Source organism: Lissotriton vulgaris, chromosome 8, assembly GCF_964263255.1.
Source record: "Lissotriton vulgaris chromosome 8, aLisVul1.2, whole genome shotgun sequence".
In the NCBI taxonomy this organism is placed as follows: Eukaryota; Metazoa; Chordata; class Amphibia; order Caudata; family Salamandridae; genus Lissotriton; species Lissotriton vulgaris.
The window spans coordinates 926652237-926796415 of NC_141696.1; the positions used below are offsets into that span (position 1 = coordinate 926652237).

At 43.4% G+C, this 144179-nt stretch overlaps 1 protein-coding gene across 1 annotated transcript in view; it reads left to right on the top strand.

Moving 5' to 3' along the window:
• The first annotated feature begins 137449 nt into the window (after window positions 1-137449).
• Window positions 137450-144179, top strand: part of SLITRK6 (SLIT and NTRK like family member 6) — a 7957-nt gene continuing 1227 nt past the window's right edge. Inside the window, exons 1-3 of the mRNA XM_086934809.1 lie at window positions 137450-138157; window positions 141154-141286; window positions 141690-144179. The exon at window positions 141690-144179 is cut by the window's right edge and continues 1227 nt beyond it. Coding sequence (XP_086790935.1) covers window positions 141715-144179 — 2465 coding nt within the window. The 5' untranslated portion in view covers window positions 137450-138157; window positions 141154-141286; window positions 141690-141714. The remainder of the gene's footprint in view (window positions 138158-141153; window positions 141287-141689) is intronic.

The following is a 144179-nucleotide window of genomic DNA, read 5'->3' on the forward strand; positions in this document are numbered from 1 at the left end:
AGTGACGCAGCTCATCCAGGGTAGTAGGGGGTGAGAGAAACTGGGCAAATGAAAATGAAAGGTGGAGAAAGGTAGAGAGGAGTGAGCAGGAGAGAAAGAGGGAGGGTGAATGCACGAGAAAGAGGGCGAGAGAGGAAGGGGAAGAAAGACAGTGTCTGGAAGAACGAAAGTATGAGAGTATGAGAGTTAGAGAGAGAAGAGAGGGCGAGGAAGGGAGAGAGGGCGACAAGAGAGAACTAGAGAAGCAGGGTGCTAGAGAGATCCGAAGATGGAAAGAGAGAGGGACGGGGGAGAAGAGACTGGACTGATGATAGAGATATCGATAAGGAGAGAAAGATGTGTGTGTGTGTGTGTGTGTGAGAGAGAGATGAATTTAATTCTCCTTATTTAATGCAAACCAATATAATTGCATCCTAGACGCTAGCAATTACAGGCCGGAATTTTCTGCAGGAGGCGCATTGAGAGATATGTTAACTGTACTGTTAAGGGCTTATCATTATTTACCCTTTTGGCATTCTGCTAATCTCCGATCTATGCCCTGCTTGACAGTTACTCACTCTCCACGCTATTGAGCCCTTTGTTGTAGGAAAAATGGGCAAATAAAATGCCGCAAAATTGCCGCAAAATTTCCTTATTTGTGCCGCTAAATTTCCATTTTTGTGCCGCTAAATTTGCTAATCCATGCCGCTATATACTGGGGGGTCTTGTAAGGTCATAAGTAGTGCATTGCAGGAGCATAAGTTGTAGTTAGCTCAGCTAACTATAACTGCTGAATGTATCTTCTGTTGTACAAGTGAGATGCCAGTCTAACTATAATGCCCTGGAACCTATGTTTTTTCAGTTAATATATCTATCTATATCTATATCTATATACTTGAGAAGAAGTTCACTCTAGAAGGAAAGACCAGAGGACACAGCGGGGAGTATCAGGGTGACATTTATTGACTATTTGCAGGGCATAATGCATTTCAGCTTGTGTGCCTTCTTTAGATGCCTGTTGCAAAGGGTTTCACTTAGTTCCCCCTTTAATTATTCCACAGCACTCCCATTGGTGGGAGTCTAGCTGGCTCCGCTCTTTATTGTCAACAGCTGCAGTCTTGATGTAAAATACTCCAATTCCCAGCTTGCATCACTCCAGTGAGTATCGGTAGCAGGGCCGTGTCATGCTTTAGTAAGCGGTGATGTGCCCTGTTAAAGGAGGTAAGGGTTTAATGGCAGCTGAGTGAGTCCCAAAATAAAAGTGTTTGTGGCCGCCTTGAGTCCCCAACACCTCAGCCCAAAATCCAGAAACCAAGTAAGGCTGTGATGCGAAGATGCAGTCATCATGTGTCCCTGTGTAGTCACGGATTGCTGATAGCAGCGGCCTCTTTCTGGGCTCCTTTCATGAGGCGGGCCTGCAATTTCCAATACCTTGGATGATTCCGCCACACTGCCGATATTGTCACAGACCACTTGTGAGACGGGTCCACTGGGGTGTTTTATTGATTTAATAAAAATGCAGCAGAATAACCAAACCCACTTGGGGAATATTAGTGCTTTGAATTGCACTACAGGTACCAGCATGCCGATTTGAAAATTCACCTGTAAGTTCGCAGGGAAGCAGCCATTTGGCTTCTGTCTGCACTTCCTCTGTTGAAGAGGCGAGAGATGCTCTGAAACGCATTAGAATTGTGGAGAATGTACATTGGACTGTGTCTGCTGGTTTCCATATATATATGATGCAAATCATCCTCTTGTCTGTGTGATTCTTGTCTCAGGGCGAACTTTTTGTTGATATATATATATATTACGAAGCAAAAAATAAATATGCCGCACTCTTCTTGGGTGGATTTTCAAGCGATTTATTCCAGCTCAGAAAAAACTTCCTTCACCTACGCGTTTCGAACAAAACTGTTCCTGATCACGGTAGTTACAAGTCCGTCTTTAGTTTCTCTTATTTATACCCTGATCTCCACTCAGACAATTAGGAGGCATTGTGGGAGGGGTAGTTTTTCTCGGCTTGGTTAAAGCCGTTATCGGATTCCTACTTCAAACGTGAAGCTAAATTGGATGTTACTACTGGCGATTAATTCTGGAAGCCAGTTGTGATGGCTATGCGGTCTTTGCGGGCTGGGTGCCCCATTCCAGTCTGATAGAACAGGGATATCATATCTCCTGTGATTATACTATTGGTAGCTAAGTGCTGTAGATGAAGCTTTATTATATGGCTTATGCGTTTGTATGGGAACCCGATATTGACATTCATGATACAAAATTTCGGCAGCTCCTGCGACAAGCAATTTCATTCAATTCTAATGTTACACTGACATACAATATTTATACATTTAATCCAAAATGTACTTAGAAGGCCTGCAAATCTACATTGTGTTGGCAAAGAGGATTGTTCTCACATTTTTTGCACTTTTTCCTATGCAATTCATATCCATGGTTCGCTTCCTATGGAATTATCAAGTCAGTTGCCTGTTTCTGAGGCTTTCATTACAAATATAAGTATGCAGTTTTTTAACGAATCTCATTTGCAGAGTGATGGAAAACAGTGACAAAATAATAATAATGGAAACATAGGTAGAAGGCAGGAAATCATCCACAGTTTTTACTCCTGTTGGTGGGCATATAATTGTCTATTTACAAATGTACATACAGTTCCTCTTACCCGTTCAATCCGGTCGGGACCTTGGTCTTAAATCTGATTATGAACCTCAACTCTAGGCATCTTAATTTTTGTAGACGATTTCCTCCCCTCTCATTTTCTGGCACCATCGCAATCCCTGAGTATTTCATATTTTGCCATGTTTTGTTCTTGTGTGTCATCATTTGTTTCGCTATAGCATAGGTTTGATCTTTGTTTTGTATAGCTCTGATGTGTTCTAACATCCGTTTTTTGAGAGCACAAATGGTAGACCCTATGTAGCATTTGCCACAGTCACATTCTAACAAATAAACAACATAGTGTGATTCGCAGGTTATCTTGTGTTTGATTTCAAATGGTTGTCCTTTTGGGTCAAGTAAAGATTTTAAATTTCTCCCAACTGTGCATGCTTTGCATGACATGCATTTGGTAAATCCTTTTAGAAGCGCATCTCCACAAGGGATTGGGTTCAACAGAGCCTTTATTTCGGAAGCAATTATATGGCCGATTTACTTTAAGTCCCTGATCAAGGCCACAGGGCAGCGGCTGAAGCGCGTCATTTGAACCATGTAATTATGAAATAAATCTACATCAATTGGAGTCTGTGCCGTGTGGTTTATCTTCTTCGGTAACACTTGGGAACTTCTGGAAAGTATTACCTACTGGCGGTCGCCAGTAGGTAGTTATAGTTAGGATTATTTTCAATGCAAAATCTCAACATTCTATTGGGAATAACTTTGGCGCCGGTTGAAGAATCTGCCTGAAAATTTCCTCAAATTTGCCTCGCGGCGCTCCGGTCCTTCCCTGAAATTTTGGGGGATATTCGTCAAGCGTGGGCCGAGATAAAAGGGGGGTCCCAAAACGTGTTTTCCCCATGTTAATTTCCATAGGGCGATTGACCTCACTTTTAGCCCGAACGGCGAAATGGATTTCCACCAAACTTGGCAAAATTGTAGGGACTGGTAGCCCGATGTGCCTTTGCTATACCTCAAGATATGTGCTCCAGTGGTTTTTGAGTAATTTAGGTTAAAAAAAATATATATATCTATGGCCGCGCCCCGGTACGCGCACCGGGGAGCGCACCGGGCACGCTACGCGAGTTCGCTCGCGGAAAGCTGATTGGCTCTCGGGTGTCTGTAAACATTTGAAACAGTCCGGAGTGGCCACAATCTTGTGTCTCGGTAAGATCGAGACACAAGAGGTGGCAAACCAAAGGGGGAAATGACCATAAGGGGGCAGAGTAGACCCCCCCTGACCCCCTAGGTTTGATGTGGGGGCTATAAAAGGGCTCCGTGGGAGAAAAAAAAAATCGATTTTCGCGGGGGAGCGCCCGTTAAGCGCACAGGGGAGCAGACCGGGGAGCGTAGCATGGGGAAAACCCAGTTTATTCACTGCGTCACCTCTACGACCCTTTCTTGCGTCAATATGCCCCTTTTGCATACATTACACCTGACGTAGGTATAATGTGGCACAGGGGTTTACAAAGTGACGCATCTACCTAGATGCGTCACTTTGTAAATATAACTCAATAAGGTGCATGTTTTATGCTGCTGATGCGTCACAAAAAGTGGCGTACCGGTGGCGTAAAAGTACAAAGTGACGCAGCTACCTAGATGCGTCACTTTGTAAATATGACTCAATAAGGTGCATTTTTAACAGCACTGGTACGTCACAAAAAGTGACGTACCTGGCGGCGTAAAAGTGACGCATGACCTTATAAATGAGGCCTTCAGTCTTCTACTCATGCGTCATATTAAATATATGACGTATTATGTCGCAAGTACTTACAGATACGTCAGTATTTCAGACGTATCTGTAAGCGCAAAAGTGATGCATTGCTGGAGTGTGTCACAAAAATGATGCAACTCCAGCAATGCATCTTTTCTTACCCTTCCACACCCCTGTTCCTTTTCTACATTTTCTTTTAATATCTACATTCCCCATGTTCACTCTCCTCATCTGTAAGCGCAAAAGTGATGCATTGCTGGAGTGCATTACAAAATGATGCAATTCCAGCAATGCATCCTTTCACATGGGGCCAGGCCCATGTGAAAGGGCCTGCATCAGTCTTAGGCCTGATGTGAAACAGGCGCAAGATTTGGACGCAACAGCGTCATAAAAGTGACGCCGAGATATCTCATAGATTTCACTGCGTCACCTCTACGACCCTTTCTTGCGTCAATACATTCCTTTTGCATACATTACACCTGACGTAGGTATAATGTGGCGCAGGGATTTACAAAGTGACGCATCTACCCAGATGCGTCACTTTGTAAATATGACTCAATAAGGTGCATTTTTAACAGCACTGGTGCATCACAAAAAGTGACGTACCGGTGGCGTAAAAGTGACGCCATGGCCTCATAAATGAGGCCTTCAGTGTTCTACTCATGCGTCATATTAAATATATGACGTATTATGTCGCAAGTACTTACAGATACGTCAGTATTTCAGATGTATCTGTAAGCGCAAAAGTGATGCATTGCTGGAGTGCGTCACAAAAATTATGCAACTCCAGCAATGCATCTTTTCTTACCCTTCCACACCCCTGGTCCTTTTCTACATTTTCTTTGAATATCTACATTCCCCATGTTCACTCTCCTTCTCCTTTCTTTCCTTCCCAACACTCACCTTCTTTCAGTCCCCCTACTTCACTTCCATTCTCCTCTCATACCTTTCTGTTCTTTCTTACTCATTTTCCTTTCCTTTATCAATGCACTCCACTTCACTTTTCATTTTTTTAAGAATATAGCTCTTTGATGAGAATTGGAGGTAGTTCTGAAAATAACTTTTTTTTTCTTCTTTTTTCTTTTTTTAGAACAAAAAGAAAAACAGGGAATGGAAACTGCTCAACAGGAGCAAAAAATAAAATAAAATTGGGGCTGGGAACGGCAGCGATGGTTCTCCAATGATCGAACCATGAGCAGAACACTTTGCTCCCCAAAGCAAAGTAGCTGATCACAGTATCTGCATTTAAGGACGCTTTTGTTAAATGCAGGCTGAATGTTCGGAACCAGCTCTTGTGATCTCCCCCTCACCGATGTTGTTGGTCCTCTGGTTGAAGTAGAGGCCCCATCACTGGGAACCTCTTGTGCCAGAGCCCTGACACTTTCCCGGGCAAAATTCTGGGGGTGCCTCCTTATCACATGGCGAATCATTGTGGAGTTCCCAAAAGAATATTTTCTAGTGGGGTCACCCCGTGACAGGACTGTGTGACAGATCCTGCACTCCACTTTTGGAGCATTTACTTTCTTCAGGTCTTCAGGTATGGAAAAAAACTTCCAGATGAAATGTTCTTTCACCTTCGGCTGAGGAGGCTCTTCATCAAGGAATTCATTGGAGTCATCTTCATTGCTGGATGGTCTGGCAGCCATGATAATCCAAGATATCCAACAAAGAACTGAGAGCAAAAATGCAGGTCTTTCAGTCACAAAAGTGAAAGAAGAAGTGAAGGTAATGGGTGGGGATTTCAATCTTTGTAAAAAAAACTATTAGCAAACAATGAAAAGTGTTATTTTAAGGTCACATGACTTGACGCGCTTACGCTGCGCGCACCGAAGCGCTTCCGGGGGTGCTAAAGAGGCACAAACGTAGGCACTTTCGGGGGCGCATACGCGGCGCAAACGAAGGCGCTTCCGGGGGCGCTTACGAGGCGCACCTAAGTGACGTTTTGATAGTTTTACGGAAATGCAAAATCATTTTCATTTCCTTATTCAAAAACACTGCTTTTATATGTATGGTACTAAATGTCTTGCGTTATTATTTACTTTTCATTCATATTTTTTTCACGAACGCAAGTAGCGCTCTGGGTGCGCTTTCCAGAGAGCTTACTGGTGCGCGCACCCAGAGCGCCCCAGGAAAAAATGATAACAAATAAATAAATATTATTATAAAACATAAAAAATAATAATTAATACTTACACAAAACAGCAAATTTATAAAAAAAATCGTAGGTTAGAAACTCGATATAGAAAGGAATTAGCTTTTAAAAAACCTTTGAAATTCACTGAAAAAACCATAGGTTTCACACCAGTTATAGTTAGGAATTAGCATTTAAAAAACCTATTAAATTCACTGGAAAAACCATAGGTTTCACACCAGTTATAGTTAGCTGGAAATTTTACTGACATAAAACCATTGAAATTCCCACGTTATAGTTAGTTGGACTCACTATAACTTGCGCGCCTGCAATGCACTGCTGATGACGTCACATACTACATCACTCATGACATGGTCAGTGACATCACTCATGACATCACTGATGACACCATCCTTGTGACAGAGTGACAGACCTCCTTTCAGTGTAATGTAACCCTTGAAACACATATTCAAAAATAGAAACTAAAATTTTTTAAAAATTGAGATACCCATACCAGTTTCAACAACCAATTCAGTAATACCACCATCTATATACTCAGCCACTGATTCACCAACAGTTCTATATAGTCACTCATACATATATTCACTCATCATATGTAGTGAAAAACCTATACATCCTGTTACACACCGACAGTCATCCAAAAGTTACTCACACACATAATCACACATGCAAATAAACTATTGATCATCCATTTATTTGCATATACAGCTATACACACACTACCACCTTACTTCTAAGGAAACTTACACATACTTACTCTCTTAAACAATTACTTATAGAAACACATACTTATTTAAACAATAACTCTTTCAATCTCTCACTCTCACATATACTCACTTATATACATCAATACTCACATATACTAGATTAAAACATATGTAGTTACTGATAAAGACACTAGTGAGACATTCATTCACTCACTAACGCACACATATACACACTAAGCCAGTTAACCAATCATTTTTTTTTAAAAAAACATCCATTAAGACACTTATTCAAACATTTATTCTTCCATCGACCTTTACATATACATAAATAAAACATATTTATTTTTCAGAAAGACACACATTCACTGGATGGTGTCATCAGTGATGTCATGAGTGATGTCACTGACCATGTCATGAGTGATGTAATATGTGACGTCATCAGCAGTGCATTGCAGGCGCGCAAGTTATAGTGGGCCCGATTCACAGAATGAACTTACTACTTTTGGCATTCACAGAATGCACTTACTACTTTTGGTATTCACAGAATGAACGTACTCATTTCGGTATTCACAGAAGTTAGGACTACTAACTTTAGGACTCCTAAATGCCTTCTGTGAATACCGAAAGTCTTAAAATTAGGATTTTTCTCAATTTAGTAGTAGTAAAGTTAGGACTACTAACTTTAGGACGCCTAAATGCCTTCAGTGAATACCGAAAGTCTTAAAATTAGAATTTTTTTCAATTTAGTAGTAGTAAAGTTAGGACTACTAACTTTAGGACACCTAAATGCCTTCTGTGAATACCGAAAGTTTTAAAATTAGGATTTTTCTCAATTTAGTAGTAGTAAAGTTAGGACTACTAACTTTAGGACGCCTAAATGCCTTCTGTGAATACCGAAAGTCTTACAATTACGATTTTTCTAAATTTAGTAGTAGTAAAGTTAGGAGTCCTAACTTTACTACTACTAAATTGAGAAAAATCCTAATTTTAAGACTTTCGGTATTCACAGAAGGCACTTAGGAGTCCTAAAGTTAGTAGTCCTAACTTCTGTGAATACCAAAATGAGTAAGTTCATTCTGTGAATACCAAAAGTAGTAAGTGCATTCTGTGAATGCCACAAGTAGTAAGTTCATTCTGTGAATCGGGCCCAGTGAGTCCAGTAACTATAACGTGGGAATTTCAATGGTTTCATGTCAGCAAAATTTCCAGCTAACTATAACTGATGTGAAACCTATGGTTTTTTTCAGTGAATATATATATATATATATATATATATATATATATATATATATATATATATATATATATATATATATATATATATATATATTCACAGAAAAAACCATAGGTTATAGACCATATATAGTTAGGAATTTGCATTTACAAAACCTTGAAAATTCAATGAAAAAACCATTGGTTATAGAACATATATAGTTAGGAATTTGCATTTACAAAACCTTATTTTACTCGCATAAAACCATTGAAATTCCATATATAGTTAGATGCGCTAACTATATATCGCGCACCCGCAATCCACTGCTGATGATGTCACATATTACATCATTCATGACATGGTCAGTGACATCACTGATGACATCACTGATGACAACATCCAGTGACTGTATGTTTCCGTAAAGTTAAAATATGTCTTATATTTTGAAAAATGAGTGGATGTATAAGAGTCTGGATGAAGGATTTAGTAGGTGCATGACTGACTGTATGAGTGAGTGATTAAATGTGTCTCACTAAGTGCATGGGTTAGTGACTGGGTTTTAATTTGTGCATCATTATATCTGTTGTTCTACAAACTGCTGCATGTGTTGATCAGTAGCTATATGAGTAACTGTATGGGTTATTCATTGGTTGTCCAAGTATTTGTATGGGAAACTGAGTGTGTGTGTATGGGTGGCTGGGAGGTGTGTGACTCTATACATAGATGTGTGAGTAGTTGATTCACTATATGTATGGGTCCAAAAGTGCATGTGGAAACAGCTGTATGGGCGGTTGACTGTGCATGAGTGTATTAGTGAGTGAATGGATATCTCAGTGCTACATGTCAAAGTAAGTACATATGTAAAACACAGTACATGTGAGAGTTGACATATATAAATAACTGTACATAAGAGCCAGTGAATGTGTGAGTGGCTGTATGGATCATTGTGAACATGTATCAGGGATTGTATAAGAGAGTAAATATGTGTTATTATATGTTTGAATAAGTAAGGTGTGTATAACTGTATAGTTGAGAACATGGAGGTGTGATTGATTTTTTGCATAACTGACTAGGAGTGTGAGTAACTCCATGGATGAGTGACAGTCTGGGACTGTCTGTTTACACTGATTGTATCTAAGGTTATATTAGAGTCTGAAGAGGTTCATGGTATTATCACATGAATGATATCATCAGTGATATGATCAGTCATGTCAAATGAGATGTTATCAGTGATTTTATCAGTGATGTCATTTGAGATGTCATCAGTGATGTCATTTGAGATGTCATCAGTGATGTCATCAGTGATGTCACTGACCATGTCATGAATGATGTAATATGTGACATCATCAGCAGTGGATTGCGGGTGCGCGATATATAGTTAGCGCATCTAACTATATATGGAATTTCAATGGTTTTATGCGAGTAAAATAAGGTTTTGTAAATGCAAATTCCTAACTATATATGTTCTATAACCAATGGTTTTTTCATTGAATTTTCAAGGTTTTGTAAATGCAAATTCCTAACTATATATGGTCTATAACCTATGGTTTTTTCTGTGAATTTCATTGGTTTTTTAAAAGCTAATATCTATAGCTGTAAAATATATTCTTTATTAAGTGACGTATCACGTAGCCCGTGAGACACCTCATGATGCATCGCATAACCGTGACGTATCGTCTCTGCAGCGCAAACCAAACCCAAAACGTAAGCGCGCCAGAACACGCTTAAAGATATATATATATATTTTTTTAACCTTAATTAGACAAAATCCACACGTGCACATATCACAAACGTTCAAAAAACACAATATGTCGGACTCCCGTTACGCTGCCGGTTAGCTGCCCGGTTAACGTACCAGGAAGCCCCTTTACCGCGAAAAATCTCAATTTTTTTTTTCACCCCCAGGGAACTTTAATAGCCCCCTCATCAATCCTAGGGGTTCAGGAGGGGTCTGCCTTACCCCTTTCATTCATTTGCACCTTTTTTTTTTCCACCTCTTGTCTCTCGATCCCACAGAGAGACAAGATGGCGGCCGCTCCAGACTGTTTACAATGATAACAGCCAATCAGCTTCTCCTCAGACTCCCGTTACACTGCCGGTTAGCTTCCCGGTTAGCTGCCCGGTTAGCTGCCCGGTTCGCGTACCAAGACGCGTCTCTACGGCGAAAAAATCGGATTTTTTTTTTTTTTTTTTTTGGCCCCGCGTGGCTTTATAATATCCCCCTCATCAATCCTAGGGGGTCAGAAGGGGTGTACCTTGCCCTCTTTCCATCATTTCCCCCTTTGTTTTGGCCTCCTCTTGTCTCTCGATCCTACCGAGAGACAAGATGGCGGCCGCTCCGGACTGTTTACAATGTTGACAGCCAATCAGCTACTCCTCAGACTCCCGTTACACTGCCGGTTAGCTTCCCGGTTAGCTGCCCGGTTAGCTGCCCGGTTCGCGTACCAAGACGCGTCTCTACGGCGAAAAAATCGGATTTTTTTTTTTTTTTTTTGGGCCCGGCGTGGCTCTATAATATCCCCCTCATCAATCCTAGGGGGTCAGAAGGGGTCTACCTTGCCCCCTTTCCTTCATTTCCCCCTTTGTTTTGGCCTACTCTTGTCTCTCGATCCTACCGAGAGACAAGATGGTGGCCGCTCCGGACTGTTTAGAATGTTGACAGACACCGGAGAGCCAATCAGCTTCGCTTCGCAAAGTTCCGATACGCGAAAAGTTCGCGAACCGGATCGCTGCCCGGAGCGCTGTTACAGATATATATCTTGATTTAAACGTTAATTTCTCAAAATCCACTGAAGCACATATATTGAGACCTAGCAAAGGCACATCGGGCTAACAGTCCCTACAATTTTGCCAAGTTTCGTGGAAATCCATTCAGCCGTTCGGGCTAAAAGTGAGTCCAACCGCCCTATGGAAATTAACATGGGAAAAAGGTGTTTTGGGACCCCCCTTTTTTCTCGGCCCCCCCTTGACGAACACCCCCCAAATTTTCAGGGGCTGCTCAGAAACAAAATGTGCCATTTTCCTGAAAATTTCAGCCAATTCCGTCCACAAACGCAAAAGTTATTAGACATAGAATTTTCAGAAATCCCATAGGGAAAAAATCCTAACTATATATACCTACTGGCGACCGCCATATATATATATATATATATATATATATACACAGTATATATATATATATATATATATATATATATATATATATATATATATATATATATATATACACAGTATATATATATATACAGTCATGTTGCCTAAGCCTAGGCTTAGGCTACATGACTGTACAACAAACGCTAAGTAGTACTCAAAATGAGAAAAAGAATCAAAGGTAAAAACACAAAAAAATTTAATAAAATGATAGACAAAGTAAAAAATTTATTCACACTATTCACTATCACGTCAAATGCCAATTTGTGATTGTTAAATAATAGGTGCATATCTCAACATGGGTGAGTGAGAAGAGAGGCTGCGATATTCTTGGACGTTTCAGAAAAAGGATATCTCCTCTCTTCTTCATTCCCCTTAGGACACAGACAAACTGCGGGCTTGTGCAATGTTTATATTTGAGTCAGGATGCTGCGATCTCAGGGACTAGCTAATGCATTTATGCATCAAAGTGTACGGATTACCTGATTTCTAATCCAGTGTATATAGTGTATAGTTAGTGTATATATATCAACTATTAATGTATGTATATATATATTTTACACTTTGATTTTTACACTGTGTTGTTGATTATAAATATGCAAAAACAACAAGTGATGGACCGAATGTGGATCAATGTCACACACTCCCCCAGTCAAAAGATCTGGGCCCAAATCCATCGTTTTTTTGCACTCCACACCACCCTGGGTTAGACAATGGCGATATGCAAATCAGCTCTGACCCTGTTGCCCCATGGGAACAGTCCAGTCCGAACTACAAAAGCCATGTCCTTCCCAGAACGGAATCAAGCATCCGAGGACCGGACCGGTTTCGAGGTAACACCTCTCATCAGCCCGGCTAGCTTGACTCCAAGTGGTGTGGAGTGCCTGGGACCCACGTCTGGGCATCCCCAGCGCACTTAGGGCGGCAACTGCAAAAACAACAAGTGATGGACCGAATGTGGATCAATGTCACACACTCCCCCAGTCAAAAGATCTGGGCCCAAATCCATCGTTTTTTTGCACTCCACACCACCCTGGGTTAGACAATGGCGATATGCAAATCAGCTCTGACCCTGTTGCCCCATGGGAACAGTCCAGTCCGAACTACAAAAGCCATGTCCTTCCCAGAACGGAATCAAGCATCCGAGGACCGGACCGGTTTCGAGGTAACACCTCTCATCAGCCCGGCTAGCTTGACTCCAAGTGGTGTGGAGTGCCTGGGACCCACGTCTGGGCATCCCCAGCGCACTTAGGGCGGCAACTGCAAAAACAACAAGTGATGGACCGAATGTGGATCAATGTCACACACTCCCCCAGTCAAAAGATCTGGGCCCAAATCCATCGTTTTTTTGCACTCCACACCACCCTGGGTTAGACAATGGCGATATGCAAATCAGCTCTGACCCTGTTGCCCCATGGGAACAGTCCAGTCCGAACTACAAAAGCCATGTCCTTCCCAGAACGGAATCAAGCATCCGAGGACCGGACCGGTTTCGAGGTAACACCTCTCATCAGCCCGGCTAGCTTGACTCCAAGTGGTGTGGAGTGCATGGGACCCACGTCTGGGCATCCCCAGCGCACTTAGGGCGGCAACTGCAAAAACAACAAGTGATGGACCGAATGTGGATCAATGTCACACACTCCCCCAGTCAAAAGATCTGGGCCCAAATCCATCGTTTTTTTGCACTCCACACCACCCTGGGTTAGACAATGGCGATATGCAAATCAGCTCTGACCCTGTTGCCCCATGGGAACAGTCCAGTCCGAACTACAAAAGCCATGTCCTTCCCAGAACGGAATCAAGCATCCGAGGACCGGACCGGTTTCGAGGTAACACCTCTCATCAGCCCGGCTAGCTTGACTCCAAGTGGTGTGGAGTGCCTGGGACCCACGTCTGGGCATCCCCAGCGCACTTAGGGCGGCAACTGCAAAAACAACAAGTGATGGACCGAATGTGGATCAATGTCACACACTCCCCCAGTCAAAAGATCTGGGCCCAAATCCATCGTTTTTTTGCACTCCACACCACCCTGGGTTAGACAATGGCGATATGCAAATCAGCTCTGACCCTGTTGCCCCATGGGAACAGTCCAGTCCGAACTACAAAAGCCATGTCCTTCCCAGAAAGGAATCAAGCATCCGAGGACCGGACCGGTTTCGAGGTAACACCTCTCATCAGCCCGGCTAGCTTGACTCCAAGTGGTGTGGAGTGCCTGGGACCCACGTCTGGGCATCCCCAGCGCACTTAGGGCGGCAACTGCAAAAACAACAAGTGATGGACCGAATGTGGATCAATGTCACACACTCCCCCAGTCAAAAGATCTGGGCCCAAATCCATCGTTTTTTTGCACTCCACACCACCCTGGGTTAGACAATGGCGATATGCAAATCAGCTCTGACCCTGTTGCCCCATGGGAACAGTCCAGTCCGAACTACAAAAGCCATGTCCTTCCCAGAACGGAATCAAGCATCCGAGGACCGGACCGGTTTCGAGGTAACACCTCTCATCAGCCCGGCTAGCTTGACTCCAAGTGGTGTGGAGTGCCTGGGACCCACGTCTGGGCATCCCCAGCGCACTTAGGGCGGCAACTGCAAAAACAACAAGTGATGGACCGAATGTGGATCAATGTCACACACTCCCCCAGTCAAAAGATCTGGGCCCAAATCCATCGTTTTTTTGCACTCCACACCACCCTGGGTTAGACAATGGCGATATGCAAATCAGCTCTGACCCTGTTGCCCCATGGGAACAGTCCAGTCCGAACTACAAAAGCCATGTCCTTCCCAGAACGGAATCAAGCATCCGAGGACCGGACCGGTTTCGAGGTAACACCTCTCATCAGCCCGGCTAGCTTGACTCCAAGTGGTGTGGAGTGCCTGGGACCCACGTCTGGGCATCCCCAGCGCACTTAGGGCGGCAACTGCAAAAACAACAAGTGATGGACCGAATGTGGATCAATGTCACACACTCCCCCAGTCAAAAGATCTGGGCCCAAATCCATCGTTTTTTTGCACTCCACACCACCCTGGGTTAGACAATGGCGATATGCAAATCAGCTCTGACCCTGTTGCCCCATGGGAACAGTCCAGTCCGAACTACAAAAGCCATGTCCTTCCCAGAACGGAATCAAGCATCCGAGGACCGGACCGGTTTCGAGGTAACACCTCTCATCAGCCCGGCTAGCTTGACTCCAAGTGGTGTAGAGTGCCTGGGACCCACGTCTGGGCATCCCCAGCGCACTTAGGGCGGCAACTGCAAAAACAACAAGTGATGGACCGAATGTGGATCAATGTCACACACTCCCCCAGTCAAAAGATCTGGGCCCAAATCCATCGTTTTTTTGCACTCCACACCACCCTGGGTTAGACAATGGCGATATGCAAATCAGCTCTGACCCTGTTGCCCCATGGGAACAGTCCAGTCCGAACTACAAAAGCCATGTCCTTCCCAGAACGGAATCAAGCATCCGAGGACCGGACCGGTTTCGAGGTAACACCTCTCATCAGCCCGGCTAGCTTGACTCCAAGTGGTGTGGAGTGCCTGGGACCCACGGCTGGGCATCCCCAGCGCACTTAGGGCGGCAACTGCAAAAACAACAAGTGATGGACCGAATGTGGATCAATGTCACACACTCCCCCAGTCAAAAGATCTGGGCCCAAATCCATCGTTTTTTTGCACTCCACACCACCCTGGGTTAGACAATGGCGATATGCAAATCAGCTCTGACCCTGTTGCCCCATGGGAACAGTCCAGTCCGAACTACAAAAGCCATGTCCTTCCCAGAACGGAATCAAGCATCCGAGGACCGGACCGGTTTCGAGGTAACACCTCTCATCAGCCCGGCTAGCTTGACTCCAAGTGGTGTGGAGTGCCTGGGACCCACGTCTGGGCATCCCCAGCGCACTTAGGGCGGCAACTGCAAAAACAACAAGTGATGGACCGACTGTGGATCAATGTCACACACTCCCCCAGTCAAAAGATCTGGGCCCAAATCCATCGTTTTTTTGCACTCCACACCACCCTGGGTTAGACAATGGCGATATGCAAATCAGCTCTGACCCTGTTGCCCCATGGGAACAGTCCAGTCCGAACTACAAAAGCCATGTCCTTCCCAGAACGGAATCAAGCATCCGAGGACCGGACCGGTTTCGAGGTAACACCTCTCATCAGCCCGGCTAGCTTGACTCCAAGTGGTGTGGATTGCCTGGGACCCACGTCTGGGCATCCCCAGCGCACTTAGGGCGGCAACTGCAAAAACAACAAGTGATGGACCGAATGTGGATCAATGTCACACACTCCCCCAGTCAAAAGATCTGGGCCCAAATCCATCGTTTTTTTGCACTCCACACCACCCTGGGTTAGACAATGGCGATATGCAAATCAGCTCTGACCCTGTTGCCCCATGGGAACAGTCCAGTCCGAACTACAAAAGCCATGTCCTTCCCAGAACGGAATCAAGCATCCGAGGACCGGACCGGTTTCGAGGTAACACCTCTCATCAGCCCGGCTAGCTTGACTCCAAGTGGTGTGGAGTGCCTGGGACCCACGTCTGGGCATCCCCAGCGCACTTAGGGCGGCAACTGCAAAAACAACAAGTGATGGACCGAATGTGGATCAATGTCACACACTCCCCCAGTCAAAAGATCTGGGCCCAAATCCATCGTTTTTTTGCACTCCACACCACCCTGGGTTAGACAATGGCGATATGCAAATCAGCTCTGACCCTGTTGCCCCATGGGAACAGTCCAGTCCGAACTACAAAAGCCATGTCCTTCCCAGAACGGAATCAAGCATCCGAGGACCGGACCGGTTTCGAGGTAACACCTCTCATCAGCCCGGCTAGCTTGACTCCAAGTGGTGTGGAGTGCCTGGGACCCACGTCTGGGCATCCCCAGCGCACTTAGGGCGGCAACTGCAAAAACAACAAGTGATGGACCGAATGTGGATCAATGTCACACACTCCCCCAGTCAAAAGATCTGGGCCCAAATCCATCGTTTTTTTGCACTCCACACCACCCTGGGTTAGACAATGGCGATATGCAAATCAGCTCTGACCCTGTTGCCCCATGGGAACAGTCCAGTCCGAACTACAAAAGCCATGTCCTTCCGAGAACGGAATCAAGCATCCGAGGACCGGACCGGTTTCGAGGTAACACCTCTCATCAGCCCGGCTAGCTTGACTCCAAGTGGTGTGGAGTGCCTGGGACCCACGTCTGGGCATCCCCAGCGCACTTAGGGCGGCAACTGCAAAAACAACAAGTGATGGACCGAATGTGGATCAATGTCACACACTCCCCCAGTCAAAAGATCTGGGCCCAAATCCATCGTTTTTTTGCACTCCACACCACCCTGGGTTAGACAATGGCGATATGCAAATCAGCTCTGACCCTGTTGCCCCATGGGAACAGTCCAGTCCGAACTACAAAAGCCATGTCCTTCCCAGAATGGAATCAAGCATCCGAGGACCGGACCGGTTTCGAGGTAACACCTCTCATCAGCCCGGCTAGCTTGACTCCAAGTGGTGTGGAGTGCCTGGGACCCACGTCTGGGCATCCCCAGCGCACTTAGGGCGGCAACTGCAAAAACAACAAGTGATGGACCGAATGTGGATCAATGTCACACACTCCCCCAGTCAAAAGATCTGGGCCCAAATCCATCGTTTTTTTGCACTCCACACCACCCTGGGTTAGACAATGGCGATATGCAAATCAGCTCTGACCCTGTTGCCCCATGGGAACAGTCCAGTCCGAACTACAAAAGCCATGTCCTTCCCAGAACGGAATCAAGCATCCGAGGACCGGACCGGTTTCGAGGTAACACCTCTCATCAGCCCGGCTAGCTTGACTCCAAGTGGTGTGGAGTGCCTGGGACCCACGTCTGGGCATCCCCAGCGCACTTAGGGCGTCAACTGCAAAAACAACAAGTGATGGACCGAATGTGGATCAATGTCACACACTCCCCCAGTCAAAAGATCTGGGCCCAAATCCATCGTTTTTTTGCACTCCACACCACCCTGGGTTAGACAATGGCGATATGCAAATCAGCTCTGACCCTGTTGCCCCATGGGAACAGTCCAGTCCGAACTACAAAAGCCATGTCCTTCCCAGAACGGAATCAAGCATCCGAGGACCGGACCGGTTTCGAGGTAACACCTCTCATCAGCCCGGCTAGCTTGACTCCAAGTGGTGTGGAGTGCCTGGGACCCACGTCTGGGCATCCCCAGCGCACTTAGGGCGGCAACTGCAAAAACAACAAGTGATGGACCGAATGTGGATCAATGTCACACACTCCCCCAGTCAAAAGATCTGGGCCCAAATCCATCGTTTTTTTGCACTCCACACCACCCTGGGTTAGACAATGGCGATATGCAAATCAGCTCTGACCCTGTTGCCCCATGGGAACAGTCCAGTCCGAACTACAAAAGCCATGTCCTTCCCAGAACGGAATCAAGCATCCGAGGACCGGACCGGTTTCGAGGTAACACCTCTCATCAGCCCGGCTAGCTTGACTCCAAGTGGTGTGGAGTGCCTGGGACCCACGTCTCGGCATCCCCAGCGCACTTATTCACACTATTCACTATCACGTCAAATGCCAATTTGTGATTGTTAAATAATAGGTGCATATCTCAACATGGGTGAGTGAGAAGAGAGGCTGCGATATTCTTGGACGTTTCAGAAAAAGGATATCTCCTCTCTTCTTCATTCCCCTTAGGACACAGACAAACTGCGGGCTTGTGCAATGTTTATATTTGAGTCAGGATGCTGCGATCTCAGGGACTAGCTAATGCATTTATGCATCAAAGTGTACGGATTACCTGATTTCTAATCCAGTGTATATAGTGTATAGTTAGTGTATATATATCAACTATTAATGTATGTATATATATATTTTACACTTTGATTTTTACACTGTGTTGTTGATTATAAATATGATTGTTATTTATTGAAACCCCAATTGTTTACATGACACTTTTTGCACTTTTCTGACGTTATACACATTGCCGAGTTTGCACTTTCTCCAAATCTTTTAAGGGATTATCCCGAGATGAGAGACTTTTTATGCATTATGTTGATAGCACTTTGCACTTGCACTTTATTGATATCTTGCACATTGCGAAAATGTCAATTACAAACTACATAATGGGATTATCCCGGAATGTAAGTAGCAGCAAACGCCAAAATGTTGTCTGTGTCTAATATTGAGAGCACCTTACATGTCAGCATATTCCACCAATGGCTTTACAGTTTGAACAGCATTTGCACTTTAAATGTTGCCTCCTCCTTTGCATGCGTCATGTGACCAAGGCCTCTGTGAAGGCCGAAACGTTATGCTGAGGTGTGCCGTTTTCCTTATTGAATAAAAACACTGCTCACCTGCATTTGGGTCTCCTCTCTTCTTCTGCGCCGACGGTATCCAGGACTGGGCTCCAGGCGAGAGAAAGCTGAGATTGTTTCATATATATTTGCTGTGTGCCGCTTTCTCGAAGGTACAATAAAGAAAAGATTGCTCACTGCACCTGAGGTCTCCTTCCTTCTTCCTGCGCAGCGGTCTCCAGCATTTTGAGCTCCGGGCGAGAGGTAGCTGAGGATTGTTTCATATATATATATATATATATATATATATATATATATTCTACTCACAACTTCTTTCACTCCGGGTAAAAGAATGGACGGCACTCAGTGATTCGAATTACACCAATTCATTCGATTTATTTAAATCAAATACAGGACGCGTTTCGGCATAGCGCCTTTGTCTGCTGTTACTCACACAATGTATAATCATGGGGATGGGGGAGGCAGAGTGAGAATCCTTTCAGTCTCCATAGGTAACTTTCATAATCAGAAGGGGGAAAGGATCACTGGTCCTGCTTAAACCTTGGGTTCACAAGTCAAGGACCTGGTATCTCCCAAACATATATGACTCTCATACACGTGTATATTGATAGTGATAGTCTCTCTTTTGCGGTATATACTGTGTCCCCGCTTTTCTACACGTGCGTGCGTAATCATTGAGTCATTTTTTGTCTTGTGCACCCTCCACCAGGAGGTTTGCCTTAAGGTTTAAGGCAGTAGTGATCGTGGAAAGTGGGGGGTAGTGGTGTGATTATTAAAAATCCGGACGGCCAGACAAAAAAACAATTTAATAGGTCTGGGTTCGGACTAAAACTAAAAATTACGGATGCACTTTGCGAATTGGTAAGGGATTCTAGTGCATTATATAGAATATTGTTAAAAAGAGGTCAACATGTTTCAGCCTTTGGTAGTCAACAGATCTATAGGCTTTCGTCAGGACCAATGGGGGTTAGTGAATGGTGGTAAAACTGTGAGAAGAATAAAGGGTTATTGACCTGATTCTTCGTGACTTTAAGGTTTCATTGTACCTGCAAAAATAGAAAACACGCACACAGACAACGACAAACAGGGAGATAGGGTATGGAGAAACACATAATTATGTACAATAGTACCTTAGTTTTTTGTAAGGAACTAGAAAATGGCAATACTTCCCGTCATACTCATTTCGGGCGTCAACTCTTCCATTCTCATGCTTCGGTTCGACTTATACTAAGGTGCCCATAGTTCTGACAATAATACTGTAGTGAGATGCCCATAGTTCTGACAATATCACTGTGCGTGATCTATAGTGGAATATGCTAAACAGTGCGGTCGTTTTGTGTTTTTATCTAGAGGCACTGCAGACATTCCGAATATTCCGAGTGTGTGGTTTTTAGGAATATGAGCATGCTTATAGTGCCAAAGAGGTTTTCCACGAGTCGCTAGTTTAACGTAGCTGCATTCGTGCTCAATACGCTGCGCGCGCTCTTAAAAAAGCGTACCTTGTCTTTTTTTGGAAATTGCTCCCTCGGGGATTTGGGCTGATCGAGAGAGGCCTTACTAAAGAGGTATTAAAAAGGAGGAGTTATCGAGTGCGCTTTTTTACTTACGGTTTTCCGTATGTTGAATGCACCTAGGTTTACCCAATACCTTAGTGCCTTCTTACTCGGTCTTGGCAGCATGTGCTGACTCTGCCTGTCCTCACCCGGAACTACAGCGTGATGCGGTTCCGGGTCGATTTTTACTCCATGGCGGTAGAAATGAAAGAAATACTTCAACATGTAGTGTAGAAGGTTTCTTTTAGATTACACTCACCATTCTATTAGTAATTAAAAAGGGGGAGTGCAAATCGGTATTAGTAAGCAATTCATAAATGACGAAATGGGGTTATTTGTGTATATAAAGAAAACATTGTTATTTTGTTTTCAATTGTCTGATCTAATGAGAGGGGGGCTAGAGTGGGCGCAGAAATTGTTGCGCTTTAGAGAGAATGCAGAGGTTTTATTTTGTGGGTCGTTTTGAACTACAGTGATGGGCTTGGTTTTTGGGATCACTAGTATAGTGCATATTTGGTGATCACTAAAGATGAACAGAGATAATAGGCCGTTGGGGTACCTTATTTAAGGCGGATTGTCTGGAGTTGAAGTCTCAGATCATCTGTTGAGAGATAACCATGAAACAGAGTCGTTCAGGCCTAGGGTATCTGTTTTTAAGCTATGGACCCAACGTTGTTCCTTCTCGAACAGTATGTTTTCCGCGTTTCTGTCGATTGTCTCAAGGCTTTCCAGGATCACCCAATGGAGGTCATTGGCAGTGTGTTGTTTTTCTTTATAGTGTGATGACATCTTTGTTGTACTTTTCTGACAGTTAATATTACTCCTGTTTTCACCGAGTCTTTGTTTCGCTTTTCGGCATGTCATCCCAATATATCTCATATTGCAAGGGCATGTAATCATATACACCACGTGACTAGTATTGCAGTTGGTGTGTTTTTTCAATTTCCATAACAAGTTTGGAAGTAATTGCAATTCTTTTGTTGGTTTTGTGGTGGCACAGACTACGCAGGAACCACAAGGGTAGTGTCCAGTAATTGGAGGATTGTTCCATAAGCCTGGTTGTTGTTTCTTTTTTCTCGGTGGAGGTCTGGTATGGACCAGTAGATCCTTGATATTGGTACTCCTTTTATTCGCAAATCTTGGTTTTGGCCAAGTCAGGGTGTTTGATGTTATAATCTTCCAGCTGCGATTGATTATTTTCTTCACCTGATTTGTTATTGGGCTATAGGTTGTTACACACGTAGTCCTGTCTTCAGTCTGTTTTGGGTGACTTTCGAGGAGGGATTCCCTCGGTTGGTTTCTGGCTCGTTTCGCACAGGAGTTGATTATCCTTTTTGGGTAGTGTCTGGCTGTTAGTTTTTCACAGAGGTCTGTTGCTTGAGCTTTGTAGTCTTTTATGGAGCTGCAATTTCTTCTTAGCCATAAAAACTGGCTGTACGGAAGGTTTTCTCTTAACGGGCGGGGGTGAAAACTATTGAAGGATAGTAGACTGTTTTTTGCAGTGGACTTGAAAAACGTTCTTGTTTGTAAGCTGTTTTCCTTGGCAAAAATGGTGATGTCCAAGAAGTCAAGACTCTGTGCATTGGATGTGAATGTGAACTTAAGGCATTCATCCTGATTGTTCAGCCACCTATGGAAATCTGTTAGTGACGTATGGTCCCCTCTCCAGATTAGGAAAATGTCGTCAATATATCTCTTCCAAAAGAGTATATGACGAAAGAAGGGGTTGTGTGCGTTGTGTACGTAGGTCTGTTCAAAGGTGCTCACGTACAGACCCGCTACGCTAAGCGCAAAGGTGCTGCCCATAGATGTTCCATGTTGCTGGAGGTAGAGGGTGTTTTTGTATTGGAAATTTTTTTCCATAAGGGCCAATCTACAACATTCTAATACAAAATGTCTTGGGGTCCGGTGGGGCTAGTCAATATTGAACAATATGGTTTCGAGAGTCTCTAAAGTTTTCTGTTGTGGAAGGCCTGTGTAGAGACTTTCGACGTCCAATCCTACTAGGAGCATACTGCTCTCCGAGTACTCGAAGTTTTGTAACATATTGATCAAGTCTCGTGTGTCTTTTAGGTAAGTAGGAGTGGTTTGGACCAGTGGCCTCAAGTACTGGTCCGCAAATTGTGATAGTGGCTCTAGAATAGAATTGATCCCCGAGACAATTGGTCTTCCTGGTGGTGGCATCTTGTCTTTGTGCGTCTTGGGCAGAGAATAAAAGTATGGCGTGACTGGTGCTTTTGTTACTAAATAGTCCGCCTCTTTTTTTGATATCCAATTGTTGCATTCTGCTTCTTCAATCATCAGCGATATTGTTCTTTGTAGGCGTGCTGTTGGGTCGGTTGTAATCACTTGGTAGAATTTAGTGTCTGCTAGTAAGTCCATGCATTGTCTATCATATCCTTCTGTTGTAAGTAAGACAATACCTCCGCCTTTGTCCGCAGGCTTTATGACTATGTCATGATTGTCTTTTAATTCTGTCAGAGCAATTTTTTCTGCTTTTGTTAGGTTCTGGAAAGTCCTTTGAGGTTGATGATTCAATTCTTCAACTTCCTTCATAATGGCCTGTTCAAATGTGCTTATTTCAATGGGAATTTGTGAGTTAAGCGGGCAAAAGGTAGATTTTCTTCCTAGAGTCGTATCTCCTTCTTGGGATTGTTGTTCTCCTTTGAAAAAAGCTTTCAGTTTTAGTGTGCGGCAAAAGTTGGCGAGTTCACATTTCGTTTTGAAGATGTCTGTTTTCGGGGTTGGCACATACCCTAATCCTTTGTTCAGGACACTGGTCTGGTTCTCTGTTAGTTCTAATCCTGTTAAGTTGACTATTAGGTTGTCGGACCTTGTCCTGTGTTGGCTTTGGTAACGCTCCTGGTTTGGACCTGTCGTGTTTGGTCGGACCAGGTCACTCCTTTTTGTCTGGACCTTCGATTGTTCTGGCCATTCCCTAAAAAAGGACGGCTCTGTTGATAGTTTTGGGCCCCTTGTGGTGGCATTTGATGATTCATGGGTACTTGGAAATATGGATTTGGCCAACCTTGGAACTGGGGATTGAATGGGTGGAATGGTATTCCTTGCATATTCTCTTGGAAAAAAGGGGGGCGCCAATAGGCAAACCTCCTGGTGGAGGGTGCACAAGACAAAAAATGACTCAATGATTACGCACGCACGTGTAGAAAAGCGGGGACACAGTATATACCGCAAAAGAGAGACTATCACTATCAATATACACGTGAATGAGAGTCATATATGTTTGGGAGATACCAGGTCCTTGACATGTGAACCCAAGGTTTAAGCAGGACCAGTGATCCGTTACTCACACAATGTCAGCTTACATTTTTAAATAAAGTTACTTGTTGACGTCACATCCTCTAGTTAATTGACACAAAGGAGAGACTAATTGTAAGTTTCGCGGTGGCCATCTTGAAGTTACCTAAAACTTCGATTCATTCTGGCCAATTTGGACAAACGAAAAAAATGTTATTAAGCCCTGGATGAGCTTTTTAACCAAACATGATTGTGCTGGTAATACATTAATAAATGTATCCACATTGCTTCATTTCATCAACTGATCAAATTGAATTACATCATCTGATTCATTAACACAAAGGACGGACTGTTTTTAAGTTTCACAGTTGCCATCTTGAAGTTACCTAAAACTTCAATTAGTTCTGGCCATTTTGGACAAACAAAAACGTTTTTTGTTATTATTATCAAGCCCTGGATGGGCTATTTAACCAAACATGATTATGCTAGTGGTCCTTAAATATATGATGAGATTGAATTACACATATCTATCATATTCAGATGTCAACATCTTGCAAGGAAGGCAATATCATATAATTGTCAATCATTATAGGCTATGGGATGAGGTCCACTAAAGAAAGAGATAAAAAACTTAACTGCTAGTCTATTGGCCTAAGTGCACGGCCAACTCCTCCCCAATGTTCAACCCATGTGGACTTTTGGTACGGAGATCTATGATAAATCTCGACTCCATTCTCCTCATTAGTAGCTCCCTGTTTTTTCCCCGGTCTTTCAAGGGGACTTGATCGAAGCAGAAACATTTTAAAAGATTGCGGTCACTGTTGTGCTTTAAAGCAAAGTGTCTCGCAACAGGGTAACTGGGGTCATTGTGTTGGAATGCTCTTGCATGTTCCAGAATTCTTTTCCTTACTGGATGATTTGAACTGCCTACTTAATGTAGTTTGCCGGGGCATTCTAAACAATATACACAGAATGGACTTGTGCATGTAAGAAATGTATTGATTTTTCTTACTCTGCCTGTTTCTGGTATTTCATAAGAGGTTACTTTCGTACTGCTCTTATAGGCTTTGCAGTTATGACAAGGGAAAGCCCTGTAAGGTTCCCTTATCGTGGTGATCTTAGAATGGAGTCAAAATGACTATGTACTATAGTATCTTTTAAAGATCTCTTCCTTCTGTATGTTATTTTAGGGTAGGAAGACAGATCTTTGCAAATTATACCATCTGTTTTCAAAATACTCCAATGTCTGCCCAGGAATTGATGAATCGCTTGTGAATCTCTGGAAAATGTTGTGATAAAGCGTGGAGTTTTGTCCTCATTTTCCCTTTTCCTGATCGAATCTTTCAATAAACTGGATCTCGGGATATGCGAGGCTTTATCATATGCTTTTTGTAGTGTGTCAGCTGAATATCCCCTAGATTTAATCCTTCCTATTGATTCTTGTGAAGCCTTTTCAAAATCCTCATCTAATGTGCAGTTTCTTTTTAAGCGTAACAGCTCCCTGTATGGTATGCTGTTCTTCAGGGGTACTGTATGACAGCTACTCGCTTCTAAGGTTGAATTACCGACAGTGGCCTTCCTGAAAAGGGAGGTACAAATTTGGCCGTCTTTAATGAATACTTTTAGATACAAGAAATCCACCTCCTGATTACTTATCGTGCCACTCAGGTGTAGATTAACAGCATTTTTGTTTAGACATTGGATGTATTTTTCTGCCTCGGTTTTAGAACCTTTCCAAAAGATAAATAGGTCGTCAATATACCGGTACCACCCGATTATTGACGAGACCCATTTCTGGTTGTCATCGGCCCAGGCCACCTGATTCTCCCACCAGCCAACGAACAAGTTTGCGTAGCTGGAGGCGAAGCAGGTGCCCATCGGCGTCCCTCTCCTTTGCCTGTAGTAATGTTTCTGGAACAGAAAGATGTTATTATGTAAACAGAAATGCAAAAATTCAATCAACATGCTGTTATGTTTCATCATTTTCAAAGGGCGAGTTTTGAGTAAGCATGGGCGTAAAATCCGTTCCGCTCGCGGAATTTGCGGATTTTCGGCAAATTCCCAATCCGAGAACTCTTGCGAATGTGCCGAAATTTCGCAAATTTGCACGCAGCTGATTTTTTTGCTTGGTGATACAATATTGCGGCGCTCACTTACCGTCATTCAACGTTTGCAGAGTTGTTTTTTTCCATATTTTGCGTGTGCTGCGCCATTTTGGATCTTGCTGTGGGATCCCGCGGGTGTTTGGCGACCGCAAATACGTCATCGCGGCTTTCCACCATGCACAAAACTCATCGCGAGAGTTCGCAATTGCGATCACGTAGATGCGGCGGGCAGCAACAATCTCGCACTCGCGAAATTGCAAAATTTGCAATTCTGCACAAGAAATCCACCAGCAAGCAGCATAAACCTTTGGAAAATGATGATTTTTATCAGAATAACTCCTCAGGTTGACATTTGCCTGCACTTTATTTTGCAAGGAGTCCATTTTTTGTGGGGGGGGGGAAGGAAGTACCCCACAGTCTCAGAACTCCTGTTCCTGTCCAGCAGGCTTCTCCCAGTGCTTTCTTCATGTGCTGGTCACTTTCATTTGGATCTTGACCTGGAAGGATTACTTTTTGTGGATGCTGCTGGCAATTTGGATTTGAGGCCTTTTTGACTTCCTTTGGATCACTTTTGGATTAGAAATTTCACAAGTATGTTTGTTAAGGGCATTACAGTTGCTGCAACTACAATTTTGGAATTTTCGATTTTTGGGCTGTTGTTGGGGCCTTTTGCCCAGGGGTACTCAGTGGTGCATGGACTGAGTCTTTCTGTGGGGTCTCTTTAATGTAAACATCATGGAGGGCATGGGTGGCATTGGATTGTGGTGATTTTGTGTGTTTTTCGATTTTTGGGCTGTTGTTGGGGCCTTTTTCCCAGGGGTACTCAGTGGTGGATGGACTGAATCTTTCTGTGGGGTCTCTTTAATGTAAACATCATGGAGGGCATGGATGGCATTGGATTGTGATGATTTTTGTGTGTTTTTTGATTTTGGGGCTGTTGTTGGGGCCTTTTGCCCAGGGGTACTCAGTGGTCCATGGGCCTAGTCTTTCTGTGGGGTGTCTCGAATTTGAACATGATTGAGGGCATGGATGACATTGGATTGTGGTGATTTTTGTGTGTGTTTTCGACTTTTTGGGGTGGTGATGGGGCCTGTCCATGTGGGTGGGGGCCATTTTGAGGACTGGTACAGGCAGGGCCTGGCCATGTGGTGGGGGTCTAAGGGCCATTTTGAAGACAGGCAGTGTGCTTTGTTGTGCCGTAGGCCTGCACCCAGTCTGCCATGCTTTCATCCATTATGCCCAGGGGTACTCAGTGGTGCATGGGCCTAGTCTTTCTGTGGGGTATCTTGAATTTGAACATGATTGAGGGCATGGATGGCATTGGATTGTGGTGATTTTTGTGTGTTTTTCGACTTTTTGGGCTGTTGTTGGGGCCTTTTGCCCAGGGGTACTCAGTGGTGCATGGGCCTAGTCTTTCTGTGGGGTGTCTTGAATTTGAACATGATTGAGGGCATGGATGCATTGGATAGTGGTGATTTTGTGTGTTTTTGACTTTTGGGCTGTTGTTGGGGCCTTTTGCCCAGGGGTACTCAGTGGTGCATGGGCCTAGTCTTTCTGTGGGGTGTCTTGAATTTGAACATGATTGAGGGCATTATTGGCATTGAATTGTGGTGATTTTTGTGTGTTTTTCGACTTTTTGGGGTGGTGATGGGACCTGTCCATGTGGGTGGGAGGATTTTGAGGACTGGTACAGGCAGGGCCTGGCCATGTGGTGGGGGTCTAGGGGTCATTTTGAAGCCAGGCAGTGTGCTTTGTTGTGCCATAGGCCTGCACCCAGTCTGCCATGCTTTCATCCATTATGCCCAGGGGTACTCAGTGGTGCATGAGCCTAGTCTTTCTGTGGGGTGTCTTGAATTTGAACATGATTAAGGGCATGGATGCATTGGATAGTGGTGATTTTGTGTGTTTTTGACTTTTGGGCTGTTGTTGGGGCCTTTTTCCCAGGGGTACTCAGTGGTGCATGGGCCTAGTCTTTCTGTGGGGTGTCTTGAATTTGAACATGATTGAGGGCATTATTGGCATTGGATTGTGGTGATTTTTGTGTGTTTTTCGACTTTTTGGGGTGGTGATGGGGCCTGTCCATGTGGGTGGGGGCCAATTTGAGTACTGGTACAGGCAGGGCCTGGCCATGTGGTGGGGGTCTAGGGACCATTTTGAAGCCAGGCAGTGTGCTTTGTTGTGCCATAGGCCTGTACCAAGTCTGCCATGCTTTTATCCATTATGCCCAGGAGTACTCAGTGGTGCATGGGCCTAGGCTTTCTGTGGGGTGTCTTGAATTTGAACATGATTGAGGGCATGGATGACATTGGATTGTGGTGTTTTTTGTGTGTTTTGCAACTTTTTGGGGTAATGATAGGGCCTGTCCATGTGGGTGGGGGCCATTTTGAGGACTGGTACAGGCAGGACCTGGCCATGTGGTGGGGGTCTAGGGGCCATTTTGAAGCCAGGCAGTGTGCTTTGTTGTGCTATAGGCCTGCACCCAGTCTGCCCTGCTTTCATCCATCATGCCCAGGGGTACTCAGTGGTGCATGGGCCTATTCTTTCTGTGGGGTGTCTTGAATTTGAACATGATTGAGGGCATGGATGGCATTGGACTGTGGTGATTTTTCTGTGTTTCTGGATTTTTGGGCTGTTGTTGGGGCCTTTTGCCCAGGGGTACTCAGTGGTACATGAGCCTAGTCTTTCTGTGGGGTGTCTTGAATTTGAACATGATTGAGGGCATGGATGGCATTGGATTGTGGTGATTTGTGCGTGTTTTTCGATTTTTGGGGGTGGTGATGGGACCTGTCCATGTGGGTGGGGGCCATTTTGAGGACTGGTACAGGCAGGGTCTGGTCATGTGGTGGGGGTCTAGGGGCCATTTTGAAGCCAGGCAGTGTGCTTTGTTGTGCCATAGGCCTGCACCCAGTCTGCCATGCTTTCATCCATTATGCCCAGGAGTACTCATTGGTGCATGGTCCTAGTCTTTCTGTGCGGTGTCTTGAATTTGAACATGATTGAGGACATGTATGGCATTGGATTGTGGGGATTTTTGTGTGTTTTTCGACTTTTTGGGGTGGTGATGGGGCCTGTCCATGTAGGTGGGGGCCATTTTGAGGACTGGTACAGGCAGGGCCTGGCCATGTGGTGGGGGTCTAGGGGCCATTTTGAACCCAGGCAGTGTGCTTTGTTGTGCCATAGGCCTTCACCCAGTCTGCCATGCTTTCATCCATTATGCCCAGGGGTACTCAGTGGTGCATGGGCCTATTCTTTCTGTGGGGTGTCTTGAATTTGAACATGATTGAGGGCATGGATGGCATTGGATTGTGGTGATTTTTGTGTGTTTTTCGATGTTTGGGCTGTTGTTGGGGCCTTTTGCCCAGGGGTACTTAGTGGTGCATGGACTGAGTCTTTCTGTGGGGTCTCTGTCTTTCATGTAAACATCATAGAGGGCATGGATGTCATGGGATTGTGCTGATTTTTGTGTGTTTTTTGACTTTTCGGGGTGTGTAACTGGTGTTCCTCTGTCTTCCAATGCTTTTAGGTGCACAAGAGAACCACCAGTGCCAGGAAGAATGCCTGCAGCGGTGTGTGCAGCATAACATCACGCGACGTCACATGTGGCCACAGACAAGACAACTCTGCAACTCGTGCAACTGCGGCCTGCTGTTCTGACATCTGAAGAAGATGGCCCCAAAAAAAGTTCCCGTAGCTCCTCTAGCAAGAAAGTTCCCAGTAAGGAGCAGAAGAAGCAAGTGGCGCCACTTACCAAGGAGACTGGTGTGCCGCCCGCCACATCTTTGGGGATTAAAAAAAAAAGTATGCCTGCAGCAGCAGCAGGATCTGCTGGGGACCAAGCTGGGAGCAGCACCCCTGCTTCATTGGGCTCAGTGCCACCACCACCACGTCAACTTAAGTCCAAGCCCTTTAGTGCTTTAGAGGCAGCCAGTCTAGTTGTTCAATCACCATCGACCAGTGATGTTGGCTCATCGCAAGAAAGTACCAGCATCCTTCAATCAACACAGGTTGTTGTAACTCATCTGACGAGTGTTCAACAACCACAACCGCAACAACAACCACATGTGCAAGTACAAGCCCAAGTACATGTGGAAGGAGAGGCAGCACAAGGAGATGCGCAAGCAGAGGTGCATGGAGCGGCACAAGTGCCCACAATAGTTGTTCCTCCCGAAGTAGGGGCACATCAGGAAATAGACATTCAAGCCGAGGTATCATTTGAGGAAGCCACTCCTCCTGATCATTCATTGTCTTCCAGATCCCTAGCAAGTAAAAGATCAAGGATGGTGTCTACATCTTCTTCTAGCCCCCTTCCTTCTGATGATATGGATCTAAATTAGGAACCACCACAGCCGTCTGAGAGTGAGGCACACCATGATCTGACAAAGGTAGCTAAGCGTAAAAGGATGGTCCCCGAAACTCTCATACTTATGGGGTGTGATGATGACGCTGAACAAGAAGTAGCGTATACTACTCCTGCTGATGAAGACTCTCACGACGACGACGCAGTCATCATAAACGTCACTACAGGCTCAGTGGGCATGCAGAAAACAAAAACTTTTACCCTAGCCCGAAAAGCTGCTGAGCGTGACGTTGTCGACGAGGAGGCAATGGGACCACCACCATTGCAGTTAACTAGTACACCACCACCTACCGCTTCCATATTTTCTTGCCAGAAGGGACCTCCATCCACCTCGACCTCCATTTCCTCAATTAGTGGTGCTGCAAGTGCACAATGTAGTAAAGTTCAGCAACACACATCCTCCACTTCATCTGGCATTAGCAGCATGACCAGTATCACCTCCTCCGACCCCCACAAACATTTGAAGTCCGCAGTTTGGGACTTCTTTAGTGTTTGCACAGCAAGGGAAAACATACCCATTTGTACCATTTGTAAGTCGTGTTAAGCTTGGTACCAACTATGGTACCGGAGGCCAGAGAAGTCATCTTGAGAGACAGCACACTGTCAAATGGCATGCGCACCTAAAGGAGATCAAGGAAGCCCGAATTGCAAGTCATCAAACTTTATCCGTTGATGTTTCATCTGATGATGACGAGGAGGAAGAAGCCTCAAACATTTCACTTACACCCAGTACCCCTGTCAGCAGCACACCCCCTGTGAGTCACACTAAGAATGTGGGAGAGAGTGAGACACCAATGCGAAAAAGTTCATCATCACCGAGCGTAACTGGGTCGAAGAAGTCATCATCATTATCATCCCGTAAAATCATGGTCCAGCCCATCATTAGAAGCATGTTGTTTTCAGATGCGCCATTTGAACGCAACCACCCAACTGCGCGTCTGTATAACACTAAGCTGGCTAAAATGCTAGCGCTGGACCTTCTCCCTTTTTCTTTTGTGGAAGGGGTTGGTTTTCTTGAATTAGTGGCAACGCTCTGCCCTAAATGGAAGGTTCCTAGCCAGTTCTATTTTGCCAGAGTTGCAGTTCCAGCACTACATGAAGATGTGCTGGAGGTGATTGGGGCAGCTTTGCAGAAGAGTGCTGTTCACACTATACATCTGACAACAGACATGTGGACCAGTTGCGCAGCCACTGATTACATGTGCACCACTGCACACTGGATCTCTTTTTCAGGAGTTACAGCAAAGCTAAGGGCAGGTGTTGACCCGGACAACGTTTTTAAAGCTGCTCAGAAACATGCAACACTAGCCATGTTTGGCATGGAGACAAGTCATACAGGAGAAAACATTTTGCAGGAGTTTAACACAAAGGTCTTTCAATGGCTGTCCCCAAGAAAACGCAAGATTGGTTATGTTTCCATGGATAATGGCGCCAATGTAGTTAAGGCCATGGATATTGGTAACTATTTCAGAGTGCCGCGTTTAACGCACTGTATAAACCTGGTTGTTAAAAATTTTTTGAGTGAAGAAAGTCCAGTGTGCGAGTTACTGACCACCTGCTGAAGAATGTGCACACATTACAGCCATTCTTTTAAGGTCCGGAAGCATCTGAGGGGCCTGCTACATCAACATAAACTGCCAGTGAAAGCACTCATCCAGGAGGTGGCAACACGTTGAAACTCAACCTTCTACATGCTTGAGCGTCTGTATGAGCAGTGTGCGGTAGTTGATCAGTATTTCTTTAGACAGGGTACAGCTATGAAGGACCTGAGGATACATGCAGAGCAATGGAAGCTAGTTCAAAGCCTGACAGACATACTTCGTCCTTTTGAGGTCTTCACACGTGCAGTCAGCAGGGAGGACTGTAATTTGGGAAAAGCTATCCCATTGTTGCACATGCTAGAGCACCAACTGAAGGCGGTGTCTTCTATGTTTCAAAAAGATGAAGAAAAGCAAGAAGCTTTTGATTTGGCGGAGAAATTATTAGAGCGCCTACTTTGCGATGAACGTCTTCAAAAGATCCACACAGAACAGCATTACATTTGTGCTACTATTCTGGATCCACGCTACAAAAAGGCACTGGCAGGAAAAGTATTCTTTCCTTTTGGTGATGCAGAAGTTTCAAAGTACAAACGTTGGCTAGCCATGTCAGCCATGAGGTTTGACAGAGAACGGCAGGAAATTGAAGGAAAAGGCAGTACATCAGCATCAGCAGGCCATCCGGAGTCAAATGAATACACTTCTGCACCTGTGGCTGTGGCAGAAGTGAGTGATTTTCCCTCTCAGCCGTTAAAGACACCAGCAACCGGATCATCTGCACCAGACACAACAGTAACATTGTGTGAAGAAGAGGATTGGCTAACTCAGCTTGGGTTTGCTTCTAATAAGGTCCCAGCAAAAAGAAAGCAAAGTGGAGGAACCGTGGAGAACCTTGAGTCGATGGTGCAGGACTATCTGAATGACTCAACAGAGGTCTATGTTCATGATGACCCACTGGCGTATTGGCATGGGAAAAAAGAATTGTGGCCAGAGATCTCCAACCTGGCTATAAATTACTTGTCTTGCCCACTCGCAACCGTGTCTTCTGAACGTGTTTTCAGTGCTGCTGGTGGCATTGTAACTTGCAAAAGGACCCGCCTCTCGCCCAAAAATGTGGGGAGATTAACAATGATCAAGATGAATCAGCACCTCATACCACCAGATTAAAAAATACGAGAATACACGCAGGAAGAAGACTAGGAGGACACCAACTTAGATGAGGGAAGTTCTTCTCTGTTATGTGACCTACTCCCGCCTGAATTCGCAGAGTATGAGGACGAACTCTTCTTCCCTGACACCAAGCCCTGAAAATGAGCCAATGAATAAATAACTTTCTTTTTCGTCCTTATTCACTTTTATTCCTGTGTGTCTGTCTTTCTTTGTTTTGCAAGGTCATTATAAAAAAAAATGTAATCACCCAATCACAAAAACAAGCTCATCAGCAGAACTGTCTTCCCTTATTTGCTTATTCAATCAATCAATCAATCAGGAGTTTGTTAAAGCGCGACTACTCACCCGTAAGGGTCTCAAGGTGCTAGGGGTGGGTGGGGTGGGGGGGTGCAGGTTCCATTCCATTGTGGGGGGGTTGGCGGGTCTTGGGGCATTGCTGGGAAGGCCTAATACCGGATAAAAGTGGTTTGGAGAAAATCCATGAGGAAAATGTTTTTGCCTTTTTGCTCACTATCATGTTTTTGGGGGCCTGTTTGGGGGGCTTCCTGGTGGTTGTGGGTGGGTTTCGGGGCCTTGGAGCAACACTGGGTATAAATACTTTTGATTGCAAGTGGTTTGTAGCAAATCCATGGTGGCAAAGGGGAGTTAGGGCCTAGCTGCAGAGCGCGCTTGTCGTGATTTTGGAAATTTGCCTGAAAATTACTATGTCCCCATTTTTGTAGTTTTGCTTTTTGGCTGTTTGGGGGTCTTCTACTAGTTTTCATCTGGGTTGACGGCTCTGGGGCCATTGCTGGGAAGGATAATACCGGATAAAAGTGGGTTGGAGAAAATCCATGAGGAAAAGGTTTTTGCCTTTTTGCTCACTATCGTGTTTTCAGGGACCTGTTTGGGTGGGTTCCTGGTGTTTGGGGGTGAGTTTTGGGGTCTGGGAGCACTGCTGGCACAGTCTAATGTTGATTGCAATAGTTTTCCAGGACATCCATGGTGGAAAAGTGGAGTTATGACCTAGCTGCACAGTGCGTTTGGACAGAAGGCCGAAAAATATTGTAAGTATGAAATTTTCCATTTTTGCTTTTTGCCTGTTTGGGGGTGTTGTGCTTTTTTGCGGGTAGGTTGGCGGGTCTTGGGGCATTGCTGGGAAGGTCTAATACCGGATAAAAGTGGTTTGGAGTAAATCGGATCAGAAAAAGATTTTGCGCTTTTGATCACTTGCCTGTCTTTGGGTTGCTGTTTGGCGGGCTTTTAGGTTGTTGTGGGTGGGTTTTGGGGTCTGGGAGCACTGCTTGCACAGTCTAATGTTGATTGCATTTGTTTTTCAGGAAATCCATGGTGGAAAAGAGGAGTTAGGGCCTAGCTGCACAGCGCGTTTGGACAGAATTGAAAGAAGGCCGAAAATATTCTAAGTATGAGATTTTCCTTTTTTGCTTTTTGCCTGTATGGGGGTGTTCTGCTTTTTTGTGGGTGGGTTGGCAGGTCTTAGGGCATTGCTGGGAAGGTCTAATACCGGATAAAAGTGATTTGGAGAAAATCCATGCTGAAAAGCGTTTTGGCACATTAACTTAGGGCTCATTAGGGTTAGCACTAGCACCAGGATTGCATGTGTTTCGGGGTGTTCTAGATTTTTGATACTGAGTTCTGTGTTCTTAGAGCACTCGTGGGAATGTGTAATTTTGGTTGCAAGTGATTTGAAGAAAATCCATGGTGGGAATGGGGGGATTTGGCCTAGTTAAAGAAAGTGTTTGCCACTATTCTTAACTTAAGGCTTGTTAGGGTTAGCAGTATTGTATTGCATGTGTTTGGGCAGGGGGCTGTTTGTGGGGGGGGGGTTGCGAGTCTTGGAGCAATGCTGGGTATGGATACTTTTGCTTGCTTGCAAGGGGTCTGAATACAATCCACGGTGGGTAAGGGGGGATTTGGGCCTACTTTACTTTCAAAGTACGTTTTGTCACCATTTTTCTACTAGGCCTTGTTTTTTGAGATCTGATTGGGGGTCTTCTATATTTTTGCAACTGGGTTTAGTAAGAGTCTGGGAGCACTGCTGGGAAGGTCTAATTTTGTTCTAAAACACAGTTTACAGTACACCTAGCTTGAGGGGAAAGATCCGCTAAATTAATTCGCCCATACTTATTTATCCTTCAAAGGGAGACTCAGACAGAGTACGCACTTTCAAAAATATTGTACTGTCTATTAGGAAACTCAAAGTGTGACTTTTTGCACTACACAGCGTACATACCTTACATTTATTTGTCAGTGGTGTTCTAATATCACTTCCTGTTTTTCCATCAATAATTACAGGCCGGGTTTCAGTCTGTGCAATGGGAAAAAAAGGATGAAGTCAGGCTTCACATTAGCAAGCCGCAATTCAGCATCCGCCAGGCAGGCAGTGGACAGGGTGTCTTCTGGTCACCAACATTGATGGACGGAGCATCAGCTGGAATGGAGGAGTCCCGCTAATAAGAGGAATGGTTTGATGCATGCAACTTACCAAATTCAACAGGACAACTACAACAACATACAGATACAGTATCCGTTCTTTTCTAATTGTCTTTTAAGTAATGTTATTGCTGTGAACTTCTATAAGTGTGACTCTGCATTTCTTTGATCTCTGCTTCTAAATTCATCCCTACAGCCATTCTATAGGTTTTACTTGTGCTATTTTCTAAACCTAATTTAATGTAAGAAGTGTTTCTCTGAGTGCAGAGATAGGCAAGTGAAAACGCATAATTATTACTGCAGCCCTGTACTGTCTCATTCTTTCATTCACAGTTGTCGAAATTACTACTTACTTTTCAGTAACCATGCATGCAGTAGTGCATGAACTTCCTTTATGTCACTTGAAAGATTTATGGTTAGCTTTGTACCGCCCATGCTGTGCTTTTTTTTTCTTCTCTCAACAAAACTTTCCCAAAATCCCCCATTCCCATCCATTTTCCAAACCCTAACCCTCTTCCCCCGGGCTGTGTGGTTTTGATTGATGTGTGACTAAATGACAGCAATAATTCCACACACTTGCTGGGGAGGATAAGGTCATAGCAACAGGCTGGTGAAGGAATCCGAGGATATATTCTATTCTTACTGAGCTTGACACTCAGTCACTATTGGCAAATGAAAGCAGATTTTCATGTGCGCCATCAAATTGATTGGTCATCAAGAACATCCTCCTCCTAGACGTGGCAAATTATTACACTGCTGTGTCCTTCGCCTTCGGTACTATTTCTTGTAGTAGTAGCCAATGTCAATGAAATTCAATGCAAGAACTAGTTATACTTTCAATACTTTACCATTTGTTAGGCTACATTGTGGCACTGTTCTAGTGTACTGGCACCAGCTATATTCTCTATCGTACCGTTCTAATGCTACGGTAAGGACAAACAAGGTTTCATTTTCTTTTTTTTCAGATGCTGCAACTGCCACTGTGTAACACCACAAGTACCACCCGCAATGATGACATTTCATCCACCCAGGATTGCCAACCTTAATCGCAATTTCGAGTGCAGCCAGCCCTGTGCCTAGCCCTATTTCCAAACACAAATTACAGGTAAGATAAGTGTTTTGGGAGAGGTAGTATAATGGAGTATTAGGACTCGGAGAGACGGTCCTAGGACTATTGAATTCACTTACTCTGTGAGAGGCACTTAGTTTTGAAAACCTTCTGGGCCATTAGGACTTACACAACTTGAATCAAGATGCCACTTAAGTTTCTGGACTGTTAAACCCCCACCCACCAGCCTCAAAAGCAGTAAAAAACACGTATGCTAAGATAAAGTTTAAAGTATATTTATATATCCCTAACATAACTAATCTCCAGCAAGACCCAACCCAACCCCCCTCACGAACCCCAATGAATGTCCCTGAAAGCGAAGTCCAAAAAAGTAGAAAACCCAACTCCCAATTCCCACCCCCCAGAAGTGTTTAAAAAAGGGGCAAGGGACAGTCTCCTCCTACTTCTGGCTGCTGTTGATTTTTTGGGTCAGGCCGGCATGCTCCTTGCAGAGGGTCTCGAGCAAGGTTTTGGTGTTGAGGAGCTCCTGCTCGAGGTAGGAAACCTTCAGGGAAAGGCGGTGCATCCTTTTTTTTAAACTGCTGTGGGGGGCAGCTGATTTCTTTGCTGCTCGGCGGTGGCGGGTGGCTGCGGTACCCCGGCTCTGTCCCGCTGAAGACCTGCTGCGCTGACTGGCTGACCCAGGGAGCGCGGAGGAGGATGCAGGTGTCGCCGTGGATGTTGTTGATGTACTAGTCTGCGTGTCCTCCTCCTCCTGGGCCACCAGCCGCCGATATTGCGCGTCAGTGGCCTCCAGCCTCCGTTGCCGGGCCCTTTTAGCCAGATCCTTCCGTGTTGGTTTGGAAGGAGCATCTATATGAAGAAAGAAAGACATAGTCTGTAACCAATGCTCTTTAAGATTAACACAAAATGATTCAGCAGAAAGTTGTGTCACAGTAGAATTTAGCAACTTGCAAGCGCAGTACATAACTATTGTGGCCAGTATCTATCTAACCTCCCACTTCTTCATCCTTGCTCTAACATTAGTGGGAGTTATGGGATTCAATTCTACGAGCACTATGGACTCACTCCATTAGAGTCAACTATGACAGTACCCCATTCTTATTATTCTTCTTCTCTCTTGTTTAGCAAAATTGGTACGTTAACTTCTGCAAGCCGTCATAATGCCAGCGCAGTCAACTTGCCCCCTTGAAAAACAGACGCCCGCCATGATGAGTGAGACAGCCTTGCGTTACTGTACCAGTCCAGTACATGCAGGTGGTGATGCTCTTACTTTTCTATTATGGGTGGCACTGAGAATACTCTGTCACAAGGGCTACTGCTTAATTAGTTTAACTTTCTCCCTACAGTGCCAATGAATACTAGAAAAGGAAAATGAAGAAGATAAATAATCTGATTATCTATCACTGCACATGAATGAATGAATGAATGAGGGGAATCTTGTATCGCGCAAACTTAGCCCAGTGGGCGTCAAGGCGCCTAGATTAAATACAGCAACTTAAGACCTTACCTAGTGATAATTAATCATGAGTAGGCCTTCTTAAAGAGAAAAGTTTTTAGGGCTTTCTTAAAAGAGTCAATGGAAGGGAGAGTTTTAATCTCCATGGGGAGGGAGTTCCACAATTGAGGAGCGACGACGGAAAAGGCTCTGGCTCCCCATCTGACAGATTTGATGCGGGGAACAGCTAGTTGGCAGAGTCCCGCAGAGCGTAAGTTTCTTGTGGGGACATAGCGCGAGAGGAGTGAGTATGTATTTGCTTACATATGGGATGACTTTAGGTGCTTTGGTTTTTATTGAGTGAACAGTGATACATCCACACATGAATGACCGAGTTCTACTAAACTTATAAACAGAGGTAGTGAGTGAGTGGCCATTGTAATAGCCGAATATATGCTGTGCTTGCAATACAAACTACTGCTACTATTCATGGTAGTATTCTGACAAAATTACAACTTCTTTTCCTTGCCTTTCCTACACTGGGACGGACGTGCGGATGCGGTGTTACATACTCTTCAAAGTAACACTTAGTTCATCCAGTGACCGTCTACTCTCTCTAGATAAACATATGCTATCTAAGAGTCAGATAGTACCATGATCCAGGCATCCATCCATTCAAACTATATGTCAATCATTCTTCTTCATGTCTCTCATCTGGACAAACCTTACGTTTTCTCACGGGGAGCACACTATACAGTCTGCAATCTCAATGAGTAAGGAATATAAGAGCTTACCACTGCCCGCCACTACCGTGGCAACCCGCAGAGCAGTTTGGTCCGGCACTTGCACCGCCTCCTCCCCATAGCTTTCCTCCTCCACCTCCGCGCTGGGCCCAGCACCAGATGTTTCACCTACAAAGTACATTTAAGAATGTTAGATTTCATAGACATACACCACTCACTAGTATTTTGTCTAGGAATGAAGAAATGTGAATACAGAAACCAATCTAATAATTTGTGACTGTCTACTCTAAAGTAAAAATGTCCCTTTTTCCAGGGAAGGGTGTTGTCTTGCTGCACTTTTTGGCAGAACTGATGAATGCTTGCTTTTTATCACGTACCATTTTTCTCATAACAGACAGAAGCTTCACTTCTAAGAACAAATCATCATCATCACCACTAGGACAGAGGGACCAACGATTCAGCACCAAAAAGAGAAATTAAAGTTCAAACCAGGTGAGGGCTCGGCTCGCCCACAATAAATGTGTGAAATAAATCACTATAAGCACTTTTCCATTTTTAATCAACTGTTTATGTTTTATGACAAGCTTGATTTTAATAAATATTTTTACTTTTAATAAAGCTTTAAAACTTAAATAGATTCTGTGGTTTTTGGTCAAGAGTGAATGAGCAAAAGGTTTTGCAATTTGCAAGCATGAGTCCGTGCCTCTGACACTTCTGGACTCTGACTCCGTACTCTTGTCCTGCGTTGGATAATCATCATTGGAGATCAATCATCGATGAATTCGGGAGCTAAATGACTCTGCCACACTATCTAGTCAGTAAGGAGATTGGGGGTTCTTCAAAGACTGACATCACTGAGGTATGTGGAAAGTCTACCTGCGCCTATTATAATTGATAAACAATGCACTATTTAGTGTCCATAGTTCTGTTTGTGCAGATTTGTCCCTGCAACAGTAGTAGTACGGATTGTCCTCCTATCCAAACCAAAAATAAAGTAGTATCCTATTCTTTCTTGGTGGTCTATCACCTTTTTATTGTTGGTAATTGTCAAAGCATAAACATTTAGAAGACTTGAAAAGACATTATGGACAATCCCAGAGGACTGCACTCAGTACATAGAGAGGGATGTACGATGTTACGACGCATGGTTTTACCACGCATACCTTTACGATGCGTTTTTTACAACGCAAGTCGTTACCACGACTTGCATTGGAGGGGTGCAGACTTAGGAATTCTTTAATTTACTATTCCAACACCAGCCTACATACAGTAGGGAAGGTGTTGGATAGTAAATTAAATTATTCCTTGTCCTGTATCGCCCTCCAGCGCTACAGGACAAGTTGTAAAAGACGCGTTATAAGGGTACTGCGGAGTAAAATCTGCGTCATAAAGGATGTTCCCCATAGAGAGCCATTGCTGATTAGAATGGGAGTTTCGTTTAACACCTTTTGCCAAATGTGCAATCTTAGTTAGCTACACAGACAGACTAATAAGATATAGAAAAAATCAAATGAGGAACGCTAGGAAAAAATAGGTACTCTATGTTACAATTAAAACTTACCGGGTCCAGCAATGGAGCCCTCGCTTGACCGATCCTGGCCTTGTTCAGCAGCAGCAGCTTTCTCCAATGTCCTCTTGTCCCTGGGGGGAGCTGATGTACAACATGAAAGAAAGAAAGACCCGAAAACATGGATGATTGTGGTCAACCAAATCAAACATTACAAAAGAACAATAACAAAATATTTTGGCGAAATAGCAAATAGACAACTATTCCACTGGATATGTTGACCTATCTCATGTGGTCTACTATGATATTAGTATTGCTTGATTTGCGGACCGTCGACTTCGAAAGTTATGTAACTCACTAAACAAACTACTAAAAAGGTTTGCCTAGGTCTGGCAGGCAGCAGTCCGCAGCACGCGAAGTGACAGACAAACTCCATTGTGATTGCAGATCAGCGGCAACACTAAAAAGTTTCCTACTACATCAACCAGTCATTAAAATACTCAAACTATCAATCCACCACCACTATTTCTTCTTATTGCCAGATGTACATAGGAAGGACTGGATTTGAGTATGTAGGGGCAGATTTACAAGCCCCTTGCGGCTCTTTTGCTCCGTTGTTGCGTGACTTTTGTGACGCAGCGGCAGAACAAAAGAGGCACCATGGTGCGGCGTATATTAACAACGTGACGCATATGGGAGATGCATCACGTTGTAAAGACCTGCGCCATCAGGAGGGGTTCCGGCGCAAGGGAGGGCGTTCCTGCGCAGGAACGCATCCGAAAAGTGGCTGAGGGAAATCTACAAGATTTCAATCAGTCACTTTTAGGACAATGATGCGTGACTCAAACCCTGCGCCTGCTTGAAGCAGACGTACGGCTTGACGCAGCATTGGGGAGATAGGGCACCCCAGAGCATTGCTGGAGCTGCGCCATCGTTGCGACGCAACTCCAGCAATGCGTCGCCTTTACGGCACAGATGCATAACGCTTCGGTGACATTTTGGGCCCATGGTGCGCCGCATTATGAAAACGGCGCGCCATGGGTGGTGGTGGCGTGGCGCACAATTACTGGCGCATCCCTGCTACTTTGCAGGGATGCGCCGGTAATTAAAAATCTGACCCTTAGTGTCTAGCATTACGCAGTTCTTTAAACTACACTCATACATAATTTCTCAGCCCAATGAAATGAACACAAAATCGAAAACAAATAAGCATAGTAGCAACGCTACTGAGAAGGAGAGCAGTGCACCTGAAATGCACAGAAGATTTTGAAATATATTTTACCTACAATGTAATCAGCAGCATTATTGCAGGAGAAAACAGAGTAGTGAAGAAATAGCTACTACTACTCACCAAGCCCGGGGATCTCGAGGCCGAGCAGGTCGATCAAGTCGCGTTCCCGGTCCAGGAGATCCATCCAACAGTGGGTGGGCTGGTTGTAGGTGGGCCAGACCCGAGAGTGTTGGTACATGGCCCGGCACACCTTCTCCCACCGCTTCCGGCGCTCCCGGATCCCGTAGCCGCTAGCGATCTTGCCACCTGCCATGATGGTCCTGGGGAGGCGATGCTGGACATGAAAGACTAGTGCGGCCACCTTCTCCGCGCTAAAGATCTCCCGGGCTGTGACTGTCTCCCCCCTCAAATGCCCACACGGGAGCCGGGCACAGGGTGCGGGACCCAACCCCTTCTCAGGCTGCCTCCTGGCTCTCTTTACCATGGTCTGGGCAGAAAGGAAGGTAAATAATAAAGAAGAAATAGAATAGGGAAGAAGAAAAGAAAAGAGTTTAAAAAAGTAGTTTAAAATTAACCAAAAGTAGCAGAATTCACAAAAATATAGAGCTAGAAAAATAGAGGGATAGATAATAAGTAAAATAGATAACCATAGCAATGAATGAAAACATTTTTGGGCCCCGCCCATTCACGACTGCGTGGGTAAGTTCGCGCGAGCTTTTCCTTGCGATTACACATGAACTTGTACTAGCGAGCCGCACACTTTGCGAGATTACACATAGCGCCCTCAAACGGAAATACGTCACGCAAACAAAATGGCCGCGCCCGTGAACGACCGTGAGGGTAATTCCGCGCCGTTGCGCTACAAGCGGCTCGCTAAAATGCCCAAAACCTCGCACGAATTCGCAGCTTCCGAATTCAATCTTGCGCAAATTTGCGCCCCACGAATCCCGCGAAATTGCAGAAAAACGATTTTTGCAAAACTGAAAGCACTCAGCAGGTGCAAAAGTTCAACCTCATCTTTAGTAACCATTCCCTGTAGTGCTTCCTGAGGGCCCCCTCAAGAGTTCAGTTGCTTACTTGCAACTATTCTATGACCCTGCTCTGACCCTCACAGCAGGCTCAGAGAATGGCTACAAGTAGACCACAAAGGTCCTGTGAAAAAAAATTACACTGCAACAGAAAGCAATTACAGATAGGGAAGCAGGTGCCAGACTCAGTGACACATTAATCAACCCCAAATTAATTCATGTCAGTTGAAGCAGGGCAGGTGCCTTTTCCCCCCATAATCTACATGAAGGGGCAGGTTTTGATATTAGCGAAAGTGTTAGGCAATGAGTCAGTCAGTCTGTAGGCGGCAGCTAGCCGTTAGCATCTATGCCATTAATTATTTCCAGAGCAGACAATCGCCATTTTGAAGTCCAAGAAAAGATTCTGAAACCGAGACTCTCTAAGAAAGACTGAAGGAGAAATAGCGCGGAGCGCACAGAAACAGAGAGAGAGAGAGACGGTAGCTAATAGCCAGCAAGGTTCCAGTGACTTGGAGAGAAGCAGAGGAGATTGAGCATAGCGGTGCAGACGTGTACCCGTGACTGCTGAGGTGTGATTCCGAGACGAGCCAAGACACAGAGACGAGAAAGGAACCTAGATGACTGCCGAGCCCCGACTTCACATTAATAAGGTGATCTCTGCCCTTTTCCTTGTTAAGCGCGCATTCTAACCTTTACTTTTCTTTACAGTATATACATTGTGTAGTATTGTGTTTATTTTTGTTGTAATAAAAAAAACACCCCAGTTAATCGACATGTGCCTTGTATTCTTGTTCAATCAGGGTAACCTGGGCTTCTAGTTAGACATTGTTTGCATGAACGGATGCGAATCCCGATCAGGTAAGGAATGACTGAGCAAGTAGGGAGAGAGGGAACATTTGATGTCAGGAGCAGAAGGTACATATTATAATTTGGCCATATCAATTTCTATTATCGTAGTTTCATCCCGAGTAGATAACCAACGACTTCATCCTTAAATGTTCATAGGAAAGTGATCGTACCGTGTGTAAGTGAGAGCACCGGAGGGAGACGGTGTGGAGGCTCACCGGATTGTGAGCCGTGTGTAAGTGAGAGCACCGGAGGGAGACGGTGTGGAGGCTCACCGGATTGTGAGCCGTATGTAAGTGAGAGCACCGGAGGGAGACGGTGTGGAGGCTCGCCGGATTGTGAGCCGTGTGTAAGTGAGAGCACCTAAGATAGAGAGGTGTGTAGATCTGCCAGATTGCAGATCGGATATTAATGAGAGCACTGGGTCTGCAGGCCTATGTGTGTAGGCGCGCCGGATTGTGCGTCGGGTGAGCACTGATGATCAGTGTGTAATGGTACATTATCAGACCTGCCCTAGGGTAGACCAGTCTGGGCCTACGTGGCAGCGAGACCAATAGGTGTGAATAGGATATTGTAGAAAACCAATGCATGTTTATTGCTATTTTTCCCATCCTTAGGTATAAGATGTACATACATATATCCATACCCATTGTAAATATATTCTAAGGAGGGAGGTGAGTACGTTCCGGCTGGGTTAGAGGGGCTCCTCGGAGCTGATTCCATCTGGTCCGAGAATCTGGTCGGTACAACTACCCATTTGTAAATCAATTCATGATACTCGACTATGCTGGTATTATAATCCTCTTTGGTGATTTTAGAGTAGCATTCAGTGTCTTTCAATTGTCGCAATGATTCTGTACAATAGTATTCCCTGGTGTAACGACCGGATTTTCAGACCAGATATCACCAGCTCACCATGACACCACCAATCCAGCCGAAACATAACCATCTCCCTCCCCAGAGCCTACTTACCACAGAACCTAGGTACCTTCCTGGGAATGGGGAATTAGCAATACACAAGTTCATATCATCAAAAACACCACTAAATCTTTAGGATTACTTGGGATACTCACTGATCACTAAGGAATTCCATGTCACATCCTATGATCTCACCTTATAGTTTCACGGCAATCTGGCCCAGACTATGCTACCCTCCTCCTCATAGTGAAGGGGGCAGTTCTGATCATTTACCATTACACACTGACCTCAATCAGTGCTCATGCAAGCCACAATCCGGTGGGTGTAAACATCGTCTCCTCCCGATGCTCTCACTTCCGTCACAATCTGGTGCGGATACACATTGACCACAATCAATGCTCTCACTGATGCCACTCTCTCTAGCGGCAATCTCTCACAAGCCGCAATCCAGCGTGTATACACATTGACCACAATCAATGCTCTCACTAATGCCACTCTCTCTAGCGGCAATCTCTGTCCTATGAATACCTTCAACGCTCTCTCTCTCTGTTGGGAAGTTTCTCTATATGTCTAATATCTACTGAGGGTGTCTCATAAACAATATTATCCCTTATGTGGCGAATAGGAGATCCAATCCTCTCACACAAGAATGGCCAAATGGTAGCATTCAGAGGTTATCTCCTGACCTGATCTACACACAATCTTCCATGCTCAATTATCTGCAGGGAAGGGAATGTCACATCCTTCTCCTGTCAGCATTTGGGTAAAAAGAAGGGTTAGCTCTGTCCTAGAAGATAACAACCAAATGTAATTACTATATGCAAAGTTCATTCCCTGATTTAGGCGCTCCTTGCTCCCTTGATCAGTTACCACTTACCTGGACGGGAAACACATCCGTCCACATAACAACATCTGGCTAGAAGAAAGGTTATGTATCAACAACAAGAGAGAAAGGGTTCAAAGGACACTCCTCTACCCCAGTCTGAATATAACCAACAACAAAGGAGTGACTATAGAAACAAAACAATATACAAGTGCCTAAAGTGGAGTGGAACGTGGAAAAAATAAACAAAAATTTTTTGTATTACCCTCACTCACCCAACTATTGGGTGACATGCTTCATCATTGGGTATTTTTCACCAGGCAGGTAAAAGACATATCTGGTGTGATACAACACCTGCAATTGCAGTGGAGCTGGATATGAATAAAAACAGTGAGAATAGTGATCGTGATAGAATTAAAAAGGTGCGGACAATGATCCAAAGCAAACTTTAATGAAGATCAATGTGAGCGCCTAACTAAAAAGATGAGAAGGACAATATAGACTGTAAATGTGAGTCAGATTATCCTAATCATAAGGTCAAATGGTTGACATGTTTCTGCTCTTGGAGGCCAATTTGGCCGAGCTTTCATCAGGACCAAACAAAATTCAAACACTGGGCGGTGTGTGCACTCTAAGGCGTACCCTAACCTCAGCGTTTCCTCAAGTATTACACAACTCACGGTTCTTAATACCGGTTCACCCTGGGATTTCCAGGTTTTTAGGATGTGAAACCAGTGTCTGTCTCACGTCATGGGCAAAGTGGTGGGGGTTACTTCACATCGGAGGGATTTTCACTCCGATGGCTCCCCGCGTTGTGACCTACAAAGTGCACAACCACCGCCCGAATGTTCATTCATTCATTACTACTGCTCAAATATAGGAATGTTAGTTTGTACCTTGTTTAGCTGCATTGAATCAGCTATACAAGTAGGGAGTTATTGTCATTTAGGCACTGTTTTGTTCGTTGCCATTATTGGTTTTTATACTTTGATGTGATTTAGAATGTAACCTCTGATTAAAATAGTTATATATGTGTTTTGATTAATTACGAATTAACTATGTTTTTCAGATACTATTTGTGGCTCCTGAGGAAGGCGTTTCCCATAACGCCGAAACGCGAGTCGAATAATATTGATTGCCACTGTTATAGAAGCTTTTTATATGTATTTTTTATGTATTGTATGATAACTGTATATCTTGTTTTTTGTATAATTGATTTATACTCATGCTTTTTATTAACTGTTTTTAATATGAACATTTATATACTTATTAAATGAAATATAGTTTTTTATAATTATTTGGTTGTGTTTCCTTTGTGCAATTTCTCCCTCCCACTGTGTTGATATTATGCCAATATTTTGACATTGTTTTCTCTAGCACACAACAGGCTTAACTATAAACATTACCTTTACCCTGCAAGCTTCTCAGTCAGCCGAGGCAGAAAGCAAAATGGAGTCTCTCTGGTTCTGGGCCTTGTAGGCCCGAAAAGGATGAAATAGACACATAGCTCTATCAAAGTACATACACAAACCCTACCAATAGGTAATATAAAGTCAGAACTACAGGATCCACCCTCTACTATAGATCTTCAGGCCTGAAAATGATGAAAGGACATATAATTATGCCAAAGCCAATAGGTAATAGATGGATTAGAGTCAGAAATAAGGGATCTATCATCATATAAAGCGGATATCCTCTAGTTTATGCTTCTAGGTCTGAAAAGAGGCCTGAAAAGGACCAAAACAAGCTAAGAATAGGGATCTAGGATGGTAGCAAGCTAAAGTCACCATCACTCAGAAATAGAACCAAAAACCCAGTCACTACACCTGGTCATCAAAACGATGTTGCCGCCTTTGTCGAACGGTTTACATACAATATTGACATTGGATTTCAATTTGTTAAGGGCTGTTCTTTGAGTTCCATTGTTTGGAGTTCACACTTGAAGATCCTTTCGTTCTTGTTTTCTGTAAGTCAATATTGACTGCTTCTTCAAAGACATCAATTGCATCATGTGGCATAGGAGGGATGAATTTGGACGGAGGTTTAAATTTTGTGACTGCTCTGGTTTGAGATATCCCAAATTGTTCTGCTTTGTCGACAATGTCACTCATTTGCTGTTCAACGTCACTTGTTTGGCTCCCTATAATTTGCAGCAAATCCAAATCAACTAATCCAAGATCGGGAGTTGTATCCGTTTCCCCACTGTCAATATTACCAATCTGAACCTTCTTTAATTTGTGGAATTTCTGTAATTTCAGTTTTCGTGTAAATAGGAACAGGTCTATTCTGGTTTGTGTATATTCAAATTCATTTGTTGGACAAAAAGTCAGTCCTTTCTTCAAAACTTGCTCTTCCATTTTTGAAAGTTTATATGAGGTTAAATTTATAATTGTTAAATCTTCAGTGGCATTCATTTCCTGTTGCCTCTCTTGCTACTGGTTTGAGTGGCCATTCCTCGGTTGCCTGAGGTGGAAGCCCCCTCGTCATGTCTGCCTTGTCTTTGTCTTGCCTCTGGTGGTTTGCCTTTGGTTACTCTCTGTTGCGATTGGCGCATGAGTTGGAACTCCTCGCGAAAATGGTCCTGCGAGGTAACTGCTCCTGCTCCTCGGGTTACCACTCTTTCATCACCTGATTGTTCAGATTCAGTGATATCTGATTCTGATGTCACGGCTTCTGGGATGGTTCTTTTGATTGCCCCACTTCTTAGCGCTTTTCTTGGGGCGTCGAATGTACGCCCAAATGTTAGGGTACGGCCCTGCGCATAATCTTTGGCATCCCTTTGGAACTTGGTCTGTTTCGTTTTCTGATTTTATCCTCATATGCCAACAATCATGTTTTCATTTCATCATGTAAATGATCTCTTTGAGCCACATCAGGGTCATGTGTTATAAGGGCTTCCAAATCATCAATCTGTTTTTGGCACTTCGCTCTGTCGCTCTACGCGAATTTTATTAATATTTTTTTTTAACATCCCACCGGACATTTCCGCCGTGTAACTTGACCATTCATCCAGAAGCTGTCGGTCTAGGTTTTCATAAGCGGGGACCGTGTAAACACGGAGCCCTCAAGGAACACGCTTTACCTCCAAATACTTCTCCAAGGAGGTTGCCTCCCACCACTTGTGGATTTCAGGCTCGTAAAGTCTTTCTAACTGTGGGAATAAGGACTTGAGGGGTCTCTGACTATTACCATTTTTTTTCTTTGCTGCTGTGCCTTGCGTTGTATCAATCTGAAACAATTCATCCGCGGTACCGCGGCGTGCCTGGTCCGAATACATTATATATAAACAACCCCTACTCCACATGGAAGAGAGCACACTCATGAGGAATACTAGGTTCAATGCTTTTTTATTCCATAGGGCCTCCTCCGACCCAGCAAACAAAAGAGACGCATTTCGGCTGACACAGCAGCCTTTCTCAATCTAATCCACACCATTTTGCTTTACAAATATATACACGAGGTCACTATCATAGACATAGAACAAATATGATGTTTTATGTTAGACCTGGCATCATTGACGTGAGTCTCCCTTCCATTTTTGACAGAATGCCTCCTCTGTTTTGATATGTGTTTGCTGGTTATATGCTTTGGGCACTGTGCCACTGCTATTCAGTGCCACAGTGCAAGTGCTCACTATGTTAAATTGATGCACTAATTGGTGATTCCATGGTTGGGTTATTTGAGTTACCTGTCAGCCCCTAGTACAGTGCACCCTGTGTGCCCAGGACTTGTAAATCAAATGTGGCTAGTGAGCTTGCAGCACTGGTTGTGCCACCCACAGAAGCAGCTTGTAAAGTGTGTCTCAGGCCTGCAATTGCAAGGCCTGTTTGCAGTCTACATGTCGACTTGTCAAGTGCACCCACTTGCCAGTCCCTAAACCTTCCCTTTGCTTCATATTAGACACCCCTATGGTAGGCACAAGGGCAGGGTGCATTGTAAGTATAAGGTAGGAAATGCTCTGATGTGTGTAGCATGTTCTAATAGTGAATTACAGCCATTTTCGTTTTTCACTATTGAAGGCTACCTGTTCTCATAGGCTAGAATGGGCAGTTAGATTATTACATTCTTCTAATCCTAACTGACTCAGGGAACATGGTAGAAATTCGAATTTAGTATGCCTGAACTCAGAATAATGAGATACATCTTTTAGTGAAGTTGGTTTTAATATTCTGTGTTTGAAAATATCACTTTTAGAAAGTAGGTATTTTCTTGCCTAACTGTCCAGGCCTGCCTCTGCTAGGTTGTGTATTCCTTGTCTGGGTTTGTGAGTGACAGGGCTGGGGGATTCCAGGAGACAGGTTGGGGCAGCCCAGTGGTGAATAGAGAGATCTGCATCTAGATGGGAGGGAGGAGTTGCACCTGGGACCTGAATAGGGCTGGGCCTTCCCTCTTTAATGCTGGCTCCACCTCCTGTGGTTTGTCTGATGTCTCTGCCCTGCACTGTGAAAGGAGAGAATGAATCCTGTCAACAAAGTGCTCCAGAGCTGTGCCTTCCCTCCCCTGTGCTGGCTGCACCTCCTATGGGGCAGCTGATGTCTCTGCCCTGCACAGAGAAAGGAAGGAGAGAGGCATGTAAACAAAGTGCTCAGGAACTGGTTGGGTACATGGCAGAGGCCTCTCTGCCTTCAGAGAACAAAGGATTTTGGGGTATAAATATTGGGACCCTGATCCCAAGAAATTAGATCACTTCTAGAAACAAGGAACCTTTTGCCAAGGAGAAGAACCAAGGAAGCTGCAGGAGTTTTACTGCCCCTTTGCCAGTATGCTGTTTGCTGGGTTAGCCTGCAGTGGATGCTTCATTGCCAAGGAAAGTAGAAAGAACTTTTTAAGGGCTTTTATCATCTACAGAATATTCTCCAAGGGCTTGAACTTTGCTTGCCTCCTCCTGAAGTCTCAGGGACAAAAGACTTCATCTCTTGCTCCCCCTGTGAATTTCCTTGTTGGGAATTCTTTCTACAGACATTTGCGTGTCGCTGGGAGCTGTAAGCGCGCCGCATTGAGTAGAAGCGTGTCGCTGCCGCAGCTGAAATCGTCGCATCGCCGGAGAAGCGAGCCTTCGCCGCATCTCCCTGGAAACGTGTGTTCATCAAAGCTGCCTGCTGTCGCATCACAGGAGAAGCCTGACACCATTGAGAGAGTCGCCATTGCATCACCGGAGAAGCCTGTCACAAGGCCTGTCGCAGCTCCAAAGAACAGAGTCGTCGCAAGGCTGCCAGGGCGCCCACGCATCATCATCGCAGCGTCATTGCATCATTGCATCAAGGGCGCCATCATCTTGCATCACAACCGGATCATCGTATCAAGGTGCCATCTTGCACACCGAAATGGGCGCGCAGGCCGAGAATCTACACATCACCTACGTACCGATAAGGTTTACGACACATCCCCTACTCTGCACAAGCATTTAGGCAAGATGCATCATTTCCCCCGCATACCGGAACCGATGAATCTCCCCTTTTGCAAGCCCTTATATCACTTTGTGTTACGCATCCAGGTACTTTGTTGAGAACTTTCTTAAGTGAAGTACTGTGGATTTTTGTCATTTGTGGTCTTGTGTTAAGTCTACATAAAGAGTACTTATTTTTATAAAACATGTGTTGTGTCCATCTGTAGTGTTTTCACTGTATTACTGTGTATATTCACAAGTGCTTAACACACTGCCTCTGAGATAAGCCTGTCTGCTTGTGCCAAGCTACCAAGGGGGTGACCATGGGTTATTAAGCAGTGTAATCCCCTTATCCTGACTTAGAAGTAAGGGTCCCTATTTGGACAAAGGTGACTACCATTGCCAACTAGAGACCCCCAGACCTAACATTTTACTTTTTGGTTCCAAATTAAAAAATATACACACTGCAAAAGTACTCAAAAGTACATTTACATGTAATAAATTAGGTATGATTAGTGATCACTGTTATAACAAAATAAAAAATAAAAACGTAAAGTGCAATAACATCAATCCATTGAATGCGTAATGCCTTATCAGACCACTAAACTATACAAACAATATATATAGTTGAAAATTGAACTGAAAATGTATCTCTTTCATTATGATAGGACCTGTTACTATAGTTATAACACAATATGTAAAAGTTTTTGCAAAACCCCTTTAGGTAACACCTTAAAAAATAGAGCATGCTGCATGAACACATAGCATCAGGGAGACAGGATTAAGGTCAACTAATCCCTTAATTGTCACAGAAACAACTAAAAGCTGTGGCCGTAAAAATCACTCGCAGTTGGATCGTGAGGCATGACTGCAAAATGGTGAGATAAATATGAGCATGTAGGCTCTTTTGAAGTTATAGATCAAAACAACATGAGACTAACTGTTGAATGAAAACACATAATGTGTGCTTGATAGCTCAAATGCTGACCCATAAACAACATGTTAAAACAAGAAGGGACTGCTAGTCTCATAATGCCCCATCGTGATCGCAAGCAAAAGTTAAAGAGGCACCAAAAATCCATCAGCATTTGTAGTGTATATAGCATCCAACCTCATAGCCAAAGCTTTGCTTGCAAAGTTATGCGGTCACTCAAGAAAATTCCAAACTCACATTTAAAATGCTTAGTTTATAAAGTTATGCCGGCTCTCAGAAAAGTCAAATGACAAGCGAAAAACCTCTAGTGGATGTCCAGCTTCTCCCTCGACTCCGGACACAAGCTCCAAGTAAGGGATAGAATACAAATTGGACAAACACCAAAATAGTGTAAATGCCAAGTGTTCTCCACTGTAGACGTAGCACACAGTCTATGCAAATTAACACAAATGCAGGGTCGGGGAGATCATTGCGGAAAAATTCAGAAGCCAAACAATCCTCACCATTGGAGCATTATATACTGCCCTGTGGGATGGGGCCCCCACAGCCTAATGAGGCTTGGGTAGGGGTGCTACAGGTCCTAACAAGGCTCTGGAAGGAGGGCAATGCAACCATCCTCCGATTAAAAAAAATATATATATATATACGGCCCTAAGGGATGGGGTCCCCAGGGCCTAATGAAGGATGGGAAGGGGAGCCATGCGGACTCCCTCCCCTGTAAAAGAAAAGTGGCCCTGGCATCTAAATAAACTCCATCCTTGGAGAATGAGGAATGAGGTCCCTAGGGCGTGATGAGACACAGGGAGGAGAGCCCCATAAAGAAAAACAATGGCCTCGGCAAATAGGGTCTCCTGGGCCTCAGGCCAGGCACTGCTGCAACCCCAACTGTGTAAGGCCAAAGGCGATGTGCAAGGTAGAGTATGCTGCCTGTGGGGTGGTTTGTTCAGGGTCTGGCCACGGGCCAGACCCTTCTGCTAACCTCCCACAGTGCATTGCCAAAGGTGGGGCATTGGCTTTACGTATGTTAATTAAATAATACTTTCCATTTAAAAAAAACTAGAAATTCTGTGAAAATAACAAAGGTTTAGGTAACATTATAGTGAGGTGTGACAAAAATTACTATTTTTGTTTTTAAAAAACTTACAAATTGGATGAAAAAAACTAAGATGTCATCAATGATGTCATTTGAGATGTCATGAGTGATGTCATAGAACATGTCATGAGTGATGTAATATGTGAGGCCATCACCAGTGTAAGGTACTGCTAACTATAACCCGTGAATTTCTGTGTTTTGTTTTGTTCAAAATGTTATTACGTTGTCACTGACATATTAACCTAATTATAACGTTACTTTACCATTTGCTTTTTTCGGTGAATATTTGTACATGTATTGTCCCCCATCAACCAGTCAAGCAGAGAATCTGTGATAGTGGTTTTGCTGAAAACAAACAGTGAACCATCAGATGTAAGACCTTATATACCACTATTATTGCTGAATATAGAAAACAAATTAGTGAACATTCTAGTCACCAAAGTATTGAAGGTAGTTGAGCAACTGGTACAACATGATCAAAAGGAGTTTTATTCTAAGGGGAATAACTAAATTAACCTTTTTATTCTTTTCTTTGTTATGGATATTGCTCCCCAAATATTGGGGTTGGCTGTGGTCTGCTGATTCACTGCAGCTCTGTCCTTACCTATTTGTGGAAAATGGAATTTGATAGGAAAATTATCAGATGAATGCTACTGCTTTATACTCAGCCTATCTCTAGCATGAACATATTCAAAATAGTTTTGGAGCAGGGGTAGTGGGCAAGGGTGCCCCCAGTCTCCAATAGTGTTTTCATTAGCTGTGGAACCCTTGGTATGCCCATTGAAAGATGGGCCAAGATTGGTGCATGCAGCTTCCATGTAGGCTTTATATTGTCTCCCTATACTGATACTTTTTTAAGTTAGAAATGCGTTATGAACTAACATATGATAGACAAATTTAGAATATAAAAATTGCAGAGTACTTGATGCACATATTTCAATCAAAATACAACAATATAATGTTCCAGAAAAGTAAGAATATCAAAGTGAAACATTTATATACAAGATCAAATAGGGAAGTATGTATGCAGAACTCTAAACAAACAAAGCCTGACTGGAAAAGCGATATACAATAATGAGCATTTTTGAAAAATTAACAGAACAGGATTCCAACTGTGCGCAAAAAAGAAACCTTATATTATGATGGAGTGCAGTATAATAAAAAGAAAAATAGTAAAAAGTAAAGTTTTCGAAAAAACTTAACTTAAGTAGTAGGAACATTAAAATAATAATGGAGGCTTGACAATATCAGGTACATATTTAAGATAAGAACAAAGTCAAAGGCATTCATTTATTTATTTATTCATTTGCAGGTTTATAACACGCTTGAATCCACTCCTGAAGGAATATCTCTGCGCACCAGGAACACCAGTAGCAAAAGGAGGGAGAGGCCATCATTTCATGCAAGATCAGATTAAGTAATTCAGATCAGGTTAATCATGAAACAGAAAGGTTTTCATTTTTTTTCTAAAGATCAGATGGTCTGGGCACTGCCTCAACAAAAAAGGGAGATTATTCCATTATGCAGGGCCGACCACTGACAGAGCTTTACCACCCTAACTAGCCCTTCTAATCATGGGTACTTCCAGGAATAACTGATTACTGGACCTTAAGGAATGAGTGGGAACATAAGGGACACATTTCTCTGCCAAGTAAGAGGGTACTAGACCATGTAGTCCCTTTTGTACTACACAACAGATCTTGAACTTCACTCTTTGGTGCACAGACAGCCAGTGGGGCTTTCCAAAAGAGGTTTGGAGGAGGATCTAGGTGGAGCATTAACGACCAATCTGGCTACGGTGTTTTGCACGACTTGAAGCCTGTCAAGTACTTCTTCATTGGCTGATGCTAATAATCCGTTACAATAGTCGAGCCGACTAAGCACCAGAGCCTGGACCAAAGTTGTCCTGGTGGAATCCGGAAGTAGTGGGAATACCTTGCGGAGGAGCCCTTTCACATGGAAACAGGAACCTGCTATATTATTTCCATGTTGTTTTAGAGATAGCTCCGGATCTAAGCAAACCCCAATATTATTCACCACTTGCTTTGGTTCAGGAACCGGACCCAAATCTGACGGCCACCAATCTGGAGCCCATAACATTTTAGACTCACCAAAAAGCATGACTTCTGTCTTACTGACATTACACTGAAGAAAGTTTGAAAACATCCATTGGGAGACCGCCTTCATACCTTCGGAGAAAGATTGTTTAACCTCCGAGGTCAGAGATTTAAATGGAAAAAGAAGCTGAGTGTCATCAGCGTTTGACACTGGACTAAAACCGAAGGCTCTCATGATCCTTGCCATGGGGGCCACATATATGTTAAAAAGAGTCGGGCTCAAACATGAGCCCTGTGGTACCCCCTTGGTGATCTTAACCTCTGCTGACCGGAACACCCCCATGTTAACACATTGAGTGCGTTCGGAGAGAAAGCTCTTCAGCCAAGCCAGTGCCATATTCTTCAGCCCAATCTCTGCTAGACGTTCCATCAAGATGTTATGTGATATAGTATCGAAGGCTGCCGATAAATCCAACAGCACCAAGACTACAGAAAAACCCTTGTCCTAGTACATGCGGAGAATGTCTGTTACCGACAGCAAAGGCGATTCTGTACTATATCTTGGCATAAAACCGGACTGAGAATAGTCCAGGCTCACAGATTGCTCCAAGAAGTTCGAAAGGTTTTTATTTACATGTTTCTCAGTGAGTTTCCCCAGAAAGAGAAGCAGGGCGATAGGTCTAAGATTGGACAGATCTGTCCACGAGACTGAGGTATTTTTCCGGATGGGTCTTACCAGAGCCTTTTTCCACTCACGAGGGACAAAGCCCGTTGCAAGCGAGAGGTTGACAAGGTCCTGGATCTCAGGACCGAGCGCCTTGCCTACCACTGGCATGATTCTGGCTGGAATTTGGTCCGACGGACGTCCGCTTTTGATATGAGAGACCAGGCCTTCCACCTCCATTAACGAGATATCAGGAAATTTGGAGAATGAGCTCAAACTTGCTCTTTCCATTACCTGGGGTAGTGCAGTGGATCGACCAATTGATGGATTGGAGGCCATGATTATTCCATAGATCTTATCAATCTTCTCTGTAAAAAAACATGAGATATCGTCGCATAGTTGTTGAGACGATAAGTCCCTACTCACAGGCAGCAGGTTTTAAGAAGGTGTCTAGGATCTGATATAGTACTTTGGGAGAATCGCCTGCAGCTGCAAGTTGTAAGGCGATATGGTTCTTGCGGGCTGCTCTAATAGCTTTATGATAAGAGCTCAATACCATCTGGTAGCAAATTTTATCCGCCTACAGATGTGACGATCTCCAAGCCTTCTCGAGTTTTCTGGCGGCTCGTTTAAGAGCCCGCAAGTCCTCCGAAAACCAAACTTCCTGGTTTTGAGCTGGTTGAGCTTTAAACGATTTGATCGGGGCAATAAGCTCTACAGCTGTATGGATGGCCCGTTCATATTTAAATAAGGCCACCTCAATATTTTCAGAGGGTGAAAATGTTGGTGCCACAAATGTCTCCTTAAATACTTCCTGAAATATTTTGTGCCACTGTCTCCGCTTTACTGGAAGTAACAATGAATGACTAGGAGGTTTACCCCTTCTAGGCTTTGTGAATTCTAGAATAAAATGGTCTGTCCAATTAACCTGTTTCGGTGGATAGCACATAATTGCAGGAGAGTTGGAGAGAACCAGGTCTAAAATATGTCCTGCCCGATGGGTGGGTCAAATATTGCGCTGTTTTAGATCTAATAGTGAGAGGTCAGTCATGAAGGACTGAGCCTCCACGTAATCGTTCAGCTCACTATGAATGTTAAAGTCCCCTGCAGTAAAAAATCTCTGCCCATGTTGATATATGGAGTCAATGCTTCCATCAGAGAGCTCGAAGCTTTTCAACAGGGGCCTGGGGGAAGATACATTAACGCCCCTTTCCAACTATTCGTGGCTGAGGTACCAATCTTGAAAATCATCAATTCTAACTCTGGATTACAACACTGATCTAAAATGAAAATAGCTATACTATTTTTATAAACTATAGCTATACCACCTCCTCCTTTGATAGGCCGATCCAGTCTAACTATTTTATATCCCTTCGGAATCCAGAGAGTGATAACTGGAGCCAAATGAGGTTTGAGCCAAGTCTCAGTAAGAAAGCAGAGATCCGGTTGATGGGTAGAAATAAGGTCCCAGACCTCCGTATAGTGTTTAGGCAGTGATCTGATATTACACAACAGATTTCGCAATCCTGAATTCATGTCTGCGGTAACCCCTACTAGCATTTGTCGCTGGATAGCTACGTTGTGGTAGATGCGGACATGCAGTGGAACAGGCCTGTAAACGGCAGTATCGACATGAGAAAGGCCCATCTGGGGGTGCTCCCTCCTCCCTGACACATCCAGCCAGGGGACCTCCCCTTAGGGCTAGGAGAGCTTGGGAGGAGTAACTCAACCTTACCACTGAGGGAAGATTTCCATTTGGAGAGGTTAGAGCGATGGCCCCTAGCCACGTCCAGACACGGATGAGCGCAGATGAGCTTACCTTCGGCGCACCTTAGGCGCACCGAGGGAGCGCCCGCTGTCTGCTGCGCGGAGGGGTACCCGTATGATTTTATGTGAACGCTGAGCGCGTCATCGGCCTGCAAGGTGGGCGTGTAGTGAGCCGGTCAGCCTCTGAGCGAGTGTGGAGCTCTGCACCTAGTCGGCAGAGCAAGGAATCGTGATCCTTCAGGTAGGCAAGTACAAAATAACACCAAATCACTGAACAATAGTAAAAACTTAACTTAAAATTGCAGCAAACAAGGACCTAACTCCCGGCTTTTCGCCACAGGAGTAACTGAGGCGAAATAGTTATTTTATACTAGTCATATGTATAGCTGGCACATAATTAGTATCCAACCTGTGGTCATGGCAAATCAAATTCCACCATTGAGGTCAGTAATATTGTTAAGGTTGTTCCAAGTTGAAGTAATAACCATCAATGCAACGGTCAAGAGAAAATCCACAAATCTGCCCTTAGTTGAATCAGTAGGCCAGATATGAGAGCAACTATCGAGAAATATATGACAGTGTCAAATGTTACATTCATTTGACATATTTCAGAAACTTTATACCAGACCTGTTTCCAAATTCTAGAAACTTTGGGACAGTAAAATAACATATGCATAAACTCTCCACTATCAGTATTGTATTACCAAAATGTATTATTAGTATAACGTTCATAATTTTTAAAGAACAAGGAGCAAAAAAGAATCTGTTATAAAAGATAAATAATGTTTAGGTAGCAGTAGTGGGAACGGGTTGTGGAGTGTATTTTATGCAATAGTCTATTCCATAAAGAGAAAGAGAATTACCTATTCAAATCTGTCTCCCATAGAATTTCAATTTTAGATTCAGACCTTTCTACATCACATTCACAAAGTTTTTATATAGTAAAGATGCTTTGGTCTCAATACAGAAATCAAAGGGTTGAACAGGATCTAGTAGATTTTATTAGAGAATCTATTGTATTAAGCCTAAGGATTTCTAATAACTGATTATATTTATGTCAGGAGGAATGTTGAAGTTGAAACTCTTCAAATGACATGAAATGATCGTTTAGACAGTAAATGAGAAACACTAGTGATACCTCTTGTCATCCAACTTGACCATTATATTACCTTTGAGTAATTGTGATCTTTGAATTATACTGGAGGGGCAAATAAATAGCAAGTGTTGAGGCGACTGGGTGGAATAGAGGAAATGGTGTGGCACAGTACCAAAGTAGTTTAATATAAGAGAGGAAAGAGATGCAGGTTCATGGGTATTTAGCACATACTCCATAAAGGAAAAAGATGAGATAAGGACAAGTTCAAAAGTGGAAGAAGATGCTAGAGATATTCATATATGTTTAAGAACAAAGGATGTGTGATGACAAGAAAAATTTGGAAAATTGACACACCAGTTGTTTTTAGTTTTTGGGCGTTTAAATAGATAAATTCAAGTGTTTTTTTTTAATTCCACACGAATTTAGACAACATGCTATTAATTGATCAAAGAAAGGTTTAAACTGGAGCATAGATAGATACAAATTGTTAATAAGCAGCATCATTTATTTTATTGCATTTAATCAGTCCCTCTCATTAAGAGCACATTGTATTATTTTTTCGGTCAACTTCATTTTATTGAAATTTTCAGTGCAGTGGATGTCATACAAAAGAATTCTTACATGCCCACTCAGGACGTAACTAGAAGACCCCTCACCCAACCCTTCCCCTGGTAATAGATCATCATGTCCAAAGTTAATTGGGGTAGCAAGTGTCCATGGGTGCTTGACAGGGGTGCCACTGGAACTCCGCACAACCGCTCCTGAATACCTAATAAAAGAAACAACAAGAAATACTCACATGGTATTTTTTTATGATTAGTGACATCTACATTTAACCACCATTTAAGTTGTGATCTCACTTTAATATCAAAAGGTTCCATTACATCATTAGAACCGAATGATTAAACTGAAGCACAATCCTAATGACTTTGAAATAGTACATGAGTTAGTCGCTTCTACTGATACCCCGGGGGTATCAGTAGAAGCGTTCAGTTAACATTATTCTAAGTCCACCGGAGGCATGATAAAACTGATCTAAGTCCCCCAGGGACATGATTAAAAACCACTGTTATCTTTCTGTTTTTTCTATCACAATAAATAATACCTGTATTCAACCACCATTGAATTCAGGATTATTCTATAAGATGAAAAGGACCATTACACTTACAGAACCGAATGTTTAAACAAAAGTACAATCTTAATGACTTTCGAATAGAAATTGAGGTGGTTACTATTGTGAATACCCCAGGGGTACCAGCAAACATCAACCTCTGTTTCAAGATCAGATAATATCAATCTAAGTCCCCCAGGGTATGATAAAACCACTGTAAGTGCCCTGGGGTCATGATTAAAAAAACACTCCAATTTTCCTGCTTTACTGATTGGGAACATCTGGGAAGGAACACTGGTATAAAACCAGGCAGCTTCCCCCACTTGCTCTAAGATGCAGGCTGGAGAGGACGTGTTGCGGAGTGCATATTGAAGGACTAAAGTAAAGGGGAAACTACAGCTGTAGGGTGATTCTCTACACGTTTCCACAATAGGTAGAGTAATTTTGAAACCCCATTCAATTCTTAATCTATTTATGACCCTCCAATCTCCATTTTTGATAGGTTCTCCTCATGAATAAAAGGAATAGTAATACTGTGCCTCTGCCCAGTATTATGAAGACCTTTTAAAACAGAAACCAAGGTTTGATGTAAAAGCATTACAAGGCAGTTTTCTACCAGTTTCAAAAGGGTCACTTATTGGAAATTCTTTACTTCTTCACACTTAATTTTCAAAGCAATGTCTATGTTTACATCTTCCTAGATTCAAACTCCTTATAATTTCAAAATACAGTTAGATATACACAGCATAAGTTGTCCAAAGTACACATAGAGGAGGCTTTGCCCACCCACCCCCCCCCAAAGATCCTAGTATGGAATACATGAGCAAATATTAGATTTGCTAACATGGGCAACCAACTTCCAAATGGTTGAAAATGTTCTAATTTATTGGAGCAAAAATACACTTTCATAGAAATCATTGGGTGCAAGCATTATTAGAAATATGGGACAAGATCAGTACTAGATTCTAATATGTAATACATTGTTCTCCATGTCTTTTTGCGTCCTTCTAGAACTGGACAAAAATCCCAAAAGAAGAAAATCCTTCAAAAATTGGAGGGAAAGTGTTCAAAGTTCCATCTGATGTAATTTAACTTCTTGAAGGGATCCTATAAAACAACCTTTCAGTACAGATGAAAGCCATCAACCCATAGGGCTCAAAGTTGGCTGAAACATGTTGGCCTCGATCTTCCAGAGATAGATGTGAGAGATACCTAATACCGCTATTTTCACATCTCACATTTTTTATTCATACCACTGCTTGTGATCTTCTTAATAAAATGTGTCTTTTCTAAAAGTAGGAAGTATTTTTAATCCTTTTTCTTCACATGGTGGATCTCATATGGTCTGAAATTCTAGAGACAATCCCTTGGGTGGAGGAAAAGACCCAATGTGTTATGAGCCCAAATGTACGCCAATAAAAGCCTAGGTAGTTGCACGACCTTTTACCAACATTTGTCCTACCTTGCTCTACATAACGTCTCTGGCACTTACCATTTACCTAGCTAGGTCCTGAATACATTTTGTGTGGTTTTCTTCTAAAACTAGCCTTATTTATTATACATGAGGATTCTTAGTATCACAGCAGGATTACCATCTTTTGCATAATAACTTTGTTCAAAAGCCTCTGATATCATCATCCTTGGCCGAAATGCCCCAGTACAATGACACGTCTAGGTAGAACCCCTGAGGGTACATTTCAGGTACATAAGTACCACATATTCACTGGGCAAACCAGATGAGAAGCTTCCATGCTGATACGAGACACTGAAGTCCATGTATGCAGACACTCCAGCACGCAGTGGTCTTATATCCCTTGTGGGGTGTCCAACTCAAGACCAAGATGGGGTCCTTAATTTTCTCCTATCAGGTATGGGGTTGGCTCTTTCCTAGGGGGATTCCTGGCTGTACACCTAAGTACATGCTAGGTTCACTTAGATACACTTAGCTAGGGCAAGCATCTTAGGAGCACACATGATTACTGCCATTTATCTACATGCTTGCAAATATTCACTATTTTAGCACCATGGTAGAATGTTACCTTTTATCTACTCTGGTGGTGCTTGTATTCGTATATATATCTGTTTCTGTCTAATGGTAGTTGCAGCACACGTATTTTATACTTGAATGATCCTGGTTCAATAAATACTCATCGAAAACGTCCCCATCATTTATTCTGTGTACCTCTCTGAGACAAAGTGAGCATGAATGACTGAGCCATAAGTACTGTACTGTTTCCATGATCCCTGAGGGATCAGGTTTGTCATGTTCGATAGTTGTCAGAAGCTATATGCTCCTTGGTAAGGTTGCGGGGCTTATAGTGACACTGTGAGCAATCTGGTCTACAGACTAACAAATCTTTTGGAGTTGTCTGGTATCAGTCTGAACACCGAACTTCACTACATGGCGCTGCCAATCTTGGTTTGGTTCCTATTTAATGGTCAAATCTGAGTAGGTCAGTTGGGCTTTTCTCAGAGACCCCTACTCACATTTACCCAGGAAAGCCTGGAGCGGGAAGGGAAAATACACCACAGCTGAGTATGCATATCCTATGTATTGGCTGTAGGTATATTCAAGCATGAAGAATTATTGTTCCACATTGCGCAAACCTTATCTCTTTCCCGTACTAAAAACGTCCTTGAAAAATGTCTCTCCAATATGAAATGCTAATGCAGCAGAGGAAGGTGAGCAGAAAGGTGCTATAAAAATTCAGAAAATTGTAGTAATTTGCTTACTTTAAAATTAGCAGATTTTGGGATCCCATCGTGATTGAGGCACACAAGGCATTCAGAACAGAGGTGTCCCATTCTTGGGTCAAATTCCCACCTGATGCATGTACATATACATTTCTTTTTTTATACTACGGATGAAACACCAGATGAATATTCTCCATACGAGGACATAGAAGTCCCATTAAATTACCAAGAACATATAAATAGGTTTAAAGGTACCCTACCCATACCACAGATAAAGTGAGACTCGGTCCGCTCCACAAAGACGGAGCTACTTGGCTGGTTCTAGCTTCTAACACACCGCAGCCAGAGATTGACACATGGCCAGCAGAGGACTTATGCCCACTTCACAGAGAAATAATAAAACTTTTACAGACATCTTACGCAGTATGTAATGCGGACACTCACACTACAACCTGCAAGGGTCACTCAAGCAGGTCAACTACAAGGGACTACAAATAAAATCACCCCACAAATGTTGAATGTGATTATGGGAAGAATGCCCACTAAACGTGAGCAAATGTCATTCTGGATAGGACAGAAAATAGCACATTGGAGGCAGTGTTTCCACACACAGGCCTGCAAGAAAAACACAGAATACTGACAATTTGCTTGTCAATGGGGATATCTTCCCATATAGAGGATTGTACCACTTGAGGTACAATCTTCTCTGCCATCTATACCAGGACTCATGGTACCTCCTCAATAGCAGTCATACCAGAAATATTAAAACAAGTACAGAATGACTATAGTGCAGAACCTGCCCTGCACTTGGAGATGAAATTGAAAGGCAATTTTGCACAGGTATCCACAATTATGCTAGCCAACATAAAAGGGGAGGCATTGGCTATATGCCAATGCCTGAGGGAATACACTCCTGCACAACAGGAGAGGGAATTACCTAAATTTATCGAAGAGACCTATGCTTCACTGGGTAGAGATTATTTGGGAGCTAGATCTGTGAAACCACAATTAATGGGTAATCCTGAACTGGATAACTCCAAGCAAGCACCCGATTCTTCTAAAAAGAAATGGGATAACAAACAATAAAAACATAAGCAGAATGCATCACAATCACAGGGTGGATTTCTTCAACAGGAGCCCTGTGACAGGAAATTTAACCTTAGAAACAGTGACAATATTTAAAAAACGGACAGATTACAGGATACTTATACACGTTTCTCTCATTCCTTTCAGGGTTCATCAAAAAACTCAGAGAGGGAAGGATGGTCAGAACGTAGATCAGAAGAGCGAGTCAAGCTAAGAGACACACACAATACACTTCAGACTATATTATCAAAAAAGAAGATAAACCCAATAGTAAACTCAATTTGAAAAGAATAAAGTAGCTGGCCTTAAAATAAGAAATGCCCAGGCTACTGAAGACTCAAATACTGAACGGGTAATGGGCTCTGACAATGCTAGACAGCGCAGCTGAAGTAACAATAGCTGGGCAGAACCTGATGGAATTTCTGGTGACAGAAGGTTGAGTTAACATATCACAGTGGAAACATCTGATACAAGGGTAAGTGTCCCACATCAGTTACATGAAATAATACTCCAAATGGAGGGGGACATACCAAGGAAAGAGAAATGTGTCTTTTGGGAGAACCTGACCTTTGGATACAATATCGTTTTGGCTGAAAAAGATTGGTCACTTGAGTTCAATATGGACTGCCCAAAAGGAGTAGCTGTAATATTACCAGCTTTCTCTGACCTTGTTCCAGAATCACTAAGACATTCATTCGCAAGAGTGGGAATTAGCACTACCTCCTGCATTATACCAAAATCATGTAGGGTGGAATGCTGCGTCACCTCACCATGAAACCCCAGTAAAAAATAACTCCAACTTCACAAAGGCAGTACCCAATGAAACATGATGGGAGATCTTAGATCAACTTGTATATCAAGGTATTATTGAGAATTGTACCTCTTCCATGAATAATCCTGTGTTTCCCGTAATGAAACCCGACAATTCATACTGTCTAGTTTTAGACTACAGGCATTTGAGAACATGCAAGAAAACATTTGCAGTACAAAATGCACAGTGTCGCATTAAAAAATAACATTTTGCGGTACAAATATAAAACTTTAGATATCTCAAATGGATTATTCTGCCAACATATAGCACCTGGAAGCAGATATTTGACAGAATTTTTGGCCCTCGTCTCTCACCATCAATTCTGTAGATTGCCTCAATGGTATAAGAATAGCCCCTGGTTGTTCTCAGCAAGATTATCAGAGTTACTTAAAATGTTTGCTGAGAAGGTATTGTCCTATGTGGATTATATTTATCTAACAAATGATGAACTATTGGATCATTTGAACAGGGTAAACAACATAATTCTGGGGTTTTCATATGAGGCCTGCAAATGTAACTTTAAAAACTAAAAAAGTGCCAACCTCAGTGTCTAGTTTTTAGGATATGAGCTCTCAAGTGAAAGGAAAAGCCTAGCAGCTAGTTTTTGGGGAAAATGTGCCAGCCTCCAACGACTCTGAAAAATCTACAGTCCATTTTAGGATTCCTAAATTTTGGCAGAACAAACATTTTGGATTAAGCAGAAAAGTGTAAACATTTCTACATCTTAAGAAGACCTGATTGTTCAGTTCAACATTGGACACAAGTACACACAGACATTCTCCATTCCTTACAAGCTAACATGATAGCTTTCAACACTTACACACACATCACAAAATTGGTGAGCTGTGTAATTGTATGTCAATCTGGACACATGTACCTCATCGTCAATGAAGGCAAAACTTTACCCACTACACAAACGCTGAAATGCATTTTGCATTAACTGAAAACACACTGACAGCAGTACAGACTGCTGTAGTGAGAAAAAAGAGCACTAGCTAAGGGGAAACTAATAATTGTTGTGACTCCGGTACCAACCTTAGAGGCTGTTACAAAAGCGAGCATTCCAAAGGCAAATGCATTGCATCCACGATGGATACAATGGGCGAATTCTCTCACTGCAACAGATTTAGACTACAAGTTTGAGTCTACATTAAAAACACAAGCATTCTTGCAGTATGAACTAGAATATCCTCTCCCAAATGAAAGAATGCCTTTAGATCAGTATAAATACATAATTTATACTAATGGATCTGCCTAGCAAGCTGTAGGTAGTAAACAGCAATAAAGCATTGCATGTGTGATAGTAAAGGGACGTATGCAGAATGGTAAGTTCTGTTCTAGCAACACTCAGACGCAGTATCTGGGAGATAGCGGAGCATAGCTGACAGACCAGAAAGCACTTATACTGGCACACAAAAAATACAGATCGGGAGTTCCCCACACTGATTGTGAGCAATTTATTTTACTGTGTCCAGTCTTACAGAGAATACCTTCACTATTGGGGCTAGAATGGGTATAAAGATGCACAATAAAGCACGAGTTGCTTTGGGAACAAGTGGCATAGCTGAAAAAAAGCTTGCCACAGGCTCATGCAATTCATGCGCTGGGTCATTAGCGTGTTGGCATGCACGTTGAAGGAAATTAATTGGCTGATGAAGCCACCAATGCGACAGTGAGAACTGCTGCCCTTGTTGCATTCACTCATTCTAGCACAAGAAAAGACAGACAGATAATGGTAGCTGTCAATGCTACGCATCATAACAGCTCAGCATTACCAAAAGGATTTCCACTCAATTACTCATACAATTTAGATGCACAAATATAGAGTATGCTCAAATTCCAGGAGTGGGAGATAGAGTGATAGCAAACATGGATCTTCTATTAGGTTTAATACTAGCTGCCCACGAGGGTCTGGGTTCAGCACATGCAAGTATTACTGCAACAGTTTCACTAAATGAAACACCGATATTGGTGGCTAGGTTTCACTAAACAGACTAAAGGCTTTGTCCTTAAGTGCGATATCTGTCAGCAGATGAAGGGTTCCACCATAGCACGTCTACCACAAACACCACTACTGATATCAGACAGACCTCTTGCATGTGTCTATTTGTACCACTGTAGCCTATTGCAATCTGATGGGGATTACAAGTACATCTTGATGGCAGTGGATTGATGAAGATCCACTGCCACCAAGAAGAAGAATGGTGTATTCGTTTTGTTACTCCATCGCACTTCTTCAAGTTTGACGTTATATTGGAGTTTATTGGACTTTTCCTTTCTTGTGTTACCACATTTAAAGGAGGCTGATTGCCTAGTGATTCATGCTATTGTTACTTGCTATGTATTCTAAGTTGGAACTTTGCTTTATGACATATGCGGCTATGCTTGGACTGCATTAAAAGTTGTATGCATAATGTTAGCCTCCGTGTCTTTAATGAAATCCAGATTCTCTGGTCATGTTAATGGGAGAATCGCAATTGATGCTCTAGATTCCTGTGAGTTTGGCTCCAGCGCTCAACTGACGTTCAAACTGTTATAAAGGATGTGCGAGTCTTTATAGGGACATACGCAACTGGCATATTACATTATGACCACGGCCCCGCGTTTAGCTCTCTGACTTACAAAGAAGCCATGGGATTTTCAGGTGTGGTCTTGTGGTACTCCTCTCTGTATCATCCAGAGGGAAACTCAATTGTGGCATGGAAAAACCAGGACTGAGAGCAAACCTTAACAGCAAGGGTATTAGGCTTGGGTGGAAGTTGGGTCAGTCACCTATATGGGTTCCAGAGGGCACTTAATAACATGCAAAGAAGTTCCCTAGAAGGCCGTACTTCAATTGAGGTCCTGTTTGGGACAAAAATGTGGGTGCCCAACCTCGATTGTGGCAGCACAGTGGCAGATGAAAAAGCATTTAAAATCAATGATCGTTTAGCTGTTTTACAGGAACTCAATGAATTCCAGGCATTACAAAGCAACGTCCAAGTAAAACAAACCACCACTGAGAAAATGAAAGCTGTTCCGGCAAGACCTGCCTGGATCCACAGTTTGGGGGTCCTGTCAGTAAAACGATTGTGTGACAAAAATAATTTGGGCCATCTTACAGAGCACCTGTACCTGTCCTGGCTGTCGACGGAACAAGAAAAGTGCTTCTTCTGCCTCTTGCCAGCAAAAAAGAAAAAAAAATTGTCTCCATTAATCTTATCAAACCACAGTATGTGGCCAATACTGAATAGTAGGCCAAGTGGGCTCCTGGGTAGTTGCAGATCTTCTCTCGCTACTTTACAGGAAGTTGAGACAGAAAGACTAATAATGTTTGAAGATTGTACTATACTAAATAATGGAGTTACCAACAATGGAATGGAACTCTTACCTGTTGAAATTGAACAGCAACAACATAAAAAGGAAACACAGACCTCAATTCGACCTAATAAAGACATCTATGTGAATGTGTCTCAAAATGAATAAACAGCCAGTTTTACGCAACCTGCTGAGCTACCAAAAATAGAGCGAACAGTGTCTGGCTACTTCATTGATTTTGATACCTTTTCTCTGGATACGAGTGAACCTGAGTCACTGCCAGCTTCAGTTTCCCACAAAGAAAAACTAAATGATCTCAACCTTTGGCTGAAAAAGACTTACTTTGTTTCTCCCTAGCTACAGCTCTGGATTGCAATTGGTCTACTTTTCCTATTCCTTTGGATAGGTGTAGTGACTGCCTTTTTCATGCTTCTGAATGGACAATATCTCCCAGAATGCTCCGACATACCACACGTGAACTTGGTCCTGAAACCACATACATCATCTCATTGTGAACAAAGTTACCTGTCCTTTGTGAACATTACAGCAGTTCCCGTTCCTGAAAGAATAGTTTGGGATAGGTGATATCATCACCTTCAGTACTTTTTCTTAAGATTGGGACTTTGAAACTGTAAATTCTATGCTGTATGAGTTAGAGCAGTCTGCTACATTCTCTAAGAATGAATTGTATGATGATACATCTGATTTTGACACCATGTATTGTTACTAACACTATGGTCATTATTTCTTGCACAAAGCAAGTATCCCATGTACCGTTTTCACTTACCATCAATGGGTACATTGCCCAATACCCCCGAAAGGTAGTTTACAAATGTTTGCACTGATGTTTGCTTATTTTTCTCGGTTTCAAACTTCAGACCCAACATCTTATTATTATAAAGTTGCACTGACACACGCAAAATAAAATATGCTCACCAACACGAAATAGATACACTCTGCTTCCTTTATTCCCCAGCTGTCTTTACAGGGATTCGACTTTTGGAGGGACCCAATAGACACAAAATCTGTCTGGGGAACTAGAGATTGCCAAGTTCTGAGAACACAGGGGCATATTACCAACAACTAGCGATAATTTTTGTCTCTAACTTGTTTAGAGACAAAAATTATCGCCGCACATCGGCAATTTTTATCGCAGACAAACCTTGCAATTAACAAGGTTTATCGCAAATGCGATAAAAAACGGCCGAAATGCATGAATATCGCTGAAAAGTCAGCGATATTCATGCATTATCGAGCAAATGCGCTTAGCCATGTTATCCACCTCCCATTGGATAACATGGCTAAGAACTGCTCAGGGCCGGTGTTAGCTTTTGGAGATATTCCCGCTTAGCACGAATATCTCCAAAAGTTGGTAATAGGAGATAGCGATGTTAGCGACTGTTTTCAGTCTCTAACATCTTGGCACGCCCACTTTGCATCTCATTAGTGATAAATATCACTGACATGCAAAGTGGGGCCCAAGATGGTCGCTATCTCCTACTAGCTGTCGCTAACTGGTGTTAGCGACAGCTTGGTAATAGGGAGATAATTTTATCTCCGCTTTCTTGGCTTTTAAAGCCAAAAAAGTGGAGATAAACCCCCTTGATAATATGCCCCTGAGTTATTATTTAGAGCATGTCTCATTAGAGCAAATTATCTTCCTGAATGACACTGTGCAACAGACCTCCTGTCTTGGGGTAGTCAAGATTAGGGACTTGAACACACCTCAGATTCTTTCACCTACACTACTGATACACAAAGTACGGCCTGGGAGGCCACTTGGAGCCCTCTTGAGTTTTACATGCAGCCACCTGGTGAAGAGTAGCATGAGCTGCTGACTAGTTGCTGAGCAATAATATTCAGAAACAAATGCTAAATAAAGGGGAAAACATTTATTAACTTGCAAATAAATCCTTATTCAAATATTTAACATTTATTAGACCTCCTTACACAATCCTTGACCTGCCCAGACCCACTACCACCAACATGCTGGCATCAGTGCAGCCCTCGGTCACATAACAGACCGTACCTTTTGGCCCCTGGACAAATGTTTGTGAGTACCCAGGACCTACACACTTTGAAGAATGGCAAAATTGCACACAACATAGTGAATATACCCTAAATGACATTCTACATCATGGTTCACACAATTCACCAGACCCCAATTTGAAAGGATGGTTGGTCTGGCCTTTCGACACACATAGGTGTCAGTCAAGATTCAGAGGTACCACTGAAGGGTTTAGTATCCAAAGGCCTGACCAACATAACATACAATGAGAACACTTCAGGTGGTGACATCTTACAGTGTTGAGAAATTGTGCCTAGAGTGGCTAAAATCCTCAACATTGTCCCACACTTGATCCTACTCTCAGATGACATGGATCTTAGGGATTTTTTGTTAGGTCCCCAGAAACCACGTCATATGGGCTTCTTATATGCTATTTATAATGAAGTATGGAAAATCTCAAAACAGGAGGCTGCTGGGAGATTGCATGAGAATGACAGGGTTAACCTAAAAAAGGCTTTGGCTGTGGCCGACCACAGCATGACCACGCTGACTTCCAGGATGTATTCACTGGGCAACATTGTGTCTTCTGCTATAGATATAATAGAACAGGATTTGTCTATTTTACAGCATGGGCAAGCGCAATTGTGGTCCATTCTGTTTTTAAGCTGGACGCTACACTCATTGCACGCTGTTCATGTGCCCTGGCAATATATCAACAGCATATCTCTGTTTTCTGAATACAATCTAACAGAAAGGCAGACAACAATGGCTGCCTTTCTGTTGTAAAATATACAATGATGCACATTGAAAAATTGGACCAATTACCTTTTACCGTGGCTGAGTCACCCCCCACAGAATGGTTAATTCATGGCCATATTACACTACCAGTCACCAAATTCCAATTTCGATATTGTCTACAGTATCACAAAGTAGGCAGGTATGAAGCATTGAATGAGGAATACATACATGATTCTTGGGAATTAACTTACAGATTTTGATGCAGGAATGGGGACACTAAAGTCTTTCTCAGTGGTTCATACTCTGAGAATTCATCAAATGGGTCTCTAATTTGTCAGGATATTATGCTTCACTGAGTTTATAATGCTTCAGTTGCAAACCTATCATGTCACATGAAAGGATCCCCAGCTGCCGTAATTCATCCAGTTTTCAAACTTCTCTCGAATTGGAGTTATTTGATGTTGAATGATCAAGGCTGTTGTGGGATGCAGTCAGGCATCGCATATCTTCTAACAGTAAGTGCTAGGGTTACTTGTTGTATGCAAGTATTTTTTCACCGATCCACACAGTCAGGGAGGCATCACTGTGGCCTTCGTTAAATGTTGCCTTTATACGGTTTGATTCTCTTAGCAGACTGAAAGCCATGCTTTTACAGAAGGATGTGGCCTTAGCCTCAGTTGGAGAGAATTTTGATCTCCAGGTTACATGGTCTCTGATGCGATACATGCACAGGTCCGAAATAACATCCTGCTCCAATTCGGGGAAATGGCACATCGTATCTTTAACATGTCTCATACAAGTGGGATAGTAAACCTATTTAAGAGCATAGGTTCTGGACTATTAAGCACCTTTCAGATGATCTTCGGCGTTAATCTATCATTTATGCACTGTGGAAAATGAGCCCATAATCCTATCGATGCCCAGGCCGCTGGCGCAAACCGCCTCTTAGTTCCCATGTTGAATAATTACCAAATAAAGAGACGGGCGCTGGAAGCAGGAATCAAGAACAGAGTTTAATTCTCATGAGGAGAGCCAGTCATTTCGGACACGAAACACAGTGTCTTTCGGGAGGTGCTCTAACAAGTGAGCTGAGACTCTTGCTTTTATATCTTACAAAACACTTGATAGTACAATCAGGATAGTATGACGCAAGAGAAAGACATCCCTATAATCCTCGTGGTGATCCTACCCCACATACATTCACAATGGGGACCCTTGACCTGCTGATAAGAGGGGAGGGTAATCACGCAGCTGAGTGTTTCGTAGGATGTGTACGCCTGATCATAGCCCAGGGGGTGGGGTGGCTAAGACCAATAGAGGATCCTTTGAAGAGGAGTGACTTCATACAATAAGGGCAGTAAATGGTATCTCCTGGCTCAGGCGATGGCCTCGGACATGTGTGGTCAGCCGGACTCGGGGGAAGGGGTCATCAAAGGAGTGGTATTCATGCCGCGTGGACAATCGGGCGCGGAGGGAAGGCTTGTCAACAGAGGGGCATTCATGGAAGGGAAGGAGGTGTTGGTCAGGCGCGGCCGTGACTCTCAAGGACAGGGCCTTGCAGAAGAAGAGGGTTTATGACTTGCCCATGTGAGGAGAAGGGAGGGGTAGCCAGGGTGGACACAGGGACAGAGTCACACAGAGAGAGAGAGAGAGAGAGAGAGAGAGAGATCTGATGACCAGTACATGAGAGAGCGGGGGCAGCCAGGTGCAGCTGGGGAGGGCTACGTCAGCCAAGGCGAAGGATGCTTCTTCAAGGGGGAATGGGGGGGGTTTTGTGCGGGTCAAGCAGGAGAGTCGCCTTTCGCAGCGGGGTCGCACAGGGGGAGAGGGTTTCATGGCTTACGCATAAGAGAGGGGGTTTAGGATATGCGCAGGAGGGAAGCCGGGGGTTCCAATGGGTAAATAGGCCATGGTGCCTAGAATGGCTGTACATATGCATAGGGGTATGGGCTCTTACTGGCAGAGTGATATGGTCAATGGTCTACGGTATTCATGGTGCTCACAGAGAGAGAGGAATGGGAGAAGAAGGGGAATGAATGCTGTCTATGTACATTAATTTCTTCAACTTTCACAGTCGCCCCTTTTTACATAACAGCAGTCATTTTTGCAATTGATGGGATTACAGGTAGACAGGCATCGTTGATGGATTAGCATTTTGTCGATACTAACATTTGGTGTTCAATCATAGACAGTCGAGGTGATGGGCAGAGTGCAGCACATAGGAAATTGCATTTTCGTTGTGTTCCTGACAATAAAAAAAAACGCACTACATAGCATAAATCTTTCTAACTAAAAAATGTGACCAATGAACAGTTTTGACCAGGTAGTTGAGAGCGGAATTCAGTTCAATACACAAGATTTCTTCGTCACAGTGTCTTTTTATCATTGAGCCATCACTGGTAGGCTCTAGTCCGTGTACTTTCGTTGGCGCTGTTGAGCACCGGCGGTGGAGCTATAGGTCCAGCTCAGTCCTATCCTTTCGCGTTGCAGGGTGCGGTCAGTCCTCTGCTGTTAGACCACAGTCCTGTTCCCTAAATAATCCGTTTGGCGGCGCCTTATGCTCGGCACCTATATTTCTGTGGCAACACCCTATTCCCATATGAAGGCAGTTCTTCCTTTTGGCAAAAAGTCACGTGGAAAAGAGGGTGAGCATGATTCAAATAGTCGATAGGAGAGAGAGCGGAGTTGGGTCAGAGTTCCTGGGACGCACAAAAGGGACCAAGGGAGCAAAGGATAACAAGCAGGCAGGCCCATCAATCGGGCCCAAAGAAGGGGGACGGAGACTCCAGGCACACGTGGGTTAGCAGACGGAGGGCTTCAAGGCGGCCCGCCATTTTTCATTTTCCACGTTGAAATTGCGGTCTCGTCCCGTATCTTGTTGCTCTGCAGCTCCACCTTTGGTCGAGGTCACACGTGTCCCAAGATCTGCAGTCAGGCCGTATGTCACATCTGACCCATCTCCTTCGGTGATCGTGAATCTTTGAATAGGTACAAGACAAGGTTTTAGAGAAATGACAGAAGAAGATATCTACGCATGTGAATTCCTCCCTCAATTCTACGCATTTGGGAGATACGCTCATTGGTCACAGTCAGAGGTCCTATTACCAAGCAGTGCATGTGTCAGCATTCCTACTGAGTTTATGGCAGGTTTATTCATTGTCCTGTTTATAACTCAAGTGAGGATAAATGAGATTCCCATCAACTGTGCATTACATCATATTCAACATTACGGAGCATTTCCCTTCAGGACTGGCTAACCTTTTCAAACAGGGCGGGGACGCCATCATCGAGAGTCATGCAAAACAGTGTTTTCTCGGGGGTCAACAGCTACTCATGGTCATCATGTTTATATTCGGAACAGCAACTGGGGTCTATCAAAAATGGGGCGGGGATGCTTCGGGCGCTTGCGCTTGGGTGCAAAAGGGGGTGGGGCAATCTGGGCATTGGGGGTCAATCTAGACGTTGGCGTTCGTCTCTGAAGAACAGACATAAGGTGCCATTGACATACAGTTCCCCTATAAATGGCCAGATTTGGGGGACTTTAGTCGTCTTACCTGTCCTTTCCTTCTCAGCCAATTCAAGTTCATTCAGTTTGCAGAAAGGAGAGGCAGTAATATGGCGAGATACAATCATTTTAGTTTCTGTCAATTTTGCTGAACACCTTCGCGTTCAATATGTATCAAATCAGACTGGTACCGGTGGGGTACAGTTTTACCAAAAAGAGGGAGAGAAAATAGGGAGACTCTCATAGAGAGTGAGAGTCGTCCGCAATCTAAACGAGCCATTCGGTACACGTATGACATGTAGAGAGAGAGAGAGAGAGAGAAAAAGAGAGAGAGAGAGAGAGAGAGATAAGGGGGTGGAGAGAGAGAGAGAGAGAGATAGAGACGTGTACGAAAATAGGTCATTTAGTGCGCTCACAACACGGAACAGCAAAGGTCAGGTAACACGCAGATACAGACAGAGGGAAGACATAAATTCGTACATTACACACACACAAACTCAGACAGGGAAGACGGCACATGTATTACACATATACAAGACATTCACGACAAGACAGGAAACAATTGTTAGCCTACAAGATCTGTTTTTATATATATCCTACGTATCTTTACTATCCTATTTATCTACGTGCTTAGCTCTTTCTACCCTTCCCCCCTTTCCCTTCTCGCTTGTCACGCCTGCGAGCGTTCCCAATTACCAATACTCACACCTCGGTTGGTCGATCAGTAATTAACCTGGTCGTGCTAGTTACCCATGGTTGGATCTTAAACCATTTTTCTGTTCCCTCCTTTGGTGGGAAGTTCTCCAGGCTGAGGCAACGGCAAGTATTGATCGGGAGAACAGTCGGACAGCTTGGCTATATCTATAAGAGTGTGAGAAAGGGGGTAGTGCATTTTGAACATCAGCAACATTTCTAACTTCCTAGACGGGTGGTGCCGTGGCAACCCTTACCCGTATAATTTTTCTTTGTCCTTTCCCTACCTAGTCAAACGTCCAGTTACATTATTTAACACGTCATTTCTAGTCAATTTTTCGTCATTCAGTACCTGTCCAGTTTCTATGTCAGTCCATCCTCCAGTCGCTATGTCCTAAGGAGGAACAGTCATGTTAAGCCTACGTCTTTTAAAAACTTATCGTTATAACGACTACACACATATTCCCTCTTTCCCTTTTTCGTCGGTGGTCCGACCGTCGCTCTTCCACACTTCAGCCGACGTTCTGACGTGACCTACAGAAGGGAGGGAAAAGAAGGGGTGGGGGGGGACAGCATTCAAAGTACATCAGCATGTAGTAGTCCAAAAATGTTTTTACCTACCACCTACTCGACCTATCTCCGCGTACTGCATTTCTTTACCATCTCGGCGTTTAAGCCTAGAGGGACCAGTAATGTCAGATAGATGATCATTGACGATCTACATATCTACATGAGTTACTCGGTCGTAACCCTCTCTGTCGGGTGCAAGGGTGACGGCCAGGTGGCATTTCTGTGGTGTCGTTTTAAGGGTGTCTAAAACACTCTTCCTGGCTGCCTGCGATACATAATGTAGCTGCTAAATATCTGATCCCTTTTGATCTACATCCTTCATCATACTTATTCTTCGCTCACAGTAGTAGGGCATCCAAAACTGATTAATGCAACTGCTACAACCATGCTTTCTTTTTCAAAATACTTTTAATAAACGAAATTGGTGGCAGTTCATTGCATAAAGTGCAGCAGAGCAATAAAATCGTATTAAAATTTTCTTACAGAGCAAGCATGATGCATGTCAAGAATTCAGTTTTAATTAATTCATAAATTCATTATCCAATACTCATTCTTTATCTAAATTACACCAATTCATTTTCCAAATCATAATCAGTACCCACCCTAAGTCAGTTCATTATCCAAGCACATACTCAATATCCTTCATATCTACTTTCATTATCCAAAAACTGCATATAGATCTCGGGACAACAAGCTGCGCAATCAGGGTGCAACAAAGTTTATTCAAAACGTCTCATTTTGTGTCGGCGCCATTTTGGGAGGGGTCAGGCGAGTTCCAGCATAGTCAGAATGTCTCTAGTCTCGCATGGTTGGTCCAGAACCTTCCGTTGGCAGTTCAAAAAGTTTTGTGCTATGCGGTTAACAGTCTAACAATATGGACCATGAGTCAAAGAGTGGGAAGGGCGGCAACAATTTTCCTACCGGGTCATCCTGGTGTTCCTCCGGAACTGAACAAGTCTGTGCCGTGGCTGCATTTTAGCCATTTCCAATCCGAGGCTGGTGCCGGCAGGAGTTGCACCGATGTCGTGGTTCCCAGTGAGGGGGCGGGGGCGCCCATGTGGAGGGATCGGGGTGCCCCCCGGCTCTCATAGAATCTTCAAGGTTGAGGAGAGAAGGCATGGGGTGCGTGCCCGTCCTGGGCAGAAGACCGCTTTTTGATGTTGACCCTCTTTAAGTAAGAGCATTGGGGTATCGCTGGAAGCCTCCACCTGGAGGGAGGTGGGGGAGGCTCGTTCGCGTCACCTCCCCCTTCCAGCGACCCCGCGCCGTTCCTCGGCTCCGTCGCTTCGATATTGGCCGTGCTGGCTATTGAAGATGGGGGGGTGGTCGGCGGCTGAGGCAAGACAGCCCCCCCTTTTCTCTTGACATGTGGCGGGACTACCTGGAACTGTCCAGGCGTCGACATGTGGCGGCACTACCTGTAACTATCCAGGAATTTGACATGTGGCGGGACTACTTGCAAGCGCCGCCATTCTCGCTTTTGGCTTCGGCCTTCTTCGTGGGTCAGACCAGGCGAGAGACAGAAGGGGGGGGGGTGGTCGGTGGCTGAGGCAAGACAGCCCCCCCCCCCGTGGCCTGCAGGGCAGCAGAAGAGGAGAGAAGGAGAGGTCTCTGTCATTCTTTGGACCGCCTGCCCAACATCATCTCCTCCTGACCGTGGCCAGGCGAGCCCCTCGTGCCTCGAGGCCTCGCCTTCCGGATGGGCGTAACCGCGAACCTGTTGCACTTCGGGAGCTTCCGGAATGGGGGAAGGTACCTATTGGATTGTTTCTATTTCATGTGACCGTTATTTGGGCGTGGCGGGCAATGAGGCAGGCATGTTGGGAGCAGGAACAGGCAGTGAAGCCTAGCTACCTCGTGGCTATTTTTGCTGCCAAACTTTTCGCCATTTTATATTTCTTATTATGAACTATTTCTAATGTTTCTTATTTTTAGTGAAGTCAAAAGCTCATCAGGGGGTTACTGACTTAGCCTGATTTCCTTTTCTATTTTTCTTTCTCTTCCTTAGCGTGTTTCGAGCTAAAGCTTTCTGTTAGTAGGGAACGGTGATCACTTCATATTTTTTATGTGTCCTTTTCACTAGGGGGTACTTCTGGACGGACCAGACGAGTTCCCTCCAATAAATGGTCCGGGGTGGAACGAGATTATCGATCAAAAGGGGAACATATATTCCTTCATTAGGGTATCATCCTGGACAGACCGAGCGATGTACTTCCATTTACTAGGGTAGCCTCCTGGACGGACCAGATGGTCTACTTCCACTAAATGGCCCATGAGCGGGGAGCATATGTCCTCCATAAGGGTAGTCTCCTGGGCGGACCATGCGAGCTACCCCCCAAATAACCAAACAGTGGGGAGTGGGTAGGACTGACGAATTCACAAAGGGGCATAACCTACCCTTTACTACTTGCAAAGACTAGATAGAATATTTCTATTCCACGTTGTTTGCAGGCAGAAAATACCTCAAACGAAACAATTCCTGGAACAACAATGTCCAGGCAACCAACCAATCAGTGGGGAGAAAAACAGGCATGACGGATTACAACGGGGACAAATGTCTGCATTACCTGCCCTTCGCTATCCAAAAAGGAAGACAGAATATTTCTACTCGTCTCAGTTTGTAGACAGGGAAGATCTCAAAGAACAACAATCGATTATTAATCGAATTCAAACAATCCAGTGGGGAGAAAAGTAGGCATGACGAATTACAACGGGGACAAAAAGTCTGCATTACCTACCCTTCTCTATCTGCAAAGAGGGACGACGTTCCTATTCGCCGCTGTTTGCAAACAGAGAATGTCTCGTTCTCAGAAGAGAACCAATATGTCAAGTAGCCTTCAAAGCTAAATGAACCAATACCAACAATATCAGTATACAAATACCGATTCCAATACAAACAATCAATCAATCAGGTGGATAGAGCCACGCTACCAATCAGGCGTAAAAACACCCTACTTAATCTTACCCGGACCGGACCATACGGATAGTTCTTCGACTCCCTCCTCCAGCGCCCGATCGTTCTCTTACTCCATGTAGCATTCCTATGGGATTCCAGTCAGGACAATAGGTCACTCAAGAGAGGTCAGTTCAGAATTGGTGAAGTTCTGTCGATCGGCAGCCGGGCGAGGGCCCTCTCAAGGCAGGCATACCCCGATCATTTAGATGTTCACTTCTTCGTCTGGATCTCTCTTATCGGACCCTATGTCACTGATGGACCCCGCGTTGGGACGCCAAATGTGGAAAATGAGCCCATAATCCTATCGATGCCCAGGCCGCTGGCGCAAACCGCCTCTTAGTTCCCATGTTGAATAATTACCAAATAAAGAGACGGGCGCTGGAAGCAGGAATCAAGAACAGAGTTTAATTCTCATGAGGAGAGCCAGTCATTTCGGACACGAAACACAGTGTCTTTCGGGAGGTGCTCTAACAAGTGAGCTGAGACTCTTGCTTTTATATCTTACAAAACACTTGATAGTACAATCAGGATAGTATGACGCAAGAGAAAGACATCCCTATAATCCTCGTGGTGATCCTACCCCACATACATACACAATGGGGACCCTTGACCTGCTGATAAGAGGGGAGGGTAATCACGCAGCTGAGTGTTTCGTAGGATGTGTACGCCTGATCATAGCCCAGGGGGTGGGGTGGCTAAGACCAATAGAGGATCCTTTGAAGAGGAGTGACTTCATACAATAAGGGCAGTAAATGGTATCTCCTGGCTCAGGCGATGGCCTCGGACATGTGTGGTCAGCCGGACTCGGGGGAAGGGGTCATCAAAGGAGTGGTATTCATGCCGCGTGGACAATCGGGCGCGGAGGGAAGGCTTGTCAACAGAGGGGCATTCATGGAAGGGAAGGAGGTGTTGGTCAGGCGCGGCCGTGACTCTCAAGGACAGGGCCTTGCAGAAGAAGAGGGTTTATGACTTGCCCATGTGAGGAGAAGGGAGGGGTAGCCAGGGTGGACACAGGGACAGAGTCACACAGAGAGAGAGAGAGAGAGAGAGAGAGAGAGATCTGATGACCAGTACATGAGAGAGCGGGGGCAGCCAGGTGCAGCTGGGGAGGGCTACGTCAGCCAAGGCGAAGGATGCTTCTTCAAGGGGGAATGGGGGGGGTTTTGTGCGGGTCAAGCAGGAGAGTCGCCTTTCGCAGCGGGGTCGCACAGGGGGAGAGGGTTTCATGGCTTACGCATAAGAGAGGGGGTTTAGGATATGCGCAGGAGGGAAGCCGGGGGTTCCAATGGGTAAATAGGCCATGGTGCCTAGAATGGCTGTACATATGCATAGGGGTATGGGCTCTTACTGGCAGAGTGATATGGTCAATGGTCTACAGTATTCATGGTGCTCACAGAGAGAGAGGAATGGGAGAAGAAGGGGAATGAATGCTGTCTATGTACATTAATTTCTTCAACTTTCACAGCACCCCATATTGGGAAGCGTTTTTTAAGGACTTCCGCTGGTTCTACTACTTGTAGAAGGTATCCTGGTTTTAATTTTCCTGCTACGCAATGGACGTCCCAGCCTCCAAAGAGATGGAAAAAGCTCTCCTAGTGCTATGTTGCCGTGAACACATGATACTCCATCTGGGCACATGTCGGCTTTGGAAACTAAGTGAGAATCGGTTCCTATTGTTCAGATCAGTCTGGGTCGACTGCATCTTGCCTGTGCTCTGCTGCCTATTCTGCGGATTCTAATGCGTGTTGGACATCTGTCAAACTCTTCCATCGGTTGCCCCTCCAGATGTGGACATACTGCTGGGCCCACTAAAGGCCCATGTATTGCTGTGTCCTCAGCGCATTCCAATGTTGATGTCGGCATTCTTAGAGCTACCACAGGATGCTTCAGCTCCTGTCTGAATACACACCGGCTCGGCAAACAGGTTCACAGGCATCAAGTGCTTCCTCAGCAGCAGCTGTGGGTATCGGAGAAGATCACCTTTGCTCTATTGACCTGATCAAAGAGGTGTTACAGCGACCGACGTCTGCGAAGGCAAGCAGCAATGATGTTGCATCTCCCAAAGAGAACATATAAACATTTGGCTCTCTGAGTGATGGGAACAATTTGGCCTTTTTTCCAAAACAACCCAAATTGGAATTCAAAAACATAATTTTTGTTTGATTTCCTCCCTCGCTCTCACTGAGCACTATGGCTTTTGGTGTCCTCAGTTGGTCTAACAGTATATTGGCTATTTAGAGGACTTATAGAGCTTTTTTTTTAACTTTTGCATTGTTTTTGACACTTACCATGTTTTTAGATGTTGTATACTCATATTTTAGCAATGTTTTTATGCTTTTTAAACAGGCATATTTTAGCATTTGTTAGTTTTGTCATCCAGTCAGATGAGGAGTGGGTGTTATGAGCTCCCAATGTACCCTAATATAGGCCTAGGTAGTTGTACAACCTTATACCTATGTTTGTCATACCTTGCTCTACATAACTACTCCGGTGCTGACCTTTTACCTAGTTAGGTGCCGAATGGATGTTGTGTGGCTTTCTTCAAAAACTATCCTCATTTATCATTCATGAGGATTCTTAGTATGTCAGCAGGATTACCATCTTCTGCATAATAACTCTGTACAAAAGTCACAGCTATTGTGATCCTTGACCGACATGCCCACAGTCCATGACACATCTAGGTATAACCCCTGAGGGTACCTTTATCAATCAATCAATCAATCAGAGTACTTATAAAGCGTGCTACTTACCCATGAGGGTCTCAAGGCACTGAGGGGGGGGGGGGGGGGGGGGTGCCGCTACTGCTCGAAGAGCCAGGTCTTGAGGAGTCTTCTGAAGGCGAGTAGGTCTTGGGTCTGCCGGAGGTGGGTAGAGAGGGTGTTCCAAATCTTGGCAGCGAGGTAGGAGAAGGATCTACCGCCGGAGGTCGTTCGTTGAATGCGGGGGACAGCGGCGAGGGCGAGGCTGGCGGAGCGGAGCTGACGGGTGGGGGTGTAGAAGCTGAGTCTGCTGTTCAGGTAGGCTGGTCCGGCGTTGTGGAATGCTTTGTGTGCATGGGTGTGAAGCTTGAAGGTGATCCTCTTGTCGACGGGGAGCCAGTGTAGGTCTCTCAGGTGGGGGGTGATGTGGCTGCAACGGGGGACGTTGACGATCAGTCGGGCGGAGGCGTTTTGGATGCGTTGTAGTCGTCGTTGGAGTTTGGCTGGGATTAGTGCATAGAGTGCGTTGCCGTAGTCCAGTCTGCTGCTGATGAGGGCCTGTGTCACCATTCTTCTTGTTTCTTTCGGGATCCACTTGTAGATCTTGCGGAGCATGCAGAGGGTGTTGTAGCAGGAGGAGGAGACGGCGTTGACCTGCTTAGACATGGAGAGGGAAGAGTCGAGGATGAATCCTGGGTTGCGTGCATGGTCGGTGGGTGTCGGTGCTGTTCCCAGTGTGGTCGACCACCAGGAGTCGTCCCAGGCTGAGGGGGTGGGTCCGAGGATGAGCACCTCCGTCTTGTCCGAGTTCAGTTTCAGACGGCTGCTACTCATCCAGTCGGCGACAGCCTTCATTCCCTCACGGAGGTTTGTTTTGGCGGTGTGTGGGTTCTTGGTGAGGGAGAGGATGAGCTGGGTGTCGTGGCTTATGAGATGATGTTAAGGTTGTGATGGCGGACCACTTGTGCGATGGGGGAGATGTAGACGTTGAAGGGTATATCAGTACCACATCTTGACTGAGCAAACCAGAGGAGAAGCTTCCATGCTAACATGAGACGCTGAAGTCCCTGCACACAGACACGACAGCAAATAGGGGTCTGATTTCCCTAACGGAGTGTGCAACTTGAGACCAAGAAGGGGCCCTTCATTCTCTATCATCAGGTAATGGGGTTGGATTTTTCCTAGGGGTAGTCTTATCTTCAAACCTACATACAAGCCAGGTACACCTAGCTAGGGCTAGCATCTTAGGGGCATGCATGGTTAGTGCTATGTATCTATATGCCTGCATATATTCACTGTTTTAGCGCCATGGTGGAATTCTACCTTTTATTTACTCTGTTGGTGCATTCTCTCGTATATATCTGTTTCTGTCTAATGATTGTTGCAGCACACGCATCTTATACATGAAATACTTAGTAAAAACGTTCCCACCACTTATTCTGTATATCTCTCCTGGACAAAGTTAGCATGAGTGACTGAGCGAAAAGTACAGTACTGTTTCCATGATCCCTGAGGGATCAGGGTTGTCATATTCGATAGTTGCCAGAAAGTATTTGTTCCTTGGTAAGGTTGTGGGGCTTATAGTGGCACTGTGTGGTAGCTGATCTACAGACTAACATATCCTTTGAGGGTGTCTGGAATCCGTCTGAACACCAGTCCCTTAGTTTATGTTGTCTAAATGCGCCGATTTTACATAGATTTGTAGGTACTACATGACAAATGATGTAGCAATCAGTTGCTAAGTATGCCAACGGGAGACATGCCTTTGGCAGAACAACACCATTGAGGGGCTCACAGCAATGTTGGTGTTGCCCCCCCCAAAACCATCTCAACACAACTCTTCTACTCCTTTTGATTTTACATCTAATTAGTCCCACCAAGAGAGAAAAAGAGGAGACTACAAATTGGACAAGGAATTAATTTCATTTATCAAATTCTCCAAGTTCTAAAAGATGGTATCTTTCATTGTTGTGGCATACATTATGCCAAGGCTTTTAATAATCAAACACAACAGGTGATGGACCGAATGTGGATCAATGTCACACACTCACCCCAGTCCAAAGATCTGGGCCCAAATCCATCGTTTTTTTGCACTCCACACCACCCTGGGTTAGACAATGGCGATATGCAAATCAGCTCTGACCCTGTGCCCCATGGGAACAGTCCAGTCCGAACTACAAAAGCCATGTCCTTCCCAGAACGGAATCAAGCATCCGAGGACCGGACCGGTTTCGAGGTAAGACTTGTTGTTATTTTGCTGAAACTTTTGTTGGTAAAACTTGTACTTGTGCCGCCTTTAGTACCATGGAGAATGGACTCGACTTGTGACGTTGAATAGGACAAGGCGTTTGTGGCTGGCTTCATTTGAATATTCTGTTCCTGGCGGGCTAATGGGTACTTCAAGTCGCCGTTTTTTAAGATCATTGGATATTTTGACGCAGGTTGGGTCACCAGTTTTATACCCCAGCTTTCCAGTAGGTTTTGGTTTCTTTTCAAGGCCTCAACCGTGGCTAGGCTGGTAAAAGTTAGCTCTGTGGTCTCATTTGTCTTGTTTGGGCCTGGGGTGAGAAAAGAAACCCTCTCAATGTCCGTTATTTTTGTCTTTTCTAGACCGGGGATGTTTGCAAAGAGTTTTAGCAGATTGCTGCGGTTAAGAATGTCCCACTTGCCCTGTGAAACATATTCAGGGTACAGCAGTATTTTCCGGTCGTAGTGGTTTGTAGATGTCAAATTTTGTAAGGTGTTTTTCTCCTGCAGGACCTGGGCCTTTATAGAGTTTGGGATTGCCTGTGCCCAGATGTCCAAACAAGCTTCTACCTGGTTTGATGTAACCACCATCTGCTGCACTGTCGTCTCAGGGAGAAAATTACAAAAAACAATTTGATGGACAGAATGTAGATCAATGTCTTACATTCACCCCAGTACAAGGATCTGGGCCTAAATCCATCGTTTTTTGCACTCCACACCACCCTGGGTCAGATAATGGCTTTATGCAAATCAGCTCTGACCCTGTGCCCCATGGGAACAGTCCAGTCCGAACTACAACAGCCATATCTTTCCCAGACCGGAATCAAGCATCCGAGGACCGGACCGGTTTCGAGGTAACACCTCTCATCAGCCCGGCTAGCTTGACTCCAGTGGTGTGGAGGCTCTGGGACCCACGTCTGAGCTACCCCAGTACACTCAGGGAGAAAATTACAAAAAACAATTGTTTGCAATTACCGCCATAAGTGCGCTGGGGATGCTCAGACGTGGGTCCCAGGCACTCCACACCACTGGAGTCAAGCTAGCCGGGCTGATGAGAGGTGTTACCTCGAAACCGGTCCGGTCCTCGGATGCTTGATTCCGTTCTGGGAAGGACATGGCTTTTGTAGTTCAGACTGGACTGTTCCCATGGGGCACAGGGTCGGAGCTGATTTGCATATCGCCATTGTCTAACCCAGGGTGGTGTGGAGTGCAAAAAAACGATGGATTTGGGCCCAGATCTTTGGACTGGGGTGAATGTGTGACATTGATCCACATTCTGTCCATCACCTGTTTTGTTTGCAAGGCTTTTAATAATGTCAGTGTTCCATAGAAAGATAGATTTTTCGAACATATGTTTGAGGCAAAATGTATATCGAGGTAACCCCTCTAACTCATCAACATTTAATTTGTTTACAAATATTAAAGAGTAGGAGTGAAGAAGATCAAGAAATGCTGGAATAGAGGAGTGGGTGTTGGAAATATAGCAATAAATTGCATCAGCATATGCAGAAAATGTTACTTCTAAATGTTTAGATTCATCACTAGAAATGGCACTAGATCCACAGATTGATTCCCAAAAAGATAGTATAAACAGTAGTGACGATAAGGGGCACCCCTGTCTTTTGCCTCTTTTAAGTGAGATATAATGGGATTGCGAGCTGTTAGTAAAAACTGATGTGGTGGGGGGGCATTCAATATACTAACAAATTTTAGGAATTCAGGACCAAACCCATGCCGTTTTAAAGATCAACACCTAAATTCCAGTTTACTCGATCAAAGGCTTTTTCAGCATCAAAGGAGACCGCGGCAAGTTGGATAATATATCTGAAAGTGACATGTAGGATATTTTTTAAAGTTCTAGAGTTGTCTGAGATGTTAAAGCTCTTAACAAAACATGTTTGTTTGAGCCGACGAGATATGAAATAAAAATCATTGATACATAGGGCTTCAATTTTAGCAAATATCTTGCATTCAGTTTTTTAAGGAAGATTGGTCTGTGATTTTTACATTCAGAGGGACTGTTTTTCTTTTTTGGAATGAGACAGATCATGGCCTATGAAAAAGATTCATTCGAACCATTACTTGGGAGAAAATGCTCAAATAAAGTTAAAAATCTAGAAAGTAAGAAATTAGAGAATTTGGAGTAAAACTCGACTGTGAAGTCATTGGGCTCAGGTGCCTTACCTTTGGTAAGTTTAGAAATTGCATTTAGACTCTCTTCGCTCAATAAGTCCATTTCCAACTGAGAGAAATTCAATGTGGGAACAACAATTTTAGGTATGGAATGAAAAAAAGCATCCAGTGTGGTCTCATTGGAAGAGGATTAATCTGTGTAGAGTTAAGAGTAGAATTCAGTTAAACTGAATAAATTATCACAATCTTTGTATAATGTGCTACCATCATTGTCATGTGACTTTTAAATAGATGGCAAGCAGTTTACCAGCTCTATTAGAACCTCCATACTACTGAGCATTGGTTCGTAATAAAGTACTGCATGCTTGCTTAATGGAGGTTTTGTTGAACAGTAACTTTGCTTTGGTGAGGGGAGACAAGGTATCTGTATGATTAGTTAAGTAATACGTATGTTCTAATATTTTGATTTGATTAAACAAATTTGAGCATTTTTGAGTGCAGCCTTTTTTGTGCAACATAATTTACAATGGACCCCTTAGCAGTAGCTTGCAAAGAATCTAAACAAAAGTGAAGCTGAGAACCTGGAGTGATATTTATGTGAAAAATGTGGATATAATTTTTGGAAGCCCTTGACAGAGTCAAAGTCTTGCAATAAATAATTGTCAAAATACCATTGATTGGTATGAGATTGAACATGAAGAGTATCTAGATCAGCCATGAGTGGGACATGATCAGAAATCAAAATGGCACCTATCTCAGCATTAAGAGGATTCTGTGTTGCATTTTTTTCCAGAAAAATATAATCTGTATGAGATTTTGAGTGGTAAAATGAGGAACAAAAAGAGCATTCTTACAAATCTTGGTTATAATTTTGTCAAGCATTAACCAGGCCAGTGTTAGAGACCATACATTGAAAAGCCTTTCGCATTTTGTTAGGAAAATACTTAAGTGTTCAACTTCTATCAACAATGGGAACTAACAATTGATTACAATCACCTCCTGCAATAATATTAGCAGTAACAAAGACATTAGTCTAGTTGACATAGATTCCCATAATTGGGTGTCCACTTTGTAGGGCAATACATATAATGAAAACCGCACTATCATAGTTTCTCTATACAAGTATTGCCCAACATCCACACAATCCTGTTTAACAACTTTAACTGATAACTTTTTATGAAATAGGTTAATAACCCCATTCTTATTTTGTGAAGCTAAAGAGCAAAAACAGCGTCCACCTAGCCTTCACTCAAGAAGGCAGCCTAATTTATGAAAGGTGAGGTTCCTGTAGGAAAGCAATACGAAATTTATTTTTCAAGAGATGAGTAAGAGCTCTCCGTATTTTGACTGGACCCTTAAGACCTTTGACATTCCATGAAATAATTCTGAGAGTATTCATCTGAAATAAGTAGACTAAGTTATAGAACCATGTCTCTAGATATAAACTAGATCCAACAAAAAAGTGTATCTGAAACATAAGTATATCACAACAGAATGAGCAATGGGCAAATAGTATATACGGGAAACAGTTGGAGAGAGGGGATGAAGACAAAACAATAAACTTCAAACCAGGGTACAAAGAGAACCCTACATGATAAAAGAATAAGAGTGTGGTGAAAAGTCAAAAGCCTGAAGTATAAGTAAAAAACAAATTGGCAGAGAGAATTGAAAATGGGGATCGTAGACATACCATGTTGAGAAACCTCTCCGAAAGAGGAAAGAAAAGGAGAAGAGATTCTAAATCCCTAGAAAAAAGGGGAGAAACAATAAGAAAAAGTTAAAAGACTGGGTATCGATAAAACAAGTAACAGAGGAATAAATGAGTACCATTAAGAGTGGGACTGCAGACAAAATAAAATAAAATGGGGGTTTACTTCAAGAACAAATAACACTGAAGGGGTTCCTTTACAGGGTCATATGAAACTGATGCCCAGACCTACATAGTTTGAGGCACTAAATAAATGAGATCGAATGGCAACTGAGAAAGATAGGCAGAACAATTCAAAGCAGGTGAAGGGATCATTTAAATAATGGGTAGAGAAGAAATGGGATCAACAAGAAAAATGCCGGGAGGAGAATGCCATGGATGGTGTGAGAGTTTATCCTGCTACATTTAAAAACAAATGCATGATGAAAAAGGAGAGAAACTGAATGATGATTCTCATGAGGACGGCAATTTCTTTAATGATTTTTTAAATTGTAGACCTCCTCTGTATACTTCTAGAGCAGCCTGGACAGATGGTTCTGATTCACTTCCGGGTTTGGCATGGGAATCGGCAGAGATTGCACTACTGTTCAAGCTTCTACAGCAGTGGTACTGAGCATATTAACTGATTCAGCAATGACATCAATGCCAAGTATTAGCCGGTATGGATGACCTGTTGTATAGATTCAAGTTGATTCACCTGAACAAATGACAGTAGTTGAAGAGCATTCTAAAGCTAATAATGTTGGCATTTTGAATTTCGAATTGGGTGAAATGTTACAAGGAAATATTGATTTAAAAAGGTTGCTGACATACAGTGCTGATTAAAAGAGATATGTAATTAACACCTTGGCTGCTAGTGATATTTTCCTCCTGTGCTGACTATTATGTTTTCCCATTGTTCATGACGAGCTAAGCTCGTCATGATCACAGCTCAACCGTGCCTCATGACGAGCTGAGCTCGTCATGAGCAGCGAAGGGGTTAAAGAAACAGCCAGATGTTCAAACTCAATACATGATATATTAGAGGAGGTAGCTGATGAACTTGAATGGACATCAACAACATGAAAATGTTAATTGAAATAATATAATGGATATGGCGCATGATAAATTTTGAGAAATGGTCTTGATTACTTTGAGTGCTCACCTTAAAGATTTGATTGAGAAAACCAGGGCCGGGCTGACTCAAGGAAATACAAGGAGAGATGGAAGAGGGGGACAGCGAGTAAAAAGAAGGTAAAGAGAGAGCAGAGGGAAAGTCTGCTGAAGAGGGAACACTACAAGTATTGTTCAATATTCTTTTTCTCACAATTTGGATTAGTTCACAATTTAATCACATATGTTTTCTTCATTTGCCCCACATTAGAGGAGAGAGTCATATGATTTCCAGAACAAATGTCTTTATTAATGTTTCAAAACACAACAACAATGCCCACACCCTCCTTATTAGTTATGACTCTATTATTTCTGTTGGGACCAAACGATACTTCATTACATCTGGTCAGGTACTTTTATTTATACCAATCATTTTCTGTTTTTTAGCAAAAAAAATTCAAATCTTTTTTAGGCAAAAAAGTGATACATATTAACAAACACTTATATCACTTTTTACACATATATATATATACATATTATACAACACAAACAAATACAAAAAATTATATATTCACAGTTCAAAACAATAACATCCAAATAACAATAGACATTTCAATTATCGTTTTCTCTACCAAAGCTCTAATTCAAGATTATGCAAGACTACGTCAAATGACAGGAACATATAGGTGTGTGCCTATTTTCATTGTACACTATGGGCCCGATGTAGGTACCAAATACCGGTCGGAAACGGCCGATTTCGGCCGTTTCCGACCGGTATTTGGCCTACTGAGATGTAGGGGACGTTTTTTTGTCCGATTCGGTATTTTACCGATTTGGTAAAATTACCGAATCGCAAAAATACCGAATCGGTAATTTTACCGATTTTTTTAATTTGGGATGTAGGTGGGACTACTTTCAGTCCCACAGGCCCTTCAGATTCGGTATTTTAACACCCAATCCAATTGGGTGTTAAAATACCGAATCCAGGTGTGCATGCACATGTGTGCATGCACACCTATGCCATGTGACAGACAGACATGCCCTTAGGGCATGTCTGTGTGCCACATGGCTCACATGCCTTTTTTTTGGGTGCTGGAGGGTGTCAAAGTGACACCCCCTGCACCCTTGCACAAATCGGTAATTACCGAATCGGTAATTACCGATTCGGTAATGCCCATTGATTCCTATGGGCTTCAAGGCCCATAGGAAGCAATGGGGGATACCGAATCGGTATTTACAGAATCGGTAAATACTGAATCTTACAGATTCAGTATTTACAGAATCTGAAATACCTACATCTCCCCCCCTCTAATTTACCACTTCATAAATACCGATTCGGTATGATTCGGTATTTATGAAGTGGTAAATGTAGATTTACCTACATCGGGCCCTAAATGTACTAATTTGTTCCTGGTGGTGTGCCGACGCGTTTCAAGTTCGGGGAACAAGTTCCCAAACTCTCATCAGGGCAAGAAAACAATAAAGTTTCATTGAAAACCTGTACGCCTCTTGTCTACCCTTATTCTTGTTTTAATAGATAATAATTGTACCTGTAGTTTGTAAGTCAAGAAGGGAATAGATTTGCATTCCTTTTAAAGAAAAGTACAGCGTTTTTTATTTTTCCATCTGCACCAGGCGGTGTGGGGAGGGCTTGTCAGAAACTGTTGTTTCTATATTGAGAGTGAAACAAACTGTCACTGCCAATTGGGGATATCTTAATGCAATATCGGCACAACATCAATTGCCACATACCTCGTGTTCTTTACCAATGTGTGTAGACGTGACGCTTTCAATGCACGCAATTCTCGTTTATACGTGGACAGACCTGGCCAAGAGACTAGAAACTGTTGTAGTGCCCGTATCTTCGCACCAAATTACATTGTTCAGTTCCCTACATTGACATTCTACGTTTTTTATCATTGGATAGGAGCGGCGTCGTACCTGTTTTTTAAAATTAACTCGGCATGTGTCGTCTATCTTTGTTCGAATGAAGGACTCATTTTCACTTGGACGAGGCGAGCGCTGTGCAAGCCGTTTCTGTAAGAATGTAGCAAATGGAAAGGGGGATTTAGTCTCATTCGTTTGTTGCCGACTCAGATTAGGGATCGGGCAAGTTCTACTGCTTACCTCAAGGCACGGGCTCAATGCTCAGTAACCTTCTTCCACGTAACGCCAGGAGCCGTCTGACTGGCCCGCCTTGTTGTGGCATCCATCTTGTATTGCATTATGGGACCAGACTGTGCACATGAGGATTATGGGAGACGTAGTTTCTTCGTGTTGGTGACTCAATTTTAATGTGTGCATTCATGTTATTAAATTTGTGAGCAATAAGTATATCGATCTAAATCATTTATTTGGCAATGTGATGGCGCCAGTGTTCCAATCATAACAAAGTTGGCAATTCAGGTGAACGGTTGACTCTATGTGAACAACTTATTCATCAGGGAAAGGTTGCCCTCATACTCTAGATAGTTCAGACATACTGTTGAGGCCAGTCAATGTACTATTAAACTTCAGGATGAGGTATGCTTCTTTTCGTAACAACACCTTGTCGACATCAGCGGGGCGCTGTGTGTTACTCATGGTAAACAGCACAGACCATTTGAAATCGTTTTCATTATGGGACTCCTCAATGAAGTGCTCTACCATAGGAGCAGTTAGCACTTTCTTTTTTATACGTGATCTGTGTTGGCGTATACGCAAATTGACTTGTTGGTTGGTCTTGCCAATGTAGATCTTCTGACACGGGCAAATTATTACGTAAATTATATTTCTTGTCCTGCAATTTGAGAAGCTCAAATGTTTCCACTTCACATCCATAGGCTGGAATTCATTGCCCTCGATGGTGTTGGGGCATGCGACATAATTGCCGCACCTATGGTGACCTTCCAATGGTTTCATGTTCCAGAGTGAGAGGAGATCATGTTTTGGTTTTGACTTTGTGATGTCAGCTCTAACAATTTGTTGCCCTAAGCATTGATTCTTTTTATAGGCAAATATCGGGCGGGGAAAAAGACATTCCAAACCCTCTAAAAGGTGCCAATTCTTCAGCACTGCTTGCCTCATCTTGTGAGCGTCTGGACTAAATGTGGTCACACATACTAAGCAATCCAACTCTTACTTCTCTCTAGTTTGTAAAAGAAACTCCCATGGCGTAAAGCGGGCCCTTTTGTACGAATGATGTAGAGGTTTTTTCGGATATGCCCTGTGTTTCATCTCCTCGCAAAAGGTCTGTGCATGGTTGTCATAATCACCTATTTCGGTGCAATTTCTGCGAATCCGTAATAGCTGCCCATAGGGAAAATTTGTTTTGAGATTTCTTGGGTTATGGCTTCTGTGGTGCAGGATGGTGTTTTTATCAGTAGCCTTTTTATAGAGTGAGGCTTTTAAAAAGCCTTCGGCACAGCTCAATTCAACATCCAAAAATGTAATTCAAGTAGTGCTCGCTTCCATTGAAAATGTTATGTCTCTATGTCTTGCATTAATCCAACCGTGGAACGCCAAAAGATCGGTCTGGCTCCCCTGCCACAGGAGCCAGATGTCATCTATATAACGCAACCACTGGACGATGTTGCCAGAATAGGGGTTGTTTCTTTCTACAAATTTTGTTTCATATTGTGCCATGTAGAACACTGCCATCTCTGGGGCTTAAGGACACCCCATCGCAGTGCCCTTTACTTGCATATAAAACTGGTCGTTAAATGAGAAATAGTTCTTCTTTAAGGCTATCTCTGCCAGTCTCAAAATGAATGATGTGGGCACCCTGTGTGGTCTCGGCCTGCTCTCCAGATACCACTTGATCACCTCCAGGGCCTCATCCTGAGGGATCAGTGTGTAGAGGGATGTTACGTCCATAGTGACCATTATTTGTGCTGATGGATTGAACGGTCTGCCCTCTACCTTTGCCAAAAAATTGGTGGTGTCTTTTAAATATGATCTCACATCTTTCAAGAACGGTTTCAAAAAGAAATCGATATATTTTGATATCGGCTCCAAACAAGAATCACAACCCGATACTATGGGTCGACCCGGTGGTTCATCTAGACTTTTATGGATTTTAGGTAGAAAGTATAATACCGGAAATCTGGGGAATTTTTTATTTAAAAAGTCATATTCTTTAATGCCCAGAAAACCTTCATCTTTGCCCAGCTCCAGGACATCAACAATCAATCCTTGAATCTGTTTTGTCGGATCTTCCGGTAAAGTCCAGTACCATGTGTCATTTTCAACTTGTTTTAATCCTTCTGTTACATGTACCCCTTGTCTGCCTGCTTTATAACTAATGAAGAGTCCTCTTTCAGACTCTGTATTGCCTTACATTGTCCCTGGGTCAAGTTCTGAGGCACATATTTCTTAGTTTTTTCCATTTTGTTAATGGACGATAGCAGGACCTGCTCAAATGCTTGTATCTGTTTGGGAATATTTTGATGGGGTACAAATTTGGATTTATTTCTAAGCCCAGTTGTTTCATTGTTAGCAATTGCTGGCTGATTGAAAAAGAATGCCTTCAATATCAATTTCCTACAAAATTCCAAAGTCTCTATCTTCAATTTTGTGAAGTCGGTTTGCCTACATGGCACAAATTTTAAGCCAAGATTTAATACAGACTCTTCATCGTCCGTGAGAACCCGTTGAGACAAATTGACAACTGCAATGGTTTTTTTTATGACTTGTAAAACCGGTTGCGTGTCCTCATTTCTCATGGCACCTTGTACCTGGTTTTTGTTTGTTGGCCCCTTTCTAAAAAAGAGACCTGTTTTCTGGAATAGTTGCCTCTTGTGTCTGAGTCAGACGACTCAGACAATGAGGTCTCTGAGAAGGTTGTGAAACGATTTCTTGACCTACCTTGGTAATTAGACAGTGCCCTGCGTGAGTCTGCCAAGGTGTAGTAATTCTCTTTAAGAACTTGAAACGCGTCGGCACACCACCAGGAACAAATTAGTACATTAAGTGTATAATGAAAATAGGCACACACCTATATGTTCCTGTCATTTGACGTAGTCTTGCATAATCTTGAATTAGAGCTTTGGTAGAGAAAACGATAATTGAAATGTCTATTGTTATTTGGATGTTATTGTTTTGAACGGTGAATATATAATTTTTTTTATTTGTTTGTGTTGTATAATATGTATATATATGTGTAAAAAGTGATTTAAGTGTTTGTAAATATGTATCAATTTCTGCCTAAAAAAGATATGAAATTTTGCTAAAAAACAGAAAATGATTGGTATAAATAAAAGTACCCAACCAGATGCAATGAAGTATCGTTTGGTCCCAACTGAAATAATAGAGTCATAACTAATAAGGAGGGTCAATCAATCAATCAATCAGAAAATTTGTATAGCGCGCTACTCACCCAGTAGGGTCTCAAGGCACTGGGGGGGTTCCGTTACTGCTCGAAAAGCCAGGTCTTGAGTTGTTTCCTGAAGGAGAGGTGGTCCTGGGTCAGCCGTAGGTGGATGGGGAGGGAGTTCCATGTCTTGGCTGCCAGGTAGGAGAAGGATCTTCCTCCAGCGGTGGTTCTGCGGATGCGTGGTACGGCGGCGAGGGCAAGGCTGGCCGATCGTGACTGGCGGGTGGGTGTATAGAAAGTGAGGCGGTTGTTGAGGTACTTCGGACCCATTTCGTGGAGAGCCTTGTGTGCGTGGGTGAGTAGTCTGAACGTGATCCTCTTGTTGACGGGGAGCCAGTGCAGGTCTCTTAGATGGGACGAGATGTGGCTGTGGCGAGGGATGTCCAGGATGAGTCGTGCTGAGGCATTCTGTATGCGCTGGAGTCTTTTCTGTAGTTTGGCGGTGGATCCCGTGTAGAGGGTGTTCCCGTAGTCCAGTCGGCTGGTGACGAGTGCCTGGGTGACTATCTTCCTGGTTTCGGTAGGGATCCATCGGAAGATCTTACGGAGCATGCGCAGGGTGTTGAAGCACGATGATGACACGGTGTTGACTTGTCATCATCTTGGAGGAGTCCAAGATGAAGCCCAGGTTTCATGCCTGGTCCGTTGGTTTGGGGGTGGTGCCCATGGCAGGGGGCCTCCAGGAGTCATCCCAGGCAGAGGGCAATGATCCCAGGATGAGGACTCCCGTCTTGTCTGAGTTCAGTTTCAGGCGGCTGTTCTTCATCCACTCGGCGACGTCTGTCATCCCTTTGTGTAGGCTGGCTCTGGCGGTGGCGGGGTCATTGGTGAGGGAGAGGATCAGCTGGGTGTCGTCGGCATAGGAGATGATGTTGAGGTTGTGCTGGCGTGCGATGGCTGCGAGGGGGCTCATGTAGACGTTGAAGAGGGTTGGGCTGAGCGAGGAGCCTTGTGGAATGCCGCAGATGACTGCCGAAGCTGTTGTGTATGTCGGCGATCTTATGGTGGAAGAAGGTGGCGAGTGAGTCGCAGAGGTCTCGCGAGGGTGTGATGTCGTTGTTTCTGGCATTGGGGTTGGAGAACTCTTTGACGATGCTGAAGAGTTCCTTGCTGTTGCGGGTGTTGATGTCCAGTCGTTCTTTGAATGTTGTCCTTTTGGTGGTGCGGATCAGCTGGAGGCGTTTGCGGGTGGAGTGCTTGAGGGCAGTCATGTTTGCTGTGGTCTGGTCGTGGCACCATGCTTTTTCAAGGGTGCAGCAGTTTTTCTTGGATGTTTTGAGTTCGTCGGTGTACCAGGAGGTATTCTTGCTGCCGGGTCTGTAGGGAGGATTCTTCAGTGGAGCGAGGTCGTCGGCGCAGTTGGTGAGCCACTGTGTGAAGGTGCGGGCTGCTTCGTTGGGCTCCGTTGCGCTTCGGGACGGTTCAGGCTGAGGGAGGTGGTGAGCTGGTCAGTGGTGATTTGCTCCAGCTCCTGCGAGGAACCTGTTGCGGGTAGTGGTGGGTCGTGGTTCTTCTGAAGCTGAAGTGGACGCAGCTGTGATCCATCCAAAGAAGTCCGGTGGAGTGGCTGAAGGAGATGTGCTTGCTGGAGGAGTAGACGGGATGAAGCGTGTGGCCGGCGTAGTGGGTGTGGGTGTTCACCAGTTGCTTGTGTCAGAGGTTGGCGAGGTTGTCCAGCAGGGTGGTGGTGTTGCACTTCTTGGTGTTCTCCAGGTGGAAGTTGAGGTCCCCTAGTAGGATGTAGTCAGTGGAGGGGAGGGTGTGCGGGCTGATGAAGTCTGCAATGTCTTCGCTGAATTGGGTGCGTGGTCCCGGGGGTCTGTAGATGAGGGTGCCTCTGAGGGTGGTCTTGGGGTCAGTGTGTATCTGGAAGTGGAGGTGTTCGGCGGCGGTGAAGGAGTCGTTGGAGTCGGTCATGATGCGGATGGTGTTCCTGTGGACGATGGCGATGCCTCCTCCGGTCTGGTTGACGCGGTCCCTCCGGGTGATCTTGTATCCGTCCGGGATGGCTATGGCGATGTCTGGTGATGTCGTGTCGAGCAGGTTCCAGAGTCCAACGGCGTGTCTGTGGAGGGAGCGGGTGTTGAGCAGGATGCACTTGAGGTGGTTGTTGCTGGTGCCTGGCCTTTTGGGAGCGGTGCAGGTCCGGAGGCAGGTGAAATTGCAGGCTTGGCAGTTGAGGGGTCCGTGGGTCCGTGGGTGCCTCTCGGGGTGGCTCGGTAGCAGGCGGGGTTCAAAAAAACCAGTTCATTTTACTTATTTCATTATTCATATATTTATGCTTGAGTATATGAATAATGAAACAAGTAAAATGAACTGGTTTTTTTGAAAAAAAGAAATTTATGAAGAATAAATAAATACTTTCAAAATCTTATGCAATATTATGTGGAATCCTCTGATACCATAAGAGGAGAAATTGGTGTTCCTACAGGGATGGTCCCAGTGACCCACTGGCATCACGTTTATATTAATGGTCAAAAGAACAAAATGTTGCCTTTATGACCTAGGACATGGGTTCTTCAACAGGGGATTGGTTTATTAAAATTATCTAGCATGATAATTATATATGATGTTTTCTTTATTGGAAAGCCTGATGGGATATTAGACTGACTGAACATCCATGTTAAGGTTGAGGCCTCTTTACGAGCATACTCGGAGATTAGCTCTTCTGAAATTCTGAGTGTTATGAATGAATGTTACATTTGTGCTGTAAGAACCAATGAGATAGGCATGATTGCTTACTGGTGTCATGCCTTAATAACAATGGTAGGTTTGAGATAATTTGTCTGAAAGTAATATAAACAACATAAGGATTGAATGCAAATTTTGGATGAGACTGATTGGAGAATGTGCACATATGCAATGGTAAGTTGTATGTGAAACCATTACTTGGCAACAGCTCAGTCACTTGCTAGACTGCTTTATTCGGCAGGTGAGGCAAGATGCAACTAATTGAGTGAACTATAGTGGAGAGATCATGATTGGAATATTGAAGAACTGACAGTACGAGGGACTAAGGCTTTGATGGTCATGGAGTCCCTCTCTCTTTGGTCCTCTTATTTCCATATCTCACTTGGGGAGAAACCACACATTCAAGTCCACTTTTATACAGGCTAAACAAAGTTCCAGAGAACTCTTTCATGATTACACCAAGTGAGTAGATAAAAATATTATCTACTTTTTATCAACCGTGGGCTATTGTTGAATAGTACAAACTGGGATAGAGATATGAGAGGTCATATGTTTATGAAGCCCCTCTCTTTTTGATCTTTTTCTCTCCAGGTTTTAAGTGGGAAATACTGCCATTTCAATGCCTTTTTCAAACAGATTCTACTTATTTTAGAGAATGTATATATGATTACGCAAAGTGTGTGGCCTTGGACAGTATTTACTTGGGCGTAACATATAAGTAATACATATGGGAAATGTTCATGTTCTGTGTGTTTACTGTTGGAGAATATGGGGAGTCTTAAAGATTTCTGTTTCTATACAGGTCTTGTAAAAATATTTGATGATAAAAGGAACGTGTATGTATATTAGGATGTTTTTACGGAATTTTTGTATAGCTGATTGCATGGTAAAAAGTGTATATGTATTTTTATATTGCAGTCCTGATGAAGTCCCAGATAAGGCCTGATTTTATGCTTTCACTACAAATTTTCCTAAGTTGCAGGAGGAACCTTAAAGATGGTATAAAGAGGTGCATGTGTTGACAAACATTTCACAGGTGCTGTGGGCTGTTTTTAATTCATTATCTGAAATTTGTGTTACTAGTGTGTTCTGGGTATAGTTTAAAGCAGTGGTGCTTGGCCAAATGAACACCACCAATGGTTATTCCTACATATGTTCCTTCTGAGGAAGTAGCCAACAAATACCGACAGGTGATTGACTACCTGAAAAAGAAGGTGCCACTGTAGGATGTCATTTGGGTAACATTTTGAAAACTCTCACAGGATCCAACATAGTCAGTGCGTATCTTTTATGAGACATGTATGCAAATTCTCAAGAAACACAGTGGAGTTTATGATCCAGAGAAAATTGATGTCAGTGGTTACTTGTCTGCTTTCATCATGGGCTTGATACCAGAGCTTAGTAATCATATACAATAGAGTGAACTGAACTAGCAGACAAAGAGTTGTGCTGAGATTTTGAATGTGGCTCCAAGCATAGTGGTGATTACATGATACAAAGCAGAGCATGCATTTGCAATGTAATAGGTCTCGCATTTACGAGACTTTGAGCTACTGGCATTGTAAATGTCAATAGCTTAAATTCTCGCAAGTGCGAGACCTAGTGAGTTGGAATTATTTTTTGTTTCCAAGCTCCCCATGTTGTTTGCATGTGAATAGATGCCCTGCCCCTTTCTTAAGACGATCCATGTCTAAAGAAAGGGGAGCAGCCACCATTAAGGTGAAAGCGCGGTATGGGGTGTAATTATCAAAAAAGCATTTGCTTGAAAAATAAATGCTTTTTTTTAGTATGTTGTGGACATTTAGAAAACACTGGGAGAATACTGGATTTAGAAATGTAGCTGACAACATATGTTCTAAGTACTTGGTGGACCAGAGAAATAATCAAGGGAGAAAGACTCTCACAGTGATTAACATTTGTAAATCAGAGAGCCATTTATGTGACTCAAGGCAGAATTTACAGAGATGCCACAATATAATTGCCAAGCTTTTGTTGAGGGTGTTAATTCCAAGATATGGCCTTCCAACTTCAGTTGAGACAAATGGTGTTACGGAATTACGTTTTTGAAATCATCTGTACATACTTCGGTTTAAGCAGAAATTACATTGTAGTTATGAACCACAATCTAAAGAAGTAGTTGAGATGGCTAATGGTACTCTTAAAAATAAACTGACAAAGGTATGTGCTTCATTTGGTTTAAAATGGCCCGATGCACTTTCTGGAGTCCTGATAAGCATAAGTAGTACACTTGACAAAAATATTTTTATATCACCCCATGAGGTGATCATGGGTAGGGCAATGAGGCTTGCATAAACTCCTTCAGTGACACTAGTGTCAGTAACTGATGACACTGCACTAGATTACTGCAAAGGTCTGGCTGATATGGTGAAATCTGTACCTCACCGGGTAAATGTGGCAACAGAAGAAACAAGAGATATTGCTTGTTACAACCTCAAACCAGAACTGGTTGGAACTGGTGAAGAAAGACATAAAATCATAAAGTTTCAGGTCAATGTAAATTCTTAAGAAAAACCTTAAGAACCTGACAAGCCTAAAGTCCAGTTTCCAAACAGGGATCAGAGTAAAGGGATGTTACAGTGAAAAAGTCAAAGGCATAAGTTGCAGCTAGAAGAAGTAGTCTCTAATTCAAATCATGAGACATTGCAATAGCAGATTCAAGGTATTCGAGCTCCCAGATGAAGAAAGAAGTTTGCAGTAAGTTGATCTAAGTTCAGGTTCAAGTGCAAGCTCAAGCTAAAGTTACAATGAGAGTAAAGAGACCTTAATAAAGACTGTAGGTGGGCAAAATAAAGTTGAAGAAAACATCCCAAGAAAGAGAACTTGTGAGAGAAAGCAATGTGAACCAAAAAAGTTTGAGAGACCTATTGAGTCTGAAACTAGTGGGAGTGAATCATTTTTTTCCAAAAGATCAACAAGAAGAAGAGTCCGGAGTAGAAAAAATGCTTGACCTGAATAGATATATCTAGCTACAGTCTCAGGTGGAGAGGAATATGAAAAAGAGTTGAGAAGTAATGAAGCTGTTAACCCATGTCAGTACAAGTTTGAGAGTGAATATGAGAGTGAAATTGAAACAGAAGAACCATCTTGAATTAGTGAAAGAGACATTTGAGACAGAAAAAGATTTAGAGACAGCTGTTGAACTAGGATAGGGACTGAAACCTAGATTTGAAAATGAACGTTTGTCTGAAATAATCTTTAGGAAAAAAGGGCTTTAAAATATTATTTTGAACTTTTGTTTTTGATTATTGTTTTAAAAAACAAGAAGAAAAGAAGAAATGCATTATTGGTAAATGTAAATTGATATTTGTATAGCGCACTACTCACCCGCAAGGGTCTCAAGGCACTTGTACGAAAACCGCTGTGGAACCCATCCTGGCTTTCCCTGTGAGGCGTCCACTCCTGGGCACCCCTTAAGGTGGAGGCCAGGCATCCTTAGCGTTGTGGGGGCTGTTGGTGGAGATTAAGCAAGCTATTGCCCAGAGTTGCAGAGTGGGACTCCATGATTGGAATAGGCACCGAGGTGAGAATTATCAGGTCCATGGAATTTTTTAGTCCAAGACCCGCCGAGGCAGGGAATTGAACCCTGGTCCCGGGCCAGACCTCTGCATCAGGGTCTGCCGCTCTAACCATTGAGCCACACTTCTCCACTAAAGATTTAAAGAACATTTTTGTTTCTTTCATATTTTTGACATACACGGAGGGAGGCGGACTCTAAATTTACTAATCAAAATCATGTAGGCATTTTGAGTAGTGAAGAGCATAATTTTATTAGAGAATACATGGAGAGTGGAAGAGCAAGCAAAGAAGGAGGAGGAATTTAGGTTGTTAAGTTTGCATCCTAGGTTAAGAATAGAGCGGAAACAAAGGGTTGAGTTGTGTATTGTAATGTGAAAATCATTGAAAGGAAGAAAGCCAGAATTTATAGGAGAAAATGAGAGTGGGAGAACTAGTGAAGTAAGTGGGAACCTTTTTCTGCGTGGGGAGCCAACTCTGAAAAGGATTTATTATGTTTGTGTGAAGACTGCTCATTTTAATTTACCACAGAACTGGGTTGGATCTTGTTATTTAGATTCAATGTTTCCTGCAGTTTATCATGACTGAAATAAATAGTGAAATTAGTATGAAAGTGGTGAAAACAAAATTGGACTACTAGTTTTAGATATATATATTCCACTGTAAAGAGCCTGGGAGGCTAATCCTGGGCAAAGTGGAGGACGGAGCAGACGCTAGCTCTTCTTTCGACCCTGCCATCAAGGCCTACGAACTGTAGAACTAAGCCTTAACCTAACTCTCATCATAGGCAAATATGGCATAGCCAGGAGAAGGGCCATACATATAGCATTTATGGACCTCTCCTGTGCTTTTGACCTTGTAGATATGAGCATATCATTGGACCTGATGGAGCAGGCGGCTATTGATCCCCATTCAGTGGATCTTGTAAAATGCATGCATTGGGACTCAACAATGAAGGTGTGCTTAACATAGAATAATAATATATGTGACTAGAGGGGTGAGTTAGGGTTGCATATTAGCGCCTTTCCTTTTTTTAATTATACATCAATTCCCTAGACACCACTTTAAGGGCTTGCTGTGATGATATTCCTAGAATTGGCATGCAGACTGCCCCTGTGCTGCTCTATGCGGATGACGCAGTTCTTTTAGGTATGACCATAAATGGCCTCCAAAAGCTTCTGAACGAATTTAGTGATTTTATGCTGAGATTAAAATGTAAGGTAAATCAGTGACATCTTTTATCAGGACCTGTGGTCCAAAATACACTCAGTCAGAAACTTTTTCTATTGGGGGACACAAATTGAAAAAGTTCCTTTTTTCAACTACCTTGGTATTTTATTTTGAGGCAAATAGATCATGGAACAACTTAATTATCCAAAGGGCTCAAAAAATGCGTGCAGCTGAAGGTGCAATATTTGGATTTGCATAAAGGTTAGGCCACAAGCCGGTATACTCAACAGTCCAACTTTATAAAAGCAAGTGCCTATCGGTGGGCACATATGGAGCCTTAGTCTGGGGCTGTACTGTCTGCTCAAAACTTCAAGTAGACAAAAAAAATGTTTGTGCAGGCTTCAGGCCATTCCTAAATCCTCCTCAAGACTTATTTCTCATTTGGAATTGGGTATTGGGTTCATGGAGGTTCGGATCTCCATGGCACCCCTTCCATTATTGATAAAGCTATAGAGCTCCCTGAATGCAGACTTCTTGTGGAAGGTTTTACTAGATTGTTTAAAATTAGATAATGTGACTCCTATCCCATGGTTGGCTTATGTGTCAAACACTTTCTATAACCTGGGGTATAGTCATCTCGTTGTGTCACTGCAATGTATAACAACTGATTCTAAAATGGAAGTCAAGGAGGGCTATGAAACATGCAAAGATGGAGTTAGAGTCAAAAAATCCCTTGATATGCCCACAGTTACAAGATATATGCAGACGTCCATGACATCTGATATGGAGCCTTATCTGAACTGGATAGCAAACCTAGGGCACAGATTTTATCTCCCTAGATTTAGAATAAATATAGTTAATTTCCTTGCGACTTTCCCAGAAGTGGGCTCCTGGTTTCTCTCCCTCCCACATTGCCCCTATGACTGTGTTACTGTGTTCAATCAGCTGTCTATTTTATGTTATTTTGTACTTTATATAACTCTCTTAGATTGCACTTTTGATGCCCTCCCCTAATACATAAGTACTTTAATCCTTACAAAGAGGGCTTGATCTATCTTCAAAGCTTAGAATCACGTGATGTTTGCACTGCTGTTCTCAATTATATCACTGCTGCTATCAAATTGAGAAGAATATATGCATTTTAATGATTATTTATTTATTTACTTCAGTTATAAAGCGCACTATCACCTGGCAGGCATCCTGGCACTAGCAAACTCAGAATACAGTTTAAAAAAGTGTGCCCGGGGATTGACAATCCAAGTTAATTAGACCTTGGGGAAACAACCAAGTTTTTATTCTCTTTCTAAAAGGAAAGAGATCGCTGACTTGTCTCAGTTCTTATAGAAGTGCATTCCAAAGTCTGGCAGCTGCAACGCCAAAGGTTCTGCCACCCGATTTTGCTTTCCTAACTCTTGGTATTTTCACCTGTCTCGCCGATGAGGAGCGAAGGCTTCTTACTGGAGAATACCATTCAAATTTCCTCCGCATGGCAGCAGGTCCTGACCCATGCAGAGCTTTTAAAACTAGACAGAGAGACTTAAATTGAATTCTCTGTCTCAGTGGGAGCCAATGCAGTTCCGCTAACGCTGATGACGATGAAGAACCTCTGGGCCATCATAGGGCTAGCTTAGCTGCAATAGACTGAATCCTCTGGAGTCTATCCAGAAGATATTTTGGAGACTCTAACAGTAATGCATTACAGTAGTCTAACCTGCTTAAAATGGTACTTTCAACTATTAACACATGCGCGTGAGGCGGCTGCAGGGGCAACATTTTCCGTAAAGTTCTAATAATGGCAAAACAGCCTCCCACCGTTTTGGTAACCTGAGCCTCCATTGTAAGTTTGTTGTTAAACATCAAGCCCAGGTTACGAACCTTCTCTACCGGCCTCACTGCGGTCGATATATCTGTGGGCCAGAAGCTACCATGCAACACAGAAGGAACCCTACCCACTGAGCAGTACAGTACATCGGTCTTACCCGCATTAAACTGCAAAGAGTTTTCCCTCAACCACTGAGCCGTGGCACGCAGGCAGCCATGAAACACCTTCAAAGATGTTGCCTGATCTCCCTTCAAGGAGAGAATCAGTTGTATGTCATCTGCATAATTTATGATACTGATATTATGCTCTTTTATGACCGCAAACAGGGGTTTCGTGTAAATATTAAATAGAATTGGACTAATGGCCCAGCCCTGTGGCACGCCATGCGTGATGTTGGTAAAGGAAGATTGGTAAGGAGGGAGAGACACTGCTTGCCTCCTATCTGAAAGAAAAGACTAGAACCAGTTCAGAGCACAGCCCGTCACCTCCACCTCCCTCAACCTACCTAACAAGATCTCATGGTTTACCGTGTCGAATGCGGCAGATAGGTCAAGCAGAATAAGAACAGATGCTTGACCCCTGTCTGTCCGCATCCGAAGCGCATCCATCACGGTCACCAGGGCCGTCTCTGTACCATGGGCAGACCGAAAACCAAACTGTACATCCTCTAGAAGTTTATTCTGTTCCAAATAATTAGAAAGAGTACTGCTGACCACTCGTTTGACAATTTTTGCCGCAAAAGGGAAATTACGATTCAGAAAAGGGGGACAGGAACAGACTAATTTGCATGTAGCCAGGTTCTGAGCTGGGATGGTGCAGTGAGCTAAAAAACGGTGATGGATCAAGCCCTGATCTTTGGACTGGGTAAGAGTGGTCTGCTTAATTCAGACACTCTGTTCATCACCACCCCCTTTTCTGAATCATTTTGTCCACCATAAGCGTGGAAGGGTATACCCAGATGTGAGTCCCTTGCTCATTGCACCATCAGGATTCAAGCAAGCCGGGCCGACGACGGCTGAAATGCCAGAAACCGGTCCCCGGTAGCTTGTTTCCTTCCCAGTATAAGAATTGGCTTGGTAGTTTGGTTTGCCCTGTTCCCATCATGCACTGGGACAGGAACAGACTAATTTGCATGTAGCCAGGTTCTGAGCTGGGATGGTGCAGTGAGCTAAAAAACGGTGATGGATCAAGCCCTGATCTTTGGACTGGGTAAGAGTGGTCTGCCTAATTCAGACACTCTGTTCATCACCACCCCCTTTTCTGAATCATTTTGTCCACCATAAGCGTGGAAGGGTATACTCAGATGTGAGTCCCTTGCTCATTGCACCATCAGGATTCAAGCAAGCCGGGCCGACGACGGCTGAAATGCCGGAAACCGGTCCCCGGTAGCTTGTTTCCTTCCCAGTATAAGAATTGGCTTGGTAGTTTGGTTTGCCCTGTTCCCATCATGCACTGGGACAGGAACAGACTAATTTGCATGTAGCCAGGTTCTGAGCTGGGATGGTGCAGTGAGCTAAAAAATGGTGATGGATCAAGCCCTGATCTTTGGACTGGGTAAGAGTGGTCTGCTTAATTCAGACACTCTGTTCATCACCACCCCCTTTTCTGAATCATTTTGTCCACCATAAGCGTGGAAGGGTATACTCAGATGTGAGTCCCTTGCTCATTGCACCATCAGGATTCAAGCAAGCCGGGCCGACGACGGCTGAAATGCCAGAAACCGGTCCCCGGTAGCTTGTTTCCTTCCCAGTATAAGAATTGGCTTGGTAGTTTGGTTTGCCCTGTTCCCATCATGCACTGGGACAGGAACAGACTAATTTGCATGTAGCCAGGTTCTGAGCTGGGATGGTGCAGTGAGCTAAAAAACGGTGATGGATAAAGCCCTGATCTTTGGACTGGGTAAGAGTGGTCTGCTTACTTCAGACACTCTGTTCATCACCACCCCCTTTTCTGAATCATTTTGTCCACCATAAGCGTGGAAGGGTATACTCAGATGTGAGTCCCTTGCTCATTGCACCATCAGGATTCAAGCAAGCCGGGCCGACGACAGCTGAAATGCCAGAAACCGGCCCCCGGTAGCTTGTTTCCTTCCCAGTATAAGAATTGGCTTGGTAGTTTGGTTTGCCCTGTTCCCATCATGCACTGGGACAGGAACAGACTAATTTGCATGTAGCCAGGTTCTGAGCTGGGATGGTGCAGTGAGCTAAAAAACGGGGATGGATCAAGCCCTGATCTTTGGACTGGGTAAGAGTGGTGTGCTTAATTCAGACACTCTGTTCATCACCACCCCCTTTTCTGAATCATTTTGTCCACCATAAGCGTGGAAGGGTATACTCAGATGTGAGTCCCTTGCTCATTGCACCATCAGGATTCAAGCAAGCCGGGCCGACGACGGCTGAAATGCCAGAAACCGGTCCCCGGTAGCTTGTTTCCTTCCCAGTATAAGAATTGGTTTGGTAGTTTGGTTTGCCCTGTTCCCATCAAGCACTGGGACAGGAACAGACTAATTTGCATGTAGCCAGGTTCTGAGCTGGGATGGTGCAGTGAGCTAAAAAACGGTGATGGATCAAGCCCTGATCTTTGGACTGGGTACGAGTGGTCTGCTTAATTCAGACACTCTGTTCATCACCACCCCCTTTTCTGAATCATTTTGTCCACCATAAGCGTGGAAGGGTATACTCAGATGTGAGTCCCTTGCTCATTGCACCATCAGGATTCAAGCAAGCCGGGCCGACGACGGCTGAAATGCCAGAAACCGGTCCCCGGTAGCTTGTTTCCTTCCCAGTATAAGAATTGGCTTGGTAGTTTGGTTTGCCCTGTTCCCATCATGCACTGGGACAGGAACAGACTAATTTGCATGTAGCCAGGTTCTGAGCTGGGATGATGCAGTGAGCTAAAAAACGGTGATGGATCAAGCCCTGATCTTTGGACTGGGTAAGAGTGGTCTGCTTAATTCAGACACTCTGTTCATCACCACCCCCTTTTCTGAATCATGTTGTCCACCATAAGCGTGGAAGGGTATACTCAGATGTGAGTCCCTTGCTCATTGCACCATCAGGATTCAAGCAAGCCGGGCCGACGACGGCTAAAATGCCAGAAACCGGTCCCCGGTAGCTTGTTTCCTTCCCAGTATAAGAATTGGCTTGGTAGTTTGGTTTGCCCTGTTCCCATCATGCACTGGGATATGAACAGACTAATTTGCATGTAGCCAGGTTCTGAGCTGGGATGGTGCAGTGAGCTAAAAAACGGTGATGGATTAAGCCCTGATCTTTGGACTGGGTAAGAGTGGTCTGCTTAATTCAGACACTCTGTTCATCACCACCCCCTTTTCTGAATCAGCAAAAGGGAAATTGGCATATAGTTTTTGGGGTAGTCTGAGTCCAGTGTGTTTTTTTTTTAACAAAGGTGTCACCAATGCCTGTTTCCAGTGAGACAGAACCACTCCATTGAAAAGAGATTGGTTGCAGATTAGCCTAAGTGTAGGAAACAGCTCTGCCTCAAACTCCTTCCAAATTTTTTGTGGCACAGGATCTAAAAGGGATCCAGAAGGGATGAAAATGGCGACCCGACTAAAGTCCTCCACTGACAGTGGCACAAAGTCTGGTAAATTGTTGATGGCCAAGCTCTCTAAACTCTTGATAGAGGCATCGGAACCGCTCTCAGCAGTACCACTAAGACCCATAGTGTCTATAATCACAGACTCAAGTTGCTGATGGTCCCCACCCAGGTCATCAATAATAGTTTGAATTTTATTACTGAAAAACCTAGCCAAACTGTCACAAAAGTCTTGAGAGGGGGGTATCTGATTCTTAGTGCAGTCGGGACTGGTTAGACTATTCAAAATGTTAAAAATAATTCTAGAGCTATTAGAAGCATTAAAGATAGTGTTAGAGAAATATTCTGCTTTAGCCCTATTAATCTCTTTCTTATAACCCACAATCTTGGTTTTCTAGATGTGTTTATCCCTATCCTCATATCCCCTTCTCCACTTTCTTTCCACCTGTTTACAATCAGATATCAGATTTTTTTAGTTTATCATTAAACCAAGGGGCTCATGGTCTACCCTTTCTTCTATGACTTTTTAAAGGAGCCATAGAGTCTAAAATCGCAGTAATCTTAGAGCAGTAGGATATATCGTTCTCCTCCACCTGCTTGCAGTCCTCTAGCTGGACCATAGGGGCTAAGCCCCTTTTGCGCAGGAGAGCCTTCCAGTCTCTACTAACATAGTTACGCGTAGTAAAGGCTACCTGATGATTATGAATAGCGATATCCACATGGAATTTAATCAAAGAGTGGTCGGACCAATCCATAGGCAGAATTTCCACAAAATTAAGGTGTTGAACCCCTGGAAAAATGTCATCAAGTATGTGCCCACCCTTATGAGTAGCCTTGGCCACCCACTGGAAAAGGCCATGGCCTTCACATGATTGGAGGACATTATAATAGCCGGCCAGAGATTGAAATCACCCAAAATCACTAGTCTTCTATGAGTGGCAGCCATATTAGTGAAAATCTCCAGCAATGATTGCTGCTGATACACACCAAAAGGCCCCCCGGGGGTCTATAACAGTTAATCCCATGGTCTTTCTTGATGGCTTAGCCAAGAAGTTCAAAACCTTCAATAGCATCGATATCCATGGCAACCATGTTCCAGGTGTCTTTATAAATCACACCCACCTCACCACCCCTCCCACTCAGTGTAGGTATATGGCAAATGTTATACCCAGGCGGACAAGCCCATCCTGGATCTACCTCACACTCTAAGTGCGTCCAGGTTTCTGTCATAAACAGTACATCCAGTTCCTGGAGTTCCAGCAACAGCTGAACTTCCAAGCTGTGTTTGGGCAAAGATCTTACATTTAACAGGCCACAAGTAGAAATACCATCTTTTTAGAAGGCTGAAGTCGAAAATGCAATCTCTGCAAAAATAACTTCCCCCTGTCTTTGCCAAGCTCACTAATATTGTGTAACTCCGCACTGGTGTAACTAATAGGACAGACTCCATCATATTCCACTTTATCTCCTAAAGAGCAGCATGGCTGGCGCTGAGCCCGTCCTTAGCATGGACGGGCGCAGACGGATTTGCCTTTGGTACGCCTTCGGCACGCCGCCGGCATCCGCTGCGCGTTCGTACCATCGTAGCTTTTTATGCTCCTCTGTCCCCGAGAGCTGAAGCGCTAACTTTCAAAATGGCAGGTAGGCTTGCACGGACGGACACCGCCGATCAGGGGAGAACAGTGTGATCCTAATGGGTAGGTGAAATGATTTTCCATCCCCCTATGAGCAACAGGTAAGTGCAAATTAAAAATTCCCAATTATTAGAAACCAAACACGTAAAAGCAATGTAGGCAGGAGAGCAGAAATCGTTGTAGCAGCTCCCTGACAATCACACATTAAGCAATACCTCTGAAGTGCCTTTCAAACACTACGCGTTCGCACCATCGTCACTTTTTATGCTCCTCTGTCCCCGAGAGCTGAAGCGCTAACTTTCAAAATGGCGGGTCCGCTCGCACGGACGGACACCACCGATCAGGGAGAACACTGTGATCCTAATGGGTAGATTAAATGATTTTCCACCCCCTATGAGCAACAGGTAAGTGCAAATTAAAAATTCCCAATTATTGGAAAACAAACCCCCGTAAAAGCAATGTAGGCAGGAGAGCAGAAATTGTTGCTCCCTGACAGTCACACATAAAACAATACCTCTGAAGTGCCTATCTGTTTTATGCTGCTTTTAGAGTGTTATTTATATTTTATGAAGAGGTAAATATTTTATCCTGTGCTTTTATAGTACTACAGTGACCGAACAAAGATGATTTTGATTTGATCTGATATATATCAGGTGCTATAATTCCTTCTGTAGTTGTAACAATGAATGATGTGACAAGCAGAAGTCTCTCTATGCTTGAAGATAAGCTTGCAGCAGATACAGCAGGATCATTGAAGTAAATAAATGTAGAAATTATGGCTGTTAGAGTCGTGGTAATGCAGAATCGCTTAGCATTCACTATCATCCTGGCACAAGAAGGTAGAGTTTGTAAGGTTTAAAGTCTAAAAGGTGTTACACATTCATACCTGATAAGAGTAGGTGTATTGATTATTTTATTACTAGTATAACTAATCTTTCACGTGAAATTCAATCTTTTGAAGAGCATGACTTATGGGAAAATGTAGGTTACTGTTTTAGTGGAATAGCTAAGAGTTGAAGTAAGTTGGTAAATGGATAGATAGCTTTGCAGGAAGTAGTTTATGTTTAATCTTAACACCTATAATAATAACAATTATTAGTGCAATTGTCTTGTTTCTTTTCTTAAAATATTTTAAATGCTTGTTTAGAAAGTGAAAAGTGAAAGAGAATAGGCTGAAAAGGAAGAAACCAAAGGAGCACAAGATGGAAGACTTTAAGGATTATATCTACAACTAGCCAAAAATGTCAGCAGAGAGATCCAGAAGGGAGGCAAGATGGCGGCCGTGGTGCGGGCTGTGTGAGCAGCTCGGTCCCTCGCTCCGGGCTTCGGAAAGGGAATTGGTATCAGCAGTTGCTTCAAGCAGGTCAGAGAGGATGCGCGTTGGTGAAAAGGCGTAATTTTTCTATGCTAGCAAACGTGGAGGCACCTAGTATCTTCAATAAAACAAAACAAGCTTAACGAGGCTACCCCGAGTGTTTCCCGGTGTTTGGGGAGGAGCCTCTTGTTTTCAGTGGACATCAGCGTACTGACCTGTGGAGGCTCCGGGTACAGCGTCCGGATGGTTTTAGGATTAGTGCTTTTCTGCCTGATTAGAGCCCCAGCTTGGCAGCTCCCTGCTTTCCTCTTTGGAGTATACCGAGGAGTGGTTCGCAGGCGTGGAGGAGCTCAGGCAGCTGCTCATTGAAGAATGCCGCCGAAAGTGACTACCTGCAGCGGAAAAACGAAAGAGCAGCTAACCACAGTGGACGACATCAAAAATGCCGCAGGAGAGACGGGTGAGAGAGGGGAAAGTGGTAATTCCGCTGCTATCGCTCAAAAAGCTCCTAGTTTAAGCCAAAGAAAGGGGGGCGAACGATCGGAAAATATAAGTACGGCTGCACGTATGGCAAAACAAGGGGTACTGACTCTTCCAGCGTTGTTCGAAAGACAAATGTCCAAGAATGCTCTGCTACAGCCCGTAGGCGGTGAGGAGATAGCTCTGGATAAAGCTAAAACCGGCGACAAAGAAAATGGCAGTATTTCCCCCTCTCGAGATATAGTATCATTGAATGCGACAACTAAGTTACCAACTATCAATTCAGAACAAATGAAAGAGCAGGGAAAAGAAGCTCTGAATTACATAAATGTAGAGAGGAGAATTCTGGGAGATGGAGTTCCTGAGAGCTCCCTCATGGAAGGAATGACCGGCAGTTTGGACAATCTGGTATCAGAGATAGACTCATTGGTGTAAACTGAGGGTGCCTCCACACAAGATCTGACAGGATCTCAAGAAATAGTCGATCATTTTTACTCTATGTCAGATCCTTCATCAGATGAAAGCACTAATTTAAGCAAAGACTGGATTGATTACCATGAAGAGCGTAGCAGTACGAAAGATGAATTAAGACTAAATGCGGTTTCACCAGACACAGTCGTAACTACTATTAAAAAAGGTGAGAAATAGAGGGTCCCGCCACGCAAAATTCAAGAATGAGCTCTCCGGAGGTGCGATTCTAGAGAACATGATGGGGGGATTAGAACCAGAGCCAGAATCGCTCGAAACTCCAAGGATCGATGTAGGAGGGAGACTGGTCGACAGAGCCTGGTTCTAGAGATAACCTTGTCTACAATTTACAATACCATGATGGAGCATAGAGCCGAAATTAAGGCAGAGAATACGCGCACACAGGCAACATGTAGCAAGGTGAAGAATGCTGTTAGGCGCGTGATTAAAATTTGTTCTGATACAGCTCTTAGAGTCACGGAAGCAGAGTCCAGAATCTCTACATCAGAGAATGGTCTTTCTGCCCAGAAACTGGAAATAGACTCTATTAAAGCTCATTGCGATGATCTCAGCTTTAAACTTTCCGAATTGGAGAACCAAGCACGTAGAAATAACTTGCGTATCTTAGGTATCCCTGAGAAAAAGGAAGAATTAGATGTCCGGAAATTAATCTGCGAACTTTTTGTTGAGGCCTTTCCAGAATTGACTCTTTGGGATTGGACAATGGAAATACAAAGAGCCCACAGGTTTCTATTTACGGTTAGGAAACCTAGGCTAAGAGAAGAAGATCGCCCAAGAGCTATTCTAGTGCGCTTTAATAACTTTCTCGCAAGAGAAGCAGTCTTTGCATTAGCTGGGCCTGACAAAAAGAGATTGGCCAAAGATTGTAATTTTTTCGTTGGACCATAATTTTGTCAGGCAACAGTAACTAAACGCTGGCATCCTAGTCAGCTCATACCGGGTTTATAAGAAAAAGGAGCAACAGTATATCTTCAGAATCCATCAAAGCTCAAGGTTATAGTAAAGGGACAGACTACGTTTTTCTACTCTGAGATTGAGGCTAAAGAATTTCTGTTGTCCTTATAGGTAGATGATTTAAGTATTAGTATCAGTGATTAGTTTGCTTTTTCTGCTGGAGCAACTGTCTAGGGGAATTTGTTATACTTATGACTTAAAAAGGAAAATATTATCTTTCCTACCGGGGGGGGGGAGCAGCACTCCATAATTTCAGGGACTGACAGTCCTTGGGCCTCATATGGTGGGTTGGGAGGGGAGGTAGGGGAGGGAGGGAAGGGTGGTGGACAAGGGGTATGGGGGAGGTGTGAAGGTGGTGGGGTGTGGGTGTGGGTGGAGGGGGGTGAAAAGTCAACAGCAGCCAAGATGTCTATGAAGGTGGTTCTTTTTTTTCAGAAGGTAATAAAAAGAGACTGGTCACACAAAAACGTTATGCGATTATGTTATTTATCCTGTACTTATCTTTCGGATATGTCTTTTATTTTCGGAAATGGATAGGAAACTAAAGATCTGTACGCTCAATATATGTGGGCTCAATGACTCTAAGAAAAGGGAGGAATTAGCCAGAATTGTTCAGCTATCAAGTATTGACGTATTATGTTTGCAAGAAACTCATATTTCATGGGCTAAGAGGAGGTGTCTGAAAAATTTAGGGTTAGAACTGGTTGCTTGCTCTAAACAAACAGGGGTCACGAGAGGGGTAGCTATTCTTATGAAACGGGCCTTGGTTTATGTACAAAACTCGCAGAAGACAAATGGTGCTGTTGGGCAATTAGTGAATTCAAGATTGGCCAATATAGATTCATGCTGTGTACTGTATCTGGTCCGAATCTGGATGATGCTGAGCTTATGAATTATTTAAATATAGAATTAGCCCAATGGTCGCAACCAGTAGTGATGTGCGGTGATTTTAATATTCATCTGGAGGCTAATCTGGATTTGAGAAAGAACATGTTATACACAGGTAGAAAGAAGTAGGTATTTGCAGCGTTACGGGAGCTGATTTTAGACCATGGACTCCATGATGCCTGGAACTTAATACATGCAGATGAGCCAGGCTACACTTTCTTTTCGGCACCGCATAGTAAATTTGTTTGTTTAGATTATTTTTTTGTTTTGTCGCAACTTATAGGAATGCTTAATGTAGAGATTTTGCCTAAACTCATATCTGATCACAACCCCTTAATACTTAATCTTATGTTGGGCCCCCAGCTAGGAGAGGGAAACCGGGCATGGTCATTTGAAAGGAATTTATTATTGGATGAAGAGTACTATCAATTTATGATTAAGGTAATACAGGAGTTTTTTAAATTCAATAAAGGAACCGCCCCGAATAAAATTATCTGGAATACCTTCAAATCTATAGTTAGGGGAGAAACTCTTAGCTTTTCTAATGCAAGACGTCAAAAATATGGGCCAAACACAGAAAAGACTTTGAAACGGTCATATTAGCAGAGCGAAATTTAGCTGAGACGATTAGACTCGGTCAAGATCCAGCTGAGGCTCAAAGAGACCTCACTATTAAAAGGGCTGCGGCCTATTCTAATATTGCTGATCAAATAGTGTTAAAATACTTACTACATAAGGAAGAATCATATGAATTCAGTGAAAAAACTGGTAGAATTCTGGCCAAAAGATTATGGCATAAAGCAGTCTTTAATGATATTTCTAAGATTACTGATTTAAATGGGGTGCAGCAAGAAACCAAAGAGGGCGTTCTAGAAGCCTTTTCCAAAGGATCTATCAATCTTTATATAGTTCACCTGCAGAGGAGACATCAGGTCAGGGAGAAGGAAAATACGCGAAAGATTTAAACACCATGGAGCTCTCGGATGTACAAAAAACACTACTGTCCGCACCCATAGTCTGGTAAGAAGTAGAGGCTGCTTTATTAGACTTGGCTCTCGGTAAAGCTACGGGGCCCAATAGTATTCCACTTGAATTCTATCGTACTTTTAGGAAAATACTCAAAAAGGAGGTAACAGAAGTATGTCAACAATCCTTTTTGGGGAGTCCTCCAGATTCATGGTCAGAAGCAATTATTGTAATTTTTAAGAAAAAAGGGAAAAAGGATATTGAAATGGGGTCTTATAGACCGATTTCTCTGCTTAATGCAGACAGCAAGATTTACTAAAAAATAATTGCTAATAGAATAAATGATCCTATGCCGAGTCTAGTTTTTAAAAGAAAACATGGGTTCATTAAGAACAGAGACACAACAGATCATGTTAAAAGAATTATTTCCATGTTGGACTGGTCACAGGCCACTAATTCTCCTGTTGCGGTAGCCCTGTTAGATGCAGAAAAAGCATTTGACAGGGTTTCTTGGAGGTTCTTATGGTCATTCCTAACATGGAAGGGATCCCCCCTGGAACTCATTAAGGCTATACAGGCACTATATATTCAGCCAAGAGCCTCTATACGTATTTTGGGTAGACTCTCAAGAAATATAGCAATAACAAGGGGGACGAGACAAGGTTGTCCTTGTTCCCCCTTGCTAATTTTCCCTCTATATTGAGCCCTTCTCAAACACTCTAGAAAATAATGCCGAAATTAAACCAGTTTTGATACACAATAGAGCGTACAAGGTATTTGCATACACAGGCGACATTGCAATCGCAACGTCTGACATTAGTATTGCCGTACCTAAGATTGTAGAAGCAGCCGATAAATTTGGGAGGCACTCGGGCGATAAACTAAATGTTTCTAAGACACAATTACTCCATTCACAAGCAGGATGCCCAAATTATATCAATTTTGAATCAGATGCCATATATTTGGGTATCAAAATTTCAGCAGTAGTAGAGGATATTTTTCGGCTAAATATCGAGCCAATTATAGTCTCAGCAAATAAGACGTTAGAAATGCTGAACAATCTTCACTTATCTCTGTATGGACGTAGTAATGTTTTAAAAATTCTTATTTTTCCTAAATTCTTAAACTTATTTTGGACGATCCCCCTACTCATCTCAACATCTTTCTTCTCCCGAATTGACAGAATGTATTCCACATTCCTGTGGAGCTATCGCAGGTCTAGGAGAGCTTTGAAATGGTGTATGCTACCTAGATTCAGAGGAGGGTGGGGGATACCCAATTTTCGGTTATATTATTGGACAGCTCTTCTGCAACTTAAGGGTGTTTTGTTCTTACAGTATGATTTACTTGAAGAATCTGTCAGTCCCTCAATATATACGAGATAATATTGGGCGAAGAGGCCCAACAATGCCTAGTGCACATAATCGAACCTAGTTAGTATAAGAAGACAAAATTTAAAGTTATTTTGACGGCTCTTGAAATCTGGAGTAAAATAAAAAAAGAGAATTGTCCTAGATTCAAATTTAAACTTTTATACCCCGTTAATAAACTGTCCTCTACTGCCAGATGTTTTTAGAGATCTGGTTATGGCTAGTTGGTACCGAGCAGCAATCTGTCAATGGAGAGATTTATTTCAGGGGAATCAGTTAGCCTCGTTTCATTTTCTACAACAGAAATTTAATTTAGCCCGAACAGAATTTTTTTAATATCTTCAAAACCTAATCATACCTAATAGGGTCAAGGTTATAGAAGCAATCCGATTAAGATTGAGAATGGGCCCAATATATCAATTATTGATTGAAAAGTCTGGGGACGATCTCTCGGTCTGGGAGGTAAAATGGCAAAGCAAATTAGGGTTAGATAAAGTAGACATGGAGAGAATAATTGGATTATCTACAAATGTAATATTTAATGGCCCGCTAAAGAGCCAACATTTTATGTCTATTTTTAATTTATATTATACCCCCGCAAAACTAGCAAAGTGGAATTCTATAAGAGGGAAAAAATTTAATCGATGTGGGGTAATTGCTGCGGATGCGGTTCATATGTTTTTTCAGTGTCCTAAACTTAATCAGTTCATTAAGGATGTGGAATATTTTTTGAATGTTAGTCGAGGTATTCGATTGCAATTATCTGCGGAACGGGTGATTTTCGGCTTACAAGAAAACGTGGATAGACTTAGGACTAAAGCTGAGGAAGGGTTTGTTTTTATTTGTATGTCAATTTTTAAATTATGTATAACAACTCAATGGCTCGACATAGATCCACCAGTCTTTCATAATTGGCAATCCAGACTACTGTCTATATACCATTTGGAGACCGCGGTTTATAAATCTAAAGGTAGGAGAAGAAAACTAATGGGCGTGAAATTGTGGTCACCTTTGTCCAAGTGGATATGAACGTATGAATCCATGATGTATTGTATCTAAATGACATTATGTTGTTATAATATGAGATCTGGTAATAGGGGTATATTTTGAGACTAATGTGATGGATTGTGTTTTTGGTTGCTCTTTCATCCTGGTTGCTTGCTGACATAAAATGTAATAAAGAAAATAAAAAAATAAAAAAGAGAGATCCAGAAGAAAACAAAGAGTAATATTAATGGATTGATTTTCCTGATGACTAGTGATGTTAATAATTAAATAGTAGTGATTACAAGTAAGCAGAGGGGGGATTGGTTAAAGTATTTTAAAGGTTGATATTTCTATGTGAGAAATAATGTTGAGTATAATACATTTTATGTTGGATCCAATATACATATGATGAAGTATTTTGAATGTTCTTAAAACAAATGTAATATGAAGATTAGAAGTGTGCTTATTAACATGATTTAGTTATGCCACGTTTTGTTTAAACAACCTGTTGGATAAAATTGTTGTTGTGTCTGTCTCTGTTCTCTACTCCTACATTCACCCGGTCCCATCAGGTTCCCCTGCGTATTTTCCCTCCCCAAGGGTTCTGCAGAAGTGAAGACAGTTGATGCACTGATTTCCTATTAGTAATTAATGCCAAGGCTAATTAATGAAGCTTTTAGTGTACTACAAAGACTGCAGCATTCAAGAATTCGTCTGCTGTGCTTCCATAGTGCAGTTCAGTTTTGAATGAACTGCACAACATTGCCTTGGTTCAATGTTGCATATTTTGTTCACAATGTCTCCGGATCACAGCGATGTAAAAAATTCAAGATACTTTCTTAGAAATGAGACAGTAGTAACATATAATGCCACTTACGTAAATTACTGTGATTCACCAAAGAATTGTTACATAGGATCACACAATGCTGAATGTGTGCTTTAGCTAATTTAGTATGAAAGAACTATGTATAAGAACCCCTTTGATTTGGGGAGACAGATTTTAAAAGATTTTTGAGCTATCCTAGGCTTCTGCTCGACCTTTCCTTGATTTTGCTGCTCATTTGAGATTTGAATGATTTCTGATTGTTTATTTATTCTGTCTTAACTATGCACTTCGAGCCTTCATAGCATTTATTCTTTATTGGTTGATTATGAGATTTCTGTAATAAAAGCCTTTAACTTTTTCCCTTATCTAGAACTCAGTTATCGAGTTTTCCCAGTTACTTATTTTTGATAAACTGCTCAACTTATTTTGGGTGGAGCGTTCTTTTACACAAGATCAAACCAGAGTGGAACTTCCTGCGGTAAATGGTGGAGTTCTAAACATTTTGAGGTGTCATGATTATTGAGGTACAGTCCTAAAAATTGGGGTACGAGATTCTACTTCGACAAACCTAAATTGGAAGAACAAAACAGATAAAATGCTTTTGCAGTGGAAATGTACATGTGTGGATGTGTGTGTATGTGTAAATGTGTTTGCATGCTAATCCAAGTATGATTTCTCCTGTTCTAACTTGTTTTTTAATAGTTGTTCAATTCCCTCTCTCCTTGATGATGCTACATTTATTTAGCTTTCTCAATATAATATTTAAGGCATGCTTACAGATAGATGCCCGTAGTTTTAAACTTCCTTGCTCTCTTATATGTTTTTCACAAGGCGAGTGACTTTCAAAGATCGTCTGTCCATGTCAGATGGATGAGAAGGAAATAAAGAGAAATAGAGCACCACACAAATCGGACAAAAGCTTAAAAGACACCCGAATCCCCACCCTCAGACAATCGCCTGTGCAAATGAGAAGGTGACCATCTTTTCAGATTATAGTTAAGCGGACTTGCTCCGCAGGTTTTAATACTGGGGTTGTCTCAAATAACAAACACCATATGTCCTAGTGAACAATGTTAAATAGAGTGCAAAGCAAAGAACAGCTTCCCCTCACAGAGTGCTGTTTTTACTGAATGTAAAACGAAATGCAATGTGCATGCAAAAATCAAGATGAACTTTTGACTTCGTGTGTTTGAGCACTTTAAAAATTCTGAGAATTATTCAAAAATGCATTATGCATGTTGGAGGCCAGACGCATTATAAACAAAGTAAACAATCTTGGTTGCTTAATCAGATTCCTCCAACAGGTATAGCTAAAAATTGTAAATAATCATGAAAGCTTGACTTGTGTACATTCTGTATCATGTGACCAGATGTGTTGGTTTATACTGGCATTGTCATTGGCTCGGTGAGCATGAACTGAACTGAGTGAACACATGTTTTTGCCCGGCAGACAACTTTGAACCTATTTGCCTGAGTTTTTTGTACTTGACTGGAAGACAAAAAAGCAAGCACACAGTGAAAAAAAAATTTTAAAGAGGAAAACACAATACGTTCAAGTGGTGGATCTGGACTTTAAAGAGAACTGTCTTGGTTGCAAAATCCGCAAGTTAGCATCTAGATCTCTATACCTACGTCAAAAGCAGCGCTGAGATGGACAAAAACTGATGACATCCGTTTGGCCCTGAAGCTTCAAGATTGAACCCTGGAAACCCTGGGGTGCTGCTCGCCTTAGAGGTTGTTTCCAGCGTTTCAAAGTTCTGTCCTGACATCGCTACAGGAGTAGCCACTCATCAGCCAAACTTCATTGTGATCCAGAGGGAGGAGACGCGAGGCCGCAGAGGAGGTGAGAGGCGCGGCCCCGGGACTGCGAGGTACAGCGTCAGTAACATCAGCTGTTTCCTCTTCCAGCGTGAGCCGCGCCCCCTCCCAGTGCCCCGCCCCCTACAAGGCGTACTTAACCTCTCGCGGCCCCCGCTCCGCGGGAGCCGCTCGCCTTAGAGGTTGTTTCCAGCGTTTCAAAGTTCTGTCCTGACATGGCTACAGGAGTAGCCACTCATCAGCCAAACTTCATTGTGACCCAGAGGGAGGAGACGCGAGGCCGCAGAGGAGGTGAGAGGCGCGGCCCCGGGACTGCGAGGTACAGCGTCAGTAACATCAGCTGTTTCCTCTTCCCGCGTGAGCCGCGCCCCCTCCCAGTGCCCCGCCCCCTACAAGGCGTACTTAACCTCTCGCGACCCCCGATCCGCGGGTGCCGCTCGCCTTAGAGGTTGTTTCCAGCGTTTCAAAGTTCTGTCCTGACATCGCTACAGGAGTAGCCACTCATCAGCCAAACTTCATTGTGACCCAGAGGGAGGAGACGCGAGGCCGCAGAGGAGGTGAGAGGCGCGGCCCTGGGACTGCGAGGTACAGCGTCAGTAACATCAGCTGTTTCCTCTTCCCGCGTGAGCCGCGCCCCCTCCCAGTGCCCCGCCCCCTACAAGGCGTACTTAACCTCTCGCGGCCCCCGCTCTGTGGGTGCCGCTCGCCCTAGAGGTTGTTTCCAGCGTTTCAAAGTTCTGTCCTGACATCGCTACAGGAGTAGCCACTCACCAGCCAAACTTCATTGTGACCCAGAGGGAGGAGACGCGAGGCCGCAGAGGAGGTGAGAGGCGCGGCCCTGGGACTGCGAGGTACAGCGTCAGTAACATCAGCTGTTTCCTCTTCCCGCGTGAGCCGCGCCCCCTCCCAGTGCCCCGCCCCTCCCTCACTTCACAGACACTTAAGCAGGGCTCATAACGCGCATCGCGGGACGCGCGTGGGTCGCAGCCCGGGGCGAACCCCGGGCAAAGGGCGGGCCCGTTTAAGCCCGTTCAAGCCTGTGCAAGTCTGGTCTGGGCCTACCCCTTTGCATCTGGCCCTTTGAACCGCGACCTGTTTCCAGCTAATCCCTGCTACCACTACTACGCCCCCCTATCAACGTGTATTACAGTGCCACCATGTCCACAAGGGGCAGTAGGAGTAAGACCGCTCAAGGACTGGGCCAGGTTACTGGTCCAATCGACCAATTCATTACGAAAGCAAATGATGCAATCAATCAAGGGATTGTCCTCTTGGAAAGACGTGTTTCGCAAGACCTTGCTGCAGCACGAAGATCCTAAATGGGCCTTCTGGCTTTAGCCAAAACACCTATCCAACAAGAAACTAACGCCCCACTCCTGCTAGATATTCATGCAGAACTACACACTATCCCAATGAGTGTTGATCTATCTGTCACTCACCTATCTCTAGGGGAAGACACTTTGGAAGATCTGGAGAAAACACCGACACTGGTGATTAGTCCCACTCAAACGACCCCGTTAACCCTGATAGAGTCGCAACCCCGGATAGAGTCGCCACCTTTAGTAGTAGTTTCTCCTACTAAAACTGATAAGGAGTTAAGGGAGGGTGCCATCCCCAAACAAGATAGCACAAGGCCAGTAGTTAAGAACAAGCAGAACTGTCCACCTAAGCACACAAGGTCCAAAAAAAAACCCCGTACTAAACATCAAAATAACCCTACTAATCCCTTACCTGTAAATGTGGACGACCCCTCTGTAACAGCTGCATCGCTTGATGATGCGCAGAGGGGTTATGCTGATGGCAATATAAACCACTTTGAGCTTAATGCACAAGTACTAGCTACAATCAAGGATCTTATAAAAACTCAATTATTACCAATCGAACGATCCTTAAATAACATCGAGAAGCAAATTGCCAGACTAATTAACCATACCAGCCATTTAAAACCTCCTACTACCACTTTAGCCCCGCCAGTCTCAACGATTGCTAATCACACTAAGACAGCCACTGCTCAGAAATCTGCACCCCCATCCTTAACACACAAAACTCCCTTACCCACAGGTAAAACCCCCAAAACTCCTACCATCACACAAGCGATTCAAACAGACACCAAGGGCACCACTAAGCAAGTACAGGGAAAGCCAGTAACAACCGCCGACCCTCCTAAAACTAAACTAAAGCCTCCCTCCCCCAAACCTTTGGTCGCCCATCAGGCTGATGATACCACTAACAAACCAATTAGACCAAAGAGGCCAATCCATCTTCCTCCAGAGGCAAGCCCCTACACTGTGATCCTCACGGGGGTCCCAGAACTGGAGGAAAATACGAGTGAATCCACCTGGTCCCTAAAAAATAAAGTCATGCAATGGCTTAATATTAACAGACCCCTTCCTATACATCTTAAGAGTAGACTCACCATGGTACGTAGGGTTCCCTGGATTGGGGAAACAAGGAAAAGAACACAGGGGGACTGTATTATCATTAATTTTGATGACCCAGAGACAGTCAGATACATATGTTCTTGGTCGACATTGGAGAGAAAGGGAGGTATAGACACTAATCGTCTGTCCTTTTTCTATCCTCCAAGGTTCCCTCATGAACAAGATTACCATCTTAGCTGGAACCAATCTCCAGGTTGGAGTTGGTCGCACGTAGATACGCGTAATAGGAGGAGGGACTGGGATCATTATCCTTGGAACCCAAGAAGTGAGCAACCCTATGCAGAGGGGTGGAGGGGGGCACCAACCAGTAATTATTTTTCACCCCTAGAAATGGTTGACTGACCATCAAACAACCAAACATCCCCTAAGAACAAGACCAAACCCCCCGTCTCCTGACAGCTTAGGGTCACCTTCAAGCCAATCTAGGGAACCTGGCTTGGAACGACTCATTCTGGGTCTTACTAACATGTCCCTTCCCGGGCCTGTGATTGCTCAAACCGATGAACCTCTGGCTCCCCTATTACCCTCAATTTTTGATTCAAGCCATCCTCTTTGCCCACCAAATCACTTTGACCCAAACCTACATATGTCTATTCTAACTTGGAACATAGCTGGTCTTTCAAACAAAGCAAAGGACCCAACCTTCTTGAATTATATAAACACCTTTGACATCATAGCGCTTCAGGAATGTTGGGACCTGACACCTACTAATTTGTATGGCTATAGTACACACTTTACTCCAGCTATCCAGTCAAACAGAGGTAGACATTCGGGAGGTCTCTGCTTCTATGTGTCAAATAGACTCAATGTATCTTTAGAATGCGTTGAGCTCGCTCCATCTGATCCTAGTTCAAAGTCCTTTGGTTCATCCCTACAGGCCCTCAAAATGTCTGGGAAGGATGCTGTCAGTTCTCTATATATAAATCTATATAATAGCGCACAGAGAAATGACCAACCAATATTTATAGAGTTCCTCTCCAAACTCATAAAGAAGGGTATGGGAGGGTCTTGTTCAGATAGACGTTTAGTCATATTAGGAGATTTTAATTGTCACCTATGCCCACACAGTGGTACCAGGGTTTGTGACTTAAGAGCCCCAAATGGTGAACATACCACCCATTTTGAACATTCAACCATGGGATCCCAACTGAACAATTTACTACATGAATGGGATCTGGGCTTCTTTAATGACTTAACAGTGCCCCCGACTGACTTCCAACCTACATTTCATGGAAGGGGATCGCTTACGACAATAGACTTCATTCTCTTGTCTAATAGTCACCAAGGCGACGCCCGAGTAATCAGGAGAGAAGAGCTGGTTCTGAGCGATCATTACCCCATCAGTGCCAAAATATACTCCCCCTCTAGTGGAAACAAGCTTGGGAGCGATATAGAAAATCTTTACTTACACTCTATATCTCTTTCATCGAGAAATGGGTACATTATAAAATTGGGCAAAAATTGACACATCGAAATTTCTTGAAAATCTGATTAAATCTGCCCCTGACCTTTTCCGGTCTTGCTTAGAATACCCTCCCAATCCAGATGAAATCATCCTTGCATTTGACCAAATCGCCCTACAAATCAGAAAAAATTTGACCAGAAACTGTAACAAAAACAATGTGTCCAAGAGCAACGGCTGGTTTGACCATGAGTGTTCAAACACTCATAACATTCTGAAGGCTACCCTTAATAAAACTCAAAAAAAACGGGTGGAAATAAGATCTGCCCGTGCTGCTTATAAACAGGCAATAAAAAATAGGAAAAAGGAACTGAAAACGGCCGCCTGGGAAGCTCTGTTAAAAGCAAGTTCTTTAAGAGACAATACGGCCTTTTGGAGGGAGGTCAACGCCCCCTTTTTCAGCGATAGGTCAACAGACCTCATAGAAATTGCAATCACGGAAGAAGTTTGGATAAATCACTTTACCGAATTATATAAATTAGATGACCAGATTGAACCACTTAACCTCAAAACTTCACCAACGGAGAGTAACGAGCCGCAAAGCAACCACTCAGAGTCGTTCCCGCTCTCCATTTACTTTAACTACTCAGAAGTGGAATTGGCCATTCTTGAAAGCTCTAATGCCAAAGCGCCCGGCCCGGATGGTATTCCAATAGACCTATTTAAAGATAACATCCAACTGTGGGCACCAATTGTAACAAATGTCCTCAACTCCTATGCCCACAAAGGATTCCCCTCAACCTGGCAAGAAGCGATTATAATACCCATATTTAAAAAAGGCGAAAGAATGGACCCAAAATGTTATAGACCTATTTCCTTATTGGACTCCATGATGAAAGTGGCTGGGAGAGTCCTGTTGAACCAATTGCAATCTTGGGCTCAGGAAAATAAAATTTTGTCTAAATTCCAATATGGGTTCGTTTCTGGTCTCGGGACAGTGGAACAATGCCTAAACTTAGCTTTGATCAGTGACAAATATGTGATGGCAAAAAGGTGCAACATATATATGACCTTCGTGGACTTAAGCTCTTCTTTTGATTGCCTGAATCACAGTATACTCTGGTCTACCCTCACTGACATGGGAGTTGATTCCAACATACTGGCCTTCATAAAAGAACTATACCGAGGAGCCGGGGCCAAGGTTCGCTATGGTAAGGATGGAACCTGTACGAGCAAGTTTCCTATTAAAAAGGGGGTCAGGCAGGGTTGCATCCTCGCCCCCTTTCTTTTTAACCTGTATATTAACAGTGTTGCCGATTGCCTGGCCAAACTAGATGTTGATTATCCTAAAATAAATGGCCTCGCAGTTCCAATTCTTTTATACGCGGACGACGCTGTTATCATGTCCAGGACCCAATTAGGGCTTCAAAAAGCATTGTCAGCCTTTTCAACATTCATGGGTGTGAGAGGTCTAAGGATTAATGTAAGCAAAACATTTACAATGTGTTGCAGTAAAAAAAAGAACATTTCTTGCAAAACATTTATTGATGCTTCCAAGATCAGCCTCACGAAAACTTTCACCTACCTGGGCATACTTTTTAGTAGTACAGGTTCATGGAAAAACGCTGTCCACACTCGAAACCTGGCTTTTATTAGGCAAATTGGTGCCTTAAAGAAATTCGCCACAAAACTAGGTGGGAAACCGGTCAGAATTTTGTTGGAAATATTTGCAGCTAAATGCATCTCCACTGCAACATATGGAGCTGGTATCTGGGGTCTGGCGGACTGTGGAGAGATACAAACCAGCGAGAACGCATTCCTAAGATACTTGCTGGCTGTTCCCCGATCTATTTCTACCACAGTCTGTCACAATGAGCTCGCCCGGGCATATATTTCGGACATAATTAAAGTTGCACCAATTCTGTTATGGCACAAAGTATGGTCCTCGGAAAAAATGGTGCTCAACCAAGAAGTAATTAAGGACTGCATGGCCTTATCTGATTCAAGAAAAATACCCTGGCTTGCTTATGTACAGAAATTTTTAACATCATTGAACTTGGCTAATTTATATGTCAACCCGACTATGTGCCAAACCATTTCCAAAAAGGACCTTAAGGCTCGCTGTTTGGGTCTACTCGCTGACAGGCGCTCCTATCTTGAAGGTAATAAAACATCGATTGCCTATCACAATCTCTTACTTTATGAAGCCGGCATTTCTTTTTATCTTTCCCTGACTCTTTCAACCTACACGAGAATGTTGCTAACAAGGATGAGGACGGATTGTTTTTACCGTCTACTAACATTTCCCACCATAAATGACTGGTCTACTACTTTGGTGGTCTGTCCTTGTGACAATGTTTCCAAGCAATCCAACATTCACGTCCTTTTATTTTGCAAATTTTATGACTGGGGCAGAAAGAAACATCTTCTCCCAATCTTGAAACTGTGGGGCTTAAGACAGTGTAGGCCAGCCTTACTTAAGCTATACATGCTCGAAGATGAACTTACAATTACTGCAGCTGCTAGCTTTTTGAAATTTGCAGTAAGGTGCAGAGCCTCTATGAATTGACTGACTGACTTCTGACCCCCGACAGCCATAATTTGTATATTCCTATACTTCTTCTTCTATTCCCAAATTTCATGTTTTATGCTTGAGTTTTGAACTCTTTTTAATATGTTGTATTAATTGTGCTTTTATGATTTTCATTTGCTAAAATCGAATAAAGCTATATTTGAATTGAATTGAATTGAACCCTGGAAATGCCAACTCAGTTTTACATCATTTCGAGGTCGAAATGTTTAGCGTCATTACGTTTTATATAATCTGCACCTGCTAAATACAGCCCTACAACGGCAATATTAGGCACTATATGTAAAACAAGATTTTTAAGCAAGTCTTTTAGGGTTTGCCTTGAGACAAAATGTTTTGTTGAGGTTTCATGAAAGAACTGTACATCATATTACCTTGGAAGCTGAAATACTGTTGCCATGCAGGAAAAGAAATAAAATATTTCCACCTGCAGTGCAAGGGTGAAATATTGCCGTGTCAGCATAGCTCAAGACGAATAAAGAATCAGTGTTGCGGTGGGCTGGAATAAGTACAGTTACCATGGCACAGTTCTTTTATCTGTACCTCCAAGACAACTGCTGTAGACTTGATTGTGGGCTCAGGAGCTGCTTGCTGCATTTGTTGACTTCCTTGTCATGCAGAAAGGACAACTGGCGTAGCAAAAGGGGGGCAGCACCAGTTTGGGGCAGTGGCCTCCACCCCGCTCTCACCTGGGCCATCACTGGGGCAGCACAGCAAAGATTCAACAGCACCTCCCCCTCTTAGCCACGGGTGCCGGACCGCAAAAGCAGGGACCACCACAGGCGGTAAACGGTCTAGCTACACCACTGGAAATTATTCAAGGTCAAGAACAGTAATAGGCCCAGCCAACCTGAGAGGCTGCCGCTGTCAAATAAAAACAAAAAACAGGGGACAACCTGGTATTCCTTGTAATCAGAGTACATCAACGTTAAAAAAAACACAAAGCGTTCCTGCAGACTAACTTTGATTAGTATATTTTAAATCAGTGGTGCGATATAAGTGCAACAACCCCATTTAGCAATGAATCACAACAAAACAGTCTGACATATATAATGTACTGGGGGAATTGTATTGATTCAAATGCATTAACAAAAACATAGGCAAGTAGGTCCTTCATGAGACAGCAGAGTTGAGGTATTCAGTGGCAGAATAGTAAATGTGAAAAGCAGAATAAATGAAACAGAAAGAACTGTATCCTTTGGTTTACAAAAAAATCCGTATGCAGGCAATAACTAAATGAAGAGTTCAGGCCTAGACAATGCACAGTTCATGGGCGGCCAGTACTGTAAGTTCGCTGACGTTTCAACCTAAGAAACTGATATACTACAGGGTCTTCATCAAGACAAGAACAGCAGCAACTTATTTAATCCACTGAGAACGTTGATAGGTAAGCAGAAAAGCTACCACCTGTAGTGGGGGGAAATGTCAATAATGCAACCTTCTATAAAAAAATATCAATGAAGCACATATATTGGGTTACTTCAACTTTCCTTAATTCGTTTTTTTTTTATTTAGGGGCTGTTTTAAATTGCACTTTTCCTTGTTCAGATGCTGTAGGGCTTGTAACATGAACCAGAGGAGTGAGGAGAGCTGTATGAGGTGTAATGCTGTTACTTCACATTACATAGACATGTCAATGACACCTGTCACACCTGTCGTGCCTCAATTCCTTGGGCAATCACAATTGGAGACCACAGTCTCCATTTGGCAAGTGGTATGACCTGGCCTCCAGGTGGGCACTGAGAGTAAGAACTGCACACTAAATCCCTGGTACAACTGTCAGACAGAATAACTTTCAAGCCCCCCCAGGCTCACCTGTTTCAGGGTCCTTTGTACAACACCAATAGAATTACAGGCCTGCATAATACTGCAATGGCTCTTGCTGAAGAAATGGTAGTGTCATTGTCCAGTAGCGGTTTGCATCTACGGGAAGTGGTTAGGCAGGCAAATGGGTGATGGATAGTTATGCCACAAATAAAATAATAAAAAATTGAGTCCACCTACCTTAGACAGATGACACGGCCTACTCCTCGCAGAATATCCTCCTCCTGCTGCAGTCCGATGTTCAGCACAGGCCCCAGGCAACTGCCTTAATCAATCCTGGTGCTGCTGTCACAAGCATGAGAGAAGCACCAGGATTAGAAAGAGCAGTCTCTGTCACTTCTCCCTGTGCACACTCAAGCCCAGGGTGACAGCTCGGTTACAGCTGGGTTAAAGCTTTCAAGGTGGGCATGGCTGGACAGCCGAAGGGACATGCACACTTTGAAAAGTGCCCAGGCATTCCACCCGTCTCCCTGCTCCTATCACGCAACAAGCCCTGCCCCGTCCTGACATTCGGGTTGAGATGGAGAAGTAGAAAAATAGAATGGCAATAATTTATCTTTATCCCCATTTAATTTTTCATCTAGGTGCTTTTGGTGGCATTTTACCTGGCGGGCGACGCTCCTCCGCTCTAACAGAGGAGCCACACCTGTCAGTGTCCCTCCCCTCTTATCAGGACTGTGATGCTGGAGATTGACAGTGCAATCAGGCTCCAATTTCTGACTATTGTATGCCTTTGCTCCACAAGTCCACCCTGATCCATTGGGTGGATGTGTGGTGGAAGTGAGCGAGGTGTACTGTTACAGCTTGCTCAGCATGTTTCCATGGTGGGACCTTTGGGGAATAACCCAGGACTCTGTAAACTAGTGAGGCCTACTCAATCTACTAAAGGGGGGACTACATGGGTCATGGTTGGATGTAGTTCTACCATGCAATGTGGTGTTCAGAGCAAAAACAGAAAGTGTCTATGCTGCCTGAGTTAGAACTTTTCTAATTGTTTGGATGAGACGGCCACAGAACTAATCATTTGTAACTCCTTTATTAATATCTCAAAGGCCATTCAAAATAACCTGTTAGCCAAACTTAAAAGCACAACCAACAGTAGGTCAGGTTGGTTTGATTCCCAGTGCAGCAAGTCACACGCAGCTTTGAAATCTGCCTTGCATGAGTCGAGGAGAGATCAGTAAGCAGTTAAGCGGGCTAGGGCAGCATTTAACACATCTCTTAAAAAACGCAAAGAGTCCATTAGACTTGAATTATGGCAGGCACTTAAGCAGGCTTCTGCCTTTAAGGATATGAAAGGTTTCTGGCAGACTGTAAATGCTCAGTTCCTGGTAGCCAAAAATGTACCAACCTTCGCAAATACGATTGAGGAGGATAATGGGTCTCACACTTCTCTAGCCTCTGCTGCAACAATGCCATCCCTGTTACCAACGAGGGCCCCAGTGTGGGCTCCTGTAGATACCTCCCTATCTGCCTCGACTTTGAGGTGGATGAAGGGATTTTGGCCATCAATGCTAGTGTAGGCAGTAAAGCCCCGGGCCCAGACAATGTACCAGTGGACATTTTTAAATCTTGCCCTCTGCTTTGGGGCCCACTTTTAACCAGGGTCTTGAGGGCTTGTTGTACACAAGCCTTTACCTCAATCTGGAAGGAATCTATCCTGGTTCCTATCTTTAAGAAAGGGGACCGTAATGACCTGGCCTGGTATAGACCTATTTCACTTGTGGATTCCTTAGTGAAAGTGGCCGGGCGTCTGGTCCTAAACAGACTGCAGGTATGGGTTGAGGACTCCGGTATCATCTCAGAACTTCAGTATGGATTTCGTAAAGGCATAGGCACCGTGGAACAGGGCTTGAACTTGAGCCTTATAATGGGAAAATACACCAAGGGGGAAAGCGGGAGTCTTTTTATGTGCTTTGCCGACCTGAGCTCGGCGTTTGACTGTGTTAACCACCAGAAGCTCCAGGGCCAGGGTTCGCTATTGCAGAAATGGTGAGCTCAGCCATAGCTTCCCTGTTAAAAAGGGGGTGAGCCAGGGGTGTGTGCTAGCTCCACTCCTCTTCACCCTCTACATAAATAGCCTTGGTGATACTTTATCATGTGAATGTTACGATTTACCCTGTGTTAGTAAAAAGAAAGTTGGTGCATTGTTATATGCTGACAACGCAGTCCTGTTAGCACGCACTCCAATTGCCCTACAAAAAAATCATCACAAGCTTTGCTTCCTACATGTCAAGCCTAGATCTTCATGTTAATATTTCCAAAACTTTTATCATGAAATGTAGTAAGCCTAGTGTTAAGTGCCGACAGATTTTTATAAGTAAAGGAAAACTTAAACTTGTTGATAATTTTTCATACCTGGGCATTGTTTTTGATATACGGGGCACGTGGGTGAAAGCCGAAACTATGGAAAACTACTCTTAGCAAAAGCTATAGGCGCCTTGATTAATTTCGCCAGGAGACTGGGCCAGCGTTCTATCAACGACCTATTGACAATTTACAAAGCCAAATGCATCTCTGTTACTCTGTATGGAGCTGGCATCTGGGGATATGTAAACGTGGAGTCCCTTCAACGACTTGAGAACCAGTTTTTGAGGTACCTATTAGCTGTTCCTGATAGTACGGCTACGTATATTTGTCATTCTGAATTGGGATTGCTATACCTGTCTGATCTTATTAAAGTACAGCCAATCTTGTTGTGGCATAAGGTCTGGACCGGTATTACCACAGGTTTTAACCGGGATGTGATTTTAGATGGTCTGAACTTGCAACAAATAAAAAGTATCCCTAGGCTCGCCTTTATTAAAAACTTTATGTGCGACTTAGGCCACCCTGAGTTTTTTGCTAATTCTGATAGGCTGTACCTTATTACGAGGAGGGAATTAAAATCAATATGCATAAACAATCTGGAGATGATTAGGCTGTCTTCTAATATCATGAAACCTTCAGTGAGAGCCAACCAATTGCTCCTGACTCAGACTGGGATACAACCATATTTATTACGTACTTCTATTAAATATGACATGTATTTACTGACGCGCCTATGTTTAGGCAACTTTCACACCCTAGTTACTTTTCCCCAGATTAATGATTGGTTCTGTTCTCTATGCCCTTGTATTATGACGATATTTCAACACAGACAACAATCCATATCATGTTCTTCTGTAAGTTTTACACCTCACTCAGGGAAAGATGGATTCTGTCTTTTCTGAAAACATAAGGCTTGAGATCTTGCCAACCCGCTTTTATGAAGCTGCAATTTTTGGATGATGAAATTGTTAGTGACCATATTCGTAAGTTTCTGAAAGCGGGGTCAAAACTAGAAAAATGATGCAAGGCCCGAACCTCGATTAAACGAGAATGGTTATCAATCCTGTTTTGGTGGTGCACTGATCTGAGAATGTGGTTTTCTCTTTTTAATCAACTGATTTTATCTGTGTGTAAATTGTATTTCTTGCTACATGTTTCATGTTTTTACGATTTTAATTATCTGCTGGCAATATTCTGTTTGTATTAATTGACGTGTTGTGTGCTTTTATGATCTGACTTTTTGAATCGAATAAAGCGTATCTTGGCTTGACTTGAGTTAGAACTCAAGAAGTAAGCATTCTGCATTGTTTTTAATCTGCACTGATTATTGTATTGTCCCAATCCTTCCCATGCCTCGTCTCAGTTGTCCTGGCAGATAGGATGGGTCAAATTTCAATAAGCTTTCATCTTGAAAGGACTTTCAAGGCAATTAACATTCATTGCATCTGGAAGCCCTGTTCAGGGACCCAGGGTAGAAAACACCTGGTCATAAGTGCTTATTTTTAAAGTGATGCCAGATGTAAAATCGTAGTGATGTTTCATGAGTACATGCACATTCTTATCACGGAAAGGTGTCAGCCTATGCAGTAGAGTCATTTTCTCTGATTCTTATAACCCGCTTTCCACCACATTGCTGACTCTCTTATTCCTTTTTGGCGACCTCTATGTTTTAGCACCTGCATCAGCTTTTGGACATATATAAAACATTTTAGTTACTTTGTGGAGTTTATTTTTGGTTTTACTTAAACCAACCACGCATTCATTTTATACTATTCACATTTATCCCACATATGCAGGCACAAATACACAACTTTTCTCTAATGCTCCCTTTTACACATGCAATATTCCTCTCACTGAAATCAGTGGTGTAACGCAAAATGATGGGAGTCCCCTACAGAGTGTAATGGTGGACCTTGAAGCATCCATGTCTCTCAGGTCTCCATGGGACTTGAACTTCATTGAGCGTATCTTGGCTTGACTTGAGTTAGAACTCAGAATGCTGAAGGGTTGAATCCCCTGTGGCACAGGGGCTGCAGAGCCCTGTGTTAAGCCCCTGACCTAAATAAACACCAATGTTCACAAATTCTGGCACACCGTCCCACTATACCTCCCACCCTCTTTCAATACTCTCACATTCCGAACTGTACTGTAACAGTCTCTTTCCTCCTTATGTTTCCACATATTCTCATTTCAACCTACCTCACAAACATTATTTCTCAAAAACGTTATCACACTCTCCATCTCATGTTCTAATCCACTCTCATTCTCCCTCCACGAATATATACACACATTTACAAACTACTTACGTTCTCTGCCAAACACTTCTCTCTCTCTCTTGCTCCCTCTTTCTTCCGAGGTCCATATTCTCCCTTTCATACTTACACAGTTTTAGGTCTCGCCTAAGCAGCGCATACGCGCTGCATAGGAAAAAGACCTTTAGTCATCGGCAGAGCTTTGCGGGCAAAACGTGCACGCGGTGCATTGCTTCCAATGGCAACACTTGCACGTCTGGTGATTCCCTTGAGGGAGCAAGCTTTGCCGACATGTGTTATCAATTATCTCTCCTGACGCCGCTTTCTCCTACAAGGGAAACACTGCCTGCTCTCGGCCGCACTACCCCCACCCCCGACTTGCGCGAGGCGTGCTCGCTTGTTTGTAATATAATTAGCCCCTTGTTGGGGGTTGTGGAATCATTGTCTCTGGCTTTAAGGAAGCAGTCCCACCCTAATCTGACCTCTGATTTATTTGAATTTAACTGTATATAGTTCGTCTAATTTTCTCATTTATTCTAATTTTAATGCTCGAAAAATTTTGGGTCTTGAATCTTATGTTTAAAAAAATATATATGTATATATATGAATTGAGCAAAGTCATGGTTAAATATTCAGGCGATGGATGAGAGTGCTGCAGACCTCTGCCAGTTGTCAATGGTACTGCAGTCTACAGAAACTCTAAAGGAAGTTTTCAATTGAAATTTGCATACCCACAATCCTTAGTTCAATAACACCGTAATTTAATTTCACTTTTAAGAATAATAATTGTTTTAATCAGATTAAGTGATGTAAATCATGTACTGCAGATGTTTCTTTTTTATCAGTATAGGATTGTCTCCCTAATATTGGCAAGTAATAGTTGATGCTGATAGATTCAAACATGGACATTTCAGCATGCATAATCCGTTAGCCTCCGGTCTTGTCAATGAATTGACACTGGTTTCACTCGCAGCTAGTGTGGCAGTGAAGTCCAGTTGCTAACTAATTTGTGCCGGGCTTTCCTACATAGAAGGAAGCCTAATACCAAGTTAAAAAAATATAAGTAAATATTGAATGAGAAGAATTTAACCTATGTTTGGAAATGCTTGAACTGCATGAATTTTAGTTCTCCTTTGCTAATCAATACTCGAAGGTGAACTTGTTTAGTCATGATGATGTCGATAAGTTGTAACTTTGTTTAATGTCCATTCCTACGCTTGTCGTACAGCCCTTCCGTAGTGTCCGGTTTTACTTTATTTCCGCAAACGCCTTTGCGGAGTTGTGTTTGTCCCATATAGTTTGAAAAGTACAGGAGTGGAAGTTTTGAGAACTTCTTAGGGGAGGGGTCTCTGCCTGCAGTATGGAAGGGGGGAATTGTAGCTTGATAACGATTACATTTTGATGGCTCTTCTTACCACAGTTACCGGTGTTGTAGCGCTATTATCACCGGATTTCACCATGACGTGTTAGGTGATGTCAACGAGCTCAGCCATTATGCAACATTTGTCTCTTCTATTTTACCCCATATGGTGTTTTTTCTTTTCTTTGTTTTTTCTAATTCAGAAAGCATCTTAAATATCAGACAAAATATATGCATGACATTTATTACTTTATTTGCATTATTTCAAACTAAGGAACATATATGGCCAGATGCATCAAAGGGTTTTGCCCATTCTGTGTCCATGGGAAAATGTGTTCATGCATATGGCCCATAGACTAATAATTAACCACGGAAATTACATTCAACTAAAGAAGCCCGAAATTCTTCATTCTGAGACCCAAATATATATACAAAAATATTCGAGACACTTCCCATTTAAAGGCTTCACAGTGGAGTGAAAAGAATACCCAACATATATCTCCGTGATAATCTGATTTTTTGTTGCCAATCCATAGAGGGTGTAGCTATCTATGGTGCAGCATGTAGAGTGGTACTGAGGCCCATGATCCCCCGCACTGCATCTCAATTATGTGTTTCACTTCACTTCCCAAGAAAGCGCTAAGGCAGGTCATTCTCAACTTTTTTTTAACAGAGACATGGGTAATACAATATTTACCTCCGCTGCGCTCACCACTCGAACACTAAATTCAAGGGATTGTACTGTACTGTTCCTTCGTGGGACAAGCCTGGTTTCCTTCATAAACTAGAAGGCAAAGTTTGACACCTTGAGTGAAAATACTTAACACTAGTCTGGCAGTAGGGCGTGCAGCCCAAAGGGGAGGTTTTTGCCTACGGCTGAGTGAGTGGATGTTTTTCCACCGTTAGTTCCTCCTCGACATAACATGGCGAGAGCACCTGACTCACCCAGGTGTTCTGTGTGCCTGTTAAAGAAACCTTAATGTACTTTCTGCACAAAGTGTCAGAACTGGGCCTAAACGCTTCCAGTGCTTCCATGCAACCTAATGTCCCCTTTCTCAATTCTCCACTGTTCAGAAGCACAAGAATGAAATACCAATAGTGCCTTTCTTCAATTTACCTCTTACTAAGCAGCGACCCACCCCCGCCATGCCCACCACATACACAGGACCAAAAGAACAAACGTTAGTAGATTTGGTCCCTGTATTTTTTAATCTTCAGAAAACTTATAGCACTTTGAGGTGATTTAAAATAAGCATGGAGTCAGATTCCCGGGGGCAGGCAGAGTCGCTGCCTCCAGTTCAAACCTGCCCTGGTCGTCACTTATTTACACACAGGTCTGTCTTATTTGTTATGTTTTCCAAGACAAACGCTGTGAATATAGACTTCACGATTGGCAGTGTACACGCCCACACCGTCCCCACAAAATAAATGAAACAATTTTAGCATAAGCCTTTTTTCACCAGTTCAAACGTTTAACATTGAAAGTTGGGACACTGCTGGCTTACAAGAGGGTGATGAGTGCAGCGCTACTAAAGGCAAACTCCAGACAGGCTTGGCTTTCAGGATGGACACACCAGGAAAAACAAGCATTGGCATAGCTAATAGGCCTTCCTTTTGGGACCTTATAAGTATTTAGTTATACAGCACAATATCCTTGGTGCAACTTCAACAGTTGCATGGCTAAACAATGATAAGGTCCCAAAGGCTTGACCTATTGGCTATGCCAATGCTTGTTAGTTTTTGCCTGCAATATCTTGCAAGATATATTGTATACCACAAGGCACCTGCGCTCATAAATTGCTTGGCATTTGTTACCTTAATTTTCACTCTTATTTGCGGCCTTCTAATTGGCTTCACTTTCTATTCTTATGGCAGGATCACAGTCAAAGTACTGATTGATTTAGCTTGATTGTTGTGCTTCCACTGATTGCGCTGCGGTTGAGGTACTACTTTTATTTTTTCTTCTTCCCTATTGTCATTGCTCAAGCTCTTGACATTTATAGCTAAATTGTAATATTCCACACACTCGTCATAGAAGCCCTTTCCTCTTTTGAAATGTATGTTTATTATGACAACAGATGATATCTGTTTCCAAATGTATTTTCACTAATACATAGACTTGTGCGCAACTGCTTTCTTTATCTGATTCGATTTTTGGCAAATGTAATTTTCACTTTTTCACACATGAGTAGATTACCAGAATCACAGGGGTGTTGTGCTGAGATCTAACAAGCATTGGCAAAGCCAGTAAGTTTTCACCTTTGAGACTATTGGCTCTGCCGTTGCCTTTTTTCATGCTGTACAGACTGGGCATTGCTGACTTTGGCAGTCATTTATAGCCTTGCTTTATAGCAGTGCGGCTGCAGTGCAGATTGGCTTAAAATAATAATAAACAAGCGTTGGGAAGACCAACACATCTCACCTATGCGAGAACTATTGGATTTGGCAATGTGTTTTAGTCATGTTGTACACCAGTGTGGCTGCTGTTCCTCATGGCTAAAGGTTAGTGGCATGGAGTAGGGTGGGGTATATTGGGGTAGAGTGTGATGGGCTAAATTGGGATAGAGTGGATCCAGGTAGTTTGGGGTAGAGTGGGATGTGATAGATTTAAGTGGGTTGATTGGGAGGACTAAAGTAGGGTAAAATGGAATAGAGTGTGGTAGATTATGGTAGTTTGGAGTGGGGTAGATTGAAATGGAGTAGGGTAGATTGGAGGAGTGGAGAAGATTGGAAGGGCCTGGGGTAGATTGGGATGGGGTGAGATTGATTGGGGTGGGGTGGATTTGAGTGGGATAGAGTGAGGTAGCTTAGAGTGGAGTGGAATAGATTGGACGTGCCCCATTTTGGATTTTGGAAGAATAGTGCTTTCTGGGACAGAAATATGCCACACTTTGGAGGAAGTGGTCATACGCCTGGGTGGCACCCTGCATCCATTGGTTTGGAGTGTACCTCTGCTTGTCGTCCAGGAACAGTTATTAAATATGGGAGAGTTGCCAAACAACTTAGATCAACTGTCTGAAACAAGGAGAAGAAGGACTGCCCTTCTGGAACCCTGATCTGCACTCCGAAGGGCTGCATCTTCTGCACAATCTGGTACTACAACCCTAAGGACATTGCCTGGCTTCACATAGATTAATGAGTGGACACCTTGAAAGATTCAGGTTAACAGAACCCACTTGCATCATCTCCACCAAAATGTCCCCATCTTGGAGTGCGTCCAGTGGACTTTTAAGGATTCTTCAAGGTACTTTGTGGGAAACGTAGTCTCAACATCCCAAGGACCATCTGAGAGCTTCTATATCCTTGGTTTGGTATTTTGGAAATGGAATCCGCAAGAGGAACTTCAGGAAGAATTTCTAGAAGTTTGAAGCAACTTTTGTAAAAAGCTCCATAAGTTGACTCAGTGCATTCTGGGAGCTGTAGTTTCAGGAACCAAGAACCAAAAGATAGCTTCTGAACCCTTTGCTGGTGCTGTGAACCACTTTCCTGCATCAATATACACTTCTGGAAGTAAGTGTAAAGAACTCTTGACTATGTCCTGGTCCTGCACAACCTTTTATAACCCTTTAAGTGCTATTTTCTTCTAAGCTGCATTTTTACATTTAATCTTCAAAAAATAATATCTCTGGTTCCCTAAATTGGATTTTTGCCGTTTTGGTGTCCATTTGTTCATAAAAATATAACCTATTTTTATAAATTAGTGTTGGATTGTTTATTGTGCATTGTGTCTTACTTATGTAATGTATTGATGTTTTTAAATGCTTTACACGCCTGTCTCCTAAGTTAAGCCTGCCTGCTAGCAGCCACCTAACAAGCGTTGAGCAAGGGAATAATTTATTGAGACTTTGAGTTATATTGTGATTGTTGACTTATTGCTAGTGGTAGGTGCCTACTTACCCCTACTAATAAACCACTTTTCAACAATAATTATGAAGCTCTCACGCAAAGGATATGACAGAAAATCATAGATGAAATTATCCTACAAAAACATTGTGGCCAAAATATCGGCTACCAATATATCGAGAAGTTAAGTATATGTATGTAGTATTGGTTCACTACTCTTGACTCCACATATATAAACCCGGATGATATGCATATTGTCAAGGGATGTGGCGGTGGACTTAAGAATAATAAATCTATGCTAAACGTTCCTATAAGCTACCTTCAAGACATTTTTGTTCTGAAGAGTTATACCATGGCATTTTTGTAAGGATGATATTTCTGCACTCAACATTTTGTTATATAACTACCAGCCAATGCCATTACACTACCAGTGACTGCATCATTACAGAAACTCCATGAACAAAATTTATGCCTGATATATTTCATTCAGCAGAGTCAAAAACTCTGCTACCAGAGCAACCCAAGAGCCCACCACACCAGAGCCAATGGACTAATCTGTTTATTGGGTTGGAAATCTCTAGTGTGTAATGGGCCATGTTGCAAGGAAATAATTGGGCCCACTGGCTGCTGTTTGAACTGTGAAATATAGCATATAATCAGGGTTCAGTGGGCCCATCAGGCCTCTGGGTCCCGGTGCACTGCACGTACTGTACCAATGGAAACAAAGACCCTGGTGGGTGGGAAGGGGCATTCTTGTATTTACAATGATTGTTCTCTGACAGTATCACAGGACTTCTACTTTAAACAATTTGACACAGATAGCTGGTGGACAGTGTCTTGCACTATTCTTTTCCAGTGTAAATACATTAGCTACATTTGTCAACATATACATTATTTCATACTTTGTGTATTTTGGAGGTAAATTATATTTTTCTACCTTCCTTTCAGTAATTAAAGATGGGGTGATACTACCGGCCTCAATGCACTATATCGGATGGGCGTATCAGCAAGTACAATGCTCTCCAAGAAGATTTTGAGGGAGGGTGATATACTCTCCGTCCCATGAATATAGCAGTATGCGTGTTTGAACGGGGTAAAAAGGGTCATTTTGCAGCACATTATTTAAATATGTTTGCTAAAAATAGTTTTCTGTTGGTTAAGGTTTTTATTAAAAACTCATTGTGTACTGTAATACTGTGGGACTAGCATTGTTTGTACTAAGCAGTATTATTGTTTGCCTCATAAAACCATGTAGTTCCCTCCTCTGAAACTAGGTGCACTTCCCTCAGGGTACTTTCAGTGTGTGTGCACTATGAATTCGTTAGCCCATCAATCCCATGAAAAGAGCTCAATTGTCCTGTGCCTCATCCGGGCAGTGCCTAATTTGAGCCGGTGGTTTCCAGTGCACCGGCACTTCATTGTCAATACCAGTGCTTGTGACAGTCTGCCACAAGGTGGCTCTGTCTGGCTATTTAGAGATGAACTCAACAACAGTCAACTATTAATTTAATATACATTAAAAAATGACTATCACTTGCTTCCCAAACCATTCTTTTAGCTTTGGGATCCTGGGACAGTGCAAATTGTCACATTTGTAGGAGTATGACAACTAGCAGTTGTGTTGCTACTATCATTAGCAGCATGGCTGGGGCAATGTGTGGTGCAAGCTGCAGTGGCCACCTAACAGAGCCCTGGCACTTTTTCTTTTACAAATTAAGCACTGCGTCGGGGTTTTCCAGTGATCCTGCACCAGCCGGTATAGAATTGGTTGCAGAGCTTGGTTGATAAGACCTGGGCTGAGACAGTGCACATGAGTTGAGTCAACATGGGAAGAAAGTGAAAATGTAAACAGAGAGTTATTCTTTTTCAGGATGCTGCTGTGCATAATTTATAGCAAACTGCTTTGAAATCTGCTTACGGTAGATACTCAGCACACAATTCTGGCGCCTCTGTGTAACCGATGTGAGTTGAGGTGATTCAAGAAGTGTTTTTTTCGGTGTTAAAACAACAGAATATCTCCAGATGTACATTATATGGAGTATATAGTCGCAAAGGGAATAGTGAAGAGCTGCTTTGTCCTTAGGAAGGTTTTCTCATGAAAAAATTAGCTTACATTATTTTATTTGTAAAGTGTCACTGCGGTTAGCTCACTGTGCTGAGTAGGGTCAATCTCAACAGTCCCTCTGCGATCTCAGTAGGTGGCTTGTCCACGTGTGGATCTGTGCAGAACCCCGGCTCGACCTTTGAACATCGTAAAACATCCATCCCTCCGAATAGCGAACCCGCGCAGTTTCCTGCCCAGCGCCCGTCTGGGGCGCTTCGGCAGCGTCTGGATATATTGAGAGGGGCTGCGCGCGAGGGGAGGAGTTGTACTGTAACAAGGTGGAGCCGCATCTTGTACAATTTGACACTGGCAGTTAAGCCTCCGTGGAGGGGAAGGGCTTAATCTCCAAGCCAAATGCCAAGAAGTCTCTCTTATTTACGCCTTGGTCGCAGCCTTTGGCAACGTGACTAACAACAACCCGAGCTAACAGGAAAGACGAGAAGGAGCGGCCGGTAGCGTGGACAGAGCTCGCGTCTGGGAGGCAGGGGGGCGCAGTCTGACCTGCTCGCACGCCCTGCTGAAGGGCAGGCTCTGCGCCGGCTGCCGGGCTGCTCGCCGCTTCCAGAGGCGTCCTGACAACTCAGCATTACCGCAAAGTATGCTTTGAATCTTAATTAAGAAAGTCAGACAAATGCTGCTGGGCGCGCGCAGATGGTGATATTTTCAGTTCAACGCGCCCTCTGCTCCTTCTCGCGAGCCTTCACCGGAGTCGTACTTTTGGCCGGACTTGCGGCGCGTGGAGGCGCACGGAGGCGCGCACCTTTGCGTGACACCTCTGGATCATAGAGCACGGGGATTACAGTGAAGAGGAATATTCCGCACCTGCGTCAGTTTCCGCACCCCTCTCTCTGGTAGGGAGTCTGTCATAGCTGCAGGTACTGCTGCCTCGGGATCCAGATCGCAGGTAAAGAAAGACTCATTCAACTAGTCAACTGCCTCTGTTTTTGAAAGAGTGCGCTTGTGATACGAGTCCCTTTAACTCGAGGGACACTGCTATTTTATTTTCAAACGTTTGTGCAAATTGAATACCGATGTGTGTTTGACCCATTACCCCTTAGAAAGAACGATCAATATCTTCAGTGTCTGTTTCTCGGAGATGTATGCGAATGGTGTTCGGTTCATCATATGAAAATTTGAAAGGTACGCTTCTGTGTGTATGGTGGCTTGTAGAAAGATTGTTATCTGTCATTTAACTTATACATTACCTGCTACCAAGTGTTCTCTGTGTTGCTAAAATTGGCTTCCATTGTATAAAGATACATCATATTTATTATATGTGGGACATGTATTGCAATGTGATGTTGATGCATACTTCATGGCAGTATGTGTGTGCTGTGTTAGTGTGCTTTATCTGATATGTTTGCGCCTGCCACCAAGTATTCTCTATGTTCATGGAATTGGCTTCCACTCTGTACATCCATATCATATTTATTATACGTGGGACGTATTGCTATGCGAGGTTGATGTATTCTTCATGTCAGTATGTGTGTGTGTGTGTGTCTCTAACTGATATGTGTGTGCCTGCCACCAAGTGTTCTATGTGTTCATAGAATTGGCTTCCACTGGTTAAAGGTATATCATATTTGTTATGTTTGGGAGCTGTATTGCTATGCGATGTATACTTCATGTCAGTATGTGTGTGCTGTGTTAGTGAGCTTCCATCTGAAACGTTTGTGCCTGCCACCAAGAGTTATCTGAGTTCTTAAAATTGGCTTCCATTGTATAAAAGTAGATCATATTTATTATATGTGGAACATGTATTACTATGCCGTGTTGCTGTATACTTCATGCCTGTGTGTGCGTGTGCAGTTAGTGTGCTTCCGTGTGATATGTTTCTGTGTGGGAATGTGGGTTCGAAAATGAGTGAGGGGTGTATTTCTGCATGGTTGTGTGCGTGTGTGGTGGTAATGTGTTTTGTATGTGTGTGGTATGTACGCGTGCTGCTGTGTGTGGCTAAAGACTGCAGGGTTTGCCAGTGGATATGCATCATTTGCCGCTCTCTGTAAATATTTGCCAATCCGCGTCTTTTTTACTACTAAACAAAGTGCACCCGCTCCCAGGGTAGACGATTAGAGCCCCCATTCTGTTTCTTATGAGATGCAGAAACATATATTATGTCTACACAGAAATGAACAAACAATTGCAAGCAGTAAATATCTTCCGGAACTCAAAAGAGTCTTTTTAATTGGCTCCACAGTTCCTTAATCAGATTCTTGGCGTATTCTCTCAGAACAGATAAAATTGCCTATCATTACAAAAACAAAAAAATACTTCTAGTAGCACAGCGCGCCTCAGGAGAATACTTTTTAAATCGTGTTATTGGAGAAATAATGTATGCACAGACTGTGTCAAGCCTTCTCCTCCCATCTTCCAGAAATCATGTCCTCACCCCTGGGTTGCCTGCAATGGCAGGTTGAAGAGGGCTGCCGCTGCGCTTTCTCATTGCTACATGACGCCACCGCAGAGAGCAGCGAAGGGGTGCTTGTCAGTCACTGCGCCGTCGCTCTGTTTTGGCTGAGCTCTCTCATTAGTTAAGTTGGGCATTCAGCGCGGCAGTAAACAGCTGCCTTTCTCTTCCACGGTTACTACTGGAAACGGAAAATGGGGGCTAATTACCGCCAGCGGGGTTTGCGGACCTCCCGTGGAAACCCTCGATATATGTATATTAATCAGCAGATATGTTTGGAATGTGCTTTATGAGGACTGGGCCGTGGCCGGTGATGAAGAGAAAGCACAGAATCGCAGACATACTCTATGGAACAGCACCAACTATTTGTGGTTGGGCCCGGATTAGGTGGTGTGTGGCCGTCATGTACACCCGCACACACTCCATCTTGGAGGCGTTTATTATTTCAAGATAACCTTCTCGGGTGCAGCTCTATTAAGAGCGCATGAGGGAGAGGGAGAGACAGCTAGAGTGTTATCGGTATTAACGTGAAGGGATCGGGGGTCATAGTGAATGAAAAGTGCGAGCAGAAATCTCTCCCTCTTCATTTTTTTCCACATTTGCATATATTTTAATTGGGTGTCAGCAGTTCATTTGTAAGTTTTCTGAAGATAAATAGAGCAAACTTTTGCTTTTTCGTTAGCATAGCTGTTAAATAGACTCGTGCCAATTTAAGCCTGCACTGACTTTTCGGACTATATGAGGTCGCCTTATTGCCGCTAATGGGGAAAAAAAGACAAAACCAAAAAGCACGTTTCTGAATGTATAGTCTGCTGTCTCCAAATGTAGGTGTCGCGCATTTTGCGGGACATTTTGGGACATATGTTTTCCGCAACGCTTCGCATTCTTGCATAATGGTTGTTAATAATAAAGTCTAACTAACTTTACGTAAATATACACCTGTGTGTCACTGGGCATGGCACATTTCTTCTGTATAATTACTTGTACTAGTCCGTTGTCGAATTTAGGATGTGAAATGCGTGCCAACGTCATCTGCAAAATGTGCTGGCCAAGAAGGAATACAAGTAGGAAATGCATACCAGACCCAAGGGCTTCCCTGACTTGATGTGGTGGACTGAACCGTTTATTGAATCCTGTCGACCCCGTACAGCAGTTGCCAGATGTTAGTATACAGTACTGCAGTTCCAGAAACACTAGCCCCCATCACCACCATAAAAGATTTGAGCTGCCATAAAAAGGGACTGCAGATTTATAACTCCAGTTTAAAGAGGGCATGTTTTTGGTTAACTTCTGTAGACACGTCGCAACCCATTTAAAACATTGGTAGTACCCATGTGAAGTCGTCATTTACGTTACAAAATATATACCCCTGAATTTATGATGCGTTCGAAAATCAGGCCCTCAATTTTTGTTCTTGTTTCGCTTCAAGTAGATGTTTGTTGTTCGCTCACGCGTGACTTTGACTCACTGTTTTTCATGCTTTGTTTTTGTAGGTTTAAAAAATTCTGAAAGAGCCCCAGGTGCAGGAGGGCAGTAAACGTAGCCGGCTCTAGGACCCAGCAGAGCGCCTCAGATGCCGACCGAAAGGCCATTTCACAGGCTACACACTGTTAAGCCCAGCTGAGTGTAAGTCCCCACGTTGAACTATCATTGCCTCTGTTCAGGTTTCTGCTCTGCCACACAGACAGAAAAGTCCTTTTTTGTTGAGTTGGCATCTTCCTGAAGACTGGTGGGCTGTGATGAACCGTGAATGACGATAGCATAATTTTTGTAGCGTCCCTTGACATCAATTTTCCAGTCAGTGCCTGTTGCAGCTTCGTAGGAGCTCACTGCATTGCCTTGGCATATATCTATTTTGTAGAAGGTTCTTTAAAATGCACGTTCTTTCTAGCTGGCAGTTTATTAAAATTAACATGATAACATATTTTAACCATAAAGAGGCAAGGATATTGCTACCATAAAAAAAAATCAAGTTGAAGAGCTGAATATTTATCATGGAATTAAATATGAATGTATTTTTTTTCCACAGAGGCAAAAAACTGTTGCGTGGAAGCATGGAGGTGCGGATTGTTATACTTTGCTCCATTATGGTGGCTTCTGCTTCCCCCGAAGCTTTGCCGGGCAGTGGATCTTGTGAGACACTCTGTTCCTGCGAGGAAAAGGACAGCATACTGTTTGTAAATTGTGAAGAAAGAGGTATCAAGAAGTTATCTCAAATACAAGTACCACCTTCGTTGCCGTTTCATCTTAGTTTATTGAACAATGGCCTAAACCAACTACGTGTCAACGAATTTTCCGCCTTCACCAACCTCATCTCCTTGCACCTTGGATTCAACAACATTGTAGATATTGAGCCCGGTGCTTTCAATGGTTTGAGCCTTCTTAAGCAGCTTCACATCAATCACAATTCTTTGGAAATTCTAAAGGAAGATACCTTTCAGGGACTGGAGAACCTTGAGTTTCTTCAAGCTGACAACAACTTTATCACGGAGATCGAGCCAAGTGCCTTTAGCAAGCTCAACAGGCTTAAAGTTCTTATCCTGAATGACAATGCCATTGAGTTTCTCCCTGCAAATATTTTTCGCTTCGTGCCACTCACCCACCTAGATCTTCGAGGGAACCAGCTCCAGACCTTACCTTACGTAGGATTTTTAGAGCACATTGGTAGAATATTGGATCTTCAGCTCGAAGACAATAAGTGGGCCTGTAATTGTGAACTGCTGCAGCTGAAAACCTGGTTGGAAAATATGCCTCCACAGTCAATAATTGGCGAAGTGGTTTGCTACAGCCCACCCATTCTGAAGGGAAGCATGCTAAGTCGACTGAAAAAAGAAGCAATGTGTACTACTGATCCAATAAATGAACTGGAAGATCCTTCCGGGCTATTGCCAATGGTTGTAACTGCATCTGCAAATGATGGGAGAATGGCAAGCAAAGCAATACCAGTCCCAAAAGCTCCAACAAAGGAGCCCGCTTTGGTCCCTCATGCCACAAAGCCAGCCACTCAGCTTCCAGTTGTGTACTGTCCAGTGCCGTGCCACTGTACCAGCCATATTCACTCAGGGCTTTTAATACATTGCCAGGAGAGAAACATCGAAAGCTTGTCAGACTTAGGGCCACCACCTCTCAATCCCAGAAAGTTTATTCTGGCTGGAAATATTATCCAAACTGTACTAAAATCAGACCTTCTGGAATACGCATCTTTGGAAATGCTTCATTTAGGCAACAATCGCATTGAAATAATCGAAGAAGGATCATTTGTGAATCTCACCAAGTTGCAAAAGCTTTATCTGAATGGAAATCACCTCACAAAGCTGAGTCAAAGTCTCTTCCTTGGTCTGTTACAGCTTGAGTATTTGTATCTGGAGTATAATGCGATTAAGGAAATATTACCAGGGACATTTAATACAATGCCAAAACTAAAGGTCCTTTACCTGAACAATAACCTCCTGCATAATTTGCCTGCAAATATTTTTTCAGGAGTTCCGTTGGCTCGACTATACCTAAGAACTAATCAATTTGCGCATTTGCCTGTTAGCAATGTTTTGGATGAACTGGACTTGCTGGTCCAGATTGAACTTGAGGATAACCCTTGGGATTGCACATGTGATTTAGTAGGCCTAAAACAATGGATACAAAAACTGGGCAAAAACACGATGATGAACGACATTTTATGCAAATCCCCAGCAGCATTAGCAAAAAAGGAATTAAAATCTCTAAACAATGAAGTTTTATGTCCAGGCCTGGCAAACAATCCAGTCCTGCCAACACAAGTAAGTTATGTGGTTGTGTCAACGCCAGCTACAACAACCAGCAGTGCTGGAAGCATTCTGCGGTCCATCACAGACTATGTGCCACTCTCGGTTTTAATCCTTGGCCTGCTTATTCTCTTCATAGCGATTGTATTTTGTGCAGCTGGGATAATTGTTCTTGTTCTGCACCGACGAAGAAGACACAGGAAGAAACAAACTGAAGAACAACTACGGGAAAATAGCCCTGTTCGTCTCCAGTATAGTATGTATGGTCATAAATTGACCCATCACACAACAGAGCGACCGGGATCAGCCCTCTATGAGCAGCGCATCATTAATCCTGCAGTTCATGTCTACCAGAGCCCACCCTTCAGCCCAAAGCACACAGCCCACGAGGAAGAAGCAGATGAGAAAGAGCCAAATGACCAAAAGCACCTCCGCAAGAGTCTGATGGAAAGAGAGAATGATTCACCGCTCACAGGCTCAAACCACAAGTTCAGAGCTGAGGACCAGTCAGCAGAGTTTCTATCCTTTCAAGATGCCAGCTCATTGTACAGAAATATCCTTGAAAAGGAAAGGGAACTTCAGCAGCTTGGCATTACCGAATACCTGAGGAAAAATATAGCTCATTTGCAGCCTGACATGGACGCGCATTATCCTAGAACGCGTGAGGAACTGAAGTTGATGGAGACATTTATGTATTCCAGGCCCCGAAAAGTCTTGGTGGAACAGACTAAGAATGAATATTTTGAACTTAAAGCCAACTT